The sequence below is a fragment of the Triturus cristatus genome, chromosome 12 (genome assembly GCF_964204655.1).
Source record: "Triturus cristatus chromosome 12, aTriCri1.1, whole genome shotgun sequence".
Classification (NCBI taxonomy): domain Eukaryota; kingdom Metazoa; phylum Chordata; class Amphibia; order Caudata; family Salamandridae; genus Triturus; species Triturus cristatus.
The window spans coordinates 839,926,236-840,070,414 of record NC_140595.1 but is presented as its reverse complement, the minus strand read 5'-3'; the positions used below and the strand labels follow the sequence as shown (position 1 = coordinate 840,070,414).

At 49.3% G+C, this 144,179-nt stretch overlaps 1 protein-coding gene across 2 annotated transcripts; it reads right to left on the bottom strand.

The window, feature by feature from the left end:
• Positions 1 to 44,692: 44,692 nt before the first annotated feature.
• On the bottom strand, positions 44,693 to 127,730 carry GLTPD2 (glycolipid transfer protein domain containing 2). 2 transcript variants are annotated; one of them, XM_085639347.1, is made up of 4 exons: positions 127,513 to 127,730; positions 84,413 to 84,504; positions 46,800 to 46,966; positions 44,693 to 46,019 (listed from the first exon to the last, which is right to left on the bottom strand). In XM_085639347.1, the coding sequence occupies exons 1-4, from the start codon at positions 127,607 to 127,609 to the stop codon at positions 45,494 to 45,496; spliced, it is 882 nt and encodes a 293-aa protein (XP_085495473.1). In that variant the 5' UTR covers positions 127,610 to 127,730; the 3' UTR covers positions 44,693 to 45,493. The 2 variants fall into 2 exon arrangements, with proteins under 2 accessions (XP_085495473.1, XP_085495472.1); XM_085639346.1 differs by having other exon boundaries at positions 84,413 to 84,507; positions 127,513 to 127,727.
• Positions 127,731 to 144,179: the final 16,449 nt, after the last annotated feature.

Sequence of the window (144,179 nt, the reverse complement as noted above, 5' to 3'; positions counted from 1 at the left end):
CCGAGGCTGAGCTCCCAGAGGGGGCGGAGGCTGCTCCCACAGCTGAAAGCAGTAGTACATCTCTCGCCGCCCCCTCCATTCCCATCACCGCCCTCCCACTTGCTCGGGTCCCTTCTGTCCGTGCTAGGCGACCACATGTCTCCTTCGTGCCAGGCACCACACCCCCTGCCCCTGTCTCCCCTGCTGCCGTCAATGCCGAGTCTGTGGACATCCTGCGGCAGTTGCAGGTTGGTCAGACATCGCTGCTTAATGTCCTCCATGGCCACACCAGACTGCTGACACAGATGGTGTCGTACATGGAGGGCATGTCAGCAGCGATGTCTGACCAACGGATGTTGCTGAGGTCCATGGACTCGTCACTGACGCCAGCAGTGGGTCTCCTGCAGCGCTCCGCCCCCCCTACCCCTGCACCATCCACACTTCCCACTCCCATGCCTGTCCCAAGCACACCCAGACATCCCCATGCACGTACCCCACCAGACACAGGCAGCACACCAACAGGGAAGGCCAAGCGCACACCTCCAGTCACGCACACACAGGGGGAAGTAGGCACACCCACTGGGTCGGGGGGCAAACGGCAGCCACGCAGCCACAGTGGGAGTCCGCATTCCTCACGACCCACTTCCTCCTAAACCACTCCCCTTAGCTCCCCTGCCCAACAGTCGGACAAAGAGTCCTTCATGGCCAGTCTGTCCCTCAGCCCCAGTGTGACACCACCCCGCAAGCGGTCGAGGAAGTCCCCAGGCAGGTGAGTTGAGTCCCCCCTCTGTCCACACCCTCCCCCAGTAGTGCTGCAACCCATCCCTCCGACCCCCCCCTCCTCCTTGGGGCCTGTGGTTCCTTCGGGTGCAGGGGAGACGCTGGGAGACCTTGCAACCGTGTGCAGCGCCATCCTAACCACCACCTTTGGCGCTGCCCCACCCCCTGTGGTGGAGTCGGCTGTCCCTGCACCCACAACACCTACCCTTGCCCCTCCTGTCCCTGCGGTGCCTGGTCCTTCCCCCCCCACATGATGCCCCATCCCTGTGGATGGAAAGGAACTCTGAACTGTGCAGGCAAGCTAGGGGAGACGCGTCCCAATGTGTCCCCCCCCCGGAATTCGCATATGGACTGGCCTATGGGCCTTGTATATAGTGTACATTTCAAATCCAATCTTTTTTTATGCTGAATAAAGCATTTTGTTTTTCATTTGCACATAAATGCTTTTCTGGTATTGCTGTTGGTGCTGCTGCTCCCTGAGTTGGGGTGGTGATAATGTGTTAGGTGTCTGGGAAATGTTGTAGTGTGCTGCTCATGGGGAGGACCCTGGTATCTGCGTGCCATCACAAGGTCTCTGCAAATAATCTTTGGTCATGTAAGCTCTTACTGTATGGTGACATTGTCCCAAGGAGTGTTCCTTCCTCTGTGGCACCTGACTTCTTCCCTGCAGGGTGTTTCCCAATTGTTGTGCTGACCTGTGTCTACATTTCCTTGCTGTGTGAGGGATCCCTTCAACTTTGCCCATGCCTGCTCAGCAATGTCTCCGCCTGCATCGTCTGTGCCATCCTTGGTAGTCACTGTACTTGTGTATGGAGTATGTTGCCATGGCTTAATGTGGACATGCTCCCTTTTCCGCACTATGCATGTGTGTACTCCCAGCCTAGCACACATGTGTTACTTGTTCTTCAGGGTATTTGGGCACCTGACTGACAATTGTGGGCATTGTATCTGTGGGTACTCCACCCTTTTCCCTCCATGGGAGGCAACGACTGGTTGGCAGCCCCAGCACCTGTACATTCCTATCAGTCCTGGAATGTGGGTGACAGTGTGTGTTCCCTTAGGCTCTCTTAGTTTAGTAGGGTTTAACATGAGGATAAAGTCTTGATGCATGATCTCAGTGTGTGTATTGTGCTGTCACCGCCAGGGGTGGGTATGCATGTGTAATTTGTCATCACACCCACATGTGGTGTGTCATGCAGTGGGGGAAGGACATCCATCCTCATGGGAGTGGGGCACTGCTGTCAGTGATGTGTTGTTATGGCACTATCATCATAGTCGCACATTGTGGATGCCTTCATGCACCCATGGAGTTTTGCTAATGGGAGGATGATGTACACACCCCCATGTCTCTGTCCACTGCTGGGAGGCCTCTGCACCCACCCCTCATTTGTCTGGGCACTGCTGGGAGTCCTCTGCACCCACCCCTCATATGTCTGGGCACTGCTGGGAGTGATAGGCACCCACCCCTCATATGTCTGGGCACTGCTGGGAGTGATAGGCACACACCCCTCATATGTCTGGGCACTGCTGGGAGTGATAGGCACCCACCCCTCATATGTCTGGGCACTGCTGGGGGTCCTCTGCACCCACCCCTCATATGTCTGGGCACTGCTGGGAGTGATAGGCACCCACCCTTCATATGTCTGGGCACTGCTGGGGGTTCTCTGCACCCACCCCTCATATGTCTGGGCACTGCTGGGAGTGATAGGCACCCACCCCTCATATGTCTGGGCACTGCTGGGAGTGATAGGCACACACCCCTCATATGTCTGGGCACTGCTGGGAGTGATAGGCACCCACCCCTCATATGTCTGGGCACTGGTGGGAGTGATAGGCACACACCCCTCATATGTCTGGGCACTGCTGGGAGTCCTCTGCACCCACCCCTCATATGTCTGGGCACTGCTGGGAGTGATAGGCACCCACCCCTCATATGTCTGGGCACTGCTGGGAGTGATAGGCACACACCCCTCATATGTCTGGGCACTGCTGGGAGTGATAGGCACCCACCCCTCATATGTCTGGGCACTGGTGGGAGTGATAGGCACACACCCCTCATATGTCTGGGCACTGCTGGGAGTCCTCTGCACCCACCCCTCATATGTCTGGGCACTGCTGGGAGTGATAGGCACCCACCCCTCATATGTCTGGGCACTGCTGGGGGTCCTCTGCACCCACCCCTCATATGTCTGGGCACTGCTGGGAGTGATAGGCACACACCCCTCATATGTCTGGGCACTGCTGGGAGTGATAGGCACCCACCCCTCATATGTCTGGGCACTGCTGGGGGTCCTCTGCACCCACCCCTCATATGTCTGGGCACTGCTGGGAGTGATAGGCACCCACCCCTATGTCTCTGTCCACTGATGTGGATCGTAGCACGACACCCACCCACCTGCCCACACGCTCTGAAGGCCTGGATACGGGCCGTACCCCAAATGTTGGGGTGCCGTAGGGGTACGGCCCGTACCCAGGCCTTCAGAGCGTGGGTACGGGTCGTACCACACCTACCCCTACGTCACCCCAACAATGGTGGTACGGCCCGTACCCACGTTCTGTAGGCCTGGGTACGGGCTGTACCCCTACGGCACCCCAACAATGGTGGTACGATCGGTACCCACGCTCTTCAGGCCTGGGTAAGGGCCGTACCACCATTCTTGGGGTGACGTAGGGGTACGGGTGGTGTGACCCGCACCCACGCTCTTCAGGCCTTGGTACGGGCCGTACCACCATTCTTGGGGTGACGTAGGGGTACGCGTGGTGCGACCCGTACCCACGCTCTTCAGGCCTGGGTACGGGCCGTACCCCTACGTCACCCCAACAATGGTGGTACCGCCCGTACACAGGCCTGAAGAGCGTGGGTATGGGTCGCACCACGCGTACCCCTATGTCACCCCAAGAATGGTGGTATGGCCCGTACCCAGGCCTGAAGAGCATGGGTACGGGTCGCACCACGCGTACCCCTACGTCACCCCAAGAATGGTAGTACGGCCCGTATCCAGGCCTGAAGAGCGTGGGTACGGGTCACACCACGCGTACCCCTACGTCACCCCAAGAATGGTGGTATGGCCCGTACCCAGGCCTGAGGAGCGTGGGTACGGGCCGTACCACCATTGTTGGGGTGCCGTAGGGGTACGGCCCGTACCCAGGCCTACAGAATGTGGGTACGGGCCGTACCACCATTGTTGGGGTGACGTAGGGGTAGGCGTGGTACGACCCGTACCCACGCTCTTCAGGCCTGGGTACGGGCCGTACCCCCAATGTTGGGGTGACGTAGGGGTAGGCGTGGTACAACCCGTACCCACGCTCTTAAGGCGTGGGTACGGTGCGTACCACGATTGTTGTGGTGACGGGACGCGTCCACATCCACTTCCGTTGTGGCGGGACGCAGGCCTTGGTGGACACGGCCCCTCCCCCCCCCTACAGTGACCAGTCCCTGGAGGTATGGTATGTACAGGGCATGTATACATTTTGCCTTGGGTGGGGGTTATGTTTCCTGCCCCTGCCCCCCACCTTTGCCCCTGGGTGTTGTTCTGACCGTCTGCGGCGTCTGCGTCGGTTCCTGTGCACCAGGTCGTAGGCTATGAGGGCCGGGATGACACGTAGGATGGGGTCCATGGCTGTCTGTCGTGTACAGGTGCTCCTTCCTCGCGTCGTCCTCAATTTCCCGTCAGTTTTTGGCTCCCGTAAAAAATGCTACGTGCGGAGTGACGTAGGCAAGAATCGTACTTGCTGGTTCGTAAAACGCTGCCTAACTCCGTCTGGACGTCACGTACGCGGTGTCCCGGATCGGAATTGTGGGTATATTTTAGCTGGTCGGTGTTTTGTACGAATCGTACGGAAATGGTATTTCTGTACGAATCGTACTTGCTGGTTTGTAAGGTGGTTTTCCCGGGTACGAGTTGGACGGAGAAAACGCTCCGTACGACGGTTCGTACCCGGGTTTTACAGGATCGGAATCGGCACCTATATGTGTGTGTTTAACTTTTTAAATTAAGTTTATCTGTTATATTTGTTAAGATATATAATAAATGTGTTTTTTTTTTAACCCCTTCAGCGCTGGGCGAATTCCGCCGCGGTGCTGAAGGGTTCGAGCGCGGGCGGGCTCATGACGGAACGGTTCCGTCATGAGCACAGCTCAACCGTGGCTCATGACGGAACCGTTCCGTCATGAGCATGGAAGGGGTTAAATGAGTGATACTATTGAATATATTTAACATCTATTATTTTATTTTATATATGTATTTAAAAATCGATATTCAATACAACTATAGTAATGAAATCAATAGTTTTTACTGATACTTTTGTACTTACCATTATCAGTATAGGATGTTGATATTTTTTCTTCATTATTTAGGTCACAATATTTTGGAATGGGGATATTTTGAGTGTGGATATTTTGTTAGTGTACCAGCACTCCGGCCCCACAACCAAGGTCATTGGTAAGACACAAATTTATTTTCATTTTTTGGGTTTGGGGTCATAAAACGCCCGGCCATATTTATTCACACATACAAAATTACACACACATGTTTAATATTATGCACAGGAAACTACTATTTTACAATTTTGGGGCCGAGACCGCCTCGGATCCGGGACCAACCGACTTGCGACCGATTACGATGCAACCGAAAACTGTCCGGTCGGAGTCCCATTGTTTCCTATGGGAGCCTGTGTTCCACCCAACAACCGGCTGTAACACAGGCTCCTATGGGAAAATGGGGGGTGTGCGGAAAATCCTTCACCCTGTTGCGGGCACCTCATAGTGCCAGCCACACAGTGCAGGGTTTTACAGGGGGGTCCCTTAGGTACCCCCTTGGCCCACAACAAGAGGCCCAGGATGAAGGGGGTCCAGCCAGGGGCCCCGAAAGTCACTTTCCAACAGCCTTTCTGTATCGAACAGGCCAACTCGCAAAGGCTGTTGGAAATCTGCATCGTAATCGCGAGGTCGGAAACGATGTCCATAGAGGTGTATGATGCGGTTCAGACCGACACAAATTCCCTGAGAGCCAGTCGGGACTGATTCAGAATTACTGCGCAGTTTACTTTTTGACCTCGAACATCGTAATTGATCGGGCGGATTGTAAACTGACCGAGTTGGTCGGAAGGGTTCCGGGTCGAGGAGATTCCTACTGTCGGGCGGAGGCTTTTCGCCCAACATTGTAATCGGCCCCTTTATGTACAGGAATTAAGTGACTCACCTTAACAGCTATTTTTGTGTCCCTTGCTCCAAACATCCCCTGCCCAATCAAAATGGACCTGGTTGGGTCCCTCCCTAGGGGAGGGCCCACCTTCCTATCCTACTGGGATACTTCTGTGCAAGGGGTTCAGCTGCCCATTAGGATACCTACCTCAGGCACCTCTTACACCCATCATTTCCCCCCTAAGCGTGTCCCAGCTTGCACCTAGTGCGCCAACACGGGTTGTTGGTCAGTAACCGCTCCCAATCCCCCATCCCTCTGCATCCTCCTTTTAACTCGCTGCCTGCACACCTTGGAGGGTCCTGTGACACAGCTGTTATCTTGGTCTAACAAGAAAAGGATACCTTACATAGACCCAAACAGTCCCCCAATCATGATCTCTCCCGCCACAAGCCTGCATAGATCCCCTTCTATCTGCCTCCTGCACAAGTGAGCGTGAACGATGAATCAACCAAGCCAGCAGGTTCTCCAGGAACATTTAATTACCAAACTTTGACAAGAGCTCCCCGTCCTGCAAGAAAAAAAGCTCACCTTTTATGCAAACATGAGGTATAAGCCTAGTTGACCTGAACAAATTACTGCTGCTGGTTGCAGTAGGGGACACCAACAAACCCTGCTGCTGGGATTCTAAAGCCCTCTTTGAAACTTTCATGTAATGCCTGAGCTGCCATGGGATGATTGTAAACATTAAATCATGGAACCATTGCCTGCCAGTTAACCGGGGAGGGGGCTTTGAGCAAAAGGAGGTGATAAGTCTTGTTTCAAACTTAAAAGCTTCAGCGCCAAAGGTAGGGTTGGTTTGGGATCAGGAATAGGCCTGGGCACCCTAAAATCAAGCATTTGCAATGCAATAGGTTTTGCATTAGTGAAACTTTGAGCAACTGGCGTTGCAAATGCTAATGTTTGTCCATTTAAAAATGTTGTTGCTTAAAAGTATCCCAGCAGTAGAGTAAGTAATAATAAGAGAAATGTAATGAATGAAGGAAAGGGAGCAGTACCAGAGGCTGTTACTAGGTGTCTCTGTGGAGTTTAACGGGACCTCTACGAGCCACATAAGGTACTGCACCTTAATGGAATGATAAAGAGAAAGATCGCCGCTGAGTATACGTTTTCATTTGTTTTTTTGGAACTCCACAGGGACACCTAGCAACAGCCTGTGGTAGTGCACCTTTTCCTTGAGTCCCAATACGGACTAAGCCTAGTCACGAATCAAAAGCCACCATTTAGAAGGAACAGTGATAGGAGCCAATTAAAAAGATGGGCAGAAAATGGGTGGAGCTTAAAGTCCATACCTGAATACAGCATGTCTCGAAGAGACAGCCTAGGCAAGACTTAAAAAAGTGGCCCAAATTTGCGGATTGCGCCTTTTTGCAAAACCCTGCTTTAATGTTTTAAGTATTATGAAAAGAAGGAGGGGGTTCTTCGAAAGAGGCGTGGTTTCTCAATTTCATTGAGATAAAAACAAATGCAAATGTTACCAGGACTCTTTGTGCATGAATTAGTACCTTGAATATAAGTGAGGTCACTTCCTCACAGGCTCAGCACAATCTGCTTACATTAATGGGCCAGCCCAGCGAGAGACTGGGAATGACAACTCCGACCCTTTGGTAAAAGGGAGGCAACAGAGGCCCATCTGCCTCCGGTGAGGCCGCTCAGGCCCCCACTGGGCCACTGGCCGCATCCGAACAGCATACACAGTCCCACTCAGCCACCAAGCTGTCAAAATAGACGCCCACTGCTACAGCTCAGATACTGGCCCATTGCCCGAGTGCCCGCCTTACCAACCCAACCCTGTCAAAAGGTCTTTATTGGCAATTAATGGGTGCAACAGAACAGTACCTGCCTCCGTTCACCTTTTTCTGCTGCACACATGGATAGAAAAGTACAGTGTTGCCTTTTGGCGCACAGTACACATCAGTGAACGCACCATCTTTTCTACACCGTTTCCCCCTAGAGTACTTCCTCAACAACTGGACTGTAGGAAAGTGCCTCTTTTGACATGGTTAGCCACCACTTTCTGCCTGGCACATGATGTGATTTTGAATGAAAGTGCACTGGGTCCCTGCTAACCGGGTCCCCAGGGCTAGAGCTCTTTCGCAAATCTGTACTACGACTGGCACAACTTCAGCCACCCTTGTAAGTGGTACCCCTGGTATCTAGGCCATTGGGACAGAAGAGGGTTCTCTAGGGGTGCAGCACAAATTGTGCCACCCTAGGGACCTCTCAACAAGATCATGCAAACTGCCATTGTAGGCTGCATGTCTTGGTCCAAGCAAAAGTGAAGAGTCCCTGTGTGCCATGCCCACAGACACTGCATGAGATATAGGTAAGTCACCCCTACTGCAGGCCTTCCAGCCCTAAGGCAGGGTGCACTATATCCCATGTGTGGTGATATCTGCCTGAGCAGATGTGACCCTGCAGTATCTAAGTCCATTCTTGGATATTTTAAGTGCGCAGGGAAGCCATAGAGAGTACATGGGCTGGGCAACCATCATTGCAAGTTCCCTAGTACCATGATTGCCTCCCTGTACCCAGGGATGTTTGGTACCAAACATCTGGTCTTAGACCCACACGGATGCCAGGGTTGGATTTATTAATAAATGCACACAGAGGGCACCTTAGAGGGTTCCCTGAAAACCTACCAACTACTGGTGTGGTCTCTGACTAGTCTCAGCCAGCCTGCCACCACCAGACATGTTTCTGGCTTCATGGGGTCAGAGCCTTTGCTCTCGGAGACCGGGAACAAAGCCTGCTCTGGAGGAAAGGGGGAAACTTCAAAGGCGATGCCGCCTTTGAATTGCAACCCAAGCATCTTCAGCTAGTAGAGGATGCCAATCCCCCTGTCCTGCTCCACTTTTGGCAGAAGGACAGGAGGGAAAATTAGTTAGATTAGGAAGTGTGCCCACATTCAGCCAGCACCACCCCTAAGGTGGGGCAGTAGATGTGGACCCCACTATTCCAATTCCTCCATCTTGTGTTGGAGAGAATTAGCCAACCCGTGTCAGGGTTATGCCCACTTCCCAACGGAAGTGGTCATATGAGGGTGTAGTCACCATAAAGGTAGGTAGCCCATTGGCTACTATCTGTCTTGCCCACTAACACCCCTACATTTAGTATTTATATGGCACCCCCTCGACCCTGAACCTCAGATTCGATGGAGCTAAGAAGAACACAGAAAAAGAAGAGCTGCTGAAACGTGAGAACCGAGTGCCTGCTGTGGACTTTAGGGCACAAAACCTTGCCTGCAGCTGCAAGACTCAACCATCATGGTGAGCTGTCTCCTCCCGCTGCTGTGAGGACTATAAAAACCCAAGAGGACCTCCAGACCTTCAAAAATCACCCAAGAACTCCTTTGTAGTAGAGGAGTTACTTCCCTGCAGACCGCAGGCACCAAACTCACAGAGTCCAGCTTACCGACTTGCAGTTCCCCGACATGACAGATGCTGCAGCCACCCAGGAAGAGGTCCTCTTGCTCTGGGAGGTCAGCTGTGTCTCTCCACCGAGTGTGAAGACACCAGGACCTACTGTTGCTGTGCTGTCCCAATCTCCGGGGTACTGGACCACCTGCAACCAACACTGACTGAAAGAGTCCACTCTGGACTCCAACTGCCTAGGAAGCAAGCACCCATTGAGGGACGTCAGAACCCCTGAGATCCACCTCGTGAGAGGCCCAGCTATCCCGGATGGTCATCTTGAAGCACAGAGCCCGGCTGACCAACCTGCTCTGCACCCAGCCCTACCGGTATGGCTACCGATGAACCAGCTGTGCTTCTGTGGCCCTTGTGAACTGAGCCCTCATTGCGAGCTTCAGACTTGCCTAGAAGTCCCCCCGTGTAGCCCGTTTTTAGGTACCCCCCTTCTTTGTGACACACCAGCTACCAACGCCTTCAGCACCCTGCTCCCGGCCGAATCCGTGACTCTCACGATGATTCACTGGTGGAACACTGGACCTTTGCCTGCTGCTGCTGCACTAATCCTCGAAGGTGAACCCCTAGAACCGACTGTATGATTTTATATGCATTTTTGAATTTCCCCCATAGAGATTCATTGTGCGTTATTGCACATAATAGTCAAAGATTTTTCGAACTTTGATAATTCATAAGAAAATACAAACTTACCTGTGAACGAAGTTCTTGTTTAAAAAAATATATAAAAATAATTGTTATTTTTGCAAATTGATCTTGGATGTGTTCTTGAGTGTGTGTCTCCTTCATTGCCCCTGTGACGACATCAAATGCTAGACACTAACCTCTGACAGCCTAACTGCTCGCCCACCCTACTACAAATAGAGCGTTAGTATTATCTATTTGTGCCTCTGTATACCAATCTGGGAGTCACTGGACTCTCTGCACAGCGTACTTCGTTTTATTATACTATATAGAGAGCCAGCTTCCTACATGGACTCATTATAATTGTAGTTATATAGCGCTTACTATGCCTGATGAGGCTTTGAGGCGCTGTGCGATCAGTAGCACGGTACTCCGAAACCCAAGATCGGTGTTAAATAGCAGATTAGTAGTATGTGCTTTCTTCTTTTTCCTGTGACCAGTTCAGCTCTTGACTCTCAGGGTGGCGCGTCGCAGGCTTCTGGTAGAGGGATTGGGAGGGGACAGGCGGAGGGGGCAGAAACCTCTGAAAAGCACACTTACTGCACTATCCACTCAAAGATATAAACAAGGTTTGAACGAGGGTGTATCTATCGGAAAAGTTACTGCATACCTGCCAACTTCACTGTGTGAGGAAGGGGCAGGACGTTGGAGGAGGCGGGGCCTGGTGCTGAGAGCTATCTAAAAGGCACTCTGCCCCTCACCAAACCCCTCACCCCTCTAAAAAACAAAAACAAAGGGGAATCGAGACTGTCGCCAATGTCCTTGGGTATTATCACACCTTGTAATGGACATCGGCTGCTTACAGCCTCCGAAGATGAGCTGGAAATCCACTGTTTACAGTGGTTTTCAGCTTGTTTTCCCCTGCAACCATGTGATTTAAGCTCCTCACTGGGTGACTGTGCGAATGGAGCTGAAATCGAATGGCACACGGCGGCCCTGTGTGAGTTGGCAGGTATGGTACTGACGTGGTTGTAATGTGACCTCACAGGCACAGCTTCTGTAAAAGGGTCTTCTACATTTTATCTCAGCACCTGGGCTTTTCTCTACATTCCTGCCCCTTGTGCCCGGTTCGGCTCAGTCCAGGTTCACTCACTCTCCTGGCTGTGGGACCTCAGCAGGAGGTCCCCATCCTTGTGCAAGGTGGGTGGATGGCTTTGCCTTCTCACAGTCCTGGGAGCTGAGGTCCTCTACGGGCGGTTTGAGATCATGATCAGTATGAGTGAACCCTCTTCCCCCAGATTAGAACAACTCCCTGGCACAGCGGACTGACATCTCTTTGGGGTCATCCAGAATTCTTCGATCACCTTAGGAAGATTTGAACCCATTTCTTTTCATGCGGAGATGTGTTCCCCACCGTCACTGGTCCCAAGTAATGGCTGCAAGGCAGGGAGAGAGAAGGGCGTCTCCACAATCGGGATTGAAAACCTTGGGTTAGGCAACTGTCACCCGCAGAAGGTACTAAAGGCGAGCTTTGACTGAATGGTTCCTGTGCAATATGAAGGAGACCGCAGTCTCCATATCCACAGACTCAGGCCCATCTTTATCATTGTTTTGTGTCACCCTTGTGCCACGCACAAGGGCGCAAGGGCGATGCAAACCGAAATGAGATTTATCAAGCTATGCAGAGCCACCTTGCGTGGCCCTGCATGGCTCGATAAATCTAGAGGAACGTAACCCAGCTCGTGTCGCTGCCTTGCTTTTCTCTGCCCTGAGGAGGTGTTCCCTGGATGGAGCGTGGGCGTTCCCACGCATCCACCAATGGGTTTTGGCACATTCCCAGATTTACTATTAGTGGTAGACCTGGGAATGTGGCAAAATGCTACGCCTTCCCAGGGGAGGCGTAACAATGAGAAATGTCTTTATTTCTCCTTGTTAGGTCTCGCCTACGCAGCGCGCATGCTCTGATTAGGAGGGGACCTCTTGGAATCGATTCGCTTTCTCGCCCAAAAACATGCACGCTTTGCATTGCTTTCAATGGAAACGCGTGCACGTTTGGCGATTCCCTTGCGGGAGCGAGCTTTGGCGACATCTGTTTATAATTAACTTGCAAACAGATGGTGCCCCTGCTCGTTCCAGCAAGGGAAACGCTGTGTGTGTCTGGCAGGCCGTGTCAGTTTCCTTTCCTTTCCTTGTGTTGTTTGCTTCTGCGAGTGAAAAGGAGCGAAGTCATCTTCTGGCACAAAGAAGGAACACGGACTATTTACTCATTTCCCACAAGACTGCAGACACCCCAGTCTCTAAAGAATAAAGAAAAAACATTACAGATATTACTGTTTGCTGCGGTGCCTTGTTTTTCAATTGCACGCTGCCAGCGCCCATTTTTTCACGACAGCCTCTCAATATGACGTACTGTGCACAACGATGTTCCTCTGATTCGTGTCCGGGTGTTATTCGTTCTCGGGGTGCACGTGAAGCACACGCTCTCCGCACCCTGTAGAAACCCTCAACATCCTGGGCAAAATAGTTAATCTCCCCGTGCCTAACAAAATCAATGTTCTGTCTGTAACGCCACTGGTGCTCATATAAAGCGCTCACATACCTTCTGTTGAGTCCGCGCTATATAAAAAACTCCTAAAAGAAATGAATAAACACCAGTGGCATTATTGCCTATTTGCATCATCCCCAGTGTCATTTGGAAATTTTAATGTAACATTCACTGGTAAAGTCATACAGAATCAAGCACATGCTCTCCGCACCCTCCCTCTGCATTGGAAGCTCGGAGAGCGAAGCTTGTGCGACTGTGAGAATCGCCAAAAGGGCAGCCTTTGGGCGCTAACACGTGCCACCATTTTTAAAGCCTCTGTCCCGGCGTTTACTTGTTTTTCAATTGCAGGCTGCCAGCACCTGTTTTTTCGCTACAGCCTCTCAATATAACGTACTGGGCACAACGATGCTCCTCTGTTTCGTGTCCGGGTGTTATTTGTTCTCGGGGTGTTTAATATGGTCGTTCGGTTGTACATAATGATTTCTTGGTCATATATAAGGTAACAACAATGCTTCTGACACTTCTTTATTATAACTTTTCAGCAAGCTGCACACTTCTCTACAGCACAGCTTAAAGACATAGGCAAAGTCAATATCTCTGGCTAAACACTTATACGGTCCCAAAGGCGAGACCTATTGGCAATGCCAATGCTTGTTTTTCCTCTTTCTATGTCTGCTGCATTGTGCATCACACATAGAGGAAAATGCCTCTCAGGATGTTTTTTTGTGCAGTAAAGTGCCCCTTCCTGCACGAAAACAACCCTCCTTACAACACGCCTGTGCCATGATTCAAGGGTGCCTGCGATGGGGCTAGGCAGTAAAAGTGCGCCAGCACTAGGAAAGGACAGTATTGTGCCGTATAATATGGTGCTTTTCAGCCCTTTCCCTTTAAAGCGGGCAAGCAAGGTGGCTTACTGCACTGGGCTGCATGAAAGATCGATGCGCATGCCCCTCTCTGTTTAATTTAAAGGGAGTGCTCTAGAAGGATTAATCATGGTGGCCACTGCTGAAAGCTCACTGCTTCATGTGTTACGGCAGCCGTAAGTCCATCCTCCCACACCTAATTGGTGCCTGAGGAATGCCAACAATACGTGCCTCTCCCGGGAGGCGCTGACCCAGCCTCCATCTTGTGCCATGCTTTACCATGGGCAATCCAACATGGACTCCAGTGGCCTCAGACGTCTCACTCATCCGCACATGACTCAATGCTGGCAGTAACCGTGTAGTCTAAAGCTGACGTATCGCGCGCATGGCACGTCATCGAGTGGGACCAATTATGGCGTCTGCGGAAGTTTACAGCTCAAGGCCAGTGGGCTGAACACCTGGAAATCAGGATTTAGGGAGAGGCCCTGCCTGGCCATGTTGATTCAAGACCAGCCTGAGCCTGCTGCCACCGTTCCGGGCGACTTGGGCCACGCCGTGGACAGGTGACCCTTGTAGTGGGCAGGGCAGGCTTGCGTGTACACTGTGGGTCTCCATTTTCTTTATTTAATTCAGGCCTCAGCATGCTGGGCATGTAAAACCAGGCTTACCCTGGAATATCTGGTATTTAGGGCAGGACACTCCTGACCCAGTTGTGGTACAAACAGTGTGTAATGGGGGCCTCGAACCTTCTCACAGGGACGTGAGGGGGCGCTCTCATAATCAGTTTCTGTGTTTTCAAAGACAATAACATAAAAATAAAAAAAACTGAAGACTCCACAAGTTCTCCCTGCCCCTTCACATACCCTTTTCCACGTTAGGCCACAAGAAAAGATGAGGCACACAGGGTGGAAGAGAAGGCCCTGGAGGATAGAGAGAGAGAGAGGCAAGAGCGCGTGGACACCAGCATGGAGAAGAAGCTACGAACAAAAAGAAGCAAAGGTGAGAGAGAGAGGGCGGAGTAGAGATGGAAAGGAGGGACACGTCTCCTCTGTGTGCTTACAAGGTCCCTTTCCTGCTCCACCATCCTCACAGTTCATATAAGGGTACGAGCTCCCTTGCCCTCTTCTCTGCCCTCTCAGGTCATGTACGGTTACAAGGTCCTTTCCCTCTCCGCAGCCCTCACAGTTCTTGCATGGTAGGAGGTCCCTTGCCCTCTCCACCAGGGCTTAATTTGTAAAACAATAAGTGCCAGGGCCCTGTCAGGAGGCCTCAAAGCCATTAGAATGGCTTGAGTGGCAGGTATTACTTGTTTTTAATGTACACTGAATTATTAAAACAACTGTTTTTCTGCTTATCTCTATATCATACAAACAGCACCACCACATGGCAGCTGTCATAAGTTGAAAAATAAATGCTGGTGCCGAGCACCGGAAACCACCAGCTCAAATTAAGCACTGCTCTCCACTATCCTCACAGTTCATGTATGGTCCGAGGTCCCTTGCCCCCTCCACTGCCCTCACAGTTCATGTATTGGTCAGAGGTCCTATGCCCTCTCCTTGTGTGAAGATCCCCCCGTCCCTGTTCATCCCACGCCAACTTCCAGTTGCCGCGTTATCCACCTTTCTCACTATAAATTGCTGGGGTTTTGGCGTAGGGCAGCGGATAAGTCTCCTTGCTGTGCTGCCCTACGTCTAAGTGAAAGGGCACGAATGTGCTGTATTCATCCAATACGGTGCATACCTGTCCTTTCCCCGTGCGCTGGCACCATTTTTAGCAGCCTCGTACCAACGCAGGCAGCGGGTGTTTGTGTTGTCGGCAGGATGGTTTAGGTGAAGGAAGAGGCACCTTTCTGCAAAAAAAACAACCCTGGGAGGCCTTTTCCTCTTCTGATGAATGCAGCACAGATAAAAAGAGGAAAAAAGGAGGAGAAATAAAGTTATTTCTCCTCATTGCGCCTCCCATAGGGAGGCATACGGTTTTGGCGCATCCCCAGGTATATATTTCTTCATAACTATATTAACTCATGCATACTTTCATTTTCAATTCTGGTCCAGCACGCTGTCGCTTTCTTTATTAGTTCTTCACTAGTTTCACTTGCGACGTTTAATATTATTCACGAGCACGTAGTGTACACCTGTTCACTAAGTACACAACCTATAAAGCACTGTTTATGCTGCCATATGATTTATGTCAATTTTATCTGTTTGTCTTTTGTTGACAATACAACTGCATTGATTATGTTCCTGGGGAATTTGTATCTTCATTTAATGTATACACTGTAATTAAGTTATTTCTCTAATGGTATCCCTTTATTGATTCGTTTTGACAACATTTTTTCACCAACAATTCTTGGGGTGGGGGTGAACGTCCCATTATCCAGGGGGAAAATCAGCTTTCAAAGATGAAATACATGGCCTTTTGCATCGAAATATGTAACATTGTACAGTGAAATGCACAATTTGGACAAATCTGTCTAAATTCTCTTGAGGAATGGTCACACCTGGAACACCAATGCAGAGGGCCTTCCTCAGTATATAGTTCTTCATTATTTTTAATTATTTCATGTGTGTCCATTCAGAAATGTTTGGAAAACTTGTAGATTTTCATAACATATTCTACAGGAAATGTGGTGTAAATGCACCGTGTAGGCCAACCTTTTTTTCAAAATAATGGCAGAGGAAGAATGGGCCTAATTTATATTTCGGCAGACAAGATACTCAGTGGCAAAGGCAAAGGATATCCCGTCCACCGTATTACAAGTGCATTATATCCAGTGGCACCAGTGATGGAGGATTGGATGTCCGTCATGTTTGTCACTGAGTGTCCCATCCGCCGTATTACAAGTGCATTATATCCAGTGGCACCAGTGATGGAGGATTGGATGTCCGTCATGTTTGTCACTGAGTATCCCATCCGCCGTATTACAAGTGCATTATATCCAGTGGCACCAGTGATGGAGGATTGGACGTCCATCATGTTTGTCACTGAGTATCCCGTCCACCGTATTACAAGTGCATTATATCCAGTGGCACCAGAGATGGCGGATTGGACGTCCGTCATGTTTGTCACTGAGTATCCCGTCCACCGTATTACAAGTGCATTATATCCAGTGGCACCAGAGATGGCGGATTGGACGTCCGTCATGTTTGTCACTGAGTTTCCCGTCCACCGTATTACAAGTGCATTATATCCAGTGGCACCAGTGATGGAGGATTGGACGTCCGTCATGTTTGTCACTGAGTTTCCCGTCCACCGTATTACAAGTGCATTATATCCAGTGGCACCAGAGATGGCGGATTGGACGTCCGTCATGTTTGTCACTGAGTTTCCCGTCCACCGTATTACAAGTGCATTATATCCAGTGGCACCAGAGATGGCGGATTGGACGTCCGTCATGTTTGTCACTGAGTTTCCCGTCCACCGTATTACAAGTGCATTATATCCAGTGGCACCAGAGATGGCGGATTGGACGTCCGTCATGTTTGTCACTGAGTATCCCGTCCACCGTATTACAAGTGCATTATATCCAGTGGCACCAGAGATGGCGGATTGGACGTCCGTCATGTTTGTCACTGAGTTTCCCATCCACCGTATTACAAGTGCATTATATCCAGTGGCACCAGAGATGGCGGATTGGACGTCCGTCATGTTTGTCACTGAGTATCCCGTCCACCGTATTACAAGTGCATTATATCCAGTGACACTAGTGGCATGTACGCACTAGATGTATGGCGTCGAAGAAACTGAGGCTTTAAGGGTTGAAAAGAGAAAGGAGCGTCGGGATACGAGGTACCCACGAAGCTAAGAGAAAGGCTTTGTTGTAATCACAACAGACCGGTATATCTGACAGCAATAAGGTCTTAAATAAGAGCAAACAAAGGCTTCTTTGCGACACAAGTCATGGCTGTCCCCTGACGAAGGGACATCGGGTCCCAAAATGCATAGGGCAGGAAAGGACAGTCACCAAAAGAATTTACACTAGAAACTTTGGAAAATGTTCATTGTGCATACAAATGAAGTGATATTAATAAGCACGATGATGTAAATGTGTCAAATGCCACATATAATACATGTATGATGAATGCAATGCAATGTTTGAATATTGTAAAAATTATTATGATGATGTAATAATCACAATATAAACAGAGTTAAAAGCACAGGAGTACGAAGTATTTCATGACTGTTTAACCCCTTCGCTGCAGCACGAATTCCGCCGCAGCGCTGGGGGGGTTTGGGGGGATGACGGCACCGCTGTGCTCATGACGGAACCATGCCGTCATGAGTCACGGGTGAGCTGTGCTCATGACGGCGTGGTTCCGTCATGACTCCACCCACTGCGCTAATCGCCCGCACAGGCGGGGAATTAGCGCTGCGTGGGAGGAGCGGCCGCCAACGGCCGCAGCATGACGGAACCACTCCCTCATGAGGACAGCGCACCCGTGGCTCATGACGGAGTGGTTCCGTCATGAGCGGGGAACGGATTAAGTGGTTGATACAACTTAGCAGGAATCTTGTATGCTAAATACAGCGAAGGCAGTGCCCATAGGCAGTTTCAGGCTTAGTACTCCTGAACTCCCTTCATCTGAACTGGATACTCATTCAAAAACGTGTCGGATATCGTCCGACATATTACAGTATATTATATCCAGTGGCACCTGCGATAGTGGATAGAATACTCAGTCAGAAACGTGTCGGATATCCCGTCCGCCATATTACAAGTGCATTATATCCAGTGGCACCAGTGATGGCGGATTGGACGTCTGGCACGTTTTTCATGGAGTATCCCGTTCGCCGTATTACAAGTGCATTATATCCAGTGGCACCAGTGATGGCAGATGGGACATCCGGCAGGTTTTCATGGAGTATCCCGTCCACTGTATTACAAGTGCATTACATCCAGTGGAACCAGTGATGGCGGATGGGACATCCGGCAGGTTTTCATGGAGTATCCCGTCCACTGTATTACAAGTGCATTACATCCAGTGGAACCAGTGATGGCGGATGGGACATCCGGCAGGTTTTCATGGAGTATCCCGTCCACTGTATTACAAGTGCATTACATCCAGTGGCACCAGTGATGGTGGATGGGACATCCGTCACGTTTGTCACTGAGCATCCCTTCCGCTGAAATAAGTAAGGATGTGTCGCTCAGTCTCACGCTTGCCCAATTCATTTAGGATATGGGTTCAAGTATGGAAGGTTTTCCGGAGTGTAACTTTGAATAGTTCAGCAGATTCAGTGGTACCCGGGCCTGGAGTTCTGATGGACGTGCTGCACCCTAATAGGACTGTTTTTTTTCTACAGGGTCTGGGGGGAGAGATACCCATTCCCCAAAACTGCGGAAAGCCATTAGGAAAGGTAAAAAACAATACTATGCGGACTCTATTTCTCAGGCAGAGCAGTCAGGCAAACAGATTTTTAAAGTAGTACAATCGTTTTTTAAGCCTAAGTGCATTGAGAGGGAGGTCGCACCGACAGCTACTCTCTGCGAGCAAATTTCCGAGTTCTTTGATCAAAAGATCAAAAAGGTGTATGAATCCTTTGGACCTGAAATAAACACGCTAAAACAGGACCTCGTGTTTAAAGACGCACCTAACGTGACCCTCACCCAGTTTATGACTATCCCTCTGAGCGAGGCGAGAGAAGAACTCACTCGATGCAAATCCGGCTCCCCTGACGACCCCTGCCCAGCAAAATTATGGAGCTCCATTGCTGAGTTTGTAGCACCTACACTACAACACATCTGGAACTCATCCATCTCCTCGGGTACATTTCCAGATGTATGGAAACATGCCACTCTCCTCCCATTAAAAAAAAAACCCAATGGTGATCCAGAAGACCTTACTAATCTCCGCCCTATATCACTCTTAGCCGCCCCCGGGAAAATGCTAGAGAAAATCCTACAGCGCCAACTTAGCAAATTTGTAGAAACAAATAATGTACTACATGAGACACAGTCAGGCTTCCGTCCAGGCTTTAGTACGGAGACTGCGCTCATCGAGGTAGCTGAATCAATAAGGTGGTCGATGGATGCAGGCAACTCAGCAATGCTGGTACTCCTGGATCTGTCGGCCGCCTTCGACACGGTGGACCATGCCAGACTACTCAGCCGGCTGGCCGAGATAGGCATCCAGGACAAGGCGCTGGGATGGATTCACTCCTATCTGTCCGAGAGGACACAAAAGGTGGCACTAGGGACGATTTCCTCAGCCCCTAAGGCCCTTAGCTGTGGAGTCCCACAAGGGTCGGCCCTCAGCCCCCTTTTATTTAATATATACCTTGCGCCTCTCTTTACGTTGATTGCCAACTGGGGTGTCAAGGCAATTTCTTATGCCGATGACACCCAGTTGGTATTTCCATACTCAGAGATGACGCAGGAGTCCTTTTCGAACTTCAAAGGATGCCTCCAAGATATCTCCCACTGGATGAACACGAATAAATTAAAACTGAATGCCAATAAGACCGAAGTGATCTTCTTCGGCAGAGGCCCCACCCCCGCCTCAGATTTTTGGTGGCCAACGGAGATGGGCCCAGCCCCCTCGCCCAGCCGCTCGGCAAAAAACCTTGGAGTTAGATGGGACGATAGTATGGCCTTCACCGCCCACATCCAACAAGTTGCCGGGTGCTGCTTCAGCAAACTTAGAAATCTCCGGAAAATCTTGAGATTCCTCCCGGAGAGTTGCCGGAAAACGGTTATCCACGCCACTGTCACTTCTCGGCTGGACTACGCCAATGGACTTTACCTTGGCCAACCTAAATACCTGACGCAAAAACTCCAGGTAGTCCAAAATGCGGCTGCAAGACTGTTACTGCGAATTCCTCTCAGACAGTCAGTCTCTCCGCATCTTCGCTCTCTGCACTGGCTGCCAGTGACCAGCAGAATAAAATTTAAAGCACTCACGCTAGCATTTAGATCTCTGCATGGATCCTGCCCAGAATATCTGAAAAAACGCCTTCCAAGGTATGCCCAAACACGTGCACTTCGGTCCAACTGCCGTGTTCAGCTGGTTGTTCCACGATCGAGAAAGGCTCGACTAGGCGGCCGGACCTTCTCGGCAAACGTCACCTCTCTTTGGAACACCCTACCTCAAGAAATTCAACAGGCACCTTCTGAGCCTTGCTTCAAGAAATTACTGAAAACGTGGCTCTTCATTCATCCCCGCTAGCCTCTTTCCTTCTGCCTCTAGGTCAACTGTACTCCTCTAGCGCCGGGACACCTCCATTGCGAGGTAGCTGTTCGCGCTTTATAAAATGCAGTATTATTATTATTATTTATTATTATTATTTCTTCGATTAGACCCCTGACAACCTTGCTAGGCCATCGCATTTTTTTGTCTGTAGGTCGAATGATGGTTAACCTAGATCACCTTAGGATTGCCCTCTTTCTGTGTCTTCAGCAGTACAATCCGAGATCTGGCGGAACAACCTTTACCATGCAGTCTTCACCACGATTTGCCTTTACCATGCAGTCTTTATTATGCATATTGGGAAGTATATGTTAGTATAGGTAAGTACTTTTAATAAGTTTAGAAATATGTTTGGGGGTTTAATTTTCAAGAAATGTTTATTTGATTAATTTAAATTAATGATCAAATCATTTAAATTTAAATGGATTTTAAGATTTAGGTAACGGATGACAGGAATGCAAGGATATTCGGTGGGGAAGTGTATTAATACTCGGTCATTCTCAATTAATTCTTGGGTATTAATTTATATTTTTAATTTTTTGCAATTGTTTTTGATTAAACAAATTATCATTTATGTATGTTCCATTTTAGGCACTGGATCCAAAAGATATAAGGGTATTGAATGGGAAAGTGTAATAATAATCAGGTATTAACTTTTAATATCTGGGCATTAATTTCTAAGCTTAATTACTGAAAATAGTGATTAAATAATTATGAAAAATAAGTTTTAGGCCTGCAATTTAAGGGATATTGGGGTAATTGGGTGGAGAAGTGTAATAATACTCAGTTATTAACTATTAGTGCCTGGGTGTTAATTTGTAAGCTTAATTAATTGCACAAAATGTGGATTAAATAAATTAAATATTTATGAACTATAACTTTTATGCACAGGATGTAAATGATATAAGAGTATTGGCAGGAAAGTGTATTTATACTCAGATATGAATTAATAATACTTGGGTATTAATGTATTACTTTATTTTATTTCAAAATTTATTGAATAAATAACTATAGAAATGAATGCATAATACCCAGTTATTAACTATTTATACTCAGGAATTGATATAATATTGATAAATAATACTTAAAAGTGGTTGCATTGCAATTAAGATAAAGAAATGTTAACAACGGAGCCTTAGATAAATGATAATAGTAAAATGTATATACAAATATTATAATTAGCAAGTAAAACTATTAAATATATTTTTTGAAAAAATAAAAACACAAGACAATTTGTCTGGGAAGTAAAATAATTTTATTTGCAAAATAGGTAATGACATAATTAATTAAAAGTATTCTTTATTTTTTTTAAACTGAAATATAATACCATTTATTTAACATTTAAAAATATTTTTTGAAACCATTTCCCACAGTTTTCCAATCAATTTATGGGGAAAAATTGTCCCTTTTCAGTTTTTACTTTTTTAGGGTTATGGTCTTGGTTGTGCATCTGTTTCTACAGTTGGTGGAGCATTGCAGTCAAGATCAGAAGTACGAAGAAGCCAGGTTCAGGTAAGATTGACTTCATTTTTAAAAAACATGTTATAAGATAGGCACTTTATTGAAAGGAGAGCGGGAGGTAACTAATGGTATAATGTTGTTTTGTTAGATGTTATGTTACTTTTAAACACATTTTTATTCTGATATAGGTTGTTTTCATATATGCATGTTGGAGCTGTTATATATATTTTTTTAATTATGACTAAAAAGAAGAATACAAATCCCTTGGATTTAGATGAATATTTCTTTTTTGGTGGAATGAGAATGGATCCAAAAGTCTGGACAATGTTTGCAATAAATGGGATTTGGGATCACAATAGACTCTTGTTGAGTGGATAGTTAAAAATATCACCAACAGTTTATAAAAGAATATATATATATATATATATATATATATATATATATATATATATATATATGTATGTATATATATATATATATATATTCACTGAAAAAACCATAGGTTTCACACACATTATAGTTACGAATTAGCATTTAAAAAACCTTGCAAATTCACTTAAAAACCATAGGTTTCACACATGTTATAGTTAGCTGGACATTTCACTCGTAAAAAACCAATGAAATTCCCCCGTTATAGTTAGTGCAGACAACTATAACTCACGCGACCGCAATCCTCTGCTGATGACGTCAGATATTACATCACTGATGACATATGTGTCTTTATGAAAAATAAATATTTGTAATATATGTATAGCTAAAGATTAATGGAAGAAGACATGGGTAAATAAGTGTCTAAATACAGTGATGTAATATCTGACGTCATCAGCAGAGGATTGCGGTCGCGTGAGTTATAGTTGCCTGCACTAACTATAACGGGGGAATTTCATTGGTTTGTTACGAGTGAAATGTCCAGCTAACTATAACGTGTGAAACCTATGGTTTTTTAAGTGAATATATATATATATATATATATATATATATATATATATATATATATATATAAATTCAGTGAAAAAACCATAGATTTCACAGACGTTATAGTTAGCTGGACATTTCACTCGTAAAAAACCAATGAAATTCCCCCGTTATAGTTAGTTAAGCTAACTATAACTCGCGCACCCGCAATCCACTGCTGATGACGTCACATATAACATCACTCATGACATGGTCACTGACATCACTCATGACATCACTGATGACATCTCAAATGACATCACTGATGACATCACTGATGACATCATCCAGTGAATGTGTGTTTTTCTGAAAATTACATATGTTTTAAATATGTATATCTGAAGGTCGATGGAAGAATAAATGGGTATATAAGTGTCTAAATGGATGATTTTTTTAAAAAAAATTATTTTGTAACTGACTGATAAAGTGTATCAAAGTGAATACATGGCTTAGTGAGTAATGTTTTAATATGTAAATATCTGTATCAGTCTCTCACTTTGTGTATAAGTGGCTGCACGGGTTGGTGAGTAGCTACATGGGTGTCTATATAGGTTATTAGTTGGTTTTTTGAGTATCAGTCTGAGTGTCTGCATGGTTTGGTGGGGGGTATTACGCGTAGTGCATAGGTGCATGAAGGATTGACTCACTGTATGTGTTGAAGACAGCATGTGTGCAGGACTGTATGGGTGGATGAGTGTGTGTATGGGTGTGTTAGTGAGTGAATGACTGTCTCAATAGTGTCTCCATGAGTAACTACTTATGTTTTAAACTAGTATATGTGACTATTGGTGTATATAAGTGAGTATATGTGATAGTGAGAGATTGGAAGAGTTCCTGTATCAATAAGTATGTGTTTCTATAAGTGATTGTTTAAAAGACTAAGTATGTGTAAGTTTCCGTAGAAGTAAGTGTGGTGGTGTGTGTATAACTGTATATGCAGGTAAATGGATGTTTGATTCTTTATTAGCATGAGTGACTATGTGTGTGAGTAACTCTATGGATGAGTGGCGTTGTGTAACAGGATGTACAGGTGTATGAGTACATATGAGTGAGTACATGTATGAGTGACTGTATAGGACTGTTGGTGAATGAGTGGATGTGTATGTGGATCTTAGAATTACAGAAGAGATTGTTGAAACTGGTATTGGAATTTCCATTATTTTTTTATTTTTTAGTCTCTATTTTTGAATGTGTGTATCAAAGGTTATATTAGGGTGAGAGGAGGTCTGCCACTCTATCACAAGGATGATGTCATCAGTGATGTCATTTGAGATGTCATCAGTGATGTCATGAGTGATGTCAGTGACCATGTCATGAGTGATGTGATATGTGACGTCATCAGCAGTGGATTGCGGGTGCGCGAGTTATAGTTAGCTTAACTAACTATAACGGGGGAATTTCATTGGTTTTTTACGAGTGAAATGTCCAGCTAACTATAACGTCTGTGAAACCTATGGTTTTTTCACTGAATTTGCAAGGTTTTTTAAATGCTAATTCCTAACTATAACGTGTGTGAAACCCATGGTTTTTTCAGTGAATTTGTATGGTTTTTTAAATGCTAATTCTTATATTTAACGTGTGTGAAACATTTTTATTTTTTTATCTTTGCAAGGTTTTTTACATTTTTTTTTTTAACTTTATATTCCCTTTAAACACTATGGTAAAATTTAATAAATTCTGCAATATATAATTTTTCACCTTTTTTTAACCAAACAGGTAAGATATAGTAGTATAAGCTTACCGTAAGCGCAAGTTTTGCTTTATGTACGTAATATTTCTACTCTGTTTGCGTATGGTTACGCAATTTGCGTAGACGTCCGTACTGCGTACGCGACGCGTAAGCGCATACGTTACACGCGTACGCGCGCGCGCACGTTACGCGGAAGTGTTGGAGCGTGTCTGTTATGCGCATGCGCGCGTGCGCGTGTCTTTTATACGCGCATGCATACTTTTACCGTAAGCGCTCCTTAAGCGCTCTGTAAGCGTAACGTACGCGCACGGTGGGTCATGTGATCAAGAAACAACACTTTTGATTGGTTTAAACTACTTTCAGTTCTAGAACCTTCCTACACTACACCCATTCCCCTCATTTCTGCTTGTGATCCCTTAGGAGAAGGAGCTGAGTTGTCTTTGTGATACGATGGCAGAACAGCAGTCCTCTTCTGAGAGTGAGCCTGGTAGCAGCATCATCAGAGAGAGAAGGAGGAAACAAAAGACTTCTTTTGTATGGGAATATTTCACCTATCCAGAGGGGCAGAAAAAGGTAAATGCTCCTTTAGTCACCTGCTCACTTTGTGAGCGTGTCTTATCTAGAGGGAATCCAAGGAAGAAGTATTCCTTTGGAAATCACTCTATGGTTAGACACATTAAGGATAAACATCCCAGGACTTATGCTAGACATACTGGAGAAACATCTCCAGTAAGTCACCCAAGCACACCTGCAGAAGCTCAGCCGAGTACATCTTCGGCAGCTCAGCTGAGCCCTTCCTCTGCGGTGGGAGCATCACCCTTTTCTGGTCCTCTGGATATAAACCCTCGTTTTGGGAGGGTTACAATGAGGTGCACAAGATGTCATGGCCTTATTGTTCATGCGGAGACCAGTGTTTCCCTCATAAACAATAGGATAGACCAGCACATCTGTGGTCCTTGTTAGTATTCCCATTCTTTCTTTCCTCTTTCCCTTTATGAACACAACGGTTCTTTTAAGAGCCAACCTTACCTCTTAACTTTTTTAAAAAAAATTTAAATGACTTTTTTTTTTTTTTACCGTACGGTACGCGCATTTTTTAAATTTTTTTTTAAAAACCCCAAAAAATTTAATCAACCTACAAGGTCCATGAGGGACTACTACAGAAATGAGAAAAGCATAGAGAAGAGTAGTGAAAAAAAGTGTGCATTAAAGTAAATGTGTGATAATTCCAGAAATTTCACACTTACCTGACAATGAAAATAACTTAAAGAAAAATAAGTGATTTATTTAACTTTCTATAAAGAAGTTTATTTTTATATTTTTCCTTTCTCAATCTGTAAAAAAAGAAAAAGGTATTAATATTTAACAATACATTTTAGAATACAGTGCACATATTTTCATATTTCAACAAACATATTTTTGCCCTTTTTTTGCTGTTTTCAGAATATATTGCATTTTACTGTAAATCATAAAGCAATTGCATTCATCACTTAACAGCGGGCAAAAAAAAAACAATCAGAAAGATTGTTTAAAAAAAGCCCAGAATCTCTTCTCACTAAAACATACCGTAATAGAAATGAAACATTTGCAATATAAATCTCACGTAAGAACAATAACTAATTTCAGTAAATATCGTCTGAAAATTCTGTTGCTTAAGCATAATCACCAAAATAATTTGTGTCAAAGAAGTCCACAATGCAAATTATTACCTTTCCGTAAGGCCAAATGGTAATTTTTATAATAATTTTTGATGACATTTCCGATGGTAATCCAATTAAATTGTAATAATGTTTTCTACAGATGTTGCAATTTCTTTCTAAAATTTTGGTTTCAGAAAAATTAAATAGGAATTTGCTAAATCAAAAGGCAAACGTTGCTTGAAAACCAATTCAGAATCATTACACAGTGTCCAGCCTTTTTCACATTTAAGAAAAACTGTGTAATGACCAGAAGTTACAAAAGGCCCATCATGGAAAATTATTGCAACTGTTACAAAAGTTTTGCCAGAAATTGATAATTGCTGTTCTGTAAATTTCTTTATTAAAGTGTCCAATTTTGTTCCATCAGCTCTACAACGTTGCATCATTAAAATTACATACTGTCCATATTTCTTTAAAAATAACGTTGAAAACATGTCTGATTTACATTTAGAACATTCCATGTTGTGATTGGCATCTTTAACTAATTTACTAAAAGTCACTGATTTAGTCTCTGGCAATGTTAAATAGATAAACCTTTCAGAATCAACATTAGAGCTGCATGTGTAGAAACAGTTTTCACAACTATGTTCCCATTTATAAGAGAGACCAAACATATTTTCTATTTCTACCCCTTCATCTTCAAGTACCAAAAGGATGTACATCAAGAATTCCTGTGCATCTTGCTGGACATTTTGAGAAAACTGTGTTCGTCCTGAACAAACATCTAATAGATTTCTAATTTCATTCGCACTTTCTATTTTAGCTTTATCAACACTCAGTTTCTCATAAAGAAGACTTAGCACAGAACAGAATCTTTTTTCATGATTTTCTTTTATCTGCTCTTGCAAACTTTCAAGATAAAATACAACATTCAGCACTACATTTGCGTAGCAGTTGACACCAGAGCTATTTTCAAAATGGCAACCAACAACCTGTTCAACATTGTCCTTTTTCTTTTTGCTTGCAATCACATCACTGTCTTTTTGTTTTCTCTTCTCTACATCCTCATTACAGATATTCTCAAATCTCCTTTTCCGACAAACAACACGTTTCTCCAACACAGGATACTAACCTAAATGAGGAGCATAGGTTCTTCTTAATCTATTATACTCCTTAACACAATTTGCATCAGCACTTACTTTTGAGTCATCAAAGTCTATCATGAATAAACCAGATAATGTTTTCACTCGTGACAAAGCAACATATTCCATACCTTCTTTGAACACAGTAGATCCAATGTTTACAAATGCACTATCAACAGTTAATCCTTGACACTTGTGAATAGTTACAGCATATGCTAGAGAAAACGGAAACTGCTTCCTACGTACATATAAGTCTTTCACAAGCAAAAAACGGACTGAACAACGACTAATGTCTTTTACCTCTTCAATCTGATCAAATTTTATTTTTAAAAACTCAATTCCTTCTTTTTTCTGGTAGTTAACAAAACCCACAACTTTACCCATAGCTCCATTCACTCCAGCAAAATAAATCAGCCTTAGTGATGTTGAATGTATTAGCATTACTCACTGCTACCTGAAACACCAGTCACTTGTGAATACTCAGCATGATTCTACAGGATAAACTGCTGGGTGTGTGCTAAGAGTCTGCTTATGCAGACTGTGTATTTTCAGTTGCAAGAGACATATGCATGGATACATCCAAAAAGAACCAGAGAGACACGAAATACATCTCTGACAGCAATTCCTCTGTGCTCACAGACTCATGCTGTGATTTTACGCAGAAAATGAAATTTGCTTGCCAATTTCAAAGCACACTTACTTCTGTTTTCTGTGTTTTTAGGCAGAAAATGAAATTTGCTTGCCAATTTCAAAGCACACTTACTACTGTTTTTTCCTGCAAGCGTTAATTACTCTAACAGTCGCATACATTTTCATTACAGTTTTCAGACACAGAAAACAGCACATGTGCAAACAGCTTTTTCAGACCATGAACATGTGTGACCTTGGTGACTGACTACACTCCAGCAAAAGAAATCAGCCTTAGTGATGTTGAATGTATTAGCGTTACTCACTGCTTCCATGAAACATCACTCACTTGTGAATACTAAGCATGATTCTACAGGATAAACTGCTGGGTGTGTGCTAACAGTCTGCTTATGCAGACTGTGTATTTTCAGGTGCAAGAGACATATGCATGGTTACTTCTCAAAAGAACCAGAGAGACACGAAATACATCTCTGACAGCAATTCCTCTGAGCTCACAGACTCATGCAAAAATCACCACATACATCCCCTCTCAAACTCATAACTCACCTTTAAAATTAGTTAGTTGAGAAAGAAATGTGGCACTCAAACAGCAGACTATCAGAGTCAGAATATCAGAGCTGTACACCTCTCTCCTCTGAGCAGAACCAATTAATGGCAATGTTTCCCTCTCTTTTTTCACACATATACATGTTAATTACAAATCTCTGTGCTTCCAACTTTTTTTCAAATGAAATCATACATTTCTATTGGTTGAAAACTTCAACACTTTTCCAAATGTACCCTTCCCCCAACTTGACTTCTGCCTGCTACCATAGCAACAGCTCATGGAACACTGCTGTGAGGAGAGAGGTCAGAAGTTCACCACACAATGTTTCAAATCGAAAGACCAAGAGTGCTTCATCTGTCCAACCTAACAGCAAATCCAAACTATTTTTCTGTGGGAACACAATTTTCTGAACCAATACAAAACATGCTTCTAAAAATGTACACATACAGCCTAGTTTTTAGTGTAGAATGGTGTGAAACAGCTAATGAGTTCTTTTTATTTTAAAAAAATATGTATGCCTCCATTTTCAAACTGTCTTTCATTTCATATTGCCATTCTACTGAAAGACACCTTCAGAGTGCATCCAGATCTCCTTGAAAGATGTTCACAGTGTGGATTGTAGGTCACAGCTATGTCTTCTGGAGTAAAAAATTTGCAGAAAAAAGAGGTATGGTGAGAGACCTTGCTTTGCCAAATGTAGACATTAAATGGATTGGTCAGAGAGGGTTAAAGTGGCACCAATTAATGCCTTTGGTGAAAACCTTTCTACATCTCCCACAGCCTAACCTTATTATTGTGCACTGTGGTGGAAATGACCTAGGCACCTTAACTGGTGTAGGTCTGGAAATGCTTATTAAGGACACCTTTGTGCAATTGATGTCGCTTTTTCCTCAATCTGCCTTTGTATATTCTAACATATGCCAAAGGCAAAAGTGGAACTGGTCCAACCAATTTTGTCCACAGATTGACAAAGCAAGAAAGCACGTCAACAAATCTGTTTCTGCTTTCCTCAGAGACTATGGTATGGGTTCTATATACCACAACAACTTGCGTTACAACATGCAAGACATTTATAGAGGAGACGGTGTACATTTCAATGATGAAGGGAACAGAGTCTTCCTCTTGGACTTTAGACTCTGCATCGGTACTTACTTGTAGGTACCAAAAAACACTCAATGAACACAACGGCTCTTTTTAGAGCCCCCTAATATCTTAACACTTAAATTTGTTTTTTTCTTCTTTTTTTTTTTTATTTTCTACCGTATGCGTACGGTAAGCTTACCGTACGCGCACCCCGCGATTTAAAAAAAAATAAAAATAAATGTATTTTTCATACTTTTATGGCCTTCTTGGACCCCCTGACAAACGCTAGGGGTCTGCAACTCTCTTCGTTTCCCCCTTTCCACGTTCTCCTCCTTTTTTTTATCAGTGTGAGACACACAAAATGGAGGCCGACACTTCCTGATTTCGACCGATTCGAATGTTTACAGTCATGTAACCACCAATCAGAATTGAGCTCGCGCATGGCAGCGTGCGCGTACGGTAAGCTTACCGTAAGCGCTCGGAGCGCGCCTATAGATATATATATTGATTTAAATGCTATTTTCTCAGCAAAAACTGAACACATTTACACCAGACCTACAAAAGGCACATCCCTGACCTGAGGACTACCTCTTTGCCATATTTCAAGTAATTCTGTTCAGCCGTTCGGGCTGCAGCTTGGACTAAAGGTCCTATGGAAAAATGCATGGGGAAAACGCGTTTTGGGACCCCCCCTTTTTCTCAGCCCCCGCTTGACGAACCCCCCCGAGACTTTCAGGGTAGGAGCGGAGCGGAGCGCCCCACCTATTTTGAAAATTTCACGAGGATTCGACAACCGGCGCCAAAGTTATTCAAAATAGAATGTTGCGGATTTCCTATGGAAACACGGTCCTAACTATAACTACCTACTGGCGACCGCCAGTATGTAATATATATATATATATATATATAAATTCACTGAAAAAACCATAGGTTTCACACACGTTATAGTTAGCAGGACATTTCACTCGTGAAAAACCAATGAAATTCCCCCGTTATAGTTAGTGCAGGCAACTATAACTCTCGCGACCGCAATCCTCTGCTGATGACGTCAGATATTACATCACTGTATTTAGACACTTATTTACCCATGTCTTCCTCCATTAATTTTTAGCTATACATATATTACAAATATTTTTTTTTCAGAAAAACACATATGTCATCATCGATGTAATATCTGACGTCATCAGCAGAGGATTGCGGTCGCGTGAGTTATAGTTGCCTGCACTAACTATAACGGGGGAATTTCATTGGTTTTTCACGAGTGAAATGTCCTGCTAACTATAACATGTGTGAAACCTATGGTTTTTTCAGTGAATTTATATATATATATATATATATATTAGAAGATTTTGTAAAAATAAGATGGTAATCCACTGTAAAATTTATTGGAATTTGCAATATTTTGCAGGTAGTCTGAATCTCCCAACAAAGGAAACTGTTGCATTTTTGCTACTAGTCGTTCAGACTTTTTTTTAAACTTATTTTCAAACTACCTGCTAAGTATTGGGCCTGTCTCATTTCCTGAAAAGTTTTTTTTTTAACTTCCAGGAAATGATAGAGGTTGGGATCACGTTTGCCAGTTGCACTGTTGAAGGAGTTATGCCATCCCTTGATCCCATTGTTTGCCATTGCTGCTCCCGCTAAGCAGGTCGAGTAGCAGTTGCACTATTCAATGGGAAAACTTGGCTTGCTTCTGTGACCCGACCTGCTTGGATGGCCAATTCATGTATCTTCAAAATAATTTAGAAGGGAGCTAATTTCTCCTCTTTTTGGGCAAAATATTACAATTGTACAGTTGCTGAATAGAAGTCACCCACACATTCTGGAGGTACGATACACAAAGCTGTTAATTTTCTGAGTTCAAATTGTAATTTCCTGCTTCAGCAAAGAGTGCTTTTTAAAGTGTTTTCTAATATGCCTGGGAAAAGTGCATAAAAAACAAGACTGAATTTGGTTATAGTTTAACAATAGTATGGGGCTAATTACGATGGCGGTCGGACGAGTGTCCGAACGCCATCGCAGCGTGTTGGGAACCGACCGACATGTATTCGGCAGTTCCACCCACTCACTGAAGATGCGACCGCCTTGTAGGCGGCACAGAAAAGGACCGCACCACAAGCTGCAGTGGAAAAGGGGATGTTTTGAAACATCCGTGCCCATGTGACAGGCACAATATGGTGCCTGGCACACAGTGCATGGATGTTTGGGGGGCACCACAGGTGGCCCCCCGGGCCTCATAGCCGATGCCCTGGGGGGCCGGGGGCTCTGCTAGGTGTCTCCAAAATCCCTTTCCAGCAGCCTTTCCCTCGTGGTTTGACCACCATGGAAATGTTGTCAGAAAGGAACATCATAATCCCTATGGCAGGCACCGCCCCTTTTGTAGGGACTATGATCTGACCGACGGTCTGACGGGCTCCTTGAGCCCTTAGGAAGCATCGGTCGGTCCCTCTGACCGATGCGGTGTGACCAATCGCATCATAATGATCTGTTGGATGCTGGTGGGACTACCACCGACGGCCTGTTGGTGGCAGTGCCACCGGCATTCTAATCAGCTTCTATATAATCCAAAATCAATTATTATTTTTCAAGAACCTTTATTCGTTGTTTTTGATTCCATTACGGACAAAAAATCATTGTAGGTTGAGGATTGCTTGTCATGGAGTGAACCATAAATTATCAGGACAGCAGTATGATTAACGTTAGCATGGATTATGCAAGTTCTGACAAATGGATGGGGTGTAGCTTTAAAGGTGCCATCCATCATCCAGATTTCACTGTTTTCAAGGGTTACAGTGTTAAAAAGGACAGAGACGATGAGAATACATTTTAACGGCGTTGATTATCATTAAGATGGAAAGGTTAATGGCTGAAAGACTGTTCATTCAGGGGGAATGTTAATGTCAGAGAAGGAGTAGTTGAGATTTACTCTCCTGTTCTGTACGTTGCACCATTTGTCTTTCATTTGGAAGAGTGGGAACTACTCACAATGTGAATTGTGATGTTCTCAGTGACCTCCCTCAATATGGAGCCACAGGGTTTATTGGAGGTGTCACCAAGTGTATTAATGTTCTGCACATTCTCACTTGCCTCCAAGTCCATTGCAGAGACTGAGTGGGTATGTACACTTGCTCTCTCAATGATATCACCAAGTATAGCCGCTCTGCCTTTGCAACATGTTGAGAAGTACAGTAGACACCTACAATGACTTATGGGCTCAGTAAGTCGCTCCTTACAATAAAGATACCCCCTATATTTGAGAAGCTTATGTCCTCTCTTAGAACGGATGGATGCAGCTTGGCCTGCATTATCATTGATAATTATCTGAAAGAATGAAACATGAAAATATGTTGGTACTATGTATTGAAAATGTTTTCCATGCTATGCTTTATTCTGGGGAAAGAATTAAAAATAAGATGAATTTTTATGTCTTAAATTATTATTTTTAAATGTACATTTTTGCAATTCTGTTTGAGAAAATATGTTGAAGGTGGCTTTGATGGAAATATTGTTATCTTTTTATTTTCGAATGGAAGTGAAGAGGATTACTTCTTGTAAATGAGCACTGGTGTTTGGCAGAGAAACGTGTTGTGAAGGCTTCTTTTTACAGTATTTGGGCTGGTTTCTGTTTACTATTTGTATGTTGGTTTCCAAAATGATTGAAATATAAATGATAAAGAAGTTTACAGTTGTTTGAAATATGGAAGAAACTCCAGTGTAAAGAAAAACTCTTCCTATACATTTAAATGATTGTTTGTATAAAAAAACAGTTTTAATTTCTCCTTTAAGGAACATAATGATAGATACTCATTTTGTCAAAACACAGAATCAATGTTTTTTAAAGGTGCCAATGAGGATAACTTATCCTATTAATAATGTACGTATTTTTGACAAATACAAATAATCTTTTTTAAATAATAAATATTCAAGATAAAAAATCCAGTGAAATTATAATGAATTCTATCCCTAATTATACTTGCATTTGACGATAGGTGGCAGTGTGAAAGCGAACTGAGTGAAACATTTGGTCTCGTTCAGTGAAATGTGTAAAATCACCTCAGTGGTTAATGACATACTGTGGGCAAAATGGTGGACGTCTGTTTACATACTGTTTTTGTGGTGAAAACATCATTTGTAACAAAATATGTTTTGTAAAAAGTGTGTATTTTATATTGAAAGCCTGACTGAACTATTCATTTTAGATGTGTATTATGTTTATGCTTTTAATTTTGACCTTCTCATCTTTCGTGAGCCGCCATTTTGGTAGGAGCATTTTTACCATACATCAAGAAACATTATATTACACTGGTAGGTGCAAACTGAACATGTGTTGCATGATAGGTAATATTGTACATTTGTGTTGTCTTGCGCTGTCCTGCATAGTTGTGCGATGCAATTTGTTTTTTAACTTGCGCTACGCAAGTACATATGTAAGTTTGTGTGGTAAAGGTACTTCCAGTGTTATCCTATGTGTATGCGTGATAAAGGCATGCATGGTAAAGACATTCTTGGTAAAGGCATGCATGGTAAAGGCATGACATACATTCTCACCCGGGTAGGTCTTTAGTAGCCCTGTCACCCATGCACCAGCTCACCTCGGGCTCAGTGGCATCTCTTTCTCATTTCAATGAGCACAATCTACCCCTGAAAATGAAAGCACGAATTCTGGGTAGAAAATGCAAATGTATGGCTGGTCCACAGTGCTATATTCAAGCCTAAGCACTAGGGGGCGTATTTATGCTACTTTTGTGACTCTCCGGCAGCGTAACTCCTCAAATCATATTTATGATGTCATGCAAAGCTACTGTTCGTGGCTCTGAATGGCCTCATGGATATGTAGTAAGGCAACGAAGTACAAATCGTTGCTTTGCCTTAATCTGCATTAGGGAGGCCTCCCATGGGCGTTGTGGTGTGTTTTCCCACGCAACACTCATGGATTTTGATGCTTCCTATTTTTGTTTTTGTTTCATTTATGTTATTTGTTTTCTATTTAAGCGTTTAGCAATTTTGAGCCAATTTTGAATCCAAATGCACAATCTTAGGTCCCAACTTTGTTGTGCTCAATATTTCACTTTTGAGGAAGTGTGTGTGGACTTTCTCCCTCTACATGGACCTTGAGTCAACAAAACACCATGGGCAGCAGAAGTGAAAGCAATCCACTACACCATGGCAGGAAATGACATCACATGACCTTTGATCACCCATTAATATCACAAGGAAACATATGAGCTTTGACCCTGATCACATGACATGAAGTGACATCACTGAGGTCAAATTACCAAGTGCAGGATTAAATCACAAAATGATTACTAAAGCAGATAAACAAATGCTTTGTTACTATCTACATAGGAACAACCACACTGTCCTAGCACAGCCCAAGCCGGCAGTGTTATTGCTTCATATTGTTGGTTGCAGCTGCATCTGCCATTATCGCAGCACCAGTCGACCTGGGTGAAGTTTTAATTATTCTGGAGTAATTTTGTTAATTGTGCATTACTCTTTTGACACAAGATTTTAGAAAATTATGTGATTCCACCCGTTTGTGTAATTATGAGTAACCTGGAACAGCAATCCTGTCCCAGGAGCATGGGGATATCAAATTTAGCAAGCACGAGCGGATACTGACTGCTTATGTTTATGTACTCTTGATTTTAGCACTATTTTCTTAGTGCAAAATGCATCCTTAGGTCCGTTTTGGATGCACGGTGCAAGTAAATAGCACTAATTCCTAGGTTAAAATCCTCAATTAATTCTGCAGAATCTCATGCAAATTTGCTGTATTTTTATGCTTATAGGCAACAGCGAATGACGTAAGTTGCGCCCCTTCCTTCGTCACAGGAGCAGCCTTAAATGCTCCAATAGGGCCACGTGAGCCCATCACACTCTCGTCATGGTTACGCAAAGCGTTAAAAGTCCTGCGCCTCCTCCCCATGGACAAGCGTGTCCCTGACTACAGAGGGTGCAACCCCCACATGTGTAGATATGGCCTGAAACACAGAGGGCGGGCTCCCGAGGCTTCACTTCAGCCGCTCGGTGCAGCTTGCGTGTGTGTAGAGTGGGGTACCCGACCAGCTTGTCTGGGGACCGACGTGTTTGCTATTCATCTGGTGATGGCCGATGATCCACCCCTGTCAGGCTGTAAGAGGGGGCTGCCCTAGGTGTCACCAAGCAGTTCGGGACACCACAAGGTTTATCCCAAGGACTTTCTTCCCACCTTTGCCACCATCATCTGGTAACCTCCCGCAGCCTCAAGGCCCACCACATTGAGAACAAGTTTTGCTTCAACTACCCAGCGGTGGTTTCTTTGTGAGGACGAGGGAGAAATTGGCAGCATAGAGGACTGGAGCAGGGGCTGACTGGACAGTTTAGCCCGGGCTGCCTGGCTTATGACAGCCATCCTGACATGCGCACTTTGCAGCTCTCCAACCCAGGTGTCTTAGACAGCAGGGTGTAGACTAAGCACACGTTCCAGGGCCTGAAGGAACGTCCATCCAACCCACTCCATTCAATCCTAGCGCTTCTCTCATGCTGGTTAACAGCATGAGAGCAGCGTCTGGATTGGTTAGGGGAGCTCTTCATGCATCAGACTGCATGAGAACACAGAGGACCATCTTATTTTATTTATTAGAAATGTGTACTGCATGTAAGAGTAGTGGTTATGTTTCGTTTTGGAGTTAGTGGTTATGTTTTTATTTGAGCCTTTGGAGGGAGGGGGTGTTTTATTTTGGGCTTTTGAAGTGGGGGGGGGGGGGTTGAACTAACCAGTGCACTCTCCTAATACACAAGTTTGATGTCTAATGTCCAGGTCCATCCCCCTTGCGTAGACTTAGTTACAAATGCGTTGCCGAGTGCCCACATTGCACAGGTAAGTAGCGACTGCCGCTACAGTAAAGTGGCGGGGGAGGGGTTGGATTTTAAAAATGAAATGAAATAAAAAGACGTACCTGCCACGCCGCTCCTGCAGCCGGCCGCCTCGTTGCTCCTCTTGTCCCGGTAGTGAATGGGCTTCACTGCACAGACTCCCCACCCAATCCAGATGCTGCTCTCATGCTATAGCTAGCATGAGAGCAGCGCCTGGTTTGGCCTGAGGGGGAGGGTTTAATGCTGGCTCAGGCACAGGAACTCTGCAGCTTTTCTCTAACCCGGCTGCACAATACAGCTGGGTTGGAGAAACCTAAGTTGGCATGTCTATTTGGCCGGCCATCCGGCCAAACTGACATGCGCACTTATAAGTGCATACCACTCCTCCCTACTGCTGACGTGAAGCTCATCAGCATGGCCCGCCTCCGCCAAGGCACTGCCCCGTACTGCAGACATGACCCTCCCTCGCCTTAACCTCGGCTGGCAATAAAGTAAAAAAAAAAGGTTTTATTATCATTTTATTTTTCAGGGGGGCGATGCTCCTCTGCCGTAGCAGAGGAGCTGCCCCTGGGGAATATATGTTGTCATAAATGTTGCCACAGGTTCTTTACACCTCCCCTCACATTATCTATGTGTCCCATATGTCCTCTAGATACTCGCCTCCTAGACCACCTCGCTCCTCCTTTTCTCATCTTGTTGCCATCCCATTGTCTCACAGAGCACAGGGGGTGGTCGTTACTTTCCTCCATTATTGCTCAGGTTTGGAACAGCCTCCCCTCTGCCATCAGTGCTGGATTGAACCTCACCGATTCCGTACCCTCCTGAAAACCCAACTTTTCCAACAGTAGCCACCAGGCGCGCAACGCCCATAGGGCTCAAACGGCTTTAATCCCCCCCCTGTCGTGTGTGTCAGCCCGGGATGAGACAGCTTCCGGGGCACACTCGCAGCCGCACCCGAGTACTTCACAGGTCTTTAAAAGACCATTTGCTTGTTAAAGACGTTGTTTTTCACCTCTTCCAGAGCCCCCGTATCTCCACTCTGACTATTGCTTGAAAAATTAGACCCCCCCCGAAATTTTTTCTTAGCCCCTCCCCCCCTCCAAAATGTGGCTTTAGTTGCGCCTTACAGGTGCCGCGCCGGGACACCTCTGAGTATTGGTGCGTTTATAAAAATGAAAATCAAAAGACAACATCATGGATTTTGTAGTTGTGTTTTCCTTTCCCACAGCATTGCTACTGGTCGTGCTCACAGCCCAGTTGGCTCCACAGGGCCTACCCAGCAGAAGCTCACTTTTAACCTGTTTTGATTTTTAAACACATACAGGGTGAGCTGCCACTCCGGATTGGAAATACAGATACTGTTGAATGAGGCAACAACCAGAATTATTTGTTTTTTCCATAATTGATTTTTGCTTTGCGTTTTTCAAGCTTCCAAGACTCCCACTCTCTCTGTAAGGTGTCAGACTCCAGGCTGGTCTGGGAACCCAAAGCAGCCCTGGTAAATGTTGTCAGACCAGCCCGCGTACCGAGCGCAGTGAACGAGCCTGACCACTACAAGGAATGTATGGTGGGGGTGCTCCCCCACGAAAATTGTGGGCAGAACAAAAACAGTGCATTTTACAACTCGTTTTTCATTAAATATTGAATTGTACTAGCTTCTAAAGCATAGTAAAGGATGACCTTACTGTGCACCAGGATACGACAATCTTTGTTGGGGCCCTTCAATGAGTCCCTCACTGTCACCCACTGGTAGTGCTCCTCATCTCTCCGTAGCCCCTCTCTCACAAGTATTTCATTTGTTTTATAGCGCCTCTCCTACCAGTGTAGGGAGTCAGAGCACTTTACATCTCACACATACAGAGACAATGAATCATATGTGTGTAATCGGTGTATAGTAAATGTTACATAAGACAAAAGGGACTACAAGGTGTCGGGTTCACATTCCGTCCATACTGGTAGGCATTTGTAAGAATGCTTGGTCCGGAGAAGCACAAATTCAGGATGCAAAACGTAAGACAGTGGTTAGGGTTTGTTTACTAATAAGAATATTTTTTCTAACCAAACAAACCCTTTATAGCAGCATCAGGATAATGAAAGACTGGGAAAAAACGTAACTTTCTAGCCTGTACCATGCAGTTTGCATGCAGCTCTTTGGCAGTTCATTGCTCACGGTGCTAGATTACGATTGCAACTTATGAACTGCACAGTAAAAAAAGAATCTCTGTAACTAAAGCAGTATTTTAAACAAAACGTCATGATTTATGTTGTTTAAAGACCAATGGTCTAAATAAACTTACTTTTTGAACTTGAACTTGTCTAAAGCAGTAACCCACTGAGCGATCCACATAAAATACAGTTCTGTGATGCAGCAGGCATAGTAAGCATCTGTGCTACCTTATATGAGTCAAAACAACCACTAGACAAAACTCAGATCTCTCCCCAGCAGGAAGATTAATCACCAGAATTATCCTGACACTTTTATCGCCTATACGCGGCACCACCAGCATAAATATAAAACTGAAACTGGTCGCACCTGCACCCAGTCACCACTTACCACTGGTAGGTGCCTGACACTGTTGGTGGCTGATTCTAGTGGCTGCTGGTGGCTGGCCTGGGCTTGGCAGCTTGCCTGGGCCTGGCTTTGAAATCTGAGGAGAGGCTGTGTGTGATGGGGTGAGGGAGGGATGAGAGAGCGAAGAACGGGGCGGCAGGACAAAATAATCATAACGGGGCCATCATTGGTATCGCTTTTGCATGCTACTACAGATTGATGGCCCTGTAAGAAAGGGGTGTCACCCGGTGTTAATTTTGTATCTTTTCACACACAAAAAAGCAGTTTAGTGTGCCTGGGAAGCCTGGCTGTCCCCACGAGACTGGAAACAAACGTGCGTGCTGAGCGGATTATGCTTGCCTGCTGATTTTGATACTGGACTCCGATATTGCAGCTCTGCTGAAAACCCAGAAACAAAACCGGCCCTCACCCTTCCAGCCTCCCAGGGAAACGCCCGATACCCCTATAGCCACTCCGTTCTTGGTCAGACTCTTAAGGAAGGACTCCGACCTATCAACAAGCACCAGGTTTGAGTTCTGCCAAGCATCCTTCTTTACTTGTGACTGGAAGGTTACTGCCTCTCTCCAACTTGGTTGGCTGTGCTGCTGGAGAAGAATGTCCAAACCAGTAACAGCCTGGCACTCCTGAATCCCAAGTGCCGATGCTCTATGCTTTCTAGGAGAAGCATTAGCGTAGCCTTACTCCAGATATATGTTTAATGAGTCTACTATGGATTTCCATCTACACAATGTTCCTGTGCAATTTTTTCATTTTTTGATTGAGGAAGACAGCAAAAGATTGCTTTGCCGAATTTTAGGCGTTTTTAAACTACCCGATTTGTATATTTTATTTTGTATGATTTTGCATTTCCCCTGTTTTTAAAATTCTTGACCACATACTTGCACGATAAAATAGCTGCTCTGAAGCTAAAATGCACCGCTATTTTGCGGGTTACACTTCACTCCAGTTACACTCTGAAGCCAGGCGGCGGCCATCTTATTACAGGCGAGGCACGCCGGAAGGCGATCCGGGCGCTCTAGGCGTCACAAGGGCTCCGCCCGCGCATTTAAAAGAGGCCATGGCGACGCGCAGCGGTCACGCGCAGCGGGATCGCCGGGTCAACGCCGGAGTTACGCCAGAGTTCAGCCCGTCTGCGCCCGTCCGCGCTGAGGACGGGCTACAGGGCGGGCCGAGTAAGGGGAATCTAGAGCTTTCCTTCAAGGTAACTCACTCATATAACATCCAAGATTTGCTTGCTATGAAACCTAGCTCGCTCTCCTGTCATCATAGACATACCCCGGAAGCTCTCCGGGAAGGATATTTATGTGGTACATGCAGGTCTAACTTATCCACTATCCCCGAATTTAATAACAATGTTCACTCTCCTCGCCAACTGCTTAATGAGGCCACTGCTGAGAAAGGCTATTTGATCAACGCCCGTTCCATCATCAAAAATAACATCTACTTTCACGATTTCGTGACAGCTAGGAATCCAGCATGGGTTTTTATCACGGAGACTTGGGCCACAGACACATCGGGACATGATCTCCTCCTAGCCATCCCAGAGAACTATGCCCTACAGAGATTAGACAGAGTTAAACGTAGAGGTGGCGGCCTAGCTATCCTTCACCGGTCTCATCTCACTTGTAGAACTAATGCTCTGTCAAAACCACCAGACCCCTTTGAGGCCCTTCATTTCTGTATTTCATCATCACCATCCTCGTCATTCTCAGGGATTCTGATGTATAGGCCCCCTGGGCTGAGATCACAGTTCAGCAGTGACCTGTTTAGATTATTAGAACCTTACGCAGGCAAACCGCACTTCACCATACTAGGGGACCTTAACTTTCATCTAGAGGACATCACAACTAAAGATACTATATCCTTGATTGATCCTCTAGATGCTTGCGGTTTCACACAGCTGGTCAGGGAACCCACACATAGAGCAGGCCATACGCTGGATGCAATTTTTTCTAATGACTCCCGGATCATGACAGGCCCACCGGAACAGCTAGTTTGGACTGACCACTTAGCAGTACCTATCGTACTTACCACCTCTAGTATAGAGTTTCCCATGAAGGAGTTTTCTTCAAGAGAATGTAAGCGAAATTACAAAAATATCTCTAATGAATCCCTGGCCCCGTTTTTCGGAACCTTTTTCTTGACTTCAGACCCAGAGAAGGCAGCCTCGGAACTAGCCAACTGCATTTCTGGGGCTGTGGATATTTTAGCTCCTGCCACCCCTAGGTATGCTGCGAGGCGTAAACCCTCTGCCCCGTGGTTTGGGGAGCAACTTAGGCTGATGAGACAAGGATGTAGAAGACAGGAAAGACAGTGGAGGAGGACATGGGACACTAAGGATAGAGAGCTGTACAAAAGTTCCCTTAAGATTTATAAGACCTCAGTTATCAAAACCAAACAAGACCACTTCTCCAACATTACTACATCCTTGACATCATCGAGGGAACTTTTCAAAATCGTAGATTCCCTCTGCTCATTACAGACACCTGATCCTATAATAGGCTCTCGGGAGCTCTGTGACAACATCTCAAGCTTCTTTCACACGAAAATTGTAGACATTTCCATGCAACTGGAAATACAGAGGAAGCGTCTGGGAACACATATAGCCACGGATCTGTCAATTTTAGAAACATGGTCAAAGGATCCTGACAAGACCCTTACCAAATTCCCTCCTGTCACTCTGGAAAATCTTAACCTCCTGCTGAATAGGACGAAGTCCTCCTCTCCCTTGGATCCATGTCCGCTTAAAACTCTGAAGGAATGCAGGGACACCTTCCTTCCCTACACCTTGGAGGTTATGAATAGGGCTTTACAGCACGGTGTATTTCCCTCGGCTTGGAAGAGGGCCATCGTCAGGCCGTTACTGAAGAAACCCTCTTTGGATCCTGCAGTGCTAAAAAACTTTAGACCTATTTCTCTTCTACCTGCCCCAGCCAAAATGCTTGAGATGCACCTGAACCATCATCTGTCTGCCTTCCTGGACTCCTCTGGATTCCTTGATCAGACTCAACATGGTTTCAGAAAACTACACAGCACAGAGTCTGCACTCACTGTTGTGACCAACAACATCAGGATGAATGTAGACAAAGGACAGACCACGATGCTGGTCCTATTGGATCTGACCGCTGCATTCGACACCCTTTCTCCCTCAGTCTTAACATCTCGACTGAGGGAGTTGGGGGTGGAGGGGCCCGCCCTTAACCTTCTATCCTCCTTTCTAGAGCTTAGGGAGCAGAGGGTCCAAATGGGCAAATACCTCTCCCCTGTAAAGTCCTTGCAATGTGGGGTGCCACAAGGGTCGGCTCTAAGTCCGACCCTATTCAACATCTATGTGGCCCCACTTGCTAGACTAGTAAGATCTCAGGGGATGGAGGTAGTGTCGTATGCAGACGACACCCAGATCATGGTGTCCCTGCCACGGTCTGTCAGCACCACAGCGTTCAGCTTCAGGAGTTGCATGCAATCGGTTGCCGATTGGATGACGCTCAATTCCTTGAAGCTGAATGGCGACAAGACCGAGGTGCTGATATTCGGAAAGGACAGGGACGCCTGGTCGAGTGAATGGTGGCCGCCATCACTGGGAACCTGTCCGACCCCTTCACAGTCGGCAAGAAACCTGGGGATCATCTTTGACATTGAGCTGGCCATGAACCTACAGATCAATAGAACTGTAGCTACCTGCTGGGGAGTTCTAAAAATCCTTCGCAGAATAGCTCACTACTTATCCCCGCAGGCAAGAAAACAAACAGTGGTAGCATTGGTTGGATCTCGCTTAGATTATTGCAATGCGCTATACACTGAGATTAACAAGGGATTGGTACATCGCCTGCAAGTAACACAGAATGCAGCAGCGAGATTTGTTCTGGACCTTCCTTGCTCCGCCTCCGCCACATTAGCCCGGAAGAATCTTCATTGGCTACCCATTGAGTAACGCATCTCTTTTAAAATTACTTGCCTAGTCCATAAGGCTCTTACAGCAGGACCAGCCGACGGACTGGGATCTCTGCTTTCTAACTATGTACCCAGCAGATGTCTCAGATCTTCTCAACAGAACCTCCTTGTTATCCCCCGCACTAAAAAGACAAGATGGGGAGGTAGAGCCTTTGCATCAGTGGCCCCCCGACTATGGAATGCTCTCCCCTGCGAGCTCAAGGCCCTTTCATCCTTGCCCCTCTTTAAGAGAGCTCTCAAGACCTGGTATTTTGGGAAAGCCTATTACTAAGCATTGCATGGTTATTCAATATATTATGTTAGGCGCCTTGATGCCCATTGGGCTGAGTTATGCGCGTTATAAATTTATTTTCATTTCATTTCATTCATTTCATTTCATTTCTCTGTGTTCGTTGAACATGTCTCAAAAACAACTCTATCTCTACGCATTGGTAAGGAGGCTAATGTCGTGTAATGCTCTTCCGAACTGAGGAGGCTTGTGTAATAGACTTTCTCTTTGTGTCCTGGCCCTTCTTTCCTCCTCCTCTTCAGTGACCTGTCTGTCCCTCAAGTCTGATTGAACCTGGTCTTGTGCAATATTATTCTCTACTATTGTTGTGTGTCCTTCAAACTCTCTAGTACCACTCACCTTCTGAACAGCCTACCTTACTGGCTCGGCCTTTGCTACCAAAAGGCTGAGTTTCTTGTTTAACTTGAAGCGGTGCGGTGTAAGCAGGGGGTAGTAGTCCACAAAGTAGAAATGCACCCAGTTTCTGGGGAAGCCCTCTGATTGATCAAGGTGTAACCCCCCCTTCCACATACGTCCACCCATTAAATGATCACTCTCTTAAGATTCGCTTGTTTGACCCTAATTATTGATGATAACAGTGGCTTCTCACACGTGAACTCTGCTCATGCTGCAGCTCTCCACACCCCTGGAATCAAGCTATCCTGGCTGAAGAGGGGTGAAACCCCGAAACCGGTCCCAGGATGCTTGTTTCCAGTCCAGGGAGGACCTGGCTTGGCAGTTCGGGCTGGACTGTTCCCATGAGGCACAGGGTCAAGACTGATTTGCATATGGCTGGGTTCAAACTGGAATGGCATGGTGAGCAAAAAAACGATGGATTTAGGCCCCGATCTCTGTACTGGGGTGAATGTATGACCTTGTTCTGCATTCTGTCCATCAACTGTTGTTTTTGCATTTGTCACCCCGAGTGGGCCGGGTATGCTCAGATGTGAGTCCCGTGCTCTCCATGCCACTGGAATCAAGCTATCCTGGCTGAAGAGGGGTGAAACCCCGAAACCAGTCCTAGGATGCTTGTTTCCAGTCCAGGGGGGACCTGGCTTGGCAGTTCGGGCTGGACTGTTCCCATGAGGCACAGGGTCAAGACTGATTTGCATATGGCTGGGTTCAAACTGGAATGGCATGGTGAGCAAAAAAACGATGGATTTAGGCCCCGATCTCTGTACTGGGGTGAATGTATGACATTGTTCTGCATTCTGTCCATCAACTGTTGTTTTTGCAGCTAGGAGGAACTGCAGTACAGAAGTAAAGGAAAAGAATAAGTGAACAGGTTATTTTTTAATGAATTGAGGTAGATATGAAAGAAAAAGAAAGTAAATATTAGCATACATACAGAATGTCTTTAAGGTTTGTATTGCCTGTGAACATAACATAAATTAGGTGGCATTTGCAGTTGGATTCAGATTTTCTTCCAGCAGTCCAAGGGGTAGGTGTGAGATTCCGGTAGGTTTAGTCTAACTACACATTCTTTCATCAGCTAAGACTCAGATCGCTTCCACCGTTTGACCTCACCTAATATGGCAACTCCAGGTGCCAAGTTCAACCCCATTGCTGTTCCACCCACCACTGAATTTTGTCAATATTTCTCATATCCTGTTTGTCTATTTATCCCGTGTGGCCCTCCTGATATTCTGTGAAACGGATTTATTACTCAGCTTTTCCAGTTAGGTTCAGTAGTGACCGAGGTAAATATTAAGTGTTGTGCAGAACCAAGTTAAACCTATTCTTTATACCAACTTATGTGTATCATGTTCCTCAATTGTAGATTGTATGTTCTTTTTCTATTCTGTATTGCATAATTTCACACACTCCATCCAATATTCTTATCTCTCACATGATTCTCATATCTCCTCTAACAGGTGGTGTGCACTAGTACATTGTTGTACTGGCTCTACCTACTATGTTATGTGCCCCGGCCAATCAATGTTTGCCAATAGTAATCAATCAGCCGATTGTAGTAATGATATATGCTCTTTCTGTGATTTAATTTTGTTGTATGTCCACGCTCTTCTCTTTGTCTTATTGCTTCTTTAAGCTTCTATTCTTCCCCAAAAGTTATATCAAGGCAAATTCAACATGCCATGTGCTGTGTATACCTCCTGTGTTATATTGTACACCCTGACGATTGCCTTCACTGTCGTCATTAGCACCATCTGGGCCTCCTGTTCCTCTTGCACGCAGACGATGTCGAAGAGCGTCCGGCGTGGTGGAAGTGCCAGGAAGGCTATGGCCGCTGCTTGTCGGATGAACCAGCTGTGGTGACGTGCCAGGGCCTCCTCATACGCATCGGCGCACATGTCAGAGGTACTATCCTGGTCCGTGCTGGTGGCTAGTTTGTAGAGGAAGAGTTCTAGCCACTTGAGTGCCCGGTGGAGTCGCAAGAGTGTGCGACAGCCTGATGGTGTGCGGTCGCTGGGCAGTTCCTTGAAGTTGACCACATTGTCCTGCAGTTCGTACTTCACCATGGACTCCAGGGTGTGGTACTCATCGGAATGCTTGCCCGTGCGGTAGCTGTGCATGATGTTGATTTTGGTGATGGTCTCTTGGGATATGAAGCCAAATACAGTACCAAGTGCATCCATGAACCTGGGGGAACAAATAAAGGCATGTCAGTGGAGACTGGGACATGGCTCGGCTCTGTCAGCAGTGTCACTGAACTAAGACTCAAGGTTCAGGGAGCTCTGCATCATTCCCTGGACAGGATTTTACACTTTATCTTGTGGGGAATCATATGAACCACGAGAAGAATGGAAGCCAGCATTAGCTGCGTCAATCGCTGTCATAAACCAACCATCTGGCGGCAATCCCTTCTAAAATCAGTAGCCACAAATGCCATGTCTGAACTCAAGAGGTCTTGAGAACTCACCTCAAGCGGACCCCAGATTGTGTCTGCCTATGAGGGTTCATCTCACCTTCATCCATCCACCCCCAGCCCTTCTCACTCCGTCATCCATCATGATCCCTGAGATGTCTTTGCATGTGTCCTCTTCCCTTCTGGCCCATGCCCTGAGAAATGATTCTTCTGGAGCTGTGTACTGCCCCAGACCTTCTACCTGCCTAGCACAATATGGAGCTCTGCCCTGCCCCAGGCTTCCTCCCTGCTCAGCAGGGCTCAGCGCTCCATGGATTTTTAATGCCAGTTTTATGCTTAATACACCAAAGAAAAGAATCATTGAGGGAGACTGCAAGTACTGCTGTTACTGGGATCTGATTAGGTAATCTAAGGGTCTGTACTGTGAAGCCCCTTTACTATCCCAGTGGTGACCGCCTGTCCCTCTATGGTTTTTGATATCTCCTGATCGGGCCCACTGACATGCGTCTTTGGGCACATCAAGATCCCTTAAGTTGCCCTATTCAGTGACCTACTTGATGAGTTCCTTCCATCCCTCCAGGTACTCCTTGAGCAGCACCTGCCCGTCGGGGCTCACGCACTTCCTGAAGGCCGCTAGGAGCTTCCCGACCTGGAAGTCCTTCCCCTCACAGTGCTTGATGTGCAGCTCATCCTCCGCGTGGTCAGGATCCCTACCATGGACCTGTCGGGCCAAATGTGAAAAACAAAAGAGCAAAGCTGGGTTAACAGACCATTTCCTTCTGTAATACAATCATAGAATAGTGACATGTGTGGGTGGGTTATCGAAAGGTCTGTAGATCCTGTTGGTGTGAATGTTGCTTACATATCAACGTGTTCTATAGCGCGTGGTCCGTGATTCTACTACAGAGAGAGACCGAAGACACAGGAAGATGGCTAGAAGGTAAGATTTGGTGTTGATGCTGACCATAGAGGCTTACCTTCTTGTGCTGAGGCACCCCTAAAGGAACGAGTCTGGCTCAGATAATATTGGTACCTGTTGGAAGGCGTTCCCCGGGGAGGCTACGGAATGCGTTCCCGACCACCCGGAGGCCCACCTTTCCCAGAGTTAGGCCGAGCAAGAGCGGGGAGGCCCTTCCTGGAAGGGTCTCGAACCTAGGATCGCACACGCTGCGCTTACTCTCTCTTCGGATAGAGGGACACCACACAGTAATTTGTTGTAAGACCATATGCTTTTATCGATAGTTGTCAGGGATCTTTATGATCCAGCAGGCAGGTGCAGAATTAATGCCACAAGCGGCAGCGATTTCGTGATGAGGGAAAAGGGGTAGCGGGACAGTCTTTGAATCAGTGTCTCTGTGAGGTATCCGGCGCACAGCTCTCAATCCTCGCGCTGAGGGGATGTTGCTTCTCTCGGCAATCTCTGCCGTTTCTCTTGGACGAGCGGGCCGCGAGTCACTCAGCAGGCACCGGAGGTTCGTAGTTCGGGGAGCCGCGACGGCGTCAGCAGGGCTCAGATGGTTCAGAGTTCGGGGAGCCGCGACAGCGTCAGCAGGGCTCAGATGGTTCAGAGTTCGGGGAGCCGCGACAGCGTCAGCAGGGCTCAGATGGTTCGGAGTTCGGGGAGCCGCGACAGCGTCAGCAGGGCTCAGATGGTTCGGAGTTCGGGGAGCCGCGACAGCGTCAGCAGGGCTCAGATGGTTCGGAGTTCGGGGAGCCGCGACAGCGTCAGCAGGGCTCAGATGGTTCAGAGTTCGGGTGGTGTTCTTCGGTTCGGGGAGCGATCGAGCCGCGACCAGGTCAGCAGGCTCTCGTCTGTCCAGGTCTTCTCTAGCTCCCGTCCCTTCAGCACCCCTTGTTATACTTCCCCTCCTCTTTGAAATCCGGAGTCCTCGCGGAGAGGGGCCTGGTGCCTGGGGGCGGTGTGGCGGGACTTCCTGCCACTCGGCCCTTTGATCTGTTCAGGTGGGTCTGGGAGGGACTCCAGACACCCAGCAGGCGAGGCGGCCGCTCACCGGGGGCCTGGTGGTCGATCGAAACCTCCCTCGGGGAAGAGACCAGAGGTGTGACAGGGTCGGCGCCTCTCGGTCTGGTTTGGGGGGTTTCGCTCTCCCTCGGCCGGGCATGCGTGTGGGGGATCTGGTCGGCCCTCGGGATGTTGGCCCACGGGAGCCGGAAGGCTGTATCAACGAGGTTCGGCGTGGTTGCAGGGTAACTTGCTGGTCGGGAGGGCCCACGCCACGAGGCCGGTCTCACACGTGCCCCCCCCCAGCTGAAAGGCGGGGAGAACTACCCATCCACTTGGGGGTTCTCCTCGCTGAAGCGGAAGAATCGGGACAGGCCGTCCGCGTTGGCGTGGTCCGTCCCGGGGCGATGTTCCACCGTAAAATCCATCCCCTGGAGGGAGATGGACCAGCGTAGCAGCTTGGGGTTTTCCCCTCGCATCTGCATCAACCACCGCAAGGGGCGGTGATCCGTTTGTACTCGGAAGTGTCTTCCGAACAGGTAGGGCCGTAGCTTTTTTGAGGGCCCAGACTACTGCGAAGGTCTCTCTCTCAATGGTGCTCCACCGCTGTTCTCGGGGCAGCAGCCTTCGGCGGATGAAGGCTATGGGCCGATCTATGCCCTTGTCGTCGAACTGGGAGAGGACTGCCCCGATGCCGTGTTCCGAGGCGTCCGTCTGGACCACAAACTCCTGGGCGTAGTCGGGTGCTTTGAGCACCGGAGCCGCGCACATGGCGGCCTTTAGGGTGTCGAACGCCTTCTGGCAGGAGGGAGTCCAGTGTATTTTCTTGGGGTGTTTTTTGGAGGTTAGTTCTGTGAGGGGGCCTGCGATGCTGCCTTAGTTCTTAATAAACCTCCGGTAGTAACCGGTGAGGCCCAGGAAGGCCCGGACTTCCGTTTGGGTCGTGGGGCGTTCCCAGGACAAGATGGCGTCGATCTTCGGCTGGAGGGGGGCGACCTGCCCACTTCCCACCTGGTGCCCCAGATAGGTTACGGAGCCGTGCCCAATTTGACATTTGCTGGCTTTGATGGTGAGGCCGGCGCAGAGCCAGAAGGACTTGTCGGAGGTGCCGGAGGTGCTCGGTCCATTGGGAGCTGAATACCGCTATATCGTCGAGGTATGCTGCGCTGAACCCCTCTAGTCCGGACAGGACCCTGTTCACCAGCCGCTGGAAGGTGGCCGGGGCATTCTTCATTCCAACCGGCATCACCCTAAAGCGGTAGTGCCCATGGAGAAGGCGGAGCGCTCCCTGGCTCCCTTGGTGAGGGCAATCTGCCAGTATCCACTAGTCAGGTCGAAGGTGCTGAGGTAGCGAGCGGCCCGAGGCGGTCAATGAGCCCGTCGGCACGGGGGATAGGGTGAGCGTCCGCTCGGGTGACCGCATTGAGTCCTCGGTAGGCCTGGGCAAAAATTTCGTTCCGTTCGCGGAAATTGCGATAATTTGACATTTTTGCGTTCCGCGGAGAGCGCGAAAATGTCAAAAATTCCGGTTTCCGCAGCTTGGCGATAATTTGTTTCTTGCTCGCGCTGTAAAATGATACATTCTCGCGCGCGCGCGATCGTCTTACCTGAATCCCTGCGTTCGCCGACAAGTTTTCTTGATCCGGTCGCGTTCTCCATGAGATGTTGTATTGTTTTTAGCCATTTGCGCTGTCTCGCGACAGTTCGCGCCCGCAGTGACGTCATGCGTCGCGCGATCACGTCTTTCTTCTCGCGATCATGCACCGCGAGAACAACTCAAAACAAGATGGCCGCGCCCGCAAGCAGCCACATGGGTAAGTTGGCGACCCGCAACCATGCAGAAAATCGCGCGAACATGCCGGAAAAAAACTTCCGCATCTTCGCGATATTTCTGCTTGTTTGCGATAATTTTAAACATTCTCGCGATAATTTGCGAAGGTTAATTCCGCAAATTCCGCCCACCCCTAGTCCTCGGTAGTCCACGCAAAACCTCAGCTCGGGGGCGACACCCGGGGTAGCCGCTTTCGGAACCAGGACTACCGGGCTGGCCCAGGGGCTGTTGGAGGGTTCAATCACCCCGAGGTCCAGCATCTTCGCCACCTCGGTCTGGATGCAGGTTCGGACCCGATCAGGGACCCGGTAGGCCCGGTGTCTCACTGGCGGGCTGTCGCTGGTGTTCACGTCGTGGACACACCAGTTGGTGACCCCAAAGGGGTTATGGAGAAGAGGTCCGCGAACTGCCTTAATAGCTGGCGGCAGTCGTCGGACTGTTGGGCTGTGAGGGTGGTTGATAGTCTCACCCCCTCCACGGAACCATCGATCTCTTTCGCCCCCAGGGGGTCTGGAAGGGGCTCGGTGTCTTCTTCGGCCCCATCGTCGGTGGCCAGGAGTAAACTCAATTCTGTCCGTACAAAGTGGGGTTTGAGGTGGTTCACGTGGAGAACCCGGAGGGGGTTCCGCGGGGACTGCACATCGACGAGATAGGTGACTTGGCTCTTTCGCTCGACCACCTTGAAGGGTCCAGTCCACTTATCTTGGAGGGCGCAGGGTTTCACCGGGGCCATCACGGTGCGGAGATGGATGGCTTCGGGGTAATGGGTGGCATGATCCACCAGGACGAGGATGAACCGGTGGCCCTGGGCGGTCTTGGGGTCCAGTGGTCCCACGATGTCGATTCCTACCCGCTCAAAAGGGGTACTGACGACTGGGAAAGGTTGTAGCGGAGCCTTGCGCTTGCCCCCACTCTTTCCGCTGGCCTGGCACGTGGGGCAGGACTTGCAGTGGGCCTCCACATTTGCTCGCATCTTGGGCCAATAGAAGTGGGTGACGAGTCGTTGGTAGGTCTTATCTTGGCCTAAGTGTCCGGCCAGGGGTACATCATGGGCCAGGCCCAGGAGGAGACTTCGGAAGCGCAGGGGTACCACTAGTACTCGGGCCGATCCCAACTCGGCCGACTTCTGTTCGCTGTACAGGAGGCCGTTTTCCCAGTATACCCAGTGGGTGCCGGTCCGGTCCCCTGCTGCTTGGGCCTCGGCCTGTTGTCGGGGTCCAATGAGGGACGGGCAGGTGGATTGTTCTTGGCAGAATTCTTCACGGGAGGGGCCCCCTTCGCAGTGCCACTGGCCCAGTTCTGGCAAGTCCCCGAGTTCAGTCAGGGATTCGGGGTCGGAAGGCACAAACCCTTCGTCGGGAGTGGTCGCTTCGTCCAGAAGGGGGTCGTTGGCCCCTGGTGGCGTATTCTGGACCTCGGGGATGGTGGCGGTGCCTAGCGGCAGGGCTTCTCCCCCCTCGGAGGAAGGCACTCTGAGAGTCATCGAGCGCGTGGTGGCGCCTACCCATTCGGGTAGGCCCATCATCTCGAGATGGGCTCTTCGTTCCACTTGTCCCCACGGGGAGTTCTCCAGGTCGTTGCCCAGGAGGCAGTCCACGGGCTGGGAGGTTCGGACCGCCACCTTTAACTTGCCGGTGACTCCCCCCCATTCGAAGGGGACTAGGGCCATCCGGCAGAGGCTCTCGGAATTGTCTGATGATATGACGGGACAAAAGGCGCCGGGCAGGATCTGATCTTCGGAGACCAGGTGACAATGAACCGCCGTGACACTCGCCCCCGTGTCCCGGAGGCCCTCGACGCGGTGACCGTTGACCGTTACCTGCTGTCGGTACTTCTTCGTGTTGGCGGGCAGGGACGTTCCGGGGACCATCTCCCAGTCCCCTAGGGAGACCAAGGCCATGGCGGCTGGTTCCCATTCTTTGGAGTCTTCCATCTCTTCCCCCAGGGCTAGGGAGGCCATTTGTCGAGCCGGCGGGGTTGTTGTGGCGGTTCGCTGGTACATGGGACATTGAGGGTCGCTGGCATAGTGTCCGGTCTGTTGGCAGCGGAAACAGGTGATCCTCACTCGGGGCCCCGGCCTCCCTGGTGGCCCGGTGCCGGCCGGAGGTGGAGCTGGAAAGGGCGGAGGTTGTCCTCTGGGGGGGCTGAGCGGGGATCCCCCCGGGAGTTCCCTTGGCCGGCCTTGATTCCCTCCGCCCCTCTGGCGGGGGGGTCCCTGACTGTGGCGACTGTAGTCTCCCACGGGGGCCCGGGTGTTTACCCACCGGTCAGCCTCGACGGCCAGTTTCCGAGGGTCGGTGAGTTTGCTGTCCAGGAGGTGCTGGCGCAGCTCTACAAAGCAATTAGCGGACAAGTGTTCCCATGCGATTAGGTCGAACAGCTCCTCAAAGGTGGAGACCTTGCTGCCCTTGATCCATCCGTCCAAGGCCCAGCTGTAAAAGTTCACGTACTCCACCCAGGTGGTACCGGGTATCTTCTTGCAGTCTCTAAACCGTTGCCGGTACATTTCAGGGGTGAGCCCATATCTGGCTACTAGGGCCTCTTTCATGTGACTGTAGGAGTTCATCACCGTGGAGGGCAGATCCAGCAGGGTATCTCTACCCTCGCTCAGGAACCGGCCCCACAGCCCAGCCCCCCAGTCTTTCTGCGGGACTCGGTGGGAGGTCATGGCGACTTCGTAGGCTTTGAACCATTGCTGGATGTCGTCGTTCTTATAGTATTCCTTCACCACATCCTTGGGGATGTGGACCTTTGGTTCCACGGTGGAGGAGAGGGGTTGGGTTTCCGAGGGTCTGGCCTCCGCATTCTTAGCCTTGAGCTCGATCTCTTTCAGGCCACGTTCGTGCTCAAGTTGGAGTTTTCTTTCTTCGTGTTCTCTTTGTTGTTTCTTTTCCTCGAGTTCTCCTTGTAGGCGTAACTGTTCTACCGCCAGCTTCTTTTCGGCCAGTTTTAGCTCTCCTTCGATCTTTAATTTTGCTAGTTCTAGTTCGTGGTGGCGTCCTCTCTCTCGGTCCGCTAGTTCCTCTGGGGACAGGCCCCCCTCGGGGGCGCCGTTCTTCCCCGGGGCGCTTCGTGGTTCGTTGGGAGGCTCTCCTTCTGTTTGTGTCCGGGGAGTTCCTGCCTCGACCCAGGTTTTTAATGCCCCCTGGAAGTCCTCTTTCGTGCTTAGTCCGGTGGTAGCGATTCCAAAGTCTTTGCAAAATTGTTTCAGTTCTCGGTGCGTATAAGATTCTAACTGGTCCTTTTGGAATGTCGTGCTCGGGTTGGTGCCTGCGGCACCTAGGGAAGTTTCTCCTTCCATTTCTTCTTGGTAGTGCGTAAGCCGTCTACTGCACGATCTCTAGGTGTTGGCTCGGATCCCGTCGCCTGCCACCAAATGTTGGAAGGCGTTCCCCGGGGAGGCTACGGAATGCGTTCCCGACCACCCGGAGGCCCACCTTTCCCAGAGTTAGGCCGAGCAAGAGCGGGGAGGCCCTTCCTGGAAGGGTCTCGAACCTAGGATCCCACATGCTGCGCTTACTCTCTCTTCGGATAGAGGGACACCACACAGTAATTTGTTGTAAGACCATATGCTTTTATCGGTAGTTGTCAGGGATCTTTATGATCCAGCAGGCAGGTGCAGAATTAATGCCACAAGCGGCAGCGATTTCGTGATGAGGGAAAAGGGGTAGCGGGACAGTCTTTGAATCAGTGTCTCTGCGAGGTATCCGGCGCACAGCTCTCAATCCTCGAGCTGAGGGGATGTTGCTTCTCTCGGCAATCTCTGCCGTTTCTCTTGGACGAGCGGGCCGCGAGTCACTCAGCAGGCACCGGAGGTTCGTAGTTCGGGGAGCCGCGACGGCGTCAGCAGGGCTCAGATGGTTCAGAGTTCGGGGAGCCGCGACAGCGTCAGCAGGGCTCAGATGGTTCAGAGTTCGGGGAGCCGCGACAGCGTCAGCAGGGCTCAGATGGTTCGGAGTTCGGGGAGCCGCGACGGCGTCAGCAGGGCTCAGATGGTTCGGAGTTCGGGGAGCCGCGACAGCGTCAGCAGGGCTCAGATGGTTCGGAGTTCGGGGAGCCGCGACAGCGTCAGCAGGGCTCAGATGGTTCGGAGTTCGGGGAGCCGCGACAGCGTCAGCAGGGCTCAGATGGTTCAGAGTTCGGGTGGTGTTCTTCGGTTCGGGGAGCGATCGAGCCGCGACCAGGTCAGCAGGCTCTCGTCAGTCCAGGTCTTCTCTAGCTCCCGTCCCTTCAGCACCCCTTGTTATACTTCCCCTCCTCTTTGAAGTCTGGAGTCCTCGCGGAGAGGGGCCTGGTGCCTGGGGGCGGTGTGTCGGGACTTCCTGCCGCTCGGCCCTTTGATCTGTTCAGGTGGGTCTGGGAGGGACACCAGACACCCAGCAGGCGAGGCGGCCGCTCACTGGGGGCCTGGTGGTCGATCGAAACCTCCCTCGGGGAAGAGACCAGAGGTATGACAGGGTCGGCGCCTCTCGGTCTGGTTTGGGGGGTTTCGCTCTCCCTCGGCCGGGCATGCGTGTGAGGGATCTGGTCGGCCCTCGGGATGTTGGCCCACGGGAGCCGGAAGGCTGTATCAACGAGGTTCGGCGTGGTTGCAGGGTAACTTGCTGGTCGGGAGGGCCCACGCCACGAGGCCGGTCTCACAGTACCTTAGAATAAGCATTAGGCACACAGTGGAGAAATAAGGAGCTTGATTCTGTATCACAGAGCAGGTAGAAATTAAAGAGACAGAAAAAGTGGATTCACAAAGTGCTATGAAGAAGAGAAACAATTGTATTAACAACATGGAGGCGAATATTATGTTGGTTTAGACACATGTAAAACACAAGAACAACGAAAACTTTAACAAAAAACTTCAATTCCCATCAACCCTGGGAGCTGGACAATGTCCCCACGGGTGCACCACTAGCCCAGCATATATATTTAGTCTCTATTCACTTCCTCTTTCTTGATGCAGCTTAACATTGTTAATGAAGAAACAGGAAGACAATGAAGAAAACACAGACACACATCACAAGGAAAACTACCATGCAATCACAATCCTCAGAAAAGACAATAAGATGATTGGGGCACTGTTGATGTTGGTAGTACTAATAAAGAAGTGAACATTATACTAGGGGTGGGCGGAACTCGCGGTGTTTCACTCCGTGGAGTTCCGTTGAGTTACACGAAAACTCAGCGAGATTCAATGGAGTTTCCTGGACGGGTAGAATTAGGCACACCGCGCTGTTTGTTAGCACCAAGAGCTCGTTCCACGCTGAAAAAACAACGCAATCTGCACCATACGGCATGCCAGAGGGCGCTGCTTCTCATGGTGATTTTCCTGCCGCTCAAGTGGATTTTCTTCTAGAGTGGCAGTTTTCTGACCGTGAATGGTTGCAGCCAGCCGCGTTTGATAAATGTCGCTGAGTGCCCTTTTAGCAACTACAAATTGCACTAGGGGACGACAAATCTCGCTCGTTAACTTACCGTTGGTGAGCGACGTGTGAGAAAAACTCTTCCACGTAGCGGTTGGCGGAATTTTGCTGGGACTGGCCAAAACTGCCAACTCTGATGGTGGAGCTGGATTTATCACCCACCCCTGCATTATACCTTGTAAGGGAGGGCCTCAAATTAAGTAAATATCCTTCAGACGTAGTGGTGGGATAATAGTCGCCTCCACGGCCTTAATTAGGACTTTCATTCAGAGCCAGTGGAAAATCCCCATTTTATGACAGGACCAGAGGCTCCCCTTATGGTACTATAAAGCTTAGTGACCACAGCAAACGAAGCATGAAACACAGGTTTACAATAACATGTCTTAAATGTAGAAGCTGAAAAACAATCAGCTGCTCTCAGAATATCTGCTAGGCTTGCGCTGGCCCTAGAAGCCATGGCACGTCTGGAAGAATGGGCTCCCAAAAAGGAAATGCCCATCCTAGCTCGTGACATGACCCACTTTACCTATCTGGCCAAAGACGAGACGCAGGAGTGCGGGGTTCATAATGCAAACAGGGAGCTGATCATGAGATGTTCTGAGCGGTGCCAATCTGACCTCATATTCCTTATACACCGTACCACACAAAACTTTGGGTGATCCTGAAAAGTGGGGTACTCCACAGTTAAAATGAGGGTCTTAGTACTTCTTCAAATAGAAGAGACCCCCCCCCATGGAGTAAATCACTAAGTAGAAAGATCCAGAGGTTTCACATCAGAAACTCTTTTAAAAGAAACTAAACACAACAACATAGTTAACTTAGTTGGAAAAGCTTTCAGTCTTAAAGAAGAATTATCTGTCCAAACATGTTTAAGACAACACTGACATCGCATTATAAAGTATATTTAGGTTTTGGAGGTACAGTCATCCTTATTCCTCGCAGTAATCCTCAGACCAGAGGGTGCTCACCAACAGGTTTCCCTGCTGTATACTGATGGTGCTTAGAAATTGCTGATCTGTGTGTGTGAATTGTCCGATACGATATCCCAGAAGCCGTAAGATGGCCTAGATAATTGGCAATGGGAGTGACATCTGAAGGAACAGGATCTGTGCTTGATTCCAAGCACCGAGCCCAGCCCGACTGGATTGTATACTCTTGCACGCCATCCCCAGAGCCCATGCCCTGTTGATGAAAGTGAGAGTGTCTAACAAAAGTCCTGGGAGAGACCAGATAAACCTGCTCCTTTTCAGGTGATCAGTTGAAGATTCCCCAATATTAAATTGTGAAATTGGCCTGTCGGGTCCCTGAAGAGCTGTGGAGACACGGGCATGAGAATTGGGACTTTTATTGACATCTGCAGGAGATTCAGTAACCAAATCTTGGATGGCCAAAACGGAGTTATTATAACCTGGCATGGGAGATCGTTTCCAGTCTGGTTTTGAGTAGGCGACGGGAGCTCATTGAAAATCGTGGAACAGCATGAGCAGTTCCCTGATCCCATGGATGCAGAAAAGTGTTGGCCGCCAGAACATTGCAATCTGGTCTTCAACTCTAGGACTGGAGAATCTGGGTGTTCAGTCTGGATACGAAAAGGTCTTTTAAGAAAGGGCCTCACATATCTTGGAGATATTGATATGCTGGGACTTATAGCTGTCAAATGCTGACATCCTTAAAGTGGCAAGTACAGCAGTCTGCTTACAACCCCCCTGGCATGTTTTCGATTGTTACTGATATCTGATGTGTAGACAGTATTCCCATAATTACTTCACTGGATTGGCTAGGATCTTCGAGTGATTCCCGCCCCAATAATTGGTGTGTCTTACTGTTGTGAAGTTGTTCATTTTCAGTGGAACGGAGCAACGAGCATGGCCCTTTGTGAAGCTTTTGATCGGAAAGCAGCTTGCAAGAAGCTCTAAATAGTTTATGTGCATGGAGGATTTTCTCATTGACCATATGCACCAGCCAAGAACTTGTCACAGACGGCATCTCACCTGGATGAAGATGCGTTGACCTCTAATAGAAGATCCAGGATGGAACTGAAGACTGATCCGTTGTTCGCGCCTAAATGTTTTTTAAGCACCAGGTTGTTTCCTCCCTGGTGTCCTGATCTAACAGAATGAGGACTGAATAGCTTAAAACTTTGCTCAAATGTTGAATTTTTAACCTCTGTAATGCTCGATAATGAAGTGGGCCTGGTAACACTGCCCGAATTGATTATGCTAAAAGACGACCACTCCCACAAACCCAAGCAGAGGTATCTAAGAAGAGGCTGAAAGAAGTGACAGCTCTTTCTTGATAACCTTGAGTTTCACCTCTGGAAGTTGGAAGGTAGGAGATGTTGAATTCACTAGAAAGCCCAGAAATTCTATTGACTGAATTGAAGAAAGTAAAGACTTTTCCTGTTTCTTTACGAACCCCAAACATTCAGTAAGGAAACTGGTGTAGTCCCTTGTCTGGTTACATTATCAAGATGTTGTCCACAGAGGTAGCAGACGGACCCTTCGAGATCTGAGGTGAGTGATAACTCGTTTGAGCAGCTTGTTGGAGCACCAAGGAGTGGAGGGCAGATCGAAGGGAAGTGAGTCGCAGCTGTAAAACCCTCTGTCCCATGGAAATTGAAGGTACTTTTGATGAGGGGGGAATGGGGATTGAGAGATATGTATCTTTAAGGTCAAAACTTATCATCCAATCTAGGGATTGAAGACAATCATTAGATGGAGAACAGCCTCCATCTTGAAACTTCTTCACAGCACAAATTAATTGAAATGTTCGAGATTTCTCATCTGTCTTACTTTGTTGTTTTTTTTCCTACCAAAAAGATATTGCTGAGAGGGCCTGACTGGTTGAAAATAGAGTGCTGTTTTGCTTCTTTTTGGAACAGATCGTCTATTTACTGACTGATCAAGGCATTGTCTGATTGGAAGAAATGTATTACGTGGTGATAAAATGTTTGAGAAAGTTAGTAGAAATAATCTATATGATGTCACTTTAACTTCTGAAGAACCCACATGTTTGATGTTGTGAGAAGCTGGCCTGGTATATGCTGTCCACTAATTAAAGTGGGTACCCTGCACCAGTCCAAACCCTTATGTTGATTTAAGAAGTCAAAGATAACCTTAGAAAGCTCTCCAAGTGATAGGAGTGGAGAGCAGCCTCCAGGCTTAGTCGTGAAGGAATGTTAAGAAGCTTGTTTTACCAGAATGCAATCTTAATGTGTTGGTTAAATGAAAGGAGAACCATACAGTAGTTATAAAAATTATCAATTTATTGTTATAACCCACCTTAAATACCTCACAATATGTTATGGTATGTTATGTTAAAATACAGTTGTAAAGCGCACGTACACCCGGGAGGTTTCATGGCGCTACTTTGATTGATACCCAGCTCCTGGAGAACATTCAAAAAGCCTGTCGGAATAGCGAAATTTTAAGGAGACTTCTGAAGCCAAGGAGATCGATGCAGAAGCGAATTTCAGAGGGGAGGGAGTTCCAGAACATGGGGGCCAAAATGGCAAACCTGGCACCACCAGTGCGCTTTAGTTTAAAAGAGGGAGTGGACAAGAATTGCTTGTGGGCTGAGCAAAGATTGCGTGTGGGAGCGTGCTTGTTAATTAAGTTGTTCACAAATTTAGGGCTTCTTCTATTGAGTGACTTAAAAATAAGGCACCCAACCTTGAAGGCACAGCGCTGGGTCACTGGAAGCCTATGGAGTTTCTTTAGAAGAGGAGTGACATGATGGTTCCTAGGTTTATGAAGAATCAGACGTGCGGCCTGATTATGTACCATCTGCAGACATTTAGATAAGTAGAGGGGGATGCCAAAGTAAAGCGAATTAGCATAGTGGACATGGCCATGGCGATAATCACCTGAATCCGAGCTTCATGGGTAAGCAATCTACAGATCTTTTTTATTTTTCTAAGTTGGAAAGAGCAGGTAGAGATCACCGACCCAATCTGGGGCTTCATAGTGAGGTCTTGACTGATTATTACCCCAAGGCTCTTCGCTGAGCTAGCTGGAGAGGGGGACTGACCCAGCTCCCTTGCCCAGAAAAGAGGGCCCCAGAGATTTTTAGAAATACCACCTGTTAAAACCAACTCCGTCTTGTCCAGATTGAGGTTTAGATGGTTACTGTTCATCCATTGACTAATGAACAGCATGATAGACTGAAAGGCGTGGACCGACTCCGAGGAGTTGCTGATAGAGAAAATAAGTTGAAAATCGTCAGCATAGTTAAATGTACAAACTTGGCGCTCTTTCAGGGCTCGGACAAGAGGGATAAGGTAAAGATTAAACAACAGGGGAGAAAGTGAGGAGCCCTGAGGAACTCCACAAGAAATTCTAATTCTGGGGCCAGTAAACTGTGCTGTACAGACCGCCTGGGATCGATTTTCCAAAAAGGAGCTGATCCAGCCCAGAGCAAGTCCCGAGATTCCTGCGTCCCTCACGCGGTCGACCAAAAGATTATGGTCAACTGTGTCAAAGGCCGCGGAAAGATCAAGCAAGACAAGAGCCTGCGAGGAGCCACCATCGACGAACTACGGAGAGTGTCCAACAGTGTAAGGATCACCGCCTCGGTAGAATGAGCCGGGCGGAACCCCGCTTGGTGGGAATCAGGAAATCAGTATGACATCTCGTGACATAGGCTTCCAAGACCTTGGCTAGGTAAGGAAGAAGAGAGATTGGTCGATATTTAGTTAAAATTAGCTGATCCGCGCCCACCTTTTTCAAAAGGGGGACAACAATTGCCTCGTTGAAAGTGGCAGAGACGATGCCCTGGGACAGCGACTCATTTAAAAGGTTGAGGGCAGGACTGGGGAAGGCAGTGAAAATTTCCTTCAAGATGATAGGGGGACAGCAGTCAGTGGGGGAGCCAGATTTGACTTTAGAAAGGAGATCCACAATGATATGCTCATAGATTATAGGGAATTGCGTAAAGGTGCTATGATTTCGGGTGGTATGAGAGCTAGAGTCCAGATTTTGGCAAACCGGAATACTGGACTTTATTTTTTTACTTTTGTCAATGAAGAAGAGATTCAATGAGTTGCAAAAGGTTTGGGAAGGGGTAGGCTTGATAGAAATTCTGTCGGGGTTAGACATCTCATACACTATAGAGAAAATCTCCTTTGAGCGATTAGTTACAGACAGGATTTTAGAAGAAAAGTATGCCGCTTGGCAGCCATTTATCTTCAGATAAATAGTTACGACTCCACTTTCTTTCCAATTGCTCTAAGACTAGTTTTTGATTTTTCAGCTCGGTGGAAAACCATTTCTGAGCGTCATGGCGACGAGTGGCATGAATCTTCCTGGGGGGCGCAAACTTGTCGCTAGCAGCCAGTAGTCAGCTAGTTAACTGTGCATCAGCCAAGTTAATAGAGGAATGAACGGGAGGAGTAGAGTTAGCAAGTAAATCAAGTGATGATGGTTTCTCAATCTTATTCCAGTTTCTACGTGTGCCATCTCTTAAGCTGGGGGTTTTGGTCCAAAAATGATCATGAATAATGAATTTATTTACATGGTGATCTGACCATGTACATGGTGAAACTGATACAGGGGACATAATAATGTTGTCTGTCCAGACCTGGTCAAGGATATGCCCCTTATTATGAGTGGTCGTGGACACCTGTTGTGTTAAGTTCAGTCCTATAAGTAGCTTGGCAAGTTGAGCCGATTGGGAGCCGCCAGATGTTTCATTGGCCCAATAGTTAAAATCACCAATCATCATGACTTTTCCATAGTTAGTAACTAAATGCGCAACCTGTTCACCCAAAGAATGAGGGAAAGAGGGCATCCTTTGAGCAGGCCTATAGAGCAGGACACATACTAAAGGGGCGGTATCAGATTCTAGTTCAAGTTTTATTACCATATTATTGACTAAGGGTAGATCTAGAGGGGTTAAAACAGTATATTTACAGTTGTGACGTGTGATAATAACTACTCCTCCGCCAACTTTCCCCTGGGGACGGTTGGCTTGGATGATGTGGTAATCCAAAGAAAGTGCAGCACGAATATCTGGAGAGGACTCCTGAGATAGCCAGGTTTCAGTGAGCAGGAGAAAGTCTGGCTGCTCAAATTTAAGCAACAGAAAAATTTCCATCTGGTGCTTACCCATCGAGCGGGTGTTCAAATATATAACAGAAAACTTCCGAGCACCGTTGCACTCTTGAGTCTGAACGAAAACCACCCTATGAGTACCACAGAGTTCAGGAAAAGCTTCTCTGGATGCAAAAATCCCCTGTTCAGTCAAGCTGGAGTAGGTGAGGGGATTAAGTTTGGCAGAGACATCGTGCAGTGCTATCAAGTCAGAGGCGGTGTAATTAATCTTATTTTGGGCATAATGACAGGCCCCGAAAGGGCGCGGACGGGCGCAGACGGGCTTGCCTTTTGCGCGCCTTTGGCGCGCCCACTGCACGCGTCCGCTTCGCTCCCGCACTGCGACCGGCATGAAATGCCCGGTGGCAGCCTTAGCTCCGCCCCCCTTCACTCTGATTGGCTCCCGAGTGGGCGTGACAGCCGGCAGCAGCTGGTCCTGCCTTGAGCGTGCAAGTAAGCTATAACAAATTTCAAAAATGCATCCAAATTCAGTACAGCAGCAGCAGTTTTAAAAAAGAAGCAGGTTTTTAAAAGTAAGCACCAAGAGCGTGGGTATCAAGGCACAGTCAAAGGCTACACGCAGATAAACGCAAAGCACACAACATTGTGGCACAGAAACAAATGTAAGTAGCACTAATACACAGTGGGCACCAGGGGGGGACCAAACCATATACTAATATAGTGGTAAAAGAACCACAACTCGAGTCCAAACAGTGTCTAGAAGATGTAGAATCGCTGGGACCCCAAGGAACCACCCAAGGTGAGTAAGGAGGGACCTCACAGAGGACGGGTGCAGTGAGAGAACACGACCGCGTGCTACCTACATTTCAATGGGAAAGTTGCAGTTTTAAAGTTAAGGACCCTTCCCAGTGGTTTACGAAGAAACCCTTTAGAACATAGAAGGTTGGAGAGCCGCCCCACCGATGGGTACGGAAGTACCAGAGTTACCTATCCCAGGGAACCTGGGTGCATAGGGTCGAAGTGGCGTCGGAAGCCACCGTCGTTCTCAATGGGAGTCTTCAAAGAAATGCCACTGCTGGAAAGAAGCAAAGTGTTTGGTGGAACCCAGAGGTGGATTCTTGATGGAAGGAACCTGAAAGCAGAGGGGATTGAGTCTGGGTCATTCAGGAGTGACCAGGGGCTCAGTAGACGAATGCCCACTGATGTCGTGTGCTTCAGGTGTGAAGATGGAGAACTTGACTCTACAGCTGCAGGGACCAGGAGACGTTAAGTCAACCAGGAGCCGGATACGAGCTGTCCCACGAAGGATGTCGAGTGTTGAGGGGTCGGTGTCCGGCGGGAGCACCAACAAGCCTTGGCAGCGGCAACCCATGAAGAGGTCAAGGATTGCGGTCTGGCCCAGCAAGGACCAGGGAACTCACTACAGCAAGGGGAGTCAGTGCAGGCCTGGAGCAACCAGGGGACCCCAAGAAAAGGAGTGTTGTCCCTCAAATGGACCCACAGGCAGAAGGCACAGGAGTCACGAGGGGACCTCTAGCAGTTTCACAAAGTAACAGCAGCAGGGCACAGAGTGCGAGGAGACCAAAGTCTTTTGTACGAAATGTGCACAGAGGTTGGGGCTATCGATAGCCCACTGCACTTAGTTGGGGAATGCCAACAAGCATATGCACTTGCAAATGTACGCTGTGCAGAGAGGTTCTGGTTATGCAGTCCTCACAAGGGATACTGGCCTCGGACTTGGTGAGAGGACAACTCAACCTCAAACAACATAGGAATCCACCTACTGTGTTGCTTGATCGTTCGGAGTCCGTAGTAGCTCAGGATCAGCAGACCAGTCCGTTGCGTTACGGTGCCTGCAAATGCAGGGGAGTGACTCTTTCACCCCAAGGGAGATACTTCAGTTGTCCTTGATGCTCCACAGGTCCTGCAAGGAGCCTGCATGGTGCACGGGCACAGACGATGTTTTGGATGGAGAGGGAGACGAAGTCGGGCCCGGTCGCAGTCCAGCAAAGTCCAGAGTGTCCAGACAGTCAAAGGTCAGTGGTTTCTTGTCCAGAATCTTGTGCACGTCGAATCCAAGGTCCTACAGCCAGGTAAGCCCTTTTATACCCACAGGAGAGGGTTTGGACAGATTCAGGAGACCGTCCCAGGGGAGGATCAGGACAGTGGGGAGGTTAATCCCATTTCCTTTGTACAGTTTTGCGCCAGAGCAGGAGCCAATGGCTCCCAGGACTGGAATGAACTGGACTATGCACAGGGACACCAAATGTGCCCCTCGTGCAGACTTTCAGGCACTTTGGAAGTGCACCCACTCAGCCCCAATACACTAAATCCTGTCTGGGAGGTGGTCACACCTCCCTGTGATAGGATGCCTATTGTGCTGCCCTCCCCTGCTCGAGCTTGGCTCAGAAGCAGGAGGGCAGAAATGTGTCTCTGGTCGGCAGCAACCATTTTGTGCTGTATGGGTCGAGAAGGCTGGTACTGGGAAGACCAGGGAACCCACAAAGCTCGCTTCAGAAGGGTGGAATCATACCTCCCATACCGGTTACGGGTGTGGAGGTATGATACCAAGGTGTTTCATACCGAACACGACATGGTTTGTTGCAGCCGTTTTCGAGTTAGCATTTTACTTGAGCATATAATGCACTTCTACCTATATGTCTGGCTGCGTCACCAACAACCCGGTAGAATGGTCTTCGAAGGCTGCAGGGGTGCTCTGCTCATGCAGGGGCACCCTCTCACATATAACCCAGCACCCTGCCTTCAGGATTGTCAAGGCCTGCTATAGGGGTGACTTGTAGGTTTTAAGTGTAGTGACCTATAGATGTAGTAAACCTATATCTAAAGTAAGTGGTGCATGCACCATCTTACACAGGCTGCAATGGCAGGCCTGTAGTTCCATTTTGCATGGCCACTCATGGGTGGCATACATGCTTCTGCCCATAGGAGTCCTCTAGGGTACCAATGCCCTGGGTACATGGGTACCATATACTAGGGGCTGACAAGGGTACCCCAGTATCCAATCTGGAGTGTACCTAAGTACATGACATAACATTTTAGGGAGAAAGCAGCTAGACTGTGATCCTGATTAGCAGGATCCCAGTCAGACTAGTTAAAAACAGTGAAACATCAGCAAAAAGTGGGGGTAACCATAAGAAGCAGATCCTACTTTCCTACAGATGTTATCTGAAACCATGCCTGATGGAACAACGCTAGTCGACCCCTAAAACAAGAGCTATCGTCTGTACACTTACCACAGTTAATTTAACCTTTGAGGTGACATGTGTAATGTCCTCTGCCACCTCTCCGTCTTTGGGGATAGAAGATCGGTCTCTGATAGGAGCAACCAGATGTTCCTCTGAAATTTGAACACTGGACCCTATTGTTAAATTGTCCACAATCTGCAGAACGATCCTCTCTTTTACCCATCATCGAGGAATCTTTTATGGTCAAACACCTTTCTTGAGGAACCCTGGGCTTTGTCAATGGAGCCAAGGGTATTAACATATATGGAGATTTTCTTATTGAAATTCTTACCAAACAAAATCCCTATCGCTGCTGGGCCTTCTTCGGTGGAAGCCAACGCAGTAAGTTTGGGATTCTATTCAATGAAGAGAGTCATCAGGCGTTCTAGAGGAGGCAATGAATTGCTATGGCCAATAAAACATACTACTGCCTGGATCCACCTTGAGAGGTCTTTCCCTCTGGCCAGTTCTGCCATTTCAAAATTCCTAGTAGTTGGGCCTACTGTCTCCAATAACTCATCTTAAGGGGCCGACCAGGCTCTGTCGATGTCCTTCTTAAGATCTTTATTGTATTTTGAAAAAAAGAGTTAGAAGAAAGGGGGGGAAAGGGTAGGGATGGATAAAAGACTGGATCAACCCTTTCATTTTACATTTATCAGGCCCAAATCAATTAAGCTCTGCCCCATCCTGACTATTCGAGCCAGAACCAGAGGAATGAACCACTGTACCCGAATCCTCATCTGTAAAGCCAGGGGTCTGGTCAGGCTGTTCTCTTTCCTACAGGTTTACTCTTTAGAAGAGGGCCAGGATGTGACGTACCGCCAGATCCCTCAAAGGATGAGCCATCCTCCTTTCCAGCTCTGACTTCATCAGACGCCGTCACTGCAGGAGTTTGCGCTGCCCTCACCGGCCCGATCTTGCCTGAATGATGTGTACTTGTAGCTTTTTTATTGGTAGGTTTAACAGGAAAATGAACAATATATACATCTGGACTTCTGCCCTCCTGCGCTTTGGGTGAGATTGACCTGCTGGTACCAGCAGGCTGGGTCTGGGTTCAAATAATGTACTTGACGCTGCTACCATGGGCATCCACGGGGGGGGCAAGGAGGGGCGCTTGCCCCCCCCCACCCCCCACCCCGGAGCGCCCCTCCTTGTCCCTCTTGCGGACACCCATGCTTAGTGTCTGTCAGTCACTGTCTTAGTTTGCCGCTCATCTTTTTATTCACTCTCAGGTGTGCATTGATGGGAGATTTATATATTGATAGTGTTCTGGCGTGTGGTGCTTGCATCAGGAATTGCCTTTTGTTAAAGGTGTAAGTTGTACTTCCGAGTTTCGGCGGCAGTCGTCTGTCTCTGTCCTTTGTTGTTTTAATGACACTGCTGGTTGCTACGGTGGCTGCTGTTTGTTCGAAATGGGTCTGGTTCTCGGCTCTAGTGAAAGGCGCCCTTCGGCTGCTTTGTTGTGCTAAGAAGTGTGTGTTTCTTCATTTTACAACACCAGGCTCCCCGCGGAGTGTCTGCCTCTTGCTCTGGTGTTGTTTTTGTCTCCAGGCTGCTCCCTGCCCCTTCTCACCTCTCTGAGAGCCAGTGCCCCCTTTGACCCTCTACCTGCCGCCCACCCCCTCCCCCGCCTCTTCTCCTGGTTCACACCTTGGTGCTTTTACACTTAACATCACCTCCAGCTTGCATTTTCAGAGAGGGCCCCGGGCTCCCTATCACCGACATGAGGATGAGGAAGAGAGAGGGGGGACAGAGGAAGACTAGGTGGGGTCGGGGAGACGGATACGGTTGGGGTGAGAGTGAACGAAGAGGGGGGGAGGAGAGAAAGAGCGAGAGAAGCAGTGGGGAAAGAGAGACTGAGAAGTAGGGAGGAAGGAAGATGAGAGAACAAGTGGAGACCTGGGTGAGAGAGAGCAGCCTCAGAGAAGTGAGACCTGTGTCCTAACTCCGCCAGTGAAGACAGCGGGTCCAAAGGAGAAAGAACCAGGCCAGACAGAGTAGGTCCAGGCAGTGTGCACGGAGGCAGGCTCGGTGGGTTCGGAAGAGGGACAGGGCAGGCAGAACAGCTCCAGAGCAGGGCGAGCAGAACCGGACCAGGGTGAGCAGATCCGGACCAGCAGATCCTCCTGAGCAGGGAGACTGTGCGATACACAATCGGAATGTAGTGTTAAGCTTTTGGGGTGCCAGGGGGTAACTTTAGGGTTCAGGGTGGGTGTGGGTTATGGGTGCCAGGGGGGTAATTTTAGGGTTCAGGGCAGGTATGAGTTTTGGGGGGGCAGGGGTAATTTTAGGGTTCAGGGTGGGCATGGGTTTTGGGGTGCTAGGGGTAATTTTAGGGACCAGGGCGGGTATGGATTTTGGGGTGCCACAAAAGAAAGAGATGGCTGTGGCACAACAATCCTATGGTGTATGAGAACATAATTGGCCTGCTTCCTGCCCCCCATGGCTCCTCCTGCGCCCCAGTGTTTTTTGTTCCCCACCTGGCACACATCATGTCCGAGGATGGTGATGACGTTAATATTTTGCCCCCCCCCCCCCCCTGGAAAAATATCTGCGGACGCCCATGGCTGCTACCAATATCTTTCACCATTCCTTGTATGGAAACATTTGCTGCAGTCGTCACAGAGGAGTTGATAAATGCCTTCCAATTATCCTTAAATAGCTCCTCACTCATATTCTTGTCTTTCTCATTTATACTCTGTTCACACAGACATTCCGAGCAGTACTCAAGGCGAAACCAAACTGCAGAAAGAAACAACAATACTTAATAGATACCTGATAGTTGGCATTGTAGCCAAAAAAATAGCCCTAAAATAACCAAAAGGGCCCTCGCTGTGTAACAAATGCAATCAGAATAGCTTTCAATAAGCAGGTCGTAATTTTGCAAAAACACAATTACGTACCAGGGCCCTCATCAAGAGGGTACTGCAGCGCCCACCACCCATTGCCCCTGCCAGGGCTGCCAAGGACAACACAAACACAACTACAAACAATCACTCTCCTAAAGGGTAGAGAATTCTGACTATTTCGGGCCCCAAAAGCTATAAGAACGGCTTAGACGGCGGGTATTAGTCATTTTAATGTATATTGAATTTATAAACAACTGTTGTTGTGCTCATCTCTAAATCAAACAAACAGCGCCACCGTGTGACAGACTTTCACAGGTGCTCTGTTGACAATTAAGTGCTGGTAATGAGCACTGGAAATCACCGGCTCAAATTAAGCACTGTCAATAAGTAAACACGAGCCAATTCCCCAGATAGGAAAAACTATATGACAGTGCAGTCAAAAGCCTCCCTCGCAGGTTGGTAATCAGCGGAGACGCGCACCAGTACACTGAGTGAACGCTCGTTTGCGCTGAGCAACAACGGCTCCCAAGGGACTCGAATCACTAGTCAGGAGTCCTGGTCACTAATCTAATGTGGTAAATAAAATAAATATTACCTGACTGAATTTCGTACGGAGTCTTAAAATAAAGTAAAATAGCTCAAAATAACAAGAGGCAGAATCCGTGGTATAAGAGGTTCTCTAATGGGCTTTATTCCATTCAAAATGGCCGACTCGAGTGGCGGCCTTCAGGTTCCGTCACCACGAGGGTTCAGGAAGTGAAGTACAATAATTTATTAACAGACATGTATTTTTATAATAAGTACATTACAATGAAACGAATGTAGAAGGCGTAACATTTGATAAGAAAAATGACGTGACAGTGACATAATCGAAACTAGGCGTAATAAGGAATAAAAGAAACATGATTGGTTAGAATTATCAGGCATAGGTGGATCTATAAGATAATACTTGGCATAGATGCGCGCGCGGCAGCATGACGTGTAATTGACGTGCAACTAGGGGGTGAAGGGGACTTGACATTTAGCTCTACATGTGGAGACGAGAAGTCTGGGGTCAAGTCAACCTAATCCCAAATCATATCTAACATCCTATGTTTAAAGAACTATGTTATCCACAAGGAAGGACTCTCGGACAGAATCTATTCTATACTGACTGTGTGCGTGTACAAGCGTCTAAGTGTCTATATGAGATGCGAGGGGCAGAAAACTTTCCATGGCAACAGGGCTATGAATCACTTGCAGGAGGACGGAAAGGCTGAGTCCTTTGCTTGTGAGCTAAAGGAAATGTTTACCTAAATCACTGGACAGGAATGCATCGGCTGAAGAGCAAAATAGATAATTCGAAGGTGAAATACAACTTCTTGGCAGACAGGCGAAAACTGGCCGAGGCAGGCACCGTTAGCTGCACAGGGAGTAGGACAAAGTTCATGGATACAGATGCGAGCTCAAGCTGAAGCTGTCAGAGACAGAGAGCAGGGAAAGGCTTTGAGGACAGAATCGGGCCTACTCGCCTGAACTGTAAAAATGGAGTAACTTAGCCATATAAAGTCGGTGGCCTTTCATACTAAGGAATCGAATATCCAGCCCATTGATGGCGGATCTGACAGAGAACATGTTGACAGTAGACACACATATGTTTGCGTCTTAGAAACTGGAACTGGAGGGAACATACATGTACTTGTAACATGCATATAAAACCGTTGGGGTCCAAGATAGGGGACATAACTGATCAGGAAAATCCACATTTCCACACTAAGTGCAATGATATGTGGCAGAAATTCTATAATACGCTTTGCATATCCCCAGGAGCCAGGGCCCTAAACACAATCAGTGCATTATAACCCCCAACAGGAAGGACCTAGCGACTTACCAAATCCAGAACGAGAACAAAAAAGAAACCTTATAAATAGAAACAATATGTATGGGAACAAGCTATACACATTGTTAGACCTGGCACCATTGGCGTGAGTCTCCCTTCAATTTTTCGCTGTGTCTTCTCTGTTTTTGCTGGTTATAGATGCTCTGGGCGCTGTGCCACTGTCATTCAGTGCCACAGCGCGAATGCTCCCTTTGTAAAGATGACATGAGAATTGGTACATCCATGATTGGCTTATTTGGTTTACCTGTTAGTCCCTGGTGGGCCTGCAGCGCTGGTTTGTGACACCCACAGAAGCAGCTTGTAAAGTGTGTCTCAGACCTGCCACTGCAGGCCCACCAGCAGCATTCGGTTTACCAGCCCTGGGCACACACAGGCCACGCTACTAGGGACTAACAGGTAAACCAAATAAGCCAATCATGGATGTACCAATTCACATGTCATCTTTACAAAGGGAGCATTCGCGCTGTGGCACTGAATGGCATCATGCTCCCTTAGTGGCAAGGATTTTATCGCATCGCCGGCTTAGCGTGCAGAAGTTTGTCGCTTTGTCCTGCCCACAACCCAGCGCATCATCCTCCCTTGCGGTAAGGATTCAACGCATCGCTGGTTAGCGTGAGGAAATTTATCGCTACAACTCCTTAGCAACATTTTTGTTGCTTTGCTACAGAATCCAGATACCTTGTGAGTAAAAGGGTCGCAGAGACCCCTGCCTTGAACTAAACATCATTTTGTGCACCTTGAACTATTTTTGCAGTAACCCTATGGTCTTCGTATTGTGGATTTTTACTGTTATTGGTCTTGTGTTAAGTCTATATAAATATACTTATTTTTTTTTATAATTACTTGAGTGGTGTCCATTTGTAGTGTTCCTCACTGTGTTACTGTGTATGGTCATAAATGCTTCACACACTGCCTCTGAGATAAGCCTAGCTGCTCGTGCTACGTTACCACAGGGTTGAGCAGGGGTTGTCAAAGGGTGTAGCCCGCTTACTCTGACTTAGGAAGAAGGGTCCCTACTTGGACAGTGGCCAGCCATTGCCAACTAGAGACCCCCATTTCTAACACACATTAAATAAGGTCATACCAGACTGAGCTAACAGATGAAATACACTTAACTGACTGCCTCAGCAGCAAGAAAGAGGAAGTGAAGACAGACTAAGGGCCAGGCGTACGAACGTCAGAGACATCGATTTCAAAATAGCGTTTTTTCAGAATCACTATTTGATAATTTCTATTCTTAATGTATCAAACGTTTATTGTTTTCTTAATAGCAATTCCTACCTCATGAATAATAATGAGGTAGGGGGCACTTTGCAACCCATTAGGAATGACAGCCATCACAGTGATGGTGGCCTGCTGGGGTCAGCACACCACTACGTCTGTGATTGCTTTTAAATTCAGCAATCTCATTTTTTAATGTAAACCATTTTTCTTATAGGAAAATGGAATGCCTTTAAAATAAATGAAAAGTGTAACTTTCTTTTTCATTTGTTAAGAGTATACAGTGGGAACTCCTTCCCATTTGCAGATGGCTTACCACCTCCTCTGAGGAGGTGGTAAAGTATTACTGTTTTGCAACCGGAATTCGATTGCGTAAGATTAATAAATACCATAAGAAATCGCTGCTATTATAATGAACGGCAAGAAGCAGAGTATAACATGAGTCTCTGCTCTTGTTATAAAATGTGTATTTATGTAGCATACACTTCAAATTATAAATCAGAAACAGCTCTAAACACAAACAGTAAATTCATTGAGGTTCATTTTATCGACCTTGGAAGAATGAAGTGCAGAGCAGACCGTGCTAGATAAAAATGCTATAACTCATCCTCTAAGCTGAATAAAGTTGGCAAACTTTGGACTTTGAGCAATTTCTGAGATTTGATAAGCTCATTTACTTCACATATCTTCACCTGCTGCAGAAGCTTTTTCCACAAATGATATTGTGAGAGCAATATAAATACAAATATGTTTCCACAATTGTTCTTGCAAGTGTACTTTCAGTTAAACATTTCCCCAACTCCTATTTTTATCAAAACTTTATGAGGTACATTTTGAAAGGGAAGTTTACAAAAACAACTTTACACACCCACAACCTGTCCCTGTACAATACATACAAATCACTACAGCAGGTGCATTGACCTGTTGGACTATCTGGTCAGCACCATTATGGCTAACAGATGTCGCCCCCCACTGAGAAACAACAGGAAAACATTTTTATAGACCTATTGGCAAAGCCAATAAGTATGGTGTTGACTGCCAAACGTTTTGCTTTCTCAATGTTTGCTTTGAAATTGTTTTTGCAACACTTTATTATTACGGAAGCTGCCAAACCCAAATCAATCTATTTTTTTTTATTTCAGATATCCCACATAGCCCTAGTAGTCCCTGACACTGAAGTGAACCACCTTAAGTGTGGGTGTCCTGCTTGTGAAAGATCAGAAGGCTGTCACTTACAGTGGAGGTAGCCAATGGCTGAAGCGGGCTGACCCATTGCGCTAAGTAATATTCCATTATGGGCCGAAAACCAAGCATTCGAAAAAGCAACAGTTCTTGCCTTTGGGACCTGTTGACTTTGCCAATAGTTTTTAGTGATGCTTTAAATGGTTGAGGATGGAGAAAAAAGGCGGTATGACGTGGTGCTATGACGTTGCTGCTGCAGCGTCACTTTGTAGGCGCGCGCTCGATGCATATGCGTGCCGACAAAATTAAACTTGCACATTTACACTTTATTTTTTATTTTTCAACTTGAGTTGAATAAGGTAAGCAAATAAAAAAATTGTGCAAAAGGGTTTGTTTTGTTTTTAAGCTGGGTGCGGACAAGCAACAACGAGGGCATGGGTGGAGGAACGCAACGCAATGGGCGTGTCGGGAAAGGAACATGGCAGGCTCAGTGGGAAGAAACAACATCAAGGACATGGGGCAAGCAACACGGAGAGTGAGGGAAGCAACATGGAGGTTGGGGAAAGAAGCAGAGCATGAAGATGAGAGAGAGCAGCGTGGAGCATGAATGGAGGGAAGAGAAGCACACAGGTAAGAGAGAGAAACATGGGGGAGAGAAGGACATGGACCAGAGAGAGAGAGCAGCATAAGCGTGGACGGGGAGGGAGATAAGGACACATGGTAGTCAGCTGGAAAACACATGCAAAATTGTGGAATGCTTAAAGAAAGAAACTTTTAAAAGTTCAATAAAAGTGAGCAGTGGAAGGGCACAAGCAAAGAGGCTATGCTCCAAGGGCAGGGCAGACACAGGAAGGACAAGGCAAGCCATTGAATTAGAAGCAAGTAAGCGAATGCGAGAGCTAAGCATTTAGTGGGCTCTAACTCCACTGCAAGCTGACAGTAGGTCTATTGCAAAGAGACAGCTTGTGCTGTCAGGTAGGCGAGACCTCAAAATGTGAATGACATAGTAACAGATCAATAGATGAAGGCAGGACTCAAATCCCCTACAAGTAAGTAGATTATAAATACACTTTTGGTAAAAATCATAAGGTTGTGGCTAATGAGGAAATATGAATTTTTATGATCAATTGTGTCCCCTATCTTAGACCCCAACGGCTCCATGTACATGCTACAAGTACATGTATGTTCCCTCCACTTCAAGCTATGAAGACGCAAATACAATTGTGTCCAACGTTAACATGTCCTCTTTCAGATCCACCATGAATGGGTTGGATATTCCGTTCCTAAATATGTTTGGCCACCGACTTTATATGGTGCACTTTTCACGTTTTACAGCTCAGGCGAGTAGGCCCTGAATTCTGCCATCGAGCCTTTTCCTGCCTTCTGCCTCTGAATGTTCCAGCCTGGACCTGCATCTGTATCAATGACCTTTGTCTTACTTCCTGCGCGGCTAACGGTGCCTGGCCCGGCCTGTTGCCTGCCAAAACTGTATTCGGCCTTCAAGTTATCTGCTCCGCTCCTCGAGAAATGCATTCTTGTCTAGTAGTTTAGGTAAACATCCTTCCAGCTACAGAGCAAAGGGCCCGGCCTTACTGTCTCCGTGCAAGTAATTCATAGTTCTGTTTCCATGATAGGCCCATGCCCCCTCGCATCTCATGAAGACACTTAGACGCTTGTACACGCACTAACAGTCAGTATAGAATAGACTCTGTCCGAGAGACCTTCCCTTCCAGATAATATAGTTCCTTAAACACAAGATACTAGATACGATTTGGGATTAGGTTGCTCTGACATCCCAGACTTCTGTCTCCTCATGTAGGGCTAAATGTCAAATCCCCTTCACCTTCTAGTTACACGTCAATCACACGTCATGCGGCTGCGCGCGCATCTCTGCCATGTATTTCTGCTGACATTGCAGGATTCTCTTATGGATCCACCCACCTGTGACATCCTCTTAATGACGTTTTCTAGTATACGCCTTTATGCACGCCTACTGTAACGCCTTTTTATTACGTATGTGTATTCTTATCTTTCCTATCAGCTGTTACGCCTCCTGCATCTGTCTTTACTGTAATGCATTTACTATAAATATGACAACCTGTCAATAATGTATTGCCGATCCCTTCCTGAACCTTCGTGGTGACGGAACCCGATTGCCTGGTTCGAACCAATTCCTTTGTAAGGAATAAATTCCCTTTTATAACCTCAAATACCACGGATTCTGCCTCTTATTTTTACTGAGTTATTCTTATTTAATTTTACCGCATAAATTAAGTCTAGGTAATTTAAATTTACCACATAATTGCCGCCCGAATAGGGACACCTCTCACACCCCACGCGCCGGAGGTGCGTTGCAGACCCGGTCTCCTGCCACAGCCGGACGGACAACTACGCGTACCCGCAGGATTTCCTGTATCTCCCTCAGGCCAACGGGGGGCGACTGAGGCTGCGATCAACACCCAGACGAGGCGGTGAGGAGTGCGGAGAATCCCGACCAGAGCCTAGCTGAGAGAGCAAGATCCGAGGTATACAGAGGCCCACCAGATTCCGAAGTTCCGAAGTATCTAAGTCACGAGTCGAGTCCAGTCCAGTTTGGTCTAGTCCAGTCCAGACTTCCGAGGCCTTCCGTTCCGTTCCGTGCTTCCCGGTGAGTACCGTTGCTGGGGACGCATCTAGACGTGCACATTGGTTTGTGCCGGTCAAGACGGGTTTGGGTACACAGACCTGGTCTGCACTGTTTCAGCAGTGTATCTGTGCTGTTTAGCAGTACATCTAGTATTATGCAGTTAACTAGTTTTATTCTAATTATTATTGTTCGTTCTAAAATGTTTTGATATGTTTTAAATGTCGTGGTATGAGTGATTGTTCAATCTTCATTACTGTGTTTATTGTATTAATTGTGTTCAAGTCCGAGTAAGAATCAAGTAGCAAGGTTCAAGATGCCGTTATTCTCGAAATTAAGACAGATAAAAACTAGAAAAGGGATACTCGAGGAAGCTGTTCCCATTCCACCTAGGGACACTCCAGGGTACTTTATGTACCATAAACATGGCCTAGATGCCGTATTATATCTTGATTTATGGGTGGACTACACCAAGGATTTAGCAGAGAGTCAGAGATGGCCCGCTGCTGGGACATGGGATGCAGATTGCATCATGAGAGTAGAAGAAGTATTATGGAAAAAGAAAGCCAGACAGTCACAGAAAGATGCCATTGAATTATGGCGTAAAGAATCGCATAGACGCGCAGAGAAAGCGTTCAGAAAAGAAGAGAAAAGTAGAGAGAATTCAGACAAAACCCGAGAAAACATATTAATTGACGAAGGTATCCGAGTAAAAACAGAACAAGTAGACAGACAACGAAACACTCTTATGAATGGTATGTATCCCCTTCTGGCCGAGGGTTTGCCTAAGGCCACCCTGGAGGTACCAAAAGATCTGCCACCTCCATTACTCCCGATTGAAGTACATCCCAAGACCGCAAAGGACATTTTTCTTTCTTCCTATTTAGATGATGCCGCCCCCGAATATGCTAATGGTGCGCAGCCACGCGCACCACCTGTTGACGACGCTCAATCCCAAGATCATCTGCCCCCACCTCCGCAGCAACAAACTCCTCCTCACGTTCTAAACGTTCCACCTGTTTCTACAGTCCTTCCTGCATCTACACTCTCTACCCTACATCCAACAAATCCTTTTGGACTTGGCACCTCAGGAGGTGCGACAGGAGGTGCGACAGGAGGTTTTTCCACGCCACCGCCAGCACCTAGGTTGACTTATAGGGATTTAGCACACCAACGTACACCCCAAACAGCTAATCACAATATATTTAATGAGCCTCTTACAGATTGTAGATATGATCCAGTGCCCGGTAAACACAACAGAATGTTGCTATCATCAGTACGTTTACGACGAGTTTCGACCTATCTAATGACGCTACCAGGAATGATTGGTCATCTAGACAAAATATATCACTTTATCCAAACAGGGCAAGGTCCTGAAAGTATTGGCGAGGCCATGGAATACCAGAAAGTGGACATGCAAAAATTATTGTTACGCTTCTTCATAAACTGCTTGATCAGAAACAGAGATAGGCCTGAGGTAGATCCGGAGGAAATGCAAGTACTTACCAGATGGGGTCAGAATATAGCAGACGGAAAACATGATAAACAGAAGAGTATAGAAGTTATGCACCGAAAGATCAGAAAAGAAGTAGAACGAATACATGAAAGAAGATTAGAGGCAGATAAAACTGAATCAGAGGGAGAGGAGGAGGAACAGTCAGAAATGACCACAGGACAATTAGAATTACCAGCTAGAGAAACGATAGCTTATGTAGGAAAAGGAAGATCTTTTAATAATACAATGCGTCCGATACGTCCAGAATGTAACAGAATTTTTCAAGCAGCTATCTTAAATCCAAGGACCCCTGAACACTTATTCCAGGCTACTGATAAATTACTTCGAGAACGAAGGGGGTACCATGTGCTCGATTCTATGGATGAACAAGAATTAGCCAGGTCAGCAGTACAATGGGCTGACAGTTCTGAAAAATACAGTGATGATGCGCTAGCACACACGTTTTTGAATCTCACACCAGACGAACAGCGTTTAGCTGGTATATACATGATACAACACCTCCTTATATTGTATAAAAACGAACACTCCGATCCTGGTCCCCTACCTGATATACTGATAGAATTACTCACGAATAAATGGAGAGGTATGGGTACCGATCTAATTAAAGAAATCCTAGAACATCGGCATCGATACAGTGCCTTCCTATGTCCAGAGCATGATTCAGCTCCCTCCATGGAAAGAAAAATTTATTACATAGACAGACAGAATCCCTTACGCGAAGTGCACCCAGTTAAAAATGTGGATGATTCTTTTTCGCGCGTGTTTGTGTACACGCCCATAACTAAAATAGAACTATTGGAAATGAAAAAATTAGTACCCAGCCATGACAAAGATCCAGCAGGTTTTCACCGTGAACTAAAGGACATGTTACTCATGGGTGATTATACCTATCCTGACATTATGAAAATATTAAAAGTATTATTGCCTGCCGGTATTTACGAGAAACTCAAAGAAAAGGAATGGGAGGTGGGAGACCAAAAGATTGATTGGACCGCATTAGAAAACGAAGAAAAAGCCCGAACAGCAGGCCGAGGGCTTGGGGACAAAATTAAAGCATTGCCAGGATTATTAGTACAAGTATTGCCACGTTTATTAACTACAAAAAAGGAAGACTGGGGTGCAATCTCAGCCTGTAAACAGAAACCCGATGAAGACACTAGTGATTTCTATTCCCGATTTGAAAAATGTTTTGGTATTAATAGCGGCCTAAAAGCAAATAGCGAGTCATATCCACATCTTATTGTAACAAAACTAGTCGAGAATTCCCTGCCCCAGGTTAAGAACAGAGTATTGAAAGTTGAGAGCACTTGGCAAGCTAACACTCCTTCACAAATGTTACAAATGTTACAGTATCACCAGAATAGAATTAGAGAAGAACAAGACCACGAACAGAGATGTATGAAAGACACAAAAATGAAAATGCTTGTTGCTCAGTCAGTTCCAGCTGACGGTCATAAAAAGGGTGCGACACAGTCCAGTAATTCAGCGGTTCCTGTAAAAGGGACATGCAACTATTGTAAACAGCCAGGTCATTATATAAACGATTGTGCAGTTCTGAAACATAATATCTCTACGGGTAAAACCAAGGAGAGACCACGTCCGCCTAGACAGGATCAGATCCAACAACAAACACCTCAGAATGTACAGCCTATGCAAGTTGCACAACAGACCGTAGCGGTACCACAGTCACAGCCTATTGCCGCAACACAAAACACGACACAACAGATGTACCAGTATGCACAAAATGACTATCCAGAGTATCAGCGATACACATGAAATAGCCTAGAGAGGGAAGTTGGCTTACCCCTTATTGAGGTTCCCGTAGATCAAGAGGGTCCTTATGTACAGAGTCAAGTATTAGGGAAAGACAGAAAGTTTTTAATTGACACAGGGGCAAGCAGAACAACTATAAGTCACGACGAAGTTCCAGGGGCACCACTCTCAGGCTCACAGAATATTTCCCTTGGTTTTTCAGGAAAGCCTACTATTAACGAAGTATCGCAACCGCTTCCACTTGCAGTTGGTCCATTGACACGGACTACAGATTTATTGCTTACTAAATCATGTCCAGAAAACTTGTTAGGTATAAAGACATTGAAAGCTCTAGGAGCTATAATATGTTGTTCTCCGGACGGAGTACGACTATTTTTGCGTGACTTTAAAGGTCACTACGTGTCAAGAGACATGGATCACCGGTTACAGAATCTACCTGCACATTTATGGGCACAAGGCCCCACTGATGTAGGTTGTATGCACATTACACCATATCGAGTCACACTCAAAGCAGGAGTGGTATTACCACGAATGCGACAATACAAGTTACCTCCAGATGCTGTAGTGGCTTTACTGCAAATCATTGACGAGCTCATTGCACAAGGAGTGGTTGTGGAAACCGACTCCAATGTATGTAATTCTCCGATCATTCCGATTCTTAAACGAACTGATCCAAAAGCACCCCCAGTATATCGATTGGTTATTGATCTGCGCGAATTGAATAAATGCATTGTACCACAATATCCCGTGGTCCCAGATATCTCTTCATTACTGACAGCTATTGATTCAGAAGCAACGTTCTTCACTGTAATTGACCTCAAGAACGCCTTCTTTAGCGTCCCAATCGATCCGGAAAGCCAATATTTGTTCGGATTCTGTTTAAATGGACGAAGCTTTAAATTTGCACGCGCACCTCAAGGATTCACAGAAAGCCCCAGCATCTACAGCCAAGCACTGAAAAGACAACTTGACAGTATCCACATGCCTGTTAACACTGCACTGCTTCAGTATGTCGATGATCTGCTGATCACCGCCCGAAACGAACCCGAATGTGAAAAAGCATCACTGACGGTTTTACATTTTCTGGCCGACAAGGGGCACAAGGTGTCCCCTTCGAAGCTACAATTCTGTGCCCAGCAAGTTGTGTACCTTGGGCACTTGCTGTCCAAGGGGGGGAGACAGCTCACACCTGACCGAATCCAGTTGATTGTAAACATGCCACCGCCCAAGACACAAAAGGAGGTACGGGCCTTCATAGGCCTCACTTCGTACTGTAGGCAGTGGATTCCCCAATATGCATTTCTAGCAAAACCACTCATTCAGTTGACAACCCAGGAGGCAGCGACTTCGACTGTCCTCCCGTGGACTCAGGCACATACACAAGCTTTTGAAGACTTAAAGAAAGCCTTATGTCAAGCACCTGTTTTAGCGACACCATGTTACAGTAAGCCTTTTACACTCTTCGTTACAGAACGCGAAGGTACTGCCTTGTCAGTACTCACTCAGGAACAAGCAGGATCACACAAACCATGTGCTTACTTTTCTAGCACATTAGATCCCGTAGCTCAGGCTCTGCCTACGTGCCTGAAATCAGTCGCAGCGACAGCTTTAGCGATCAGACAAAGCGATTCCATAGTATTAGGACATCCATTGACAGTGCAAGTTCCACACTCTGTGGAAGTTCTTTTAAACCGAACTCAGACTCAACACTTGACTATAGCACGACTGACGGGTTATGAACTAACATTGTTCCAGCCACACATAGAAATCAGACGTTGTAGTACATTAAATCCTGCCACACTTTTACCATTAAGTGAAACAGACCCATTGGCACATGATTGTATTGAAGTCATTACTATTACAACAAAACCCAGACAAGACTTGACAGACATTCCATTATCAGATCCAGACCTGACACTTTATGTAGATGGTTCATGCATGAGAACAAGTACAGGAGAGTTAGTGGCCGCTTACGCAGTCACGACAGACACTGAAGTCATTGAAACGAATCGTATTAACACCTTGTCAGCTCAAGCAGCAGACCTCATCGCTCTGACACAAGCCTGTATTCAAGCCAGAAATAAGAAAGTTAACATATACACAGATTCACGTTATGCATTCGGAGTTGTCCATGACTTCGGAGTCCTTTGGCGAGAGAGAGGTTATTTAACTTCTCATGGTGCCAACATTCAACACGGTCCCCTCATTCAAGCTCTATTAGATGCAATACCTCTACCTACTGCGATATCTATCATGAAGTGTAAGGCCCATACAAAAGTCACCGATATTATTTCCCAGGGTAACGATCTAGCAGACCGAACAGCTAAACAGACAGCTCAGATTCGGAATCACGCAACGGACGTGACAAAGACAATAGTTCTGACATCGACACACTGCATGACAGTTAAGGATCCCGGCCTTGATGTAATTGACATACAGACACATGCTACACCAGAGGAAATAAAGAAATGGACTGAATTAGGAGGGATCCAAACAGATCAGGGATGGATGACGAAGGGAAAATCTATATGGTTTCTCCCCGACTCCATGGTTCAAGTTATCATTAACACAATACATAGTCCAGCGCACCTGGGAGAAAAAGCTATGCTAGATAGTATTCAACACATTTGGTTCAACAAACACTTACGAGCAGCAGCCAAACAGAAAGTGCGTACTTGCATGATTTGTTGTCAGTTCAACCCCGGTAAAAGCATTCCTGTAGAGCAAGGTGGATTTCAACCTCCCGATCACCCTTTTGAAGTCCTCCAGATGGATTATATCCAGATGGAACGTTGTCGAGGATTCAAATATGTCCTCGTAGTTGTATGTGCTCTTTCCTGTTGGACAGAGGCATATCCCGTCTCAGATTACACTGCCCCGACTACTGCCAAACAGTTAGTTCGTGAATTCTTCCCACGGTATGGTTTGCCCCGTATCGTGTACTCAGATAACGGCCAGCCGTTCTCATCCGAGCTAATGAAACACATTTCACTCTTGTTAGGCTATCAATGGAAATTCCACTGTGTCCGACATCCCGAGGCAGCAGGTCTCGTGGAGCGTCATAATCAGACTCTGAAAATTCGACTTTCTAAAATCTGCAGAGAGAAAGGTGTCGACTGGATAGTAGCCTTACCAGTTGCTCTCTTTTACATGAGAATGGTAGCACATTCTCGCACAGGGCTATCCCCATACGAGGTGGTCTTCGGTAGGCCACCAAATATGTGGGGGACGCCTATACCTCGAAAAATAACTGATGTCGATTGTAACATGTTGACAGATTACCTTGCTTCCTTGATGTCTGCACTACAATCTTGCCGTTCACAGGTAGCTGCAGCCTTTCCCGACAACACCGAGGTGAAGCCCCATGAAGTGGTTCCCGGAGACTTTGTCTTCATAAGAAATTTCGACAGGAGGAGCCCGCTGGAGCCTCGCTGGCAAACGCCGAAATTGGTAATTCTGACCACGAGGACAGCAGTGAAGATTGAGGGTCGCAAGGGTTGGCTACACTCGAGCCATATCAAGAAATTTCATGGACTACCTTCTGATTTGAACTCTCAGCCCTGCCTTCCCCCACAGACTGACTCAAAACTCCCCCTGGTTGAGAAAACCGAATCACAAGAATACAAACTGAAACTAAGATCTAGCAAGTCAGACAATTTGATTGTTTAAGTCCTCTCCAAGGTGAATCGGTCAAATTAGTCCCTGACATGTATCCTCTAGACCGAATTAGAGAGAGAAATAGACAGAAACAGCTCAAGAAACGTGCATACTGTAAATCACTTCGTAGTCACTGTGTAGTGACATTATTAATTATGTTTTTTCTAAATCTTTTGATTATTACTGCAAGTATACTGTTGCACATGTACTATCCTATTTCCAAGCGTGCTTTCAATGTTACTGCTGAACATTCTTTTAGTGAATTACCTTCACATGAGTTGTCCTACAGATTTGCGCTGCGCAACAACACATTCATTAGTATGTTACATCATTCCCATCAGACCAGCAATGCTACAAATTGTTGGATATGTGGCCGACTCCCTCCCTATCAGAAATACAAAGGAGTTCTGCCCCTCTTTCCGTACCCGTTCACACACAATGGCTCCTGTGGAGCATGGTTTAGTTTGATTAATTCTTTAGATTCAAACACTGTCGTTTTCCGGAGCAACTGGGTATGGGGAAACCTGAACTTAGTTTTGCTTAAAGCCTGTTACCCTAACAAGGAGGGACTTCCCAAAAAGACAGGAACTGACCTAGAAAATGAAGTATATGGATTAGGTAATTTTACACTTAACCTCATGATTCTGAATGTTGAATCCGAAACAGCACCAGTCTTGCCCGCTATGTCAGTATTTCCAGTTAAAGGTGAATTATGTGTAAGAAAGAATGGTTCAGTACACATGGGTCATAGTAAATGTACCACTGTGATCGAATTCAGTGATCAAGGCAAGTCTACATTTAGAGCTTCCCGTCATTCCTACTTCATATGTGGTCATACCGCATATATACGTTTACCTCTAGATTGGGATGGTACCTGTTACATTGCATTCCTTCTGCCACCTGTTTTCCTAGCCCCTCCTGATTATCATAGGAATACCCATTTAGTACACAATAGACCCCAGAGAGATCTCCCGATTGTCGACTACACTGAAACGGCATGGGAGCAATACACAGATTTCAATAAAGGTTTCTTTCCCTACATAGGTGTTGTCTCTAACAGTAAACTGATACGCAGATTAACCAGAACCCTTGAAGCAGTAGTGAATGAAACTACTTCCGCCCTAGGCAACTTAACAGAGGAGCAGTCTGCGATGCGGATTGTTGTTCTCCAAAATCGTCTTGTCCTTGACGTCATCCTAGCCGATAGGGGCGGAGCCTGTAGGGTCATCGGATCGAGTTGCTGTGTTTTCATTCCAGAAAACGCGCCATCAGTATACAAAGCCATAACTCGTCTTCATAAGATTGTAAGCCAGATACACCAGAATCCAGGCACCTGGACTTGGTCCGGTTGGCTCTGGAGCATGTTGTCAGCCTGGGGATGGAAGATCTTATCCTTCCTAGGTATTGGCCTTCTCATAATATTCAGTTGTTGCCTGTGTCTACAATGTGGACCAGCGATATGTGGCCTGTGTGCCACATCATGTATTCCACGTTCAAGTTCTCATTCAAAATCCCGGAAGAAGAAAGAAGAGCAAATGATGTTACATGAACAGATTGATGGATTCCTGAGGATCGATATTTCATGAAGGGTCCGTAGGGGACAAGGAGGGAATGAGGAAATATGAATTTTTATGATCAATTGTGTCCCCTATCTTAGACCCCAACGGCTCCATGTACATGCTACAAGTACATGTATGTTCCCTCCACTTCAAGCTATGAAGACGCAAATACAATTGTGTCCAACGTTAACATGTCCTCTTTCAGATCCACCATGAATGGGTTGGATATTCCGTTCCTAAATATGTTTGGCCACCGACTTTATATGGTGCACTTTTCACGTTTTACAGCTCAGGCGAGTAGGCCCTGAATTCTGCCATCGAGCCTTTTCCTGCCTTCTGCCTCTGAATGTTCCAGCCTGGACCTGCATCTGTATCAATGACCTTTGTCTTACTTCCTGCGCGGCTAACGGTGCCTGGCCCGGCCTGTTGCCTGCCAAAACTGTATTCGGCCTTCAAGTTATCTGCTCCGCTCCTCGAGAAATGCATTCTTGTCTAGTAGTTTAGGTAAACATCCTTCCAGCTACAGAGCAAAGGGCCCGGCCTTACTGTCTCCGTGCAAGTAATTCATAGTTCTGTTTCCATGATAGGCCCATGCCCCCTCGCATCTCATGAAGACACTTAGACGCTTGTACACGCACTAACAGTCAGTATAGAATAGACTCTGTCCGAGAGACCTTCCCTTCCAGATAATATAGTTCCTTAAACACAAGATACTAGATACGATTTGGGATTAGGTTGCTCTGACATCCCAGACTTCTGTCTCCTCATGTAGGGCTAAATGTCAAATCCCCTTCACCTTCTAGTTACACGTCAATCACACGTCATGCGGCTGCGCGCGCATCTCTGCCATGTATTTCTGCTGACATTGCAGGATTCTCTTATGGATCCACCCATCTGTGACATCCTCTTAATGACGTTTTCTAGTATACGCCTTTATGCACGCCTACTGTAACGCCTTTTTATTACGTATGTGTATTCTTATCTTTCCTATCAGCTGTTACGCCTCCTGCATCTGTCTTTACTGTAATGCATTTACTATAAATATGACAACCTGTCAATAATGTATTGCCGATCCCTTCCTGAACCTTCGTGGTGACGGAACCCGATTGCCTGGTTCGAACCAATTCCTTTGTAAGGAATAAATTCCCTTTTATAACCTCAAATACCACGGATTCTGCCTCTTATTTTTACTGAGTTATTCTTATTTAATATTACCGCATAAATTAAGTCTAGGTAATTTAAATTTACCACACTAACGCCAGAGCTAATAGTGAAAGGGTGTAAAGGAGCCTTGTCACTCAAAGTGAGACTACGTTGGCCCACTGGCCTTGCTCTCTCTATCTCCAAAATGGGGATGACAGTGTCCAATGAAGCCTTCGTGGGGTCAGTGACTGAGGGTTCTTACCACAGCCTTCGCCTCTGCCAGCGACACCTCGTTCTCCGCCAAGTCTTCTGCACACGGCTTCCCATCCTCCACACACTCCGAGAGGTGCACCTCTGCTGTTCGAAACAAAAAAGAAACTCATCAGAAATGATGGGTTTTGTGCTATTTCTAAAATCTGACTTTTTTTAGTAGGGCTCTGTCTGACTCGCCCAGGCCCCTCCTCCCTCCTGCCCAGTATCGTCCTACTGCTCCCCCAGTGCTAGGCCCCGCCTCAACTCTGATAAACCCTCCCCCTGCAGCCCTGGTGCACCTGCACTGGCGAATATGTCTCTTTACAATGCAAATCATTACATTGCGTGCTTTTACAATGCAGTTGTTACAACGACCGCGTTGTTACAACGCAGTACCATTACAATGCAAGTCGTTACAACAACTTGCTCTAGATAGCGTGCTCGATTTAGAAATAGTATAATTTACTATTCCAACTCCAGTGTGTGCAACAGTAGGGAAGGTGTTGGAATAGTAATTTATACTATTCCTTAGTTTAGAGCGCCATCTAGAGCAAGTCGCTGTAATAACTTGTGCTGTAATGGTACTGTGTTGCAACAACGCGGTCATTGAAAAGGTATTGCGGTGTAATGACCGCGTTGTAAAGGTTGTTTCCCGCACTGGCTGCAGACCCATCTTCTGTCCTAGGCCAGAGTTCTGCATGAACATTAACCCTGACACCCCCCCGCCGCCCCCACCTCACCCAATTCTTCCTATACCAGTTCTTCCCTGCCTCTCAAAGCAGGGCCAGCTTTAGCACTGGTGGTGCCCGGTGCAACAGTCTCTCTTGGCGCACGCCCTAAAAGCCCCCTTCTCCATGGATATTCTCACTGCCACCCCCAACAGTGCCCCTCGTCTCTCCATAGCCCCTCTCTCACATACATTTCATTTGTTTTTATAGCTCCTCTCATGCCAGTGTAGGGTGTCAGAGCACTTTACATCCCACACACACACATTATATAGAGACGATGATTCATATGTGTATAAATCAGTCAATAGGAAATGTCACAGAAGACATTGAGGATTAGACGATGTAGGAATCACACGTCACTCATACTAGTAGAAATGTCACAGAAGACATTGAGGATTAGACACTCATAGGAATCACACGTCACTCATACTAGTAGAAATGTCACAGAAGACATTGAGGATTAGACGCTGTAGGAATCACACGTCACTCATACTAGTAGAAATGTCACAGAAGACATTGAGGATTAGACGCTGTAGGAATCACACGTCACTCATACTAGTAGAAATGTCACAGAAGACATTGAGGATTAGACGCTGTAGGAATCACACGTCACTCATACTAGTAGAAATGTCACAGAAGACATTGAGGATTAGACGCTGTAGGAATCACACGTCACTCATACTAGTAGAAATGTCACAGAAGACATTGAGGATTAGACGCTGTAGGAATCACACGTCACTCATACTAGTAGAAATGTCACAGAAGACATTGAGGATTAGACGGTGTAGGAATCACACGTCACTCATACTAGTAGAGATGTCGCAGAAGACATTGAGGATTAGAAGACATTGATGATTAGACGCTGTAGGAATCACACGTCACTCATACTAGTAGAAGTGTCACAGAAGACATTGAGGATTAGACGCTGTAGGAATCACACGTCACTCATACTAGTAGAAATGTCAGAGAAGACATTGAGGATTAGACGCTGTAGGAATCACACGTCACTCATACTAGTAGAGATGTCGCAGAAGACATTGAGGATTAGACGCTGTTGGAATCACATGTCACTCATACTAGTAAAGATGTCGCAGAAGACATTGAGGATTAGACGCTGTAGGAATGACACGTCACTCATACTAGTAGAAATGTCACAGAAGACATTGAGGATTAGACGCTGTAGGAATCACACGTCACTCATACTAGTAGAAATGTCGCAGAAGACATTGAGGATTAGATGGTGTAGGAATCGCACGTCACTCATACTAGTAGAAATGTCACAGAAGACATTGAGGATTAGACACTCATAGGAATCACACGTCACTCATACTGGTAGAAATGTCACAGAAGACATTGAGGATTAGACGCTGTAGGAATCACACGTCACTGATACTAGTAGAAATGTCGCAGAAGACATTGAGGATTAGACGCTATAGGAATCACACGTCACTCATACTAGTAGAAATGTCGCAGAAGACATTGAGGATTAGACGCTGTAGGAATCACACGTCACTCATACTAGTAGAAATGTCGCAGAAGACATTGATGATTAGACGCTGTAGGAATCACACGTCACTCATACTAGTAGAAATGTCGCAGAAGACATTGAGGATTAGACGCTGTAGGAATCACACGTCACTCATACTAGTAGAGATGTCGCAGATGACATTGATGATTAGACGCTGTAGGAATCACACGTCACTCATACTAGTAGAAATGTCGCAGAAGACATTGAGGATTAGACGCTGTAGGAATCACACGTCACTGATACTAGTAGAAATGTCGCAGAAGACATTGAGGATTAGACGCTGTAGGAATCACACGTCACTCATACTAGTAGAGATGTCGCAGATGACATTGATGATTAGACGCTGTAGGAATCACACGTCACTCATACTAGTAGAAATGTCGCAGAAGACATTGAGGATTAGACGGTGTAGGAATGACACGTCACTCATACTAGTAGAAATGTCACAGAAGACATTGAGGATCAGAAGGTGTAGGAATCACACGTCACTCATACTAGTAGAAATGTCGCAGAAGACATTGATGATTAGACGCTGTAGGAATCACACGTCACTCATACTAGTAAAGATGTCGCAGAAGACATTGAGGATTAGACGCTGTAGGAATCACACGTCACTCATACTAGTAGAAATGTTACAGAAGACATTGAGGAGTAGACGCTGTAGGAATCACACGTCACTCATACTAGTAGAAATGTCGCAGAAGACATTGAGGATTAGACGCTGTAGGAATCACACGTCACTCATACTAGTAGAAATGTTACAGAAGACATTGAGGAGTAGACGCTGTAGGAATCACACGTCACTCATACTAGTAGAAATGTCACAGAAGACATTGAGGATTAGACGGTGTAGGAATCACACGTCACTCATACTAGTAGAAATGTCGCAGAAGACATTGAGGAGTAGACGCTGTAGGAATCACACGTCACTCATACTAGTAGAAATGTCGCAGAAGACATTGAGGATTAGACGCTGTAGGAATCACACGTCACTCATACTAGTAGGCAGATATTTTAAGAGTGTTTGGTCTAGAGAGGAGCATACTCTGGATTTAACACATCCACAGTGGTTGGCTTTACTAATAAGAATGTATTTCCACCCAAACAAACCCTTTTTAGCAACATTAGGATAATGAAAAACTGGGGAAAAATAGCATTCAAATCCATGCTGTGCACTTTGCACGCAGGTCTTTGATGACAGGTCATAGGTCACTGTGCTATATTAGACTTGTAATTTATGAAGTAAAAATAATTTCTATGAGAAGAAACCCACTGAGCTATCCACATAAAATACAGTCTGTGATCTGTACGGTACACGTTCTTTGCAGCAACCATATCACTGTATGAGGAGTCAGACCTGCCACCAGACAAACTTAAATTTCTCTTCAGCAGGAACATTAATCACCGCTTTATCTTTTTTTTTTATTGTAGCCTCAAAAGTGCTGGGCACACAAGGTGCCCTGGAGCAGGGGCGGTTAAACCTGTGTTATTTCAAGTGGGGCGATGCTCCCCGGCTTCAACGGAGGGGCCGCCCCTGCTAACTGGGAACATGAAATACTAATTCTGATAATTGATACGATAAGCGGGGCACGCGCACATGAACATCCATTCACTTTTCACAACTCCACTTATAGTAAGAGTGAATGTCCCCCATCAACCTCTATTAAAGCAGAGCCAATTTCTGGCAAGAGGCAGCCAAAATAAAGCTTTTTTGGAAGCGGGCCTGTCGGCGTGTCTGTATTAAGTCACATCACATGATTGAGACCATCAGACATGCTGGGGCAGATTTACTAGAAAGTGACGCATCTGTAGAGATGCGTCACTTTCCCTGCGCCAACATGCCAAATCCTTGCGTCACCATGGATGCGCCGTATTTACAATACGGCGCACCATGGCGCAAGGACTGACAGATGCGTCAGAAATTCTGACGCATCTGTTCACGAAAAAGTCACGCATTGCTGGAGCCGTGTCGCAAGCACGACGCAACTCCAGCAATGCTCAGGGGCGCCCTATGCCTAACATGCTGCGTCACTCCTTACGCCTGCTTCAAGCAGGCGCAGGGTTTTGACGCAGCATGGACGTAAAAGTGACTCCGTGAAATCTAACGTCACTTTTACGGGGCTTCCTGCGATGGAACGCCCACCCTGCATACATTAAACCTGACGCAGGTTGTAAATGGGCCGCAACTTTTACGCTGTCGCTCCGTCACAAAAGTGACGCAACGACGGTGCAAAAGTGACACAAGGGGCTTGTAAATCTGCCCCCTGTCCTTAGTGACTCCGGTTCTTGATTACTCATTGGTGTCGTTAGACCCGGCTTCCTGGGCACCCAGGCATTGCTGTGCTCCAATCACATCAACTGGAGTGCTTGCCCTGGTGTCCTGGGGCCTCGGTACTAGTGGACCCAAAACTGGATAACCAAGGTCCCTTCTCCAGCACTTGACTCTCTCAGGGTAGTGGGATAGAGCAGTCCAAGGCTTACACAAGGAGGTGAGGTGGGGTTAGACATTCAGAATACCGTGCACACCGTACCAGCAGCTGATAAACTCAATGTCCAGTCAGTGCTTTACTTTTTATAAAAGAAAAGTACTTTAATACACACAAGATAATTATACTACACATAAAACTAAGATACTGAATAACAAACGTATCTACAACCCTCTGTGCCAGTGATCTGACTATAAACAGTATTATAGCGCCTAGACGCTAAGCACTAAAAAAACACAGTTAACATGTAGACTCACAGTTCGCATTGCATATCACAGGTCACGTTGCACAGGGCTGCTCTCATTCCCTAGAGCCGTGATACCAATGCTTGGATTGAAATGATATATTTTCAACATATGATGTGAAGTCAAAGGTTCTTGAACAGCCCCATAAGCCCCACCCAAAGCAACAGAAGTGCCCTCCCGCCCTGACTGAGGACAACGCTCTAGCGGCGTCAGGGATCTGATCACAGGTGCCTGCTGTCTTGGCACAGTTTACTGGAGTCCCAATAGTCCAGTAGCCACTGGCTAGCTGTAGGAGGGTAGTGGCTGGTCAGAGTTCCAGTACACTCTGATACCCCAGATATCACAAAAAGAAAGGTGGGGGCCTGTTCCACTCAGGCTTCCACAGCACGGGAGAGGGGTCTGGGCAAGGGGATTGAACCTTCAAGGACAGGGATCAAGCTTCCCCGTCTCCCTCTATCTCAGTTGATGTGCTGCAGCTTCCCCATCTCCCTCTATCTCCGTTGATGTGCTGCAGCCTTCCCCGTCTCCCTCTAGCTCCATTGATGTGCTGCAGCTTTCCCCGTCTCCCTCTATCTCCATTGATGTGCTGCAGCTTTCCCCGTCTCCCTCTAGCTCCGTTGATGTGCTGCAGCTTCCCCATCTCCCTCTATCTCCGTTGATGTGCTGCAGCCTTCCCCGTCTCCCTCTAGCTCCATTGATGTGCTGCAGCTTTCCCCGTCTCCCTCTATCTCCATTGATGTGCTGCAGCCTTCCCCGTCTCCCTCTATCTCCGTTGATGTGCTGCAGCCTTCCCCGTCTCCCTCTATCTCCGTTGATGTGCTGCAGCCTTCCCCGTCTCCCTCTATCTCCGTTGATGTGCTGCAGCCTTCCCCGTCTCCCTCTAGCTCCATTCATGTGCTGCAGCTTTCCCCGTCTCCCTCTAGCTCCATTCATGTGCTGCAGCTTTCCCCGTCTCCCTCTAGCTCCATTGATGTGCTGCAGCCTTCCCCATCTCCCTCTATCTCCATTGATGTGCTGCAAGCTTCCTTCTCTTGAGCAGTAGCCTGCAATTTCTTTGTGCAAGCACCAGCTCTGCAAGCCTCACAGGAACTGCTGGTTCTCTGACCGATGCCGCTGACCTAGGCTCTCGCTCCTCGTCAGTCGGACACATTCCTTTGCAGCAGAATCCATCAGTCATAGAGAAAACGTCCTCAAGTTCCGGACGTGGTGAGCAAGCTTCTTATCTGGGGGGTCGGGCTGGCTTCCTTGGATGGACCCAGTGTGAGCTACCTCTTCAGAGTCATAGACCAGTCTTAAACAAAAACTGAGTGCTAAGGCCAGACTTTTATCACCTCTGATAGATAGGGTGATTCAATCAGAGGGTCCGCTATTTTTGAATATTGGGTGCCCTTCCAATCACAAGGCACATTTATGGCGTGTTCACTGCGTGTCCAAAGCATGCAAAGGATGATCTACTGTCTTCCCTCATACCAGCTGTGGCTATTTCCCAGAGAGTCATTTGATTTAACTCCAGACCAGGGGGCTTGACCATCTCCCAACAGAATGGGCACCTCCAAGCAGGGTTAGGGCAGCTAAACACAGGTAAGAGCGAGTGTCTACCCCCAGCCCACCAGGCTTCACCAAGGAATAGGGAGGGGCGATGAGGAGCTGGAAACACACATCAGGTAGATAAAGGCAACAGGATCCCTGTAATGAGAGACTCGATCAGAAGGGTAGCTAGTCCTATGACCTCATTAGAATGCAGGGATACATGAAATCCTGAGTGTAGATTAACATGCCACCACTGTCAGTCTGCCACAGTCTCTGTAGAGAGAGGGCAGTAGCCACTCTTTGTGACATAGAGGTGCGCTATGCACGCCCCTCAACCTCAGAGCCAAGCTTTCGGGTCTCAATCCATGTAAACATGGAGACCCTCAGTGGGCATGCACGATTGTCCTGCTCACTGAAGTAGGGATCTAGAAACCATACAGTAACTTTCAAGTGACATACCTTGAGATCAGCATAAGGCAGGGGAAGCACTCTCTCCAGAGACATGCAGCAGACTTCCCGTCCCAACAGGTGTAAAGGCTTGTACGTCAGAACAATGCAGTGGCCTCTTCCTAACCGGTGTGGCAATGTCTTCTCACCTTCCCGTACAGACCTCTCCGCCTCTTTACTGGGCCCTTCCATTTGTGTCTTGCTCAGGCCCCTCTCTTTCCTTCCTTCCTGGCTCTGCTCATGGCTGACAGTTTGTGTGCACGAGACTACTCTCGCCTGGGCGTCAACTGTGTTCACATCACCACCATCTCCAGCGCCCACTCTCTGACCACCCCAAGCCCCTTTTCACTGTCTTTTGTCTATTCCAAGCCCATGGCCTGACCCCAATCATTGTCTCCCAGATGAATCAACAGTACATGGAGGCGGGGCCGAGCCTCCCTCTTCCCACATTGCCGGCATCAACTGTCCCCATGTTATGCGCCCCAATCCACACCATTGCGACACCCCGTGCTTAATTCAAGCTGGTGGTTTCCGGTGCTCAGCACTGACTCTTAATTGTCAGCATCTGCGCTTGTGACAGTCTGCCACAAGGTGGGGCTGTCTGGCTAATTTAGAGACAAGCTCAAAAACAGTTAATTATTAATTCAATAAACATTAAACATGACTATTTGCTGCCGCTCAAGCCATTCTTATAGCTTTGGGGCCCTGCAATAGTCCGAGCTGTCACACTTCTAGGAGTGTGAGTGTTAGTTGTGTTGTTACTATCATTGGCAGCACGGCAGGGGCAGCGTGTGATGCGAGCTGCAGTATTCTCCTGGCGAGAGCCCCGACACTTATTTATTTTTTTACAAATTAAGCCCTGGTACACCATGTCGCCCTTCTCTAACCCTAACTGTGATCCTTCCCTCATTTGATCTGCATGTACTTCTGCCCACTTATCCCTGGAATGGACGATGACCCATACTTCTTTTCTCCACCTTACCTTCTGCCCCCCACATGTCAATCAAAAGATCACATTCTTTCAGCCTCCCTCTGCTCCTTCACAGCCTCACATACCACCGATGCAGTCGCTCTTCGCTGCCTTATATTCCTCAGTTCCCGTTCCCTCAAACCGATCTTAAATCCCTCTGTAGCCGCTCTAATGCGAAAAGAATGTGTACTAAATTCTCCCCCTTCAATCGCCACTTTCTCTGAACACAGCCTCAGCCCCCCCAAAACCTGTCTTGCCATCACTGACCTTCCTTCTTTCAGTACAACGAAGTCATGTCCCTTTCTCCTCATCCTCGCCCGTTTGCGCATTGCCTACCGTCTGCAATGGCTCAGCCCTTGTTGTGCCTGCCGCGCTCCGAACATCTACTTCTTCGCTGGTCCATTTGGGTCTGTTTACATTTACCCACATGTCTACCTCCTCATTCTGGATGTCTTCCCTCTGAAGACTTACCTAAGACTTTTATCCCACTAACTCTGATATCCGGAAGGCTCCAAACAACATCAGTGTAAACACTGCCCAAAACAAGCAACATTCCCAGGAAGACATGCACACAAATCTCGCCTGAGGCCGGACGTTTACCAACACTTTTTCTCTGCTCGGTCTCCTCCTTTGCTCTCTTCACCAACCTTCTAATAACCTTTTCAGCAATTGTCCATGAACCGCCTCATAACCCCAAACACATTTGCCAAAGAATAATATGCCTGCGATCTTTGATGCAAAAAGAACGATTGATGGACAGAATGCAGAACAATGTCATACATTCACCCCAGGACAGAGATCTGGGCGTAAATCCATCGTTTTTATGCAGGCGTCACCGGGAAAAACTGTTTGTCAATAAATACCGCCACACATTTCACGGCATCAGCTTGCCTGGGTTGTGAGCTCTCCTGTCCTCTCCCCCGTTTTACAGCCCCTGACTTCACAGCCGGGGTCCACGCTGCTCAGTGAGCCTTCCTTCTAGACTTTGCCAATGATCTCGCCATCATCCTTCTAGCTTTCACCCAATGCCCCACATCACTAGGGGCCAAACTATGGAACCTCTCCCACTGTGAACGAGACAGAGCATCGGCCACTTGGTGTTCTAACCTGCCGACATGTCTTGCTCTGAACTGAATGTTCCACTGCAGACACTGCAGACACAGCAATACAAACTCTCAACAAACCGAGTACTTTCTCATCTTTTGTGGTCTGGCTGTTCACCACATGCAGCACGGCTTCACAGTCTAGTCTGAATGTCACCTTCCTGTCTCACAAGTCACCTCCCCACAGGTCAATTCCACTACCAAGGAAAAGAACTCCTGGAAGGCGATACGGTACTGTTCTCTCTTCCGTGTCCCTGGCCGTGCTTCTGCACAACATTGTACAAAACCCACCTTTCCTGACACGCCCAAAATATTTCACCACCCATCTCACACTTCTTCCTGTAAAGCGCCTGTTCAACGTCCCCTGCAGTGGTCAGGAGGCATGTGCCACTGCATTGCCACGGAGTCAAGCTCATTGGTGGGGTCTTCGTTCCTCTGCTATGGATGGATATTCTTAACTGTTTCAACATTTCTTTGAAAGTCTAGCACCCTCTCCCTTCGTCTCCTGTGCCCCCATCACAAAACAAGCATTTGCAATGCAATAGGTCTCGCGTTTGCGAGGCTTAAAGCTATTGCTTTTGTAGACATCAAAGAGGGCACCGTACTCAAACTTAAATCACGGTGCTCATGTTGTAAATATAAAAGTGGGCGCAGTGCTCAAACAAAGCGAGGCGCCCGTGCACATTAATGAAAAAATTATTATGAAAGTGGAGAAATATAAAGCGCAGCTCCGTGCATATTTAAGTTATGTGCGTGGTGGCTTGTGAAGCATAGTGATAAAGAAACATGAAACTGGGTGCCGTGCTGGTGATTGAATATCACTTGTACAAAACAAAAGAAGTAGTCCGTAAATGAAACACTGAAACGCTTACAGCGTAACAAAACTGTAGTTGGCTGGTGCTCCTTGCAATACAACGGAAGTGATGTATCGGGAGCACCATCCAATAAGGAGCCAGAAAAGAAGAGCAATAAAGGAGTTAACCAATGGCAGGCAGCAGGCGGGATTACACTCTGTATACTGCTTATACCAGGTCTTGCAGACAGTGCATGCCCGCTGCCTAGGCTCGACCTAAAAATGACGAAGTAAACCAGCACGTGCTCTGACCTCGCTACTTCCTTGCCCATTCCACCAATGCGTATATTTTTCAAATGCCACCCATGCTGCCGCACAGCGCATGGCCATCTCTTTGTCTACATTACGTCTCCCCTTAAAAGTGTATGCCGTGTGGGTGAACTGGTAGCAATCGGAATGCTGTCTCAATGTCGGCCTTTGCCATTTCTTCGCCGGCCTGCATTCCTGTACCATCCTCATACCTCCTGTATGCTTGTGTATACACTGTGCATTCGTTCTGGGCGATGTGGTCATTAATCGAGGGCCCTTTGGGCCATGACAGGTGAGGTTATCAGCTTGTATTTTCCTGGTGTCTGGTTAGGTACCAGCTCGATATGTGATATAACCAGATTCTTCACTGGGGAGGTATGACATGGGCCAGCCATCCTACCTTCCTCCACGCCTTCATCAGTTTGTCTTGTACCATATGATCTCTCCCCTACATGATCTGAGGTTGTCTGCCCATCTCCCTGTTCATGGGCCCACATACAGAATCCCGGAAGCTTGTCTAAAGTCCCTCTCCGCTCTCTGGTTTGGGTCCAGCCTCAACATCATAGCAGCAGGTCCAACTTTACTGCTGTTGCTGCCTTTTCCAGGCTCACGCCTGCTGCTGCCGCCCTGTGGGCACCCTTGGGCACCTCCGCAATACCGGGTGTGTCCATTACATGTTTGACACTCATGCTTGAGCTTGCAGGGGTGACAGTAACATGCTTCCTTTGTGTAATTCCAGGCTGTGCAGATAACGCCTGTCCTTCTGTCTGTCCCACCCCCTTGGGTGGGATGTACTGGAAAACGCAGCATGGGCATTGGCACCTCGCTCGCTGTGTGTTGGGTCGGTGTACCCCAACGCAGCATGGGCATTGGCACCTCGCTCGCTGTGTGTTGGGTCGGTGTACCCCTGGTGGGTGGCATTAGCTTTAGCCACAATTCATCGTCTAAGGTACCCCACCTTTGCAGCATTCACACTCCTTTGTGACCAGAATTGTCCATCATATCTCAGCCAAGCAGGCCCGGCAGGTGCTGTCTGTCCTTCTCACGTCTATATACACTTTCTGCTGGATTTTCTCATCCCTAATGCTCACATACATGATGAACCCCACCCTCCATGTTTCTATGTTTGTGGGAACGTGCAGACTCCCCGTGCTTAATTTGTAAACAAATAAGTGCCAGGGCTCTCGTCAGGAGCCCACTGCAGCTTGGCGCCACACATTTCTCTTGCTAGTACCACAAAACCACCCATGTTGATACCTTGGTACCCCTTTGTGGTCCTATTTGTATGTTGCTGATCGTGGTCAATTGTCATTCTGTGCCCTACAGCTGCAACAACACTGTAGCCCTACAATCATTTTCAAAGTCTGGTCACTCTATGCTAGATAACAGATATCTGTTGCTCTATATAAACAATCTTAAATACATAAAAAAATAAAAATTCTGAAAGTTGGAGCTATTAAGATATAGAGATGTAAATGGGAAGTTAATGTTTCGGCGCAGCCTGCCCGCCTCAGGCTAACTTGTGCTAGGAGCATGAAGACAGGGGTATGTTTTGCCTCTGTTGACATGTTATAGTTTGTCAATAGCATATTTTCAAAGTTATCCTGTGATAGGGCTCATCTTCCCACTATTACTGCCAAAATAAACCAGACAAGCCACATCTGCACTTGTGTTTCCAAACTGCAGTGCGTATGCAGCACACACCAGGCTGTGCCCTGGCCCAGGTGAAAGTGTATTTACGCCGGCGTAATTCCTGACATTTTGTGTTACGTTTGTTACTCGACAGTGCTGGAACAACGTAAAAGGATCACAATGCTGGTGGCCGTTGTTTGCGTCACGTGCCACTTTTGTGCTAATTTTTGCTTTTTTTTAATGTAAAATGTATCTCCACATCCATCCATGCTAAAAAAAAAAAGAATCGCACCAAATGTCGGATCTGCATTTCACGTAGTTTTTCGAGAATTTTGCGCCATTTATGCAAAGGAAATTACCCAGAATTCACACAGGCCTGCTGTACATCCAGCTGCACTGTATATAAAACTGTCCTTACAAAGGAACCAGGCGAAGCGTGAACAAATGTACAGAGGCCTCTGTGGAGTAACCTTATGTGATGGGTTCACAGGCCCCAGGCGCGGAGCAACAAAGGAAGGCGCACGCGCCTCCACTGCTGAGCACCGAACTCCCGTCCGCGGCTCCGCCCCTTTATTCGCGGATTCAACCAAGAGGGCCCTCGGACCCGGGCTGGTCGACAGAAACACCCCTGCTCTGGATATTACATTCCTCCTTTCCTTGAGCTATAACCAGTGGCGGCTGGTGACATTTGAAAGTGGTGGGCGTAAAATTAGCACAGTACTGCACTGAGGCGAGCGAGCGTAGCGAGCGAGCCTAAAAAACCTACGGGGGGTTCGGGGTTCCTCCCCCGAGAAAATTTTGAAAAGATTGTGAATAAATGTAGCATTTTCAAGCAAATATGAGGATGCAGGAAGGTTAATAATGCAATACACCCAGCTTATTACATTATCTAACCAATGCATTTGTATGTTAAACTGGTACCAATAAGGCAACATCTTTGCAGAGACTGTTAGTATGTAAAAATGTCAAAATAATAAAGTATTAGATAATATACTTCATTACGCTGCAGACTTTTTTTTGCTCCATAATTTCGTTAACACTGCGGCGTAATTTTTTCCTCCACTGCTGCATAATTCCAGGGCCCAAAGCAGGTAGCACACTACTGCTGAAACAAGGCCAATGGAGGTCCCAAAGGGTGAGGCGGACTGGCCTCAATGGTCCTGTGACCTCAGTGACGGAGTCACTGCCGCTCTAGGATGTGCTGCTTCGTAGGTCTGCCCACAAGACAGGAGGCGAACTTCGGAATGGATTGTGGTGGACAAGCCTTCAAGGTTAACCCACACTTGCCTCCGCTAGGGTCTAGGAATGGTGCACTTCCCCACCCAGGGAAAACAATGATGGTCAAAAAAGAGACAAGAAAACAAAGCAGAGTGGCGCTAATGAATTTGGGTGTGAATAAAATCAATCTAACCTATTTGTGACCACTCTGTATTGCTTTATTTAGATATTTTTCATATATTGAACATTTTATTTCTCTCTGTCCTGAGGCTGCACTTTGGAATAGAATGATATGTCAAGCAAAAGTGTTTTTCTGTTTTTGGATCCATTTCACAGGGGAACAAATAAACGAAAGTAGAGGAAAAAAGAGGGTAAGAGTTTCAGAAAGACAGAAAGAGAGGGAAGAAGAGGAAGAAAGAGAGGGACGTTTGTCGCACCCACCTGTCTTTCTCCAAACTGCCCTCTTCCTGAGTCATTAAGAGAACCTTTCCCCGCCTGTGCTCTGCTTTGGTCCGACACCCCCCTCTCCCGAGGAGACCACCACAAAGAGGCCACTGAGTCTGCGGACATCCATCCATACAGCGTTAACAATTGGATATCAGTGGGTGTGGGCATGCGGATTACAGAGCAGGGGTCCCCTGCCTTCTGAGCAGCAAGAGCTACCGCTGGACTAGGACACCTATTGCGAGCTCCTGCCTCAAATATATGGCTTTGGTAACACCGAAGGGCAAGCCGCGGGAACACGGACCTTCGAGCACTCAGTCTTGCTGTACTCAGTGCACAGCATTGATGGCAGAGAGCTGTATTGGGTAAGATTCATCAGGGTGGCTCTCAATGACCAGTTCGGCCTCTGTACTCCGGTTTACATCGAACCTGTGCGGTTCGGGTGTCTCGCCTGGGTTTATGGCCTCCTGATCATGCGATGACACCACTCACTACGAGAGCCAGGCCCTCCAAGACCTTCAGAATCCGCCCAATAGCCTTACAGTCCATCAGCTGACGTCCAGAAAGTGGCCCAGTCTTTATACTCAAGATGAAGAACGGGCAGAGGCAGGCTTCACGGGGCTCTACAAGGAAATATATCACTGCAGTCTCCCCAGTACTGGTAAGAATACCTTTGAGACAAACCTGAAACACTAATGAATCAATGAAGAGATTGCTCTAGGAAGGAAATTACCTTTGAAGGAGAAAAGAAAGGAGAGAAAGAAAAAAATAAACCAAGAAAGAAAAAGGGGAGCAAGGAAAGAAGGAATGAGAAGCATCAGAGCAGGAGAAGTGGACACTGTCCTCGACTTCTCTGGGCAAAAAGTTAAAAACAGAGTCCTTTTCCATGTCTGTTCACCCGCCCGTCCTCTGACGGCCACAAACGCCAAGCCTCATCTATAAACCGTTGCTATTTTTGCCGTCCTGAGGCGCGTTTTATCACAGAAATAACCCCAGTGAAAGAATCAAAACACAATTCGCACTACACCACAGCGCAAACAAAGTACTTTAAAAATAAAAAGAGGGAATGCAGAGCGCACACCCCGTGTGCTCTTCAACACCCACCCAACACCATACACATCGAGCACCACACAACAGCTGTGGGCGGCGGGCATGACTGAGGAGGGGGGGGTACGCGCGGGGAGGGGGGTGGGTCGTGGTTTAATTTAATGATAAAACTTACCAGGCATCTCCTCCAGTCCCGAGTTGCATCACGTCCCCTCTGCAACGTGGTGGACCGCCGTGGAACAAACTTCTCCCAGCTCTTTCTTTTGCCGCTCAACAGGAAATACCAACTGCCAAATCAGGAGACTGGATGCGACGGGGGCCGGGCGGCTGGAATTTGATAGGGCATGGGGCGACTTTACGCCACGTCACCGCCCGAGCAGGAGCCTATCTCCAGACTCCTGCACTACACTAGGCATGCTTTGTTAATGTGAGTGAGGGGCGTTGCTCCTCTCTCACATGCGCAGACAGTCCATCTTCTAGACTCCTGCTATCGGCTGCGTGCGCAGTGCCTTGACACATGCGCACTTTCACCCCTGAAGCACAGGCTGGCCCGGAAATGTAAACAGACGAATTGTAAAAGCTGTCAATTCGTCTGCTTACATTCCTGTTGGCCGAACTGCAGTGAGCAGTTTCTTTTGTAGGGCGCTGCCCCAGCACCCCTAATGGACCATCCGCCACTGGCTATAACACACAAAACAAAATCAATTTTGCACTGGCATCTCAGACAATAGCTAGACAGGACAAATGAAGCCACACATTAAAGTTCGCAGCCTGACGGATAGATCATTTGCCCTACCAGGCCGTGACATAGTCGTAGTGACTCTGGCAGGGCCGGACTGGGAACCCAAACCGGTTTTCGGCCGATTTTGTTACAGGGCAGCTGCTGCAAAAAACGGCCCTGTAACAAAAACGGCCCCCAGGGGCCCAAAACCGGCCCCCACCCGTGTGGCGCACCGGGGGATTGCCCGGTGCCCGCTATGGCCAGTCCGGCCCTGGCCTCTGGGAGGGAGTAGGGTTGGGCCTCAGGTCATACGGGGTGAGTCTTCCCCGAAGTTCATTTGGGTTCTCGAGTGTCGGGGTTGTCTGTCTTCTCCCAGGTCTGGCTTTAGAGCTGGTGGCGCCCAGTGCGGCAATGTTAGTTGGCGCCCTCCCCCAATGACCACTCCACCATGGATTCCCTCACTTGCATCCTTGAACGGCGATCAAGTCTCCATAACCACTCTCTCTCAGATGCTTGAATCAGTTATATAGCACCACTCGTATCAGTAAAGGATGACAGAGCACCTTGCACCAGACACACATTACACAGAGGCAATCCTACATATGTGTGTAAATTGGCTTATAGGAAATGTTACATAAGCCAAAGGACTAAAAGTGTAGGAGTCACATGTCATCCATACTGGTAGGCCGTATAGTTTACTAGTGCTTGGTGTCGAGAAGCACAAACTCAGCGTGGAAAAAGAAACAGCATAGTTGGGAGTTTTCTTTAATAATAAGAATCGATTTCTACCCAAATAAACCCTTTTACCAACATGAATCTATGCTCTAATGTGTGTACGCAGCTCTAGTATAACAGTTAATACCTCACTGTTCCATATTAGCACTTCAAGTTATAAATTGCAAGTAACAAACAAATTATCTTTTAATATCAGTAACCTGCTGATCTATTTACATTATATGCACTCTGTAATCTACATGGTATACATTCTTTGCAGCAGGCATATTAACCCTCTGTGCTACCTTCACATAAGTCAAAACATCAACTACACAAAACTCTGATCTCTCTCCAGGAAGAACATTAATCACAGGAGTTATCTTGAAATTTGTATGAGGCCTGGTAATTGCTGGAGGAAAGAAATGTGGAAGCAGGTGCTTTAAAAACAAAATAAACTTGTAAACACTGGGACCCCAGGAAGCCAGCACCTGGTGCAGTGGCACTGGTCGCACCGCCACAGAGCCGGCCCTGTCCTCTCCTCCTCTCTCGGTAGTGGTGGAGCCCATCGGTTGGTCCCTGTGAGACCGGCCTCACGGCGTGGCCCTCTCCATCATCCAGCCAACCTGCAACCACCCTCAAGACACGACATCTCCGACTCCGGCCGCCCCAGTCACCCCCGATCTGCGGGCCGGCCAGAGGCCTGACCAACTCACCACCCTACCACGCATGTCCAACCAAGGAAGCGGGAACCCTCGAGCCAGACCCAGAGGCGCCAGCCCAGTCACACCTCGGGTCGCCTTCCCCGGGAGGACGCAATCGGCCACCAGGCCCCTGGGGAGCAGGCGCCTCCCCTACCGAGCGTCTGGGGACCCTCCCAGACCCACCTGAAAAGACCAAAGAAGTGAGCGGCAGGAAATCCCGCCGAACCCCCTCCGTCACCCCCGCCCCCCTCTGGGAGCCGTCCGGACTTCAAAGGACCAGCGGAGTATAACAAGGGGTGCCGGAGAAACAAGGACAGAGAAGACCTGGAACCATCTGAGCCTGCGGACGTCGTCGCGGCTCCTGAACGCTGTACTCACCTGGGCCTGCTGAGTGACTCGCGGCCTCTTGCTATTTGAACCATCTGAGCCCTGCGGACGTCGTCGCGGCTCCTGAACGCTGTACTCACCTGGGCCTGCTGAGTGACTCGCGGCCTATTGCTATTTGAACCATCTGAGCCCTGCGGACGAGGTCGCGGCTCCCGAGCACTGAACCATCTAGGCCTGCTGAGTGACTCGCGGCCCCCAGCTATTGAACCATCTGAGCCCTGCTGACGGAATCGCGGCTCCTGAACTCCGACCACCTGTGCCTGCTGAGAGACTCGCGGCGCTCCCCTTGAGGACGACTCGGGAAGAGATCGCCCAGAGACACGACACCCTCCAGCTCGAGGATTGTGAGCTTCCGCAGGGTATTTCGCAGAGACACTATCTTGAAAGACTGTCCCGCTACCTCCATTCCCCTCGACTGACTTGTGGTACGTTGTGCCACTGCTGTACCATTTGCCTTTTGGGTCATAAAGATCCCTTGAAATCATCGATAAAAGAACCTATCGTCCTACAAAGAATACGTGTGGTGTCCCTCTGTTCGCAGTGCAGTTCAGGGTGTGCGCGCCTGGTTCGGCTTACTTGGGAGAGGTGGGTCAAAGGGGTGGGCAAGACGTGTATCGAACCCCCTTCCGGCGAACGCCTTTCCAACATTTGGTGGCAGACGACTGGATCCGAGCCGACACCGAAAGAGAGCGTGCAGTGAACGACTGACGCACTACCGAACAGAGATGGAAGGAGAAACCTCCCTGGGTGCCGCAGGTACCGAAATAAGCTCACCGTTCCGAGAGGATCAATTGGACTATTACACGCATAGGGAACTAAAACAGTTTTGCAAGGACCTTGGCATCGCTACCACCGGACTAAGCACAAAGGAAGACTTCCAGAAAGTACTGAAAGCCTGGGTCGAGACGGGGGCGCCCCCGACCCAAACGGAAGGAGACTCTACCCATGAACCACCAAGCACCCCGGCGAGAAACAACGGGCCAGAGGGGAACCTGTCCCCCGAGGAACTAGCGGACCGAGAGAGAAGCCGCAACCACGAACTGGAACTGGCAAAACTAAAAATCGAGGGAGAGATAAAACTGGCAGAGAAGAAGTTAGCCGTCGAGCAGTTACGGCTACAAGGGGAACTCGAAGAGAAGAGACTCCAGAGGGAGCAGGACGAAAAGAAACTCCAGCTAGAACATGAGCGCGGCCTGAAGGAGATTGAGTGGCGGGCTAGACACGAAAAGTCACAGCCAGCCGGGAATCCACCGCCCGCTCCAGCCGGGGAAACCAAAGTTCACATCCCCAAGGATGTGGTAAAGGAGTATTATAAGAACGATGATTTCCAGCAGTGGTTTAAGGCCTACGAAGTCGCCATGACCTCTCATCGAGTCCCGCAAAAGGATTGGGGGGCTGGCCTATGGGGCCGGTTCTTAAGCGAAGGAAGGGACACTCTGCTCGATCTGCCCTCCGCGGTCATGAACTCCTACAGCCACATGAAGGAAGCCCTCGTGGGCCGGTACGGACTCACCCCCGAAATGTACCGACAACGGTTCCGAGATTGCAAAAAGATACCGGGCACCACGTGGGTCGAATACGTGAACTTTTACAGCCGCGCCTTGGACGGTTGGATCAAGGGCAGCAAGGTCTCCACCTTCGAAGAACTGTTCGATCTGATCGCCTGGGAGCATTTAGCGGCCAATTGCTTTATAGAACTGCGCCAGCATCTCCTAGACAGTAAACTCACCGACCCTCGGAAGCTGGCCGCTGAGGCTGATCGTTGGGTGAACACCCGGGCCACCCGGGGCCCCGTGGGGGACTACGGCCGCAACAGTCAGGGTCCCCCCCGCCAGAGGGGCGGAGGGAACCACGGCCGACCAAGAGACTTTGCCGGGGGGTCCTCCACCAGCCCCCCCAGCAGCCCACCAGCGGCGGGTTCGGCCCAGTCTCCCGCCAGCACCGGAGCCCCAGGACGACCAGGTCCACGAGCTAGGATCACCTGCTTCCGCTGCCAGCAGCCCGGTCACTACGCCAATGACCCCCAGTGTCCCCAGTATCAGCGAACAACGACGACCAACCCCACGGCCCGGCAGATGGCCTCCGTGGCTCTGGGGGAAGAAATGGAAGACTCCGAGGAATGGGAACCGGCGGCCATGGCCCTGGTCTCCCTTGGTGATCGAGAAATGGTCCCCGGGACACCCTTGCCCGCCAACACAGAAAAGTACCGACAGCGGGTGACCATCAACGGCCACCGAGTCGAGGGCCTCCGCGACACCGGGGCGAGTGTCACCGCGGTCCACCGCAGCCTAATTTCCGAAGACCAGATCCTAGCCGGGGCCCTCTGTCCGGTCGTATCCTCCGACAATTCTGAGAGCCTCTGCCAGATGGCCCTGGTGCCCTTCGAGTGGGGAGGGGTCTCCGGAGAACTGAAGGTAGCGGTCCGGACCTCGCAGCCCGTAGACTGCCTCCTGGGCAACGACCTGGAGAGTTCCCCGTGGGGGCAGGTAGAACGAAGAGCCCACCTGGAGATGATGGGCCTACCAGAATGGGTCTGCGCCACCACGCGCTCCATGACCGCACGATTGCCTCTCTCCAAGGGCGGTGAAGCCCTCTTACCGAACACTATCCCCGAGAGCAGGGACACCCTACCAGAAGCAGACCACCCTCCTTCCGAGGGGGAAGGAGACACTAACCCAGGGGAAGGACCGGAACCTTCCGCCCCAGAGGCCCCGATGGAACTCGAAGAACTGCCCGAGTTGGCCCAGTGGCGCTGCGAAGGGGGGCCCTCCCGCGAAGAGTTCTGCCAGGAACAGACCACTTGCCCCTCCCTCGAGGGACTTAGACAACAAGCCGAAGCCCAGGTCGCCGGTGACCAAACCGGGACCCATTGGGTCTATTGGGACAATGGCCTCCTCTACAGCGAGCAAAAGTCCGCCGAGCTAGGCGCAGCACGAGTACTGGTGGTACCCCTGCGGTTCCGGAGCCTCCTCCTGGGCCTGGCCCACGATGTACCCTTGGCAGGACACTTAGGCCAAGACAAGACATACCAGCGATTGGTGACCCACTTCTATTGGCCCAAGATGCGGGCGAATGTAGAAGCACACTGCAAGTCCTGCCTCACGTGCCAGGGCAGTGGGAAGAGTGGCGGAAGGCGCAAAGCCCCCTTACAACCGTTCCCCGTTGTGAGTACCCCGTTCGAGCGGGTTGGCATCGACATCGTGGGACCCCTGGACCCGAAGACCGCCCAGGGCCACAGATTCATCCTTGTCCTGGTGGACCATGCCACCCGCTACCCCGAAGCCATCCCCCTCCGCACCGTGACGGCTCCCGTGGTGGGCCGGGCTCTCATGGGGATCTTCTCCCGTGTCGGATTTCCCCGCGAGGTTGTGAGTGATCGCGGCACGAACTTTATATCCCGCTACATGAAGTCCCTGTGGCAGCAGTGCGGAGTCACGTATAAGTTCACGACCCCCTACCACCCCCAGGGCAACGGCCTGGTGGAACGCTTCAACAGAACTCTAAAGGGAATGATCCTGGGCCTCGAAGAGCCCCTGCGCCGGAAGTGGGACATCCTCCTCCCTTGCCTCCTGTTCGCGTACCGGGAGGTTCCCCAAAAGTCTCTGGGGTTCAGCCCCTTCGAACTGCTGTACGGACATCCCGTCCGAGGGCCTCTGAGCCTGGTCAAAGAGGGCTGGGAGACAAGCCCCCGGGGGACACCCCCTGATGTGTTCCGCTACATCCTGGCACTCCGCAACCAGACGAGGAAGTTTAGAGAACTTGCAGAGGCTAACCTCGAGGCCAGCCAAGAAGAAATGAAGCGCTGGTATGACCAGAACGCAACCCTGGTCGAGTTCCAGCCGGGCCAGCAGGTTTGGGTCATGGCTCCGGTGAAACCCTGCGCCCTACAAGACAAATGGACTGGTCCCTTCAAGGTGGTCGAACGGAAGAGCCAGGTCACATATCTGGTCAACGTCCAGTCCCCACGGAACCCCCTCCGGGTCCTCCACGTAAACCGTCTCAAGCCCCACTTTGTACGGACAGAATTGAGTTTGCTACTGGCCACCGATGAGGGGGCAGAAGAAGACACCGAACCCCTGCCCGACCTCCTGTGCACGAAAGAACTGGACGGGTCCGTGGAGGGAGTGAAGCTGTCGGCCACCCTCACTCCCCAACAGGCCGACGACTGCCGCCAGCTGCTCGGACAATTCGCCGACCTCTTCTCCCTCATCCTAAGGGTGACCGACTGGTGTGTCCACGACGTGGACACCGGCGACTGCCCGCCTGTGAGACACCGAGCCTACCGGGTGCCTGACCGGGTCCGCACCTGCATCAAGACCGAGGTACAAAAAATGCTCACCCTAGGAGTCATCGAGCCCTCCGACAGCCCCTGGGCCAGCCCGGTGGTTCTGGTCCCGAAGGCGGCCTCCCCAGGGGTCGCCCCCGAACTAAGATTCTGTGTAGACTATCGGGGGCTCAACGCGGTCACCCGCGCAGACGCTCACCCTATTCCCCGAGCCGACGAGCTCATCGACCGCCTGGGGGCCGCCCAGTTCCTCAGCACTTTCGACCTGACCTGCGGATACTGGCAGATCGCTCTCACGGAAGGGGCGAAGGAGCGCTCTGCCTTCTCCACGCCAGATGGCCACTACCACTTCAGGGTCATGCCGTTCGGGATGAAAAACGCCCCCGCCACGTTCCAGCGGTTGGTGAACAAGGTCCTGGCCGGACTCGAGGAGTTCAGCGCAGCGTACCTTGACGACATCGCCGTATTCAGCTCTCAATGGCACGAGCATCTACAGCACCTCCGACAAGTACTAATGGCCCTGCGCCAAGCGGGCCTGACCGTGAAGGCCAGCAAATGCCAGCTCGGACAAGGCTCCGTGGTCTACCTGGGGCATCAGGTGGGCAGCGGCCAGGTCGCCCCTCTCCAGCCGAAGATCGATGCCATCAAGTTCTGGGAGCCCCCCACCACGCAGACAGAGGTTCGGGCCTTCCTGGGCCTTACGGGATACTACCGGAGGTTCATTAAAAACTATGGTAGTATCGCAGGGCCCCTCACAGAGTTGACCTCCAAAAAGCTCCCGCAGAAGGTGCAGTGGACCACCCAGTGCCAGCAGGCGTTCGACGCCTTGAAAACAGCCATGTGCACCGCTCCCGTACTCAAGGCCCCCGACTACTCCCAAGAGTTCGTGGTCCAGACCGACGCATCCGAACATGGCATCGGGGCCGTACTCTCGCAGTTCGACGACAAGGGCATTGATCGGCCCATAGCCTTCATCAGCCGAAGGCTGCTGCCGAGGGAGCAGCGTTGGAGTACTATAGAGCGAGAGGCCTTTGCCGTAGTCTGGGCCCTCAAGAAACTGCGGCCCTACTTGTTCGGAACCCATTTTCGAGTACAGACGGACCACCGGCCCTTGCAATGGTTAATGCGGATGAGGGGGGAGAACCCCAAACTACTACGATGGTCCATCTCCCTCCAAGGGATGGATTTCACTGTCGAACATCGCCCAGGGGCGGATCATGCCAACGCCGACGGCCTGTCCCGGTTCTTCCGCTTCGGCGAGGAGAACCCCCCAGTGGATGGGTAGTTCTCCACGCCTTTCAGCTGGGGGGGACGCGTGTGAGACCGGCCTCACGGCGTGGCCCTCTCCATCATCCAGCCAACCTGCAACCACCCTCAAGACACGACATCTCCGACTCCGGCCGCCCCAGTCACCCCCGATCTGCGGGCCGGCCAGAGGCCTGACCAACTCACCACCCTACCACGCATGTCCAACCAAGGAAGCGGGAACCCTCGAGCCAGACCCAGAGGCTCCAGCCCAGTCACACCTCGGGTCGCCTTCCCCGGGAGGACGCAATCGGCCACCAGGCCCCTGGGGAGCAGGCGCCTCCCCTACCGAGCGTCTGGGGACCCTCCCAGACCCACCTGAAAAGACCAAAGAAGTGAGCGGCAGGAAATCCCGCCGAACCCCCTCCGTCACCCCCGCCCCCCTCTGGGAGCCGTCCGGACTTCAAAGGACCAGCGGAGTATAACAAGGGGTGCCGGAGAAACAAGGACAGAGAAGACCTGGAACCATCTGAGCCTGCGGACGTCGTCGCGGCTCCTGAACGCTGTACTCACCTGGGCCTGCTGAGTGACTCGCGGCCTCTTGCTATTTGAACCATCTGAGCCCTGCGGACGTCGTCGCGGCTCCTGAACGCTGTACTCACCTGGGCCTGCTGAGTGAATCGCGGCCTCTTGCTATTTGAACCATCTGAGCCCTGCGGACGAGGTCGCGGCTCCCGAGCACTGAACCATCTAGGCCTGCTGAGTGACTCGCGGCCCCCAGCTATTGAACCATCTGAGCCCTGCTGACGGAATCGCGGCTCCTGAACTCCGACCACCTGTGCCTGCTGAGAGACTCGCGGCGCTCCCCTTGAGGACGACTCGGGAAGAGATCGCCCAGAGACACGACACCCTCCAGCTCGAGGATTGTGAGCTTCCGCAGGGTATTTCGCAGAGACACTATCTTGAAAGACTGTCCCGCTACCCCCATTCCCCTCGACTGACTTGTGGTACGTTGTGCCACTGCTGTACCATTTGCCTTTTGGGTCATAAAGATCCCTTGAAATCATCGATAAAAGAACCTATCGTCCTACAAAGAATACGTGTGGTGTCCCTCTGTTCGCAGTGCAGTTCAGGGTGTGCGCGCCTGGTTCGGCTTACTTGGGAGAGGTGGGTCAAAGGGGTGGGCAAGACGTGTATCGAACCCCCTTCCGGCGAACGCCTTTCCAACAGTCCCTCTGGTGCTCACTTCCTCTTGCAGCTGAGAGAGGGTCTATTTTATATCATAGGGTGCCCCAGGCCTGTTCTGTCCACACCAGAGGTATGAGACCCTTGTCCTTGCCCTGCCAACCTAATTTGCAGGCCGTGTTAAATTGACCAGAGGGTCCTGTGTTACTATATAACTAAGCTATCTGGTTTTAGGTTTAAACCTATAATAACTGATAAAACCCCACCGAAAGGAAAATAGCCATCACCGGTGTAAATATATAAACACTGAAAAAACACCTTTGCAACCACAAACTAAGCGCCATTCAAAGAAAGGAAAAGATGAGTGAAAGAGTTATTTTTATTTCTTCCTGAAGGGACCAATGCAATGTAAATTTGTTATACAAGGCAGCATCAAGAAAGGCTGGGCTAACATCATTCTGCTTGAGTTTTGTTGTTTAGGGATGTCACTAAAACATTCTCTTCTTCCTTCTGCTTTTTTCAGTTTTGTAGTCTTTGGTCTAAAGATGCAGTGTTTAGAAGCATGTTTTGGGTCTTATTTAGTTATTTTATAAACTGTAGAGAATCGGTAGATATCAAAATCCTATTTGATATTTTGACTACATTTGATTTCACTGATAGGTAAAATGGCTGGTTTCATAAGAATCTTTCCTAATATATACCATCACATTTACCTACAGACAGAGAATGGGTGAAATCTTTTGATACATCAGCCTCCTTTTCTAGCAAGCCAGTATCGCTTGTAAGTGAATTGCCAAACACCCCAGGCTTTAAATATTCAATGCAAGAGGAAGTGACCGGTATATGTGAAAAGAATGTTGTCACCAAGCATCTGAGATAGTGGTGAAAACATGACACCAGACATTTGGCAAACATGGAACGCAGTGTCACTTGGAATGCTGCTGAAAAAACTTTCTACCAAGTTCAATAAAGATAGGCGTGATATTGTTTGTATTTGCAGTGATTCAGCTACATATATGAAAAAGTTATATGATGGCCTGTCAAAATCGATACCTGAGCTGAAGTGCTTCCCTGTGAGAGATCATTGTCACTTGCTAGACGGTACGCTGAAAGCATCTTTACATTATTCAGAGCTAATGAAGAATGCTATAACCATTCTGTCCATTCTGGTGCAGTAAAATGTATTTGGACCTCCTATACCCTGTGCACAAGCTATCTAGACACAAGCATCAGTGCGGAAAGCAAGCAATAATTAAAATTAAATTAAAATTCCATAAACACCGGAAAAACACAGTTTCTGTGGTTTTTAATGGCGCGAAAATGTGTAACCACTGATTACCACTGTCTTTTAAGGTATTTAAAAAAAACTGAAAAAACCCCACCAGAATTTACCAAAAATAGAAACTGAAAACAGGAAAGCCTATATATAAAGTGTATATCGAGGTGCTGACCGAACATTTTGTAAAGGCAAATATCCTGGATTCTTCCCAGAATGGCTTCCGGGCTGGTCACAGCACCGAGATCGCCTTGCTCTTTATGACAGAACATCTGCGCACTATGCTCGACTCGGGTCAGACTACGGCACTGATATTATTGGATCTCAGTGCCGCATTTGACACGGTGTCGCATGGGATTCTACTTCAACGGCTTAGGGAGGCGGGTGTTATGGGCATTGCTCTCGATTGGTTCCGTTCTAACTGGTCGGACCTTTAAGGTTGCCACGCCGCCTTTTGAGTCCAAGTTCTACTCGCTGGAGATGGGTGTGCCTCAGGGTTCGTCGTTGAGTCCCACTTTATTTAATTTATATATGAGACCGCTAGCGGATGTCGTCAAGCACTGGGGCTTGACTATGGTCTCCTATGCGGACGACACGCAGCTGGCGGTTGTCCTGAGTGGTGACTCCGACCGTGATGCCCCCAGATTCCGGGATGGGCTCTCGGTGGTGGCTAGTTGGATAAATGCCAACTGCCTCCAATTAAATGCTAAAAAAACTGAGGTCGTGATTGTGGGCAAGCGGACGGATCTTTGGGGCGATAGGTGGTGGCCTCCGGAATTGGATGGGACTCCTGTGCCAGTGTCATAGGTAAAGAACCTGGGGGTGTGGAAAGACTCTGTTTTGAGTTTCAGTGTCCACACAAAAAAAGTGGCGGCCACCTGCTTTGGCATTCTGCGAGGGTTGCGACCCATCCTGAGGTTCTTTGATGCCCCTACCAGACAGCTGGTTATTCAGGCATCCATATTATCGCGGCTTGACTATGCCAGTTCGCTCCTGCTGGGGGCTAATCAAGTCGAAATTGCACGGATGCAACGTGTTCAGAATGCCGCAGCAAGAGCCCTGGTAGGTTTACCGAGGTTCTGTTCTGCGGAAAGTACCATCCGTGCTTTGCACTGGCTGCCTATGGTACAGAGGATCCATTTTAAGACTTTGTGTCTCTCGTTCAAGATCCTCAGGAAGGCCTCCCCCCAGCTCCTCTCCACTTTTTTGCTGCCCTATGTGCCTTCGCGTCCCCTTAGATCTCTAGGTCAAAACCTGGCGGTGGTTCCTCGGTTCCGGCTATGTAGGGCCGGAGGCCGGTCCTTCCGGGTCTTGGCCGCAAAGTTGTGGAATTCTCTCCCTCACGTTAGTATTCTGTTCTGCGCGTGTCTGCCCTTTCTTAGCTTTGTTGTGTTGGGAACTTTTCTCCAAGCGCCGGGACGCCCCTTTGCTGGGGCAGCTGTGCACTATAAAAGTGTTTTTAACATAACAACATAACATAACAAATACCCTGGGCCATCCTTGTCACTCAGCCAGCATGAACCCCTACGTAGGCCCTACCAGACTGATCTGTAGGCCTTTTGTTAAGTTGACCAAAGCCCTGCACCCATTTTTACTGAACAGCAGGCCCTAGGCTCGTCTGACCAAAATCCCTGCCAGCCTTTCTCAGCGAGACCTCCTGCTGCAAACTAAAGAGCCCCCACCCTACCCGTGTGCGAAGTTCACTAGCGCAGAGTTCACCGTTTCTCTATTCTGTCGACATATGGCACATCACATCCTGGGTCTGAACATGAGAAATACAGAAGTTCCCACCGCAGCCGCGTCAAGGTGGGGTGATGAATAACCAAGACACATATCCATATATGTATATTTTATTCCTTTGCATTACATATTTTCTGCCTGCCCTATGCAATTTACGACGAGCGCTTGGCCTGAGAATATAACCTTTCACCTAGTCTACGTTCCGCATTTAGTAGGATAGACACGACACGTCTGATAAAATTTGCTAACCATGCACTAGGTGACGTGGGTAGAAGTGGCGTGAGATGACGTTACTGTAGGCGCTTCTCATAGCCTTAAAATGTATAAAAAGGGAGCTCACGCAGTCCTCAGCGGACTACCCCACCCGTCTGTTAGTAGATGGCAGGCGGGTGTGGGTGCTCCCCAAGAGCTCTTGTTTTTTGTTAACAATTTAACATGCCAATATATTTGCTGTATATGCTATGTATGCTATTTTGCAATGCTATTTTGTCCCTAAATCGGTGTTTTCTTATTGAGCATTTCATACTTATATTACATTTGCAAGGCTGCTTTCTTTTAGGTTTTAGGTAGGTACGTGAGTATTCTCAGTATTTTAGATCAAGTGTGTTTTGCATTCTGAGAAAATTTTCCTTGATTTAACTTATGTTTTTCATAATGCATTTATAAATGTGTCTTTGAGGTTTTCTGAAGTGTCTCTCTTCAAACGAGTTCAATGCCTTCTGATTCATGCGAGGTCACTATATTTGTATTTTGATGCCTTTGTCTTGCAGTTTTTTAAAGTTGCACCTTCTTAATAAAACTATTAAGACTTTCAGTATCAGTTTCCATGGCTCACATGTCTGTTTCCTTCATTTTTAGAGCGAGCGTTCCCAGACACCCCGGCTCAAATTAAGGTGTCCCTTTTGTCCCTAACTCACTCCCCCGAAGGTTCCCTGAGCCCCGTGCTCAGCCCCCTGCCGTCTTGACCCTTAAAAAATCTCCCTCCAACAGCGTCTCCCAGATGGACACTCTGGATCAGCAGGCTGAAAAACTATTTCACGGCAACGTGGGAAACGGACAGAGCAGTCAAAAGATCCCTACTACTACACTTTGCAGGACAAGATCTGCAATATGTTCGCCCACTTACCTAACACCGGAGCGCCACATGACTACGATGCTGCAGTCAGAGCCCTGAATTCGCATTTCGCCCCCCAACTGAACCCAGACTACGAAAGGTTCAAACTGCGCCAAGCTCGTCAGAGAGAGGGTGAATCGATGGACGCGTTCCATGCGCAGTTGCGTGAGTTGGCAAGCACCTGTACGGACGACAACCAAAACAAAGAGGTGAGGGCCCAAGTGATATAGGGCTGTCGGAACAAGAACCTTCAGACCCTCATCCTACGACAACCAGGGATTACTCTGGAGGGTATCCTCATTATGGCCAGGTCGCATGAACCCTCCTACAATCAAGACAGAAAGAGCAGGTGCAATCCAATCCCAGAACAGACACACCTGAGTCAGGTGGCAGGGAAGAGGAGCGCAACAGCTGCGCTGTGGTTACTGCGAAAACGAAGAACACCTGCAGGAGGAATGCCCAGCTCAAGCGGAAGAGGCGCCCACAACCCACCTGCGCCATCAAAATTGCAGGATCCCAGGTCACCGCGTTGATCAACACTGGAGCGTCCGTGAACGTAATGGGGTGCCAACAATACAAGCAGCTCAATCCACGGCCCTCACTGTCCCTGTCGCACGTCAGGATCCTCACATATGGCAGCCAAACCCTTATGCCACTGAAAGGGAAGATGACCGTCCAGGTCAAGGCAGAAGCACACAAAGTCAAAACCACCTTTCACTCGGTTGACAGAGAAGCAGACATTCTGGTAGGGAGCCACACAGCTGAAGACCTTGGATTGGTCAGGTTTGCAAACTCCATCAAAACACTGCAAACCTATTCCTGCAACTGTTCAGCGGCCTCGGATGCATGAAGACAGCCCCGATCAAACTACACATCGATAAAGCTGTGAAGCCAGTAGCCCTAAGTCACAGACGCATTCCTTTCCACCTGAGATCACTCGTAGAGAAAGAACTGCAAGAGTTGGAACGACAAGGCGTCATTGAGAAGGTCACAGGGCCGACACCCGGGGTATCCCTTATGGTAATTGTCGAGAAGCCAAAGCAGCCAGTGAAAATCCGGCTGTGCATCGACATGCGCCTGCCCAACCAGGCAATCAAGCGTGAAAGGCATCTGATGCCCACAGTCGATGACATTCTGGCTGACCTCAATGGATCTCGTTGGTTCTCTAAGCTTGACCTCAACGCAGGCTACCACCAACTGAGGCTAGCTGAGGAAAGCCAATATATCACTACCTTTTCAACCCACATCGGTCTCCGCCACTACAAAAGACTCAATGTTGGCATCTTGTCGGCAGCATAAATCTTCCAGAACGCTGTCCGTCCAGGAGGTGCTGTCAGGACTCCATGGAGTACTCAATACTCAATGTCAGTGATGACATCTTGATACACTCTGCCACCATCGCCATCGGAAGAACAGCATCGCCACCTCCGAGCAACACTCCAACGTCTCGCTGAGCATGGAATCACCCTTCATCGTGACAAGTGTTCATTCTTCCAGAAGTCCATTTAGTTCTTTGGGTGTGTCTTCAGCCACGATGGCATCAGAGTAGTCCCAAGGAAGTCATAAGCCAAACAACAAGCCCCTGCTCCAACAACAGCATCAGAGGTCAGAAGCTTCCTTGGGATGGCCACCTACTGCGGGAGGTTCATACCGAATCTGGCCACGCTGGCAGAACCACTACGCGCCCTGACGAAGAAAGACGTAATTTGGAAGTGGGGCCAAGAAGAAGGCGACGCATTCCAGAAAATTAAGGATGCCCTGCTAGGAAGGCACACCATGGCATACTTTGACACCACGCGGATGACGGAACTCATCGTGGACGCTGGCCCTGTCAGGCTAGGAGCCCTCCTGTCTCAGGAGACAGAACCCAGAAAATGGACACCACTCGCCTTCGCGAGTAAGGCGCTCATGCCAACGGAGTCCCAGTACTCTCAGAACGAGAGGGAGGCACTGGCCATCAAGTGGGCCTGCAACCACTTCCACCTATACGTCAGTGGACATCCCTTTCGGGTGGTGACCGACCACCAGCCACTACATCCACTGTTCAAAGGCACGGCACCACATCCTCCACCGATAATCGAACGATGGGCCATACAACTCCAGCACTACCAAATGGAGTTGGTGTATCGACCTGGAGCGGAAAACCCGGCAGACTTTCTGTCACAACACCCACTGGAGACGGCGGCGACCAGGAAGTAAGAACTGAAGAATACATGGATATGATATCTCAATGGTCCTGCCCGCGAGCCATCACCTTAGATGAGATTAAAGCTGAGACAAAGGCTGATGCTGTGCTAATGAGGGTGCTGCATTCACATGAACAAGGATCCTGGGACGAGTTTCTACACGGAGCGAATGGGTGGATTGCACCAGCAAAAGGTTGGCTGAGCATGATCTGGAGAGTGCATGATGAACTAAGCACTGCAGCGGATGGAATAGTGCTAAGGGGTTCACGATTAGTCATCCTGACAAGTCATCGAGAGAGGGCAACAGCCCTAGCACACGAGGGTCACCAAGGAACAATGTGGATGAAATCCCACATGTGTGAGAAAGTGTGGTTCCCCGGACTCAAAGCCGCAGTAGACACGCTCGTAAGAAACTGCCGACCGTGCCAGCTCACAAGTAGCCAGGAACACCCTGCCCCGCTGGTAACCGAAGACCCAGTAACAGCCCCGTGGGACAGAATAAGTATAGACTTCGGAAGTTTCCCCGATGGGCGGGTAACTGCAGTAATTATCGACAGCTACACAAAATACCCGATAGTTGAAGTCATTGCATCTACGTCATTTGCCCACCTGGCACCTGTACTGGAAAGGACATTCTCACTGTTCGAACTCCAGCAGGAAATCAAGTCCAACAACGGACCCCCGTTTCAAGGAACCGAGTTCAAGAATATGTTAGCGTTACTGGGGATCCACCACCACAGGATCACCCCACAGTGTCCACAGGCCAACGGAGAAGCAGAGCACTTCATGAGGACCGTAAACAATATCCTGCGGATCGCTGTCTCCGAACAAGCTGACCCAGAAGTGGCGATGCACCTGTTCCTATGGCAATACTGCAGTACTCCACACTGCACCAACCACCGGTCACCCTGGTCACTGATGGTAGCAGGAACCCGGCGTGACACCATCCCAGCCGCTGACGGTTGGATCCCAGAACCCTTTGACCCACCCAAAAAAAGAGGATGGCGACCAACGAGCGAGCCAGCGAGAAGACAAGGGCCACGATAAGGACCATCATGCCACGGTGCACCCTCCTTGTAAGGGCTCGCTGCAGCAGAGGCAGGTTCCACGAAGCATAGGAGCCCGGGGCATGGACTGTGCTGAAGACCAATGGGCCCGCCATCACGGCGCAAAAGGGTGACGAAGTCATCACCAGGAACATTTTGTGGTTCAAGCGAGTGCACGAAACCAACACCCTCTGGTTGCCTCCTGGCCTTGTAGAAGGTGCAGGAGCCGCTGCTGGAGCCGATCACCAGGCCCCGAGGTCGATCAATGCAAAGGGAATTTGGACCCCCTCTATATAATATAATTTAATTTTCAAAGGTCAGGGAGAAGAGGGAAAACAACAAAAACAGTCAGAAAAATAAAGCTCCCTCACGACCTAAACATCATTTCATTAACTTTTAACCACTGATTTCTAATACAAAGGACAAGGGCTAAAAATATTCAATTTACCAATACAGAAAGGAAACAATATTGAGGTGTATGGAATACATACATAACCAATTAGGGAAAGGACAGTAACTCTGAGACATCTAAAAAAAGAGAGAGGAAAAAAGACAAAAAGGAGAAAAAGGGTGCCATCTGTGGGACACAAGTATATTATTACATATGGTACTATTGTGGGTGCCTTATGTTAAAACAGGAAGTCCTCTATACCAGTATCAGGCTTCTTTCTAGAAATCCCAGGGTTTGAGAACTCTTGATGTGATAAGTGGCGGGTCCTGATGAAGGTGGCTTTCATGGTTCTTTATGCCACCGAAACGCGTCGACCAAGTCCTCTTTAAATCCTACTATTTCAGTAGTAGCCCTCTTTGAGGGTTATTGAGGCTGTAACCAACCTGAATGCGTCAATTAGGATTTATGAGATATGGATGGAGTGTGTATGTATGAATGAGTGATGTGTATGAATGAAGATTGTTATTTTCTCTACCTGGGTTTATTCAAAGAATTATATTTTTGTATTGGAGAAATGTATAATTTTGCTAACGTTATAAATGAATAATGATGACAAAAGAACAATATAAATAAAAAAAGAATAAACAAATATAAAGAAATAAAAACTGTATTGGTAAATTGAATATTTTTAGGCCTTGTCCTTTGTATTAGAAATCAGTGGTTAAAAGTTAATGAAATGATGTTTAGGTCGTGAGGGGGCTTTATTTTTCTGCCCGAGGTCGATCAAGACACAGCGAATCCACCTTCACCGATGGCTGCCGAGACCACCGCGACAGATACTACCACAAGATCACCTGACAGCCATCAAGCGAGTCGCGGAGGTCACCACCAGCGGTGCGAACTGAGGCCCATCTGAGGCCGAGTCAAAGACTTACAGACTTTATGTGTTAACCTATTCATTTCATTTGAATACTGATTTGGGATGGGATGTAGCGGATGCCTCTAAGATTCCACCTTGGGACCCTTAGTCTGGAAGGGCAGACAGACATTGCATCAACCTCTGGCTAGGCGTGGCCAGAGGAGATAAATAAACAGGACTTCCGGCCCACAGTATCTATCCAGCTGTCTGTGTGTGTTTGTGGGTTCCAATAACATGAGGCCTGCCTGCCGTGCGCAGCAACATTACAATAAACACCCCTGCTGGGGCATTACAGGGGCACACGTCGGTTGACAACCAAAAAGATGGTTCCAGGTGAAAGGTTAGATGGAAACAGTGCAGTCATGTGCCAGGCCGGAATCTTTAAAAGGCAGTAGGGCTGGGCAGATGCGGCATTTGTAGAGAATTATGACTCTGCAAAGCTAGGATGGCTGTGGCAGAGTCTGTCGCATGCCAGGTTTGTGACTCTCAAAGGCTGGAAGGGCTGGGGTAGAGTCTGTCACATGTCAGGTCTGTGGTTCTCATAGCCTGGAATGGCTGTGGCTTTGTATGTCTCATGGCTGGAAGGGCTGGGGTAGAGTCTGTCACATGTCAGGTCTGTGACTCTCAAAGGCTGGAAGGGCTGGGGTAGAGTCTGTCACATTTCAGGTCTGTGGTTCTCATAGCCTGGAATGGCTGGGGTAGAGTCTGTCACATGTCAGGTCTGTGACTCTCAAAGGCTGGAAGGGCTGGGGTAGAGTCTGTCACATGTCAGGTCTGTGGTTCTCAAAGGCTAGAAGGGCTGGGGATGAGTCTGTCACATGTCAGGTCTGTCACTCTCTAAGGCTGGAAGGGCTGGGGTAGAGTCTGTCACATGTCAAGTCTGTGGTTCTCAAAGGCTGGAAGGGCTGGGGCTGAGTCTGTCACATGTCAGGTCTGTGACTCTCAAAGGCTGGAAGGCCTGGGGCTTAGTCTGTCTCATGTCAGGTCTGTGGCTCTCTAAGGCTGGAAGGGCTGGGGTAGAGTCTGTCACATGTCAGGTCTGTGACTCCCAAAGGCTGGAAGGGCTGGGGCTTAGTCTGTCTCATGACAGGTGTTTGGCTCTCAAAGGCTGGAAGGGCTGGGGTAGAGTTTGTCGCGTCAGGTCTGTGGCTGTGAAGGGCTGAAAGGGCTCGGGTTGATTCTGTCACCTGTCAGGTCTGTGACTCTCAAAGGCTGGAAGGGCTGGGGCTGATTCTGTCACATGTCAGGTGTGTGGCTCTCAAAGGCTGGAAGGGCAGGGGCTGAGTCTGTCACATGTCAGGTCTGTGGCTCTCAAAGGCTGGAAGGGCTGGGGCTGATTCTATCACGTCAGGTCTGTGGCTCTCTAAGGCTGGAAGGGCTGGGGTAGAGTCTGTCACATGTTAGGTCTGTGGCTCTCAAAGGCTGGAAGGGCTGGGGTAGAGTCTGTCACATGTCAGGCCTGTGGCTCTCAAAGGCTGGAAGTGCTGGGCTTGAGTCTGTCACATGTCAGGTCTGTGGCTCTCAAAGGCTGGAAGGGCTGGGCCTGAGTCTGTCACATGTCAGCTCTGTGTCTCTCATGGCTGGGCAAATGTGAATCACATATCTGACCGGTGTGTATGGAAAGACGGGAGGGCTGGGGCAGGGTCGGTCCTATCTCAGTTCACTTCTACTGATAGGCCAGAAGGCCTGTGGCAGCCTACCTACAGCCAGTTCCAATAAAACGCCAGTAGGCCTGGGGCAGGGCTTGTCATATCTTTCTGAGAGGGGACTGTTTTGAAGCAGAGACAGTCACGTGTCAGTTAACTTGACCACAGGGCGGTGTGACCTAGAGATTAGGCGGGGACTTTGGCCTCTGTAAGCCCCGCCCCTGCAGGCAGGATTTTAACTCCTTAGAGGCCAGAGCTCGTGGGAGCAGCAATGAATGGGTCGTGGAGAGAGACACTCTCTGGGACGGATGCTGGCCTGGTGGCCACCTCGCAGGTGGACGGACGTGGCCCTCCTGACATATGGCCTCATAGGCGGGCAGGGCACCTGGCCTGGCAGAGTGAAGCCAGTGGCGGCCTGTGCACTGCTCTAAGGGCGTGTACCACGGTGCGCACATGTGCCAGGCATTATGACGGGCACCGCGATCCCAGCTCCTCTCCAGTGTGGTTGATCTTGGGCGCTTACCCGCATTCCTCGTGTGTAGGATTCATCGGCTGCAGCTGGTAGTGCTTGGAAAGCAGCAATTCTTGTACCAAACACTATGCAACGTGCGTCACGTTTGACGCCTTACAACGGTACCTAACAGAGCCTACAAATGCACGCTTAACAAACAACAAAGTACATACTTAGTGACATTACGAGGCATAACACAGAGCACCTTTCAACAGAATTCGGCATTGCATACAATAGCATCCAGTGACGTAAGGTACAGCAATCTAACGTAAAACTCCATACACGTACAGAAACATACCGTAACATACCAGCAGAAGAGGCATTCCTCGTGGTAACATAGCGCGCAACATGGTGAGATAGTGACCAATAGAGTAACACAATAACATACAAATGATGACATCTCGCGGTATCACATGTAATGCCTTTCATAACATACAGCGCAATCACATACAACAGCGTACAATAACATGCGCATAGAAAAGTGTACCGCAACGTAACATACAACGGAAGAATACACACATTCAACGGCCTTCACCCAAAGTACACACGATAATATACAATGACGCAGAGTGAAATACCCTGCAATAACATAGGACGCAATAACATGCACATACATGTACCCACAGCTCCTGTTCCACCAACACGTTCAACGAGAAACACCTCACAGAGGCGACGCAGCCTCGCATGACCCAGTCAGAGACTGGCCGGAAGCTCTTAGCTGATGGTAGGGCTGGGGCAGAGGCACTCGTCAGAGGAGCACACGTCACTGCCTCGAAAACCAAAGCGCAGCAGAGACACCTTTAGCTGTCGGTAGGGTTGGGGTAGAGTCACTCATCGGAAGAATACACGTCAGCGCCTCTAAAACTGAGGCAGAGGTTATCACATGCCAGACAAACAGAGACCTTTAACACTTTCCTGAGGTCGGATGCAGGTAGTAACTTGTCAATAAACACCAGGCGCACAAAAGCCCATTGGGCTCAAAGGGCTTCTTGAAAGGGGTGGGGCTGAGGCAAGGGCAGTCACTTGATAGACAGAAGCCTAGCAGGCGACTGGCCTTGCCCAGCCACTCATGCCTCGCACCGTCCCTGATTTCCCTATAGGCCAGTTCACTCTGACACCTGGCTGAGGCCTGTCCACCCTGACACCTGGCTGAGGCCAGTCCACCCTACCCCCTGGCTGAGGCCCGTCCACCCTGACACCTGGCTGAGGCCAGTCCACCCTGACTCCTGGCTGAGGCCCGTCCACCCTGACACCTGGCTGAGGCCTGTCCACCCTGACACCTGGCTGAGGCCACTCCACCCTACCCCCTGGCTGAGGCCCGTCCACCCTGACACTTGGCTGAGGCCAGTCCACCCTGACTCCTGCCTGAGGCCAGTCCACCCTGACTCCTGGCTGAGGCCCGTCCACCCTGACTCCTGGCTGAGACCAGCCCACCCTGACACCTGACTGAGGCCAGTCCACCCTGACTCCTGGCTGAGGCCCGTCCACCCTGACTCCTGGCTACAGCCAGTCCACCCTGACTCCTGGCTGAGGCCAGTCCACCCTGACTCCTGCCTGAGGCCAGTCCACCCTGACTCCTGCCTGAGGCCAGTCCACCCTGACTCCTGCCTGAGGCCAGTCCACCCTGACTCCTGGCTGAGACCAGTCCACCCTGACTCCTGGCTGAGGCCCGTCCACCCTGACTCCTGTCTGAGACCAGCCCACCCTGACACCTGACTGAGGCCAGTCCACCCTGACTCCTGGCTACAGCCAGTCCACCCTGACTCCTGCCTGAGGCCAGTCCACCCTGACTCCTGCCTGAGGCCAGTCCACCCTGACTCCTGCCTGAGGCCAGTCCACCCTGACACTTGGCTGAGGCCAGTCCACCCTGACTCCTGCCTGAGGCCAATCCACCCTGACTCCTGGCTGAGACCAGTCCACCCTGACACCTGGCTGAGGCCAGTCCACCCTGACACGTGGCTGAGGCCAGTCCACCCTGACACCTGGCTGAGGCCCGTCCACCCTACCCCCTGACTGAGGCCTGTCCACCCTGACACCTGGCTGAGGCCCGTCCACCCTGCCCCCTGACTGAGGCCGGTCCACCCTACCCCCTGACTGAGGCCTGTCCACCCTGCCCTGTGGCTGAGGCCAATCTACCCTGACACCTGCCTGAGGCCAGTCCACCCTGGCTGAGACCAGGCCGCCGTGCCCCCTGGCTGAGGCCCGTCCACCCTGGCTGAGGCCCGTCCACCCTGCCCCCTGGCTGGCCAGTCCACCCTGACACCTGGCTGAGGCCAGTCCACCCTGACATTTGGCTGAGGCCAGTCCATCCTCACTCCTGGCTGAGGCCAGTCCACCCTGACACCTGGCTGAGGGCAGTCCACCCTGACTCCTGGCTGAGGCCAGTCCACCCTGACTCCTGCCTGAGGCCAGTCCACCCTGACACCTGGCTGAGGCCAGTACACCCTGACTCCTGCCTGAGACCAGTCCACCCTGACTCCTGGCTGAGACCAGTCCACCTTGACACCTGGCTGAGGCCAGTCCACCCTGACACCTGGCTGAGGCCAGTCCACCCTGACTCCTGCCTGAGGCCAGTCCACCCTGACTCCTGGCTGAGACCAGTCCACCCTGACACCTGGCTGAGGCCAGTCCACCCTGACACCTGGCTGAGGCCAGTCCACCCTGACTCCTGGCTGAGGCCAGTCCACCCTGACACCTGGCTGAGGCCAGTTCACCCTGCACCCTGGCCGAGGCCAGTCCACCCTGACACCTGGCTACAGCCAGTCCACCCTGAATCCTGGCTGAGGCCAGTCCACCCTGACTCCTGGCTGAGGCCAGTCCACCCTGCTCCCTGGCTACAACCAGTCCACCCTGAATCCTGGCTGAGGCCAGTCCACCCTGACACCTGGCTGAGGCCAGTTCACCCTGCCCCCTGGCTGCAGCCAGTCCACCCTGCTCCCTGGCTACAGCCAGTCCACCCTGAATCCTGGCTCAGGCCAGTCCACCCTGACTCCTGGCTGAGGAAAGTCCACCCTACCCCCTGGCTAAGGCCAGTGCACCCTGACACCTGGCTGAGGCCAGTCCACCCTGACACTTGACTGAGGCCAGTCCACCCTGACTCCTGGCTGAGGCCAGTCCACCCTGACTCCTGGCTGAGGCCAGTCCACCCTGATTCCTGGCTGAGGCCAGTCCACCCTGACACCTGGCTGAGGCCAGTCCACCCTGACTCCTGGCTGAGGCCAGCCCACCCTGACTCCTGGCTGAGGCCAGTCCACCCTGATTCCTGGCTGAGGCCAGTCCACCCTGACTCCTGGCTGAGGCCTCCCACCCTGACTCCTGGCTGAGACCAGTCCACCCTGCCCCCTGGCTGAGACCAGTCCACCCTGCCCCCTGGCTGAGGCCAGTCCACCCTGACTCCTGGCTGAGGCCAGTCCACCCTGGCTGAGGCCCGTCCACTCTGCCCCCTGGCTGAGGCCAGTCCACCCTACCCCCTGGCTGAGGCCAGTCCACCCAGACACCTGGCTGAGGCCAGTCCACCCTGACACCTGGCTCAGGCCAGTCCACCCTGACACTTGACTGAGGCCAGTCCACCCTGACACCTGGCTGAGGCCAGTCCACCTTGACTCCTGGCTGAGGCCCGTCCACCCTGACACTGGCTGAGGGCAGTCCACCCTGACACCTGACTAAGGCCAGTCCACCCTGACTCCTGGCTGAGGCCCGTCCACCCTGACACCGGCTGAGGCCAGTCCACCCAGACACCTGACTGAGGCCAGTCCACCCTGACTCCTGGCTGAGGCCCGTCCACCCTGATACCTGGCTGAGGCCCGTCCACCCTGCCCCCTGGCTGCAGCCAGTCCACACTGACACCTGGCTCAGGCCAGTCCACCCTGACACTTGACTGAGGCCAGTCCACCCTGACACCTGGCTGAGGCCAGTCCACGCTGACTCCTGACTGAGGCCAGTCCACCCTGACACCTGACTGAGGCCAGTCCACCCTGACTCCTGGCTGAGGCCCGTCCACCCTGACACCTGACTGAGGCCAGTCCACCCTGACTCCTGGCTGAGGCCCGTCCACCCTGACACCGGCTGAGGCCAGTCCACCCTGACACCTGATTGAGGCCAGTCCACCCCGACTCCTGGCTGAGGCCCGTCCACCCTGACACCTGGCTGAGGGCCATCCACCCTGCCCCCTGGCTGCAGCCAGTCCACCCTGACACCTGGCTGAGGCCTGTCCACCCTGCCCCCTGGCTGCAGCCAGTCCACCCTGACACCTGACTGAGGCCAGTCCACCCTGACACCTGGCTGAGGTCAGTCAACCCTGCCCCCTGGCTGAGGCCAGTCCACCCTGACACCTGGCTGAGGCCAGTTCACCCTGCCCCCTGGCTGAGGCCAATCCACCCTGACACCTGCCTGAGGCCAGTCCACCCTGGCTGAGACCAGGCCACCCTGCCCCCTGGCTGAGGCCCATCCACCCTGACACCTGGCTGAGGCCCGTCCACCCTGACACCTGACTGAGGCCCGTCCACCCTGACACCTGACTGAGGCCAGTCCACCCTGACACCTGACTGAGGCCAGTCCACCCTGACACCTGACTGAGGCCAGTCCACCCTGACTCCTGGCTGAGGCCAGTCCACCCTGACACCTGGCTGAGGCCCGTCCACCCTGACACCTGGCTGCAGCCAGTCCACCCTGAAACCTGGCTCAGGCCAGTCCACCCTGACACCGGCTGAGGCCAGTAAACCCTGACTCCTGGCTGAGGCCCGTCCACCCTGCCCCCCGGCTGAGGCCAGTCCACCCTGACACCAGGCTGAGGCCAGTCCACCCTGACTCCTGGCTGAGGCCCGTCCACCCTGCCCCCTGGCTGAGGCCCTTCCACCCTGCCCCCTGGCTGCAGCCAGTCCACCCTGACACCTGGCTCAGGCCAGTCCACCCTGACACCGGCTGAGGCTAGTCCACCCTGACACCTGACTGAGGCCAGTCCACCCTGACTCCTGGCTGAGGCCCGTCCACCCTGACACCGGCTGAGGCCAGTCCACCCTGACACCTGACTGAGGCCAGTCCACCCTGCCCCCTGGCTGAGGCCAGTCCACCCCAACACCTGGCTGCAGCCAGTCCACCCTAACACCTGACTGTGGCCCGTCCACCCTGACACCTGGCTGAGGCCAGTCCACCCTGACACCTGACTGAGGCCAGTCCACCCTGACTCCTGGCTGAGGCCAGTCCACCCTGACACCTGGCTGAGGCCCGTCCACCCTGACACCTGGCTGCAGCCAGTCCACCCTGACACCTGGCTCAGTCCAGTCCACCCTGACACCTGGCTCAGGCCAGTCCACCCTGACTCCTGGCTGAGGCCCGTCCACCCTGACACCTGACTGAGGCCAGTCCACCCTGACTCCTGGCTGAGGCCAGTCCACCCTGACACCTGGCTGAGGCCCGTCCACCCTGACACCTGGCTGCAGCCAGTCCACCCTGACACCTGGCTCAGGCCAGTCCACCCTGACACCGGCTGAGGCCAGTCAACCCTGACTCCTGGCTGAGGCCCGTCCACCCTGCCCCCTGGCTGAGGCCAGTCCACCCTGCCCCCCGGCTGAGGCCAGTCCACCCTGACACCTGGCTGAGGCCAGTCCACCCTGACACCTGGCTGAGGCCCGTCCACCCTGCCCCCTGGCTGAGGCCCTTCCACCCTGCCCCCTGGCTGCAGCCAGTCCACCCTGACACCTGGCTCAGGCCAGTCCACCCTGACACCGGCTGAGGCTAGTCCACCCTGACACCTGACTGAGGCCAGTCCACCCTGACTCCTGGCTGAGGCCCGTCCACCCTGACACTGGCTGAGGCCAGTCCACCCTGACACCTGACTGAGGCCAGTCCACCCTGACACCTGACTGAGGCCAGTCCACCCTGCCCCCTGGCTGAGGCCAGTCCACCCCAACACCTGGCTGCAGCCAGTCCACCCTAACACCTGACTGAGGCCCGTCCACCCTGACACCTGGCTGAGGCCAGTCCACCCTGACACCTGACTGAGGCCAGTCCACCCTGACTCCTGGCTGAGGCCAGTCCACCCTGACACCTGGCTGAGGCCAGTCCACCCTGACACCTGGCTGCAGCCAGTCCACCCTGACACCTGGCTCAGTCCAGTCCACCCTGACACCTGGCTCAGGCCAGTCCACCCTGACTCCTGGCTGAGGCCCGTCCACCCTGACATCTGGCTGCAGCCAGTCCACCCTGACACCTGGCTCAGTCCAGTCCACCCTGACACCTGGCTGAGGCCAGTCCACCCTGACTCCTGGCTGAGGCCCGTCCACCCTGCCCCCCCGGCTGAGGCCAGTCCACCCTGACTCCTGGCTGAGGCCCGTCCACCCTGCCCCCCCGGATGAGGCCTGTCCACCCTGACACCTGGCTGCAACCAGTCCACCCTGACACCTGACTGAGGCCAGTCCCCCCTGACTCCTGGCTGAGGCCAGTCCACCCTGACACCTGGCTGCAGCCAGTCCACCCTGACACCTGGCTCAGGCCAGTCCACCCTGACACCTGGCTCAGGCCAGTCCACCCTGACACCGGCTGAGGCCAGTCCACCCTGGCTCCTGGCTGTGGCCCGTCCAACCTGACCCCCGGCTGAGGCCAGTCCACCCTGACTTCTGGCTGAGGCCCGTCCACCCTGCCCCCCCGGCTGAGGCCAGTCCACCCTGACACCTGGCTGCAGCCAGTCCACCCTGACACCTGGCTCAGGCCAGTCCACCCTGACACTGTCTGAGGCCAGTCCATCCTGACTCCTGGCTGAGGCCCGTCCACCCTGCCCCCCCGGCTGAGGCCAGTCCACCCTGACACCTGGCTGAGGCCAGTCCACCCTGACTCCTGGCTGAGGCCCGTCCACCCTGCCCCCTGGCTGCAGCCAGTCCACCCTGACACCTGGCTCAGGTCAGTCCACCCTGACACCGGCTGAGGCCAGTCCACCCTACCCCCTGACTGAGGCCTGTCCACCCTGACACCTGCTTGAGGCCAGTCCACCCTGGCTGAGACCAGGCCGCCCTGCCCCCTGGCTGAGGCCCGTCCACCCTGCCCCCTGGCTGGCCAGGCCACCCTGACACCTGCCTGAGGCCAGTCCACCCTGACACCTGCCTGAGGCCCGTTCACCCTACAACCTGGCTTTGGCCCGTCCACCCAGACTCCAGGCTGAGGCCAGTCCACCCTACCCCATGGCTGTGGCCAGTCCACCCTGACTCCTGGCTGAGGCCACTGAGGCCAGTCCACCCTGCCCCCTGGCTGAGGCCAGTCCACCTTGCCCCCTGGCTGAGGCCCGTCCACCCTGACACCTGGCTCAGTCCAGTCCACCCTGACACCTGGCTCAGGCCAGTCTACCCTGACTCCTGGCTGAGGCCCGTCCACCCTGACATCTGGCTGCAGCCAGTCCACCCTGACACCTGGCTCAGTCCAGTCCACCCTGACTCCTGGCTGAGGCCAGTCCACCCTGACTCCTGGCTGAGGCCCGTCCACCCTGCCCCCCCGGCTGAGGCCAGTCCACCCTGACTCCTGGCTGAGGCCCGTCCACCCTGCCCCCCCGGATGAGGCCTGTCCACCCTGACACCTGGCTGCAGCCAGTCCACCCTGACACCTGACTGAGGCCAGTCCCCCCTGACTCCTGGCTGAGGCCAGTCCACCCTGACACCTGGCTGCAGCCAGTCCACCCTGACACCTGGCTCAGGCCAGTCCACCCTGACACCTGGCTCAGGCCAGTCCACCCTGACACCGGCTGAGGCCAGTCCACCCTGACTCCTGGCTGTGGCCCGTCCACCCTGCCCCCCGGCTGAGGCCAGTCCACCCTGACTTCTGGCTGAGGCCCGTCCACCCTGCCCCCCCGGCTGAGGCCAGTCCACCCTGACACCTGGCTGCAGCCAGTCCACCCTGACACCTGGCTCAGGCCAGTCCACCCTGACACTGTCTGAGGCCAGTCCACCCTGACTCCTGGCTGAGGCCCGTCCACCCTGCCCCCCCGGCTGAGGCCAGTCCACCCTGACACCTGGCTGAGGCCAGTCCACCCTGACTCCTGGCTGAGGCCCGTCCACCCTGCCCCCTGGCTGCAGCCAGTCCACCCTGACACCTGGCTCAGGTCAGTCCACCCTGACACCGGCTGAGGCCAGTCCACCCTACCCCCTGACTGAGGCCTGTCCACCCTGACACCTGCCTGAGGCCAGTCCACCCTGGCTGAGACCAGGCCGCCCTGCCCCCTGGCTGAGGCCCGTCCACCCTGCCCCCTGGCTGGCCAGGCCACCCTGACACCTGCCTGAGGCCAGTCCACCCTGACACCTGCCTGAGGCCCGTTCACCCTACAACCTGGCTTTGGCCCGTCCACCCAGACTCCAGGCTGAGGCCAGTCCACCCTACCCCATGGCTCTGGCCAGTCCACCCTGACTCCTCGCTGAGGCCACTGAGGCCAGTCCACCCTGCCCCCTGGCTGAGGCCAGTCCACCTTGCCCCCTGGCTGAGGCCCGTCCACCCTGCCCCCTGACCGAGGGCCGTCCACCCTGCCCCCTGACCGAGGCCCGTCCATCCTGCCCCCTGGCTGAGGCCACAGTCTCGCGGTACTCACGGAGCCGCACGCTGGTGATGTACAGCACCACGAGCACCAGGGTGAGCGGAAAGAAGACCTTGTAGAGGCGCTGGAAGCTCATGGTGGCGCAGGGCATCGCCTCCCGCTGGCCTCGCACCCAGGACTGAGCGGGAAGCCCTGGGATCAGCTGCCGGTGCGCGCCTGGACTCCGGGCCTTGCACAAGAGGCGCTGAGTCAGACCGCAGAGATAAACCCTAGTGACACCGATCGATAGGGGAGGCGTCCTCCGGGAGGGGAGACGCTCTGCCCCCACCCCTGGGCGTGCTGTTTACATACTCTGTGGCCTTGAAGCCCATGGGTGTCCCGCCGTCCCGGGACTGGTGTTTACACCATCGTATAGCGCTCAGACGCAGAGGCCTCTGGGCGGCCACACCTGGGACTGCTGTTTGCATTGTAAAATATAGCGCTCAGACTCAGGTGCCTCAGGTTGGACGCTCCTGGCACTGTTGTTTACATTATAATATAGCGCCCAGACGCTGGTGCTTCAGGCTGGATGCTCCTGGCACTGTTGATTACATTATGATATAGCGCCCAGACGCAGGTGCCTCAGGCCGGACGCTCCTGGCACTGTTTACATTCTAAATTATAATATAGCGCCCAGACGCAGGAGCCTCAGGTCGGACGCTCCTGGCACCGTTGCTTACATTGTACTATAGCGCCCAGACATAGGTGCCTCATGCCAGAAGCTCCTGGCACTGTTTACATTATAATATAACGCCCAGACGTAGAGGCCTCGGTCGGAGGCCCATGCCTCTGTTTACATTATAATACAGCGCACGGACATAGGCGCCTCATGTCAGAAGCACCTGGCACTGTTGTTTACATTATTATATAGCGCCCAGACGCAGGTGCCTCCGGTCGGAATCTACTGGCACTGTTGTTTACATTATAATATAGCGCTGAGACTCAGGTGCCTCAGGTCGGACGCTCCTGGCACTGTTGCTTACATTATAATATAGCGCTGAGACTCAGGTGCCTCAGGTCGGACGCTCCTGGCACTGTTGTTTACATTATAATATAGCGCTGAGACTCAGGTGCCTCAGGTCGGACGCTCCTGGCACTGTTGTTTACATTATAATATAGAGCTCAGGCGCAGGTGCTTCAGGCTGGACGCTACTGGCACTGTGTACATTATAATATAGCGCTCAGACGCACCAGTTTGGAGATACATTTGTTAATGTCAGCCTACACTTTTTTCCAGGACAGAGAGAAGTTGAGGACGTTCGCCAGGCCGTCTGCCCCATCAGGGTCCCCAACGAGGCAATGGTACCCCCACACGAGGAGGCTGGCTTTACCACCAGGCCGCGCTTCTGCAGAGGCAGATTCCACAGAAGGGCCCAGCGAGGCTCCTTGAAGCCCGCCACGAGCGCAACATTTACGGGTAAGTGTTATTCCTGTCCAGCAAGTGATTTCGTTTTGTGGGGGTCGAATGCAGCCCTTCTTTCACCAGTGGGCGTCTGTAACACCCGATGCGCGGGCGCTGGGCGCTGTGCAAGGATTCAGACGGAGTCCCACAGTACCCCCAATCAAAGGATTGCTCCCCATCAACTTTGTTCCGAACAAGAATCGAATTTCATAGCTGCAGAGACTCAAGAGCTGCTACAAAAGCAAGCAATTGCCCCCCCCCTCCTTCCTTCATCACTGGGGGTTTTGCATACCATCTTTGTAGTCCAGATGAAGGGTGGGGGTCACAGACTGCTCCAAATCTCAGACAGAGTGAATCATTATTTACCGCCACTTCAAGATGGAGGGCACCCATCTTTTACGGGAGATGTTGTAGCACAAAGAGTTCACAGTCCTCTTGGGCCTCAAAGATGCTTATTTAACGCGTCCCATGTTGCCCCTCGCAGATGATTCCTGCAGTCTCAGTGGAGGGACCACGGGTACGAATTCCTGTCGCTCCCGCCCAGCCTATCGTCAGCTGATGAATCCACGGTCGAGCGCCAGAGAGCGAAAGGGGTGCATTTGATTGTCTGCCTGGATGATACGAGAATCTTAAACTCAGACTCAGACGAGGCAGCGTCTATCTTGGACTGTTCAGTTACTATAGGTGTCACGATCCCTCCTGGAACCGGAGACTCCTCAGAACTCGTGCGTCGCAATATGGGTTCCATTCCTTGATATCCTCAACTCACACAATAAATGCACAGAGTATTAGGGTGATCAAGTAAGGGAAGGGAAAGGATGGGAACAGCGGGGAGTAGAACCTGTAACACAAAATACATATAAAGTATACACACAAGTACATGCAACTCTACACTCAGTAATTCTCGCTAGCCTACTTCTGATTGGCCGCACCAACAACCACCAGCTGATACTTCTTAGAATTCAACAAGCGGTATTTTCTCATACCCAACAATTCAGTTCCGTAAGAAAAGACATGCAGCGGGAGATAGAGTCTGCATCAATGAGTCAAACACACCCCCAGCCCAGGACTTGCTTAGTTTCAGCAACCCACTTGTTGAGGGATTTATTTTATGAAAGTTGTTCACATAAGTGACCTTAATCTACTTGCAGAGTTATTGAAAGCGCCACAGCATAACTCTACATAGCACTAATCATAGCGGTCTCTAAAGGTTTCCGTTAATCATTTTGTAGCAAGTGCATTTAGGAAAAAAAGGGCGTTCTGCCTCGTCCTCAAGGATTAGTCAATTAGACCCTGAGGAGAGAGGCTGACACGGTTTAGTCTTTGAAACGGCTCGGTCCGAGTCCTAGTTCCGGCATCCACTGAAGGTATCCACTTGCGCTTACCTTCTATGATGTGGGAGTTTCAATCTTACTTGTCGTGACAGGGGAAAGGGAGACCAGTCACAAAGCGAGAGACTGCTGACGGGAATGGCAGGCAGTCCCCGTCTCACCGTCGAGTTCCGGCGTGCTTGTTCGCTCGGTCTTCTCCCAAGGCGCAGTGAAGACTGCCAAACATCGGAATCTCCTAGAAAATCGGGAGCGGGCGAAAGGGACACATCCGCGTGTGTGTTTTCCAGAGACTGCATCCGTGGTGTAACGGGCTCGCAAAAACAAACAATAACGCACGCCTCTCTGACGCCATTCTCCCTACTTTATGGACGTAGCTCCGCCACCTTCCTGGAGGACCGAGCTTTCTGGGACTTGTGGTTCCATGCAGGCGCCAGCTCTATGTTTCCTGACAATAGGATCTTGGTTTCATTATAAGCCAGAAGAAATTGATACCGACCCAATCGATTGAGTTCTTGGGGTTCCAGATTTAGTCAATCAAAACCTAGCTGCATTTACCCAGCCAGAAGGTAAAGGCCATCGAGAAAGAACTGAAATCTGCTTTGAGGAAACAGTCTCTATAGATGAGACGTCGAGAGGAGTAGTGAGGATCGTTGGTCTCCTGGCGTTCTCAATTCAGGGGATTTTTACGGGCTCTTTACACTACAGGGCCCTACAATGCCTGAAGATCTGACACCTAAGGAATGGATCGACCTACACTGATTTGATTCCTCTTTCAGGGAACGCCAGAACAGAGCTGAATTGGTGGCCGAATGATGGACATTTGGACTGGAAAGGCCATATTCGGGTCACACCCTGAAGCTGTAATCAAATCCGATGCCAGGAGATGGGGCTGGGGCGCCAGATGTGCAGATGTCTCCACTGGAGGTTGTTGGACACGAGGCAAGTTGGATCGTCACATCGATTGCCTAGAGCTGAAAGCTGAGTCGTTTACAATAAAGACCCTATCACCCCAAAACACAACTGCTGTAGTCTATTGTGAATGGATAATATATCTCCAGTCAGGGACATCAACACGTTGGGCGGAACCAGCTCTAGGTTGTTTTTGGAGATCGCCAAGGATTTCTTGCACTCAGTGATAGCAGAGCCCTTCCCAGCCCAGAGCACTGTCATAGCGGATTGGAACTCCAGGTTCCTGACGGATGCGATTGACATTCAGCACATACTAAGTAAGTGCTTACACAATCACAATCTTTACGTCCAGACTGGCCAGTCAATTGAAGCATTTGTACAGCTGTACATGGTGATAGAATCAGATGCCAGCATCTGGGGTTGGGGGTCCGTTGCAGGCAAGAATCGACCGGGGGGGCAGATGGTTGACTGAGGAGTTTGTCCTACATATCAACTGTCTAGAACTCCTGGTAGGATCGTTTGCCCATCGGGCCCTATCTCCAGAGAAAGCGAGCTGTTGTCTGTTGTTGAGAATGGACAATGTCTCAACAGCTGTTATATCAACAAGCTTTGGGGATGAGCTCTTGGTTGCTAGCCAAGATCGAAGAGTTCTGGCAATATTGCCCGCAGCATCACAGCTCAATGGCGGCAGAATACGGTATGGGCCAACGGAATGTGGTAGTGTATTGGAATTCCAGATACCCGAGAGACAGCAGCAATTGGAAGCTGCACCCTCAAGTGTTTCACTGACTGAATTAGTTATGGGTCCCTTGCAAAGTGGACATTTTTGCCTCCAGTCTGAATTCTCAACTAGAACAGTTCTTCAGTTGGAGGCGGAACCCATTGGTCACAGACGCTTTTCTCCAAGACTAGTGTGTGTATCCACAGTATGCGTTTCTCCCTTTCCTGATAATTTGTAGACTGGCGACTCAGGTAGCGAGGCAGGAAGCAGAGCTGATTCTAGTGGCTCCGCTTTGGAGAGCTCATTCGTGGTTCTCAGTACTTCTGGAGATGTCCTGTGACTCTCCAGTGATGTAACCCTGGTGCCCGGATCTTCTCAAGGACCCATTGGTTCATGCGCGTCCTCTAGTGCAATCAGGGAGTCTATCCCTCATGGCATATTGAATTTCGTGAGTGTTGGAAAACGAGGCAGTATCTGTAAGACCTGCACAAATAACATGACATTTGTCCTTCACTGGGAACCAAACACCCAATTGTAGCGCCTGACTCTCAGAGGGTAGCGCTGCAGAGCAGTCTGAGGCTTACTCAAGGGAGGTGGTATGGGCTAGTAATCGCCATTACAGGTGCGCAGAAATAAAACTCAATAATTGATTGTCTAGTCTATACTTTGCTTTATAAAAGTAAGAGTACATTTATTAAACACACACACTACGCAATACTATGCACCAATTTACATAAGCTGTTGGAATTACTTTGTGACATTGCATAACATCTCCACCCCTCCCGTAGGGGGGTGGGGTCTAGTACCACCACTCCCATGTATTCACATCCTCTTGCCCCCAGTGCAGGTAGTTGAACATATTCTTCAACAAAAAGATCCTACCGCTACATTACATTATGTCCTTCATTATCCGAAAGATTACAATTATAACGATGGTGTAGAAGGAGTGTATTACAGACCCCTCCAGTTGTTTAAAGAAGGGGAAACACTTTGAGTTTTTAAAATATCCCTCACACACTGAAAATGAATTCAGTGTCATGCTTCATCATTGGGGTCTTCCCGTCCCTCTACGGGGCAGGGCGTGCTACGACCTACGTAGACGCGGGAGCACTTAAATTTGAGAGAAAAGTTATGTGTTGTGCATAAGGTGGTAGGGTCGAGAAAGAAAGAGGTGCAAGGCGGCCATTTTGTGTAATTCACATTCTAGTGTTCACCCGCTTCACATTTTTTAGCACGCTTTCTCAATCAGCTGGCAAGTTAGGTACGGGCTCCGAACGCTCACAAAGCGTTCTACAGGGCCACGAGAAGGTAATACCCGGTAGAGTGTGCAGCCTTCAGAATGTAAGTAAGACGATGGCAAATCTTTAAAACAGCCGCCCTCTGATGCATAGTAGGAAAGCTTATCTGTTGAAAAACGGAAAACATTTAATCTCCACTGTTCTTTCTGCAGTGTCTGCCTACAGGTGCCCTCCCCTTCTGTGACAGCTCGTGGGGCAAATACTAAATTGGGTTTATGTATGTATAATTGCTATGACAATAAGTATGGATGAAGTATAATATATCAATCAATCAATGCCCTGTATTACATCACAGGCTTTTGTAGGAGTGCATGTGTGTGTGGATGAGAGTAATGTTTGTCACATTTCTTTGTTTGTTTCAAACATTTCGTTGAAAGGCTAATCGTGAGCAGTGTTTTTAAACCTTGTGAGCATTTTTAATTCCACTTTGGGCAGCACAGCACCCGCTCTCGTGTTTGATTGTGGTGCTTAGTGATAACCACGAGAAACATATATCACAGTGGTGTTCACCACTAATCTGTCCTTTCCACATGGTGGTGATGTGTAATTCATGCGCAATACATTACGCTCCAAAAATTAATCATGGATTCCGTTTCTTGTTCTGTGTTTTTCTCTTTTTTTCCTTTATAGATCATTCATAAAATACCAACAGGGTATTTCTTGCATGCCACATTAGGGCATGAAGTGCGTGCACTAAAGAATATTCGGCACATGTACATTGTGAATGATAGAATTGGAGTCGGTTTCGCTCTTGGTCCTGAAGAAGAAAGCCAGGGGGATGGCTTTTGAAACATGTTGACCCCGTAGAAGGCTACTCATTACAGTGCACCCTCTACACCTCCCCATTTTTAATGTTTGCAGCTAGGGAAGGAAATATATCATATTTGTTCCACTAGCCAGGGAACTTTTACATTTTGCACCACTTTCTTTCTCGACCCTACCAACCTATGCACACACATAACTTTTCTCACAAATATAAGTGCACCCGCGTCTACGTAGGTCGTAGCACGCCCCGCCCTGTAGAGGGACGGGAAGACCCCAATGATGAAGCATGACACTGAATTCATTTTCAGTGTGTGAGGGGTATTTTAAAAGCTCAAAGTGTTTCCCCCTTCTTTAAACAACTGGAGGGGTCTGTGATACACTTCTTCTACACCATCATTTTAATTGTAATCTTTCGGATAGTGAACGACATAATGTAATGTAGTGGTAGGATCTTTTTGTTGAAGATTAGTAACAAGAGGAGGACGATTCTACTCTCATCCCTCTTCACTCCCCCTTTGTTTATGATTAGGTAGTTGAACATAACCTGGAGCGAGGGCCCTGCGCACTGGCACCATCCCAGTGGCAAACCACCCCATTACCTCAACAAACATTTAAAATAGGCAACCCTGCCCTGGTGACACATAATCCTGACTGAACATCTCCCACTGACCATACAGGATACACCTCTACATCTTAGGGGATAACAGTCTGGATTGTTCTTCACCTAAGCGCAGCAGCAAGAATACATGTTGAAGCATCACTTTAGAACGACAGTACTCATCACATTTGTTGGTCATTAGAATGCGTTGCAATTACTGCCCCTAAAGGCATCACAGGTGAATCACAGGATTAAGCATATACAGCCAGACACCCTAGCAGGACTGTGTGGCAACATAACCCCACTTTGCTTATGACATCACCTTACACAGGTACTCCACATTACACATGTGACTTCCAGTCCCTCTAAAGGAAATCACCTTAGTAAATGCAGTTCAGTTCTGGGACACCCCCGCGCCGAACGGCCACCAGCTGCTGCGTGTGCCTCCCCGCCTTCTGCCTCGCTGCCCCGGCTCCGCCGCGTGACCACGCCCCCTGACATCGAGCGGCGTGGTCTGTGCCAGCTTCCTGTCTGTTGTTGCCATAGTGATCTGCTAATTTGTATTGTATTGCATTGTGCTGTTTGCTGTTGTTTTTCTTTCCCCACTTGTGCCTGATATCGCCTTCGTTTTTTCTTCACGCACCCGTCTCCCCGTTGTTGCCATAGTGATCTGCTATTTGTATTGTGCTGTTTGCTGTTGATTTGTTTTCTTTCCCCACTTGTGCCTGACTTCACCTTCGTTTTTTTCACGTCCCCGTCTCATCCCTCCCCGCTCCCCGCTTCCCGCCATCACCGCTAGCCCCGCCCCTTTTCTTTGTGTACCCTCCCCGCTCCCGCCTCCCAGCTGCTCCGCCCCCCCCGCGCACTTCGCCATATATGGCGACCGTGCGAACGTGCAGCGGTCACGCGCAGCGGGCGCGCCGATTGTGCGCCGAAGGCGCGCCAAAGGTAAGCCCGTCTACGCCCGTCCGCGCCTGGACCGCGCCCAGTGCCAGGACCCCTGGCCCTCGAAGACCCCGACCGACCCGCCTGACGTACACCGCCGCCAACCTCAGCGCACTCAACGCCGGTCGACTCCCAGGATGCCACCAAGCCACACCACGACGCACCCACGGACCCTTCAGCTGCCGCACCTGCAAGTTCACCTGCATCCGGACCTGCCCCGCACCAGCACCCGCCAAGTCGAACACCAGCAGCACCCACCTCAAGTGCATCCTGCTCAACACCCGCTCCGTCCACAGACACGCCATCGAACTCTGGAACCTCCTCGACACCACAGCCCCTGACGTTGCCTTCCTCACGGAGACCTGGATGAACGCCTCTTCAGCACCCGACATCGCCATCCCAGAGGGCTACAAGATCACCCGGAGGGACCGCACCGCCAACCAGATGGGAGGAGGCATCGCCATCATCCACAGAAACACCATCCGTATCACGACCAGCACCGACAAAACCCTTACCACCGCCGAACACCTGCATTTCCAGATCCACACCGACCCGAAGACCACCCTCAGAGGCACCCTGATCTACCGACCTCCGGGACCACGCACCCAATTCAGCGAGGACATCGCTGACTTCGTCAGCCCGCATGCCCTCCCCTCCGCTGACTACATCCTCCTGGGGGACCTCAACTTCCACCTGGAGAACAACAACAACCGCAACACCAGCACCCTGCTCGACAACCTCGCCAATCTTGGACTCAAGCAGCTGGTGTCCACCCCCACCCACCTCGCCGGACACACACTCGACGCACTCTTCTCATCCAGCACAGACATCGCCTTCAGCCACGCCACAGAGCTTCAATGGACGGACCACAGCTGTGTCCACTTCACCTTCAAAAGAACGATGACCCACCACCACCAGCAACAGGTTGCCCGCAGAAGCTGGAACAAGATCACAGCCGACCAGCTCACCACCTCCTTGAGCCAGCACCCTCCTGCCAGCTCAGCGAACCCCAGCCAGGCCGCAGACAACCTCACGAAGTGGATCAGCAACTGCGCGGACGAGCTCGCCCCACTGAGGACCCCGCCCAGCAGACCCGGCAGCAAGAAAGCCCCATGGTTCACCGACGAACTCAAGAGCTCCAAGAAGAACTGCAGAGCCCTCGAGAAAGTCTGGAGAAGGGAACCAACACCGGACAACAGGACCACCTTCAAGCTTGCCACCCGGAAGCACCACCAGCTGATCCGCGCCGCCAAGAAAACTGCATTCAAGGACCGGCTGGACAACAACGCACACAACTGCAAGGAACTCTTCAACATCGCGAAAGAGCTTTCCAACCCCAGCGCAGGAAACAACGACATCACCCCATCGCAAGACCTCTGCAACTCCCTCGCCTCATACTTCCACAATAAGATCGCGGACATACACAACAGCTTCAACAACCAACCAACGCACACCACGACCGAACCACCACCCCCCACCACCACCCTCCGCGCTTGGACTCCGATCAGCACCGAAGACACCGTCCGCACGATGAACTCCATCCACTCAGGATCTCCGACCGACCCCTGCCCCCACCACGTCTTCAACAAAGCCGACGCTGTCATCGCACCCCACCTGCGAGACATCATCAACACATCCTTCGACACCGCCACCTTCCCTGAGAGCTGGAAGCATGCCGAACTCAGCGCTCTACTCAAGAAACCCACAGCGGACCCCACCGAACTCAAGAATTACCGCCCCATTTCGCTCCTCCCGTTTCCAGCCAAAGTCATCGAGAAGACCGTCAACAAGCAGCTGGCCGCCTTCCTTGAGATGAATGGATCCCTCGACCCCTCACAGTCTGGCTTCCGAGCCAACCACAGCACCGAGACCGCCCTCATCGCCGCCACCGATGACATCCGAGCCCTGATGGACAACGGAGAAACAGCGGCCCTCATCCTCCTAGACCTCTCCGCGGCATTCGACACTGTCTGCCACCGCACCCTAGTACAGCGCCTCAGCAACGTCGGAATCCAGGAGAAGGCTCTGGAATGGATCATCTCCTTCCTCGACGGAAGAACACAGAGAGTCCGCCTACCACCGTACAAGTCAGAGGCCACCGAAGTCATCTGCGGCGTCCCTCAAGGATCCTCGCTGAGGCCCACCCTCTTCAACGTCTACATGAGCCCCCTCGCGGCCATCGCACGCCAACACAACCTCAACATAATCTCCTACGCCGACGACACCCAGCTGATCCTCTCCCTGACCAACGACCCCGCCGCCGCCAGAGCCAATCTGCACGAAGGGATGAAAGAGGTAGCTGAGTGGATGACGACCAGCCGCCTGAAACTGAACTCAGACAAGACGGAGGTCCTCATCCTAGGCTCTTCACCCTCCGCCTGGGACGACTCCTGGTGGCCCCCCGCCCTGGGCACCGCACCCAAACCGACAGACCACGCACGCAACCTGGGCTTCATCCTGGACTCCTCTCTCTCCATGACCAGGCAAGTCAACACCGTCTCCTCGGCGTGCTTCAACATCCTACGCATGCTACGGAAGATCTTCTGGTGGATCCCCACCGAGACCAGGAAGACCGTCACCCAGGCCCTCGTCACCAGTCGACTGGACTACGGCAACGCCCTCTACACCGGCACCACCGCCAAGCTCCAGAAGAGACTCCAGCGGATCCAGACCGCCTCAGCCAGACTCATCCTCGACATCCCGCGAACCAGCCACATCTCCGGACATCTCAGAGACCTGCATTGGCTCCCCGTCAACAAAAGAATCACCTTCCGCCTCCTCACCCACGCACACAAAGCCCTACACGACCAAGGCCCGAGCTACCTCAACAACCGAATCAACTTCTACGCTCCCAAACGCCACCTCCGCTCAGCCAACCACGCCCTCGCCGCCGTCCCCCGCATCCGAAGAGCGACAACAGGAGGAAGGTCCTTCTCCTACCTGGCCGCCAAGACCTGGAACTCCCTCCCGACCGACCTGCGCCTGACCCAAGACCACCTCTCCTTCAGGAAGAAGCTGAAGACCTGGCTGTTCGAGCAGTAACGGCACCCCCCTCCCCCCAGCGCCTTGAGACCCTATGGGTAGGTAGTGCGCTCTATAAATGTCCTTGATTGATTGATTGATAGTGCAATTACACCTCTTGGGGATGTCTTTTTTCAGACATCCCCAACTCAGCCCTTCATCACTTGGCACACTTCTCAACACACCCCAGCTGTAGAAACAAAGTTCCTGCACAGGAGGTGTCAAAATGCTGGCTGAGCCCTTGAGGGGTTATTCTTTTCAAGTCCCCATGAGACTTAGGTAGGGAAAACCATTTTCGTGCTGGGGAGACTGCGTTGCTCCTGCAGCTCCCCTTGCACCTTTGCACACGTGTGGTGGTGACCCCGTTCTTCTGGGGCCACCACAACCAGAGGAAACGCAGTTTTTCCCTTGCAGGCCGGTCCAAGCCTGCAAGGCATTATGGGCACTTTTGCATATTAGAGCAGCGGCTCTCCCGCTGCTCCAGGGAGAGCCGCGATGTCCTTCCTGGCGCTTCACGACATCTTTGGGGGTCTGGTCCCACCCGGACCCGTGGCTCGGGGAGCCCACCCCTGGCCTCTCCAGGACATCGTTGCAGGTCCGGTCCCACCCGGACCCCGTGCTGCTGGTGAGTTGTTCTCGCGGCCTGGGAAACCCACCCCCGGCCGCTCCTCTCTTCATTGCGGGGGCCTGGTCCCACCGGTCACCCCGTGCTGGCAGACTGATGGGGGGCAGCCCAGGGAGCCCACCCCCGACTGCCCCTGCAGGCTCCCTCCCGGCCCGCACCCTTGTGTGCAGCCGCGGGAGCCGACGTGTGCATTCTGGTCTGCCCGCTCCGGTGGGCAGACACGGAGGCTCGTACTCGTCCCGCTGGCCTTGGGGGAGTGCGGCTGCACTCCCCCCTCCTTCCCGCTGCAAACTGGGGCACGGGGTTGGAGTCCCGGGCCCCTCCTGGGGACATCTTCACGGGGAGCGCGCCTGCGCTCCCCAACTTGCTCTTCTCGGTGAGGGGGCGCGACGGTGCTCCCCACCCCCACCCCCTCACACGAAGCCCAGAGTTGGGATCGCCTAGCTCTTCTCCTGGGCCTCTCTTCTCCCGGCGCAGAGGCCCCTGCTTCTGAGCACTGGTCCTGGTCTCTTCTCCTGGCGCTCGCAGGATCCTGGGATAGTCAGGGGGTTCCTCCTTCCGACTGCCCATTGCACCAGGCTCCAGCACCTTCTGCCTCAGCAGACCACACCCCAGAGAGAGCTTCTCTTCCTGTGCAAATACAAAAAAATTGGGGAGGGGGCTGGCAGGAAGTCTCTGTTTGCCCTATCATACAGCAACACATCACTTCTCTGCCCCTTCTCCATCCTTCCTTCCCAGGCCTCTGGGTTGGTTCAAGATGGAGTCATCCAGGGTCTCCTGCCACATGGTCTCTGAAAGCCCCCCCCCCCCAGAACTGCCTTCTCCCTTGTGCAGCTAGGTGCCTGGCACCAGGTGACAGCTGCTGATGGATTAGCCTGTAGCCCCACCCATCTTCCCTTCGTGGAGAGGAGGCCTTAGATCTTGGAAGAAAGGTCATTAATCCAGCCTGCTGAGGGCAGCCCCCAGCCAGGCCCTGGTTATGGCTGACTCAGAGAAATATAACATTTCTGGATGACCCAAAAGCAGTGCAAATATGACTCTGGACTCTGCAGAATACTTCTTCTCACGTAGGTTACAGTGGACTTTGGTGCGTGTCTGGAATTTGTAGGCCCTTGGAAAGTGAAACTAGCCCCTGTGCTCCCTATCCTCATAAGAGAATAATGGAATAAACACGTAAAGCACACTGACTTTCCCTGGCATGTTTCTTCCCACTGTATAGAGCCTTTTCCATGTCACCAACCAATTCTGCATAAGTCCTGCCACACCATTCACTTTGTAGCTGCTCCTGGACTGCACACACCAGGAAAGTCCCCTGTGCAGCCCGTACACGTGTGCACACCCATTCATACAAAAAAGGAAGGTGCACCAGAAAAAGTCTATGGGCTTCAAATCAATTCAAAATTATATCCTTTATTACTCTGTAGTAGAGAGTCATCATCAGCCAACGCGTTTCGTTCACAAAGAACTTCGTCAGGGCTGAAAAAAATATATATACATGAATAAAAACAAAGACAGGACTCAATAAAAAGTAATCACAACATACAAGTCACATACTACAAAAAAAATGAGTATACATATATATACACATAGACTAAACATAGTGTACACTATATCCACAGAACGGCATAGAGAAAACACATATAAATATAAATATATCCACACACAAAATAACCCAAAATCGACAATATAACATACATACATAAATAAAATCATCTATATGTCTAGATAAGAAGACAAAAAACACATCACTCGTGCTTACTGTCAATTAAAAAAACAATTTGTTTTTTCATGGAATATTTTCATAGAAAAAAATACCGAAAAGGATAATACAAATATGGAGAAAAACAAAATAGCTTATTACAAAATCTAAATTCAATAATAAGGTTCCCCTTAGTCAAAATTTCATAAATTTGACCAAGTGAAACATTTCCAACATCTCAAAAACAGGCTAAGAGCGGAAAAAAGGAGAAAAAGAAACAGTAAGAGCGTCCAAGAGACAGTAGGAAAAAGTAAAGACAAAAAGACAAGAAAAGATACTAACATGACTCTATAGCCCAAGTCAGACAACAACAAATATCCAAGGGTCTCACCTCAAATGTTCAAATAAATCCAGTTGACATATACGTTTAAATCAATAAATTCCAATTACCGAATGGTATGAGTAGAGAACACTGTTTCTAATAAAGAAAAGAAAATAAAAAAGGAGGAAAAAGAAGAAAGAACATTTCTCAAATACCACTTCAAAGTTAACTCATTATTAAAGCTCACTTTACATCTTGTTGAAAAAACTAGTCACAACCATAATGAGCCAAAAGGCCCCACTCTAAAGCAGAAACCCAAACAATATTCCAAAGCAATTTTTTTTATTACTTATCAAGAAATTTGAAAGCTTTTTTCTCTCTTTGACAAGAACAGGATATATAACCCCTAAAACTATTATAAGGGTCACCATCCTATGTGTCTTATTGTAACAACTCCACTGAAAAATAACTCGATGGACAGTTTAATATACAGTGAAGCAAGAGGTAAATAATAACATCTTACCTCCTCTATATTCAAAGGAGTCAAATTGTCATCAGATAGTCCCTCGCAATTTTGCCCAGTACACAGAATCAATATAAATGTCAGTCAACCTGAAAAAAAAATATATATATATATAAATATTATACATAAATTTCTCTTTATGTCACTATTGTGTATATAGAGTTTTAACCCCAAAATATATGTTGTCACTGTAATGTCATAATCGACAAACAGTGATCCCAACTATGCTATAGGTGGAAAAACTCCCAGCGGTGAATGCATTAGAAGACTCCCAGCGGTGAATACATTAAAAAACTAACCAAGTCATCTTAAACCTTCGTAAACCACACCTACATATGTATCACCTGTGATATTCACACAGGAAAAAAACAAGACTTTATCATCAAACAAAAACCTACAACGGGCGAGAGCAAGTTTACCACATGGCAAGACTCACAACATATGCAAGTCTCACTATTATATCAGGAAAGTAAAATGGACCTGGCATTATCATTTAATAAAGATACGTGTCACAAGTGAAAAGTAAATCATAAGCCAGAAATATGACAAGCCAAGACCAGAGTTCCTATAATGTTCTCAAATCACAACGTGCCAGCGCGTCAACCCTCTGGTCAAATAGGTACTGTTAATATGATACCAAATGCATGTCCCAAAGGACACATGTGTCTGCATGTAACCAGCCCGGTACCCCATACTCCAGCGGCTGCGCAGCGGCCTAGTCAAGCTAGGGGGACACCAGTAAAATCTACATGCAGTCTCTTTCATCCTGAGTTCACTGTGGGTGAGTCCCAACTTATGAGGCTCTCCCACAGTAAAAGCTCAACAGATAGGTGCTCAAAAAGCGAAAAATCTGGGCGGCTCAGTGTCAGAACCCCCTTCTAACAGTGGGGCAGTGGCAGACGCCAGGACTTTTGAAACAAGCTTTATCCTATGTCAAACAAGGCTGGGCAACAGCACCAGGGCCGGACTGGGAACCGATACCGGCCCAGGCAAACTGCCCGGCCATCCCCCGAGGGGAAGAGGGGTGGGGTGTGCCCGCTGAGCTGCTGTTTGCTAGTGCTGGTTCCGGGCTATTTTGTTACAGAGGGCTGATATTGCAGCTATGCTGCAAAACCGGACCCCGGTAACAAAAGCGGCCCCCAAGAGGCCCTAAACCGGCCCCTACTCAGGCGGCCCACCGGGGAAACACCCGGTGCCCGCTACGGCCAGTCCGGTGCTGAACAGCACTCATAAACGCTACTCTTATCCTAGAACCAATGAAGCCATCGGTTCGGCACACAAGGCGAGGATCCTGTGGAGACAGGATTGCCTTTCGTTTTAATTCTTTGTCAGATTTGGCAGATGATGGTCTGGTTATCAGGTCGGTTCATCCATCTCTGCTGGCCACAAGTCTATGGATGGCGAGCCGGTTGGGAACATCCCATGATTTGCGAATTGATAAGGGGCATTAGATTTTCTAATCTTCCTTTGCTGTGATACTCTAGTTTGTGGGATGTGAAGGTGGTTTTATGGTTTCTTGACTGTTGGCCTGAGAATGCTGGACTCAGGAAACAATCGTCAGCCAAATTTACCGTTTTTGCTCTGTTCAATCTAATGCGGATGGCTGTCGGATGTCAGAGCACTGGATTTAAACCATCAAGGTCTTATAAAGCCTGACTACTCACCCATGAGGGTCTCAAAGCGCTGGAGGGGGGACTGGGTCTGCGGTTCAGTGGAAGAGCCAGGTCTTGAGGTCATTCCTGAATTGTGGCAGCGATGGTTATCGCCTGAGGTGCAGAGACGGAGTTCCAGGTCATCGCGGCGAGGTAGGCGAAGGATCTTTCTCCAGTCATGGTCTTGCGGATCCGTGGGATGGTGGCCATGGCCCCTTGGGTGGAGTGGAGATGTCTGGTGGGAGTGTTGAAGGAGAGGCAGTCTCCTCACCCGATGGTGTATAGTTTCATATTTCTAAACATACAAAATCTGATTCAAGGTTTATTTCTTATCCAGCATTTTCTTACAATAACACATTTTGTGTGGTTCGATATCTGTTTTAAATTTTATGAGGATGAAACATGACTTCGGCAAGATGGTAAAGGCCAGCTGGTAATTTCGCTTCAGAAGCCATTCATAGCCTCAGCGTCGGCCCCTTTCGCACGATAGGTCAGATGGTTGATGTCTGAAGCTCGGACTGATGGTTCTATTTTTGGTGTTCATTCCGTAAGAGGAGCAATGGCTTCCAAAGCATTTGCACTGGGGTCCCGATAGGAGGACATAATGAAAGCAGCCGATTGGTCTACAGAAACTACTTTTAGAAATTTCTACTTAAAACCAGTCATGGATGTGGCCTCGGTTGTTGTAGCACAGCTTTAAGAAAGCATGATCTGAGCCTCCGGCCCTGCCATAGAATACAACTTTTCTAGCTTGGGCATCCAGAACTTTCAGTTGTATTAAGGACACGGAGGCGAGGATTACCCACCCATGATAATGTACAATGTGGATGTTATATGTTCATGATATGTAACATGCTTTACATTTCTTACT

Bases quoted from the DNA above. Each gene is read 5' to 3' on its own strand.
- GLTPD2 (XM_085639346.1), bottom strand. From the start codon at position 127,609: ATGCCCTGCGCCACCATGAGCTTCCAGCGCCTCTACAAGGTCTTCTTT. The intron at 84,508-127,512 runs GTGAGTACCGCG...TGTTTCGAACAG, and splicing joins CATCACCAGCGTGCGGCTCC to CAGAGGTGCACCTCTCGGAG. The intron at 46,967-84,412 runs GTAAGAACCCTC...TTGGCCCGACAG, and splicing joins TGGCAGAGGCGAAGGCTGTG to GTCCATGGTAGGGATCCTGA.